The sequence below is a fragment of the Phalacrocorax aristotelis genome, chromosome 1 (genome assembly GCF_949628215.1).
Source record: "Phalacrocorax aristotelis chromosome 1, bGulAri2.1, whole genome shotgun sequence".
In the NCBI taxonomy this organism is placed as follows: domain Eukaryota; kingdom Metazoa; phylum Chordata; class Aves; order Suliformes; family Phalacrocoracidae; genus Phalacrocorax; species Phalacrocorax aristotelis.
Window position 1 is genome coordinate 91,626,938 of NC_134276.1, and position 137,127 is coordinate 91,764,064.

Below are 137,127 nucleotides of genomic sequence, written 5' to 3' on the forward strand. Positions count from 1 at the left end.
CTACTGACACTCCGTAATATTAGTCAAACTCGATTTCCTTTTGTTTATAAAGCCTTTATAAAGTTTACTAAGTAAAATAATTAGTTTTCACTATGCGGCCTTTACAAAATTCTGGTGAAATCAGGTGGGATTTTTGTTTCACTTCCCTAAACGCTGCCCAAAGTCACCAGAGGACATGGCCGCACTGCTGCCGATGCTGCTGCTCGGGAGCTTGGAGCCACAGCCAGCAGCTCAGAAAGAAGGTGAAGTTGGATGTATTTCTGATAGGGGCTTTTTTTTGTGTCTCCAATGTACAATGTGTCTGGAGCAAAACAGAAGAGGTAATTAAAAAGTGGTCTTTCTGCAACATTTCTTTTAAAAAACGGCAGTCGGACAACCAGGAGGACACAGACTGCTTTCTTTCCCCCTTGAACAGATAAAAACCCCCAAATATAGCTGTTCTTAATCTTACTTTCCCCACTTCTCTACCTCACAATAGATCTATTACAGAACTGAACACAGAAAAATATATCGTGCCCAGGAGGATTGTTTCCAGATGAGACAGCTACAAGTAAAGGAGTTTGGTGTCGTTATGCTGTCAGTATTTCTTTATCTGACACATTCAGGGAAAACGATTTATTGTTCTCATGTTCTTAATAGGAAAACAGTTGTACTTATGATCTTGGGTAACACAAAAACCAGCACCCAGAAGTTATACACATGGACCCTCACTACTCCTGCCTCACTCTGTTCTCCATTTCCGCAGTCACTGCAAGTGGACATCAATAAATTGGGGTATTGCACAGCTACGCGCCTTGAAGCAGCAGCCTACAATAACAGGAATGTAAGTTAGTCTTAAGGTAGGACTTATCTGATTAAAAGTATGTGGCTTGTTTTTCCACGTGCAAAGGGAAAGAATCACTTTTAGGGTGAAATGTTTTATCTTACAAGAGACGCTAACACACTTAGCTAGCTCCTCACTATATTAAAAGAGGACCCAAAGCGAGTAGTTCAGATACAGACTTCAGCCAAGTGGCTATTTAAGCTCAGGTGAGATAAACATCAACTTTAATGTCACTAGTTTGCTTTACTTAAAAAAACCAAAACCCAACCCTCTGTTCTTCAGACGCATGTTACTTGTTTCTGTCCATTCCTCAATCTTCCCATTGCTGCGCCTGTGAGAAAGAGCATGAAGTTTCCTGCACAAACCCGCGTGGTTTCTTGTGTCTCACTGGTCTGGCGGGTGGATCACTACCTGGTCACAGACCCTTGTGACTGAAGATACACTCAGGTGACCATTTCAGAAATGCCAGAATCAGTTAAAGATGCTACCACAAGTTTTGTTCCTCCAGAAGCAGTGTACACTACTCTTAGCTGGTTCCCAGTCAGTCGCTGAGTTGTAACCTCAAATGCACATAACAGCTGAAACCGGTGCAGCCATCCCCCAGCACCTGTCCACAAACAGTTTTTGGGCTGCAGTCTTCCCTAGTTCTGGTCATCCTCTTACACCTCTTTTTGTTTAAAGTGTAAATATGCCCTTATACATGAACGAATGTGTTTGTGAACACAGATCCTGTGGAGCCTGGAAGATATTCGTTACACCTTCATTAACATTTGGTATGAGAATATGTCCAAAATCCATTTTACCTCTTGGTAGAGGTAATAAACATTCTTGACAGAATGTTTATGTTGGCTCATGTCTGAGAAGCATAATCCCTGAACTAATGAACTCAATTACGTTGTGCACCCAATCAGGTGGGGGGGGGAAAAATAAGAAGAACATAACATCAAGTTGACAACAGAGAGAGAGAAAAAATAAGGCTGTTTAATTGCAATTTATTACAAAATAATACTGAAATCAGGTGGAAAAACTCCCTTGTTACCTGCAGGAACAGTCAATGTATTATTTCTTTCAGTTGATGGCTCCTGCCTTGCATTTTTGTTTAGTAAGTAAACAGTCAAATTTGGAAAAAAGTGGGATTTGTTAGTGCTGAAGTAATGAACAGCCATGTAGCTAACAGCCCAACGGCAAACTGCCAGCATTCGCTACTCTCTGACCAGGCTCTTTTAGGTATTCCACAGGAAAAGGATTTAATGTTTTAATACCTAATTTACTTACTTGAAGATATTTGACATTACATGGGATTTTGATACAGCAGAACAATACAGCAATGCTCTGAAATCACAACACAAGCATAATAAGCAATTGCAATGTATGGCTGAAACACAATGCAAAGGGGATTCTCATTAATGGTCTCCATACGTTCACCAACATGATGCTGGGCATCCCCAGTTGCTGGGAAGAATATGTGGCTTGAAGCCAGCTCAAGACCATTGCTCTCTTCAAAGTTTGTTCTGTTGGTTGTTCAGTTTTTATACTCCGTATTTGGCTGAGCCATGTAGACACTTACCTTGTGCTGCGTTTGACTGGCTCAGGGAGACCTTCACGCTTTTCTGATTAACACAGGCAAGGCCATTTATACAACCCATTGACCCACTCAACCGATACAGCCGTTTTGTTTACAACAAGGGCCACCCACTGGTCCCCTTGGTGTTGGGATGATTTCATCATCCTTTACAACAGCTGTGATCACCCCCTACATTCCTCCCTGAGCTTCAAGAGCACATTGTCCTTGCCCATCTCCTCTAAGCCTTCTTCCACTGTAGGAGTGTGTTGGCCAGCCACACAAACTTGGGGCAGTGGAGAGAAATGTTTCAGAAGCGGAGAGTCTGAGCTCTTCATTCAACAGATGACAACATGAGGAAATCATGAGATAAAAATACTCTTCATCTGTCAAGCTGAGGTTAGCACTGAACTTGGTCTACGGTACAAACACTTGGAACAGCCACACAACTGTACCAGACAGACAACATGAAAAAATAAGGAGTAAACAAGAAAGAAGCGGGTAAGGAGAATTAAACTTCAACAGAAGTGTAATGCCAAGAGCAAAAGGCAAGCTAAATATTTCTAGAAACTAATAACACTTTCTTGATAGCAAATGCTATAATGCTGATTGAATGTTTTCATTTTTAGAGCGCAATGCATGTCAATGAGGACAGCTTCCAGTCATTTCCCTATTGACTGCAGGTCATCTTTAATACCATAGCAGTCCATTAGTACAAAGTGGTGGCTTTTTTATAGGCATTTGTTTGCTCTTTTCTACAATGGGATACTTATCAAGATGTATTTAATTGACAAACAGAAGTGGGGGGGGGGTGTGGAAATGAAAGAAAGAGACCTGAGAGATTTTGCTGAATAGCACACTAGCACAAATCACGGTTGCTGTTTCTATTTTTGATGTTCATTCACACTCCTCCCCCCAACCCCCCCCCCCCCCTTGCTATGAGAGTTTGTGGGACAACATCAAATGAAAGGAAACACAAATTTGCAGCAGTTTTTGTGTTCTTGCTTTGGGGGAGTCCCCTGGGCAGCTGGGGCCTGGGAAACACACGAGGTAAGAGGCCAAAGCATGCCAGTTTTTGCACACCTCTGACAGCCAGCCAGCCAGCGATGGCGGCCCTGGGACATGCTGAATATCTCACTTCTCTTTCCAACACTCCTTCATCTCCCAGAAGCAATGCACTTATCTCTTCTGAGGCAGGTCTTTCTTGGCTGCTAGAACTAGAGGACCAGCTCATCTTAGGGAAGAGTTAGACACGAATAAAGGCACCGTTTCCACTGTCACAATAAGGAACAACCACTAGTCACAAAACTTCCCATGGCAATCAGGCAAAGCCCAGCTTTAGCAAGATTTCTGCGTCCTTTGTAAAACGCAGGTTTTTTAGTATAATAATACTGAAAGATATGCTAACGTTCAATAGTTTTGAAGTTTGTGAATACAAGAAGCAAACCAGTATAATTGGACAAAACTAGGAAGCTAAAAACTGAATGGGGTTTTTATGTTAAGTCTTGTTTAGACCTTCCAAATAAGCAGGTAAGAAAATCTGTTTGCAACTGTGGTCTCATATAAGTGTTGCGCCCAATCAATATTGCATATCTATAATGTTTTCACCTCTTCAAGAGGTGTGTTTTTAACCATGAAGTATAACCTCTACCAATAAAAAGTTAATCACACTGCCCTGAATACATTATTTAATTTACACATATTTACATAATAATTACACAAAGGAAACAACATATTTCACCCATGATGTACCTCACCATCATCTAACTCTTCTCACACCTAAATACTGAATGTCATGAATAAAAATAGCTGCAGTCTCTCATACATTCTGTTACTAAAAAATCTTAATCTGTCAAAACATGTGTACTGAAACGGATCCTCTCTTCCTTGGCAGGACCTACACACGCAGTTGTAGAACTGAGCTCCAAAATACTCTCTTCTATCCAGGTATGGAAAAAAGGCAAGTCAACTCTAAGGCAGCACACGGGCACTATCAGACGTCCAGATATCTTTAATGATGCTACATCATATTATATATATGACCCTATGTGCTGGTTTTGGCTGAGAAGGGGTTAATTCTCCTCACTGTGGGGGTCGGCTGCCTTTCCAGCTTCCCGCGCTCTGCCGTGTGGGGGGGGGGCTGGGAGGGGCAGGGCCGTGGTGGGGACGGCTGACCCCGACTGGCCAACGGCAGGTTCATTCCATACCACGTGACACCATGGCCAGTATATTGAGGGCGGGCAGTGGCAGCGCGGCGTCGGGCGGCTGCGGCGCGGGTGGTTTGTTTCGGCAGTTCGTTCCCCTTCCCCCCCCCCCCCCAAGGTTTCACGCCTCTCGTTCTCCTTTACATTGCATTTCTGTTGTTGGGGTTTTTAAAAAATTTTAATTATTAAACTGTTCTTATCTCAACCCACGAGCGTCACCCTTCTGATTCCCTCCCCCATCCCACCGGTGGGGGAGTGAGCAAGCGGCTGTGTGGGGCTGAGCTGCCGGCTAAATTATTATAAATTATTATATTGGGTCAGCATTGTTTCAAAATAGGCAGCTCAGACTGGTTGCCCCAAAATCAGGGACAGAGAAGCAGAGGCTCTGAGAGGTGACCAAGATCACCAGAGGAACCAGTGCCCAAGGTGGTGCTGGGATTTCTGAATCTTAATGGAACAGCATGAGTGGTGACCTCTTCCCATAAGAAACTGTCATGACACGTTTAATAAGCTTATCTAGATTACACGTGTGCCTATCTCTGTCACAGCAGGTATTCAGCATCAGAGCAGTGACTTGCAGGAGGCCAGTGAGGTCTTTACTTGTAATGGGCAAAGGCAGGAGAAAAAGTCTGGCAGCTGAAGAATGGCACTACTTGATAAAGGTCTGCGTATCTGCAGAAGTTAGGAAAACCCAGACAAGACCAAATTCTTCTCTGGGAGAGAGTAAGTTATTCCACTGGATAAGGAATAGGCCCCTCATTTGTCAGGGCAGAGGATTTTTTTCAAAGCAGTTTCTCTCGTAGAACCAATTTGATGTCAGTAGAATTTGTGAGCTGGAAAAAGAGCAAAGTGGTTATCTTTCACTTCCAGTTTTAAGGAACAGCTTTGAAAACTACTGGGAAACATTTACACACTCTGCATTTATTGCTGTAATAAACCTGCTTTCATTTTTAAAGCCAGGCAACACCACGTGGGAATTTCACACACTTGGTTATTTTTATAGCTCATGAAAACATCTGTATTTCGCTCCTTGGTGGATAGATGATTCGTGTCACAACCAGAATACACTTAAATAGCTTAGCCGCATTTAACGTAACATCCTGCTATTCCTCTGTTGTCATTGGTATGTCTCCTGGGGTTCATGTGCTATGTTCTCCTGAATGACTGCATCTTCCATAGTGCACTTCTACGGCTACATACACAGTGTAGAGCTTCCAAACCCTGCAGCCTGATGGAGACGAGGCTGCAGCTGCTCCATGCCCCCAGGGTCAGACCAGCAGCAGGGCTGAACATGTGTTCCCCACAGGTACATGTACACCGAGGGGTGCAACGCACAAGTACGGATACGTATGGATGGGCACGCAGATCCACAGGGGCAGGCACACTCAGCATTTACATGAATGCTAACAGCACCAGCGGCCTCACCCTGACCCTTTCTCCAGTGGATCAGGACGGAGGTCTGTTAGGGGCAGTACACGCATACATGTGTCCAACGTGGATCCCCCGGCAGCTGGGCTCATACGTGGGGTCTCTCCAGGGGCTGCCCCAGCCCCTCGCCCACCCCAGCTGCTGGCGCCTGGCACACCAGAGCAGTGGTTTCCCCCAAAGATTTATCAGTCTCCTTGCAGGAGGTAGGGTATCCACCCACCCTGAACTACAAGGACTGAAGCTGTATGGCTTGGATCCTAATAATCTGATTTTCCATAACCCTAGTAGTGAGAATTAGCCTCTGGCAGTCTTGTCAACATATTAATGAATCTCAACCCTTTTCTTTGATTCACACCTCTTCTGCAGTAGTTTTTCTATACTGCAAGTTACACCATACAATGCTGACAGGTTTTTGCTAAGCACGTAAAAAAAAGAAAAAAAAATCCCAGGCCAGCAGGTTCCTGAGGGGAGAGAGCTGATGCACTGGGCTCTAATTAAAAAGATCCAGAATTTCACTGTGTAGGCATCCAAGAACTGACCATTGACCAAGATGCACTTGCCTCTGACCCTCTGGCATGCAAGGTCTTTCAAAATCTGCTACCAACAGGTAAGACAGAGTCAACATCAGTTTGCAATGGGAGTGATTGGGCTACTGTGAAGTTGCATCAGAAAAATAAGCAAGCACAAGATGCCCACGCACACCACCCCCACCCCCCACCCCCCCGAATGTCCTATTCTGGAAGACCCTGTTTTCTCTACCCCTTTTCTCAACTGGATCATATCATGTGTAATGGTGGGCACTCTGTCAATAGAGTAAGCCAATTCCATGAGTCCCAGTGAGGAAGAGTATATCTGAAGAGGGCAGCAGGACAGGGAAGCGCCCTGAGATTAGCAACCTGGGTGACGGCAGGGAGTCTCAGCGTTGCCATTGATCCACGTAGATCAGGAAGAGAAGGAAAAGGAAAAATGACTATTGCTTCTCAGTTCTAGATAACTAAAACACATAGCTGGGATCTGAAATAGTCAACCTCTCACAAGAATAGAATTCTAAGGATTTATTAGAAAAAACAGACACTGTAAAGAATCACAAATGGTAGGGCTTTGTGCCTCAGTCCCACTGGAGCAGGGCAGGGGGAATCCAATTCTAGGTGTTAACTAGCAACCTACAAAAGAGCCAGTCAAAAAAGCACATTGTTACACCCAGCCCATTCTCTGCTTTTCTAGCAGATTAAGTAGGCAGGTGGGGATCGCTTCAAGTGATCACTCTTCGAGTTCTACATGAAGAGGGGCTCTTGCACTGGGATGCAAATTGCATCAGTCACTCTTCCAGATGGAATAACATCTCAGAATAATGTTTCAGTAACAAAGATTGTTTTTCATGACAGATCCTGCCTGCACACAGCTGTTCAACACTCACAGAGCTGTCTGTACAGGTTCATAAACCTATTTGGATTTTTTCACTTCTAAGAGTTTGCTTCATTTACAGAAGAGTGCTGCTGGAGAGAGATGCGAATGCTCACCGTGTGAGCATCGCCTAAGAACTGCTGCAGACCTGAAAGTTAGAAGTTTGGAAAACGTTTGCTATCCATGAGATAGCCTCTGTCAAGGAACCATCAAATACTTGGGGAACCTCCTTGGCAAACGCAGGATATATTTCATCTGAACTAGAACTGTAAGGCAATCAACTGGGAAAACATGACAGAACATTTAAAGGGCACACGGTATCATGTTCAGTAAGTTGAATATTGCTGCAGTTGAAAATAAAAAGGAACTTGTTATCACTCTCTTGAAAAATCTAATTGATGGTTTCCTGGTTTAATACTATAATACATGGACTATTAGATAAGAATGTTTTGTATGCAAATCACTTAGCTTTTTATTTAATCAATCGTATGATAAGTAAGGCCAACGTATATATTTTAAAAATAATCTTATTTCAAATATTTCACCTCAGTTGTACAAAAAAAGGGATGCAAATTTTGTCTGGCAGTTGCTGTTTTACCAGAGATGACAGTTATTTCTACTGGCAGGGGCCTGAGTTTCTTAAAAGGGCTACAGGATCAAGTCAGGCAGTCTACTTCTCAAACAGTTGCATTAAAAAGTAATCGTAAAGCCTGAAGTAAGTTTCAAAATGACACGTATTTTTTAAGATTTTCTTTATAAAGTATTGTTCTAGCCCTTTGTGTGGTACAACACCGACCTGAGGTGTCAGTGTTGGGAAGCGTGGACACACACAAAGCTTGTTACCTGCTCACTGTAGCTTTGAAATTTTCAGAGTTTGAAAAGATAACGATCAGCAACAGATACATAGTCATATATCATTATCAGTCAAAAAAAAAAAAAGAAAAAAGAGAAAAGAATGTCTGTTTGGCTTATGAACAATCATTTAAAACAGATGTGGGGGGAAAAAAGTTAAAATCAGTTACTTGGAACAGCAACCAAGCCAATCCATTAGGGTACAGTTTCTGCAGAGATGAAGGATGACCAAGGCCTTTTGCCACCACAGCTGTTCATCATAAAGCAAGCGAAGTGTATACAGAAATCTAAGTAGGGGAAAGGATTCACAACTCATCATAAAGACACAAGTAGTTCTCCACAGCGTTTCCTCAGACCCTGCTTTCTCCAAACCCCTGTATCTGCCTGGAAAGTCTATCTGACTATTATCCTCCCTCTCCTTGTGGGACGGGCCACAGGGGCACTACACCCCGATCTGGACCCTGGGCACAGTCACACTAGGCACTCTCCAGATGGGGTGCTCTGCAAAGAGCCCTGTTTACATCGCCAAAAGCAACTTCAGCTTTGCCAAGTCACTAGAGTTAATTGAATGGGCGTAAAATTAGAGAAGAAAAATATCAGGTGAAATATAATCCCCAATGCCAGGAATTTGCAAGGCTGGTTCAGGACACTTGAGAACCAACCAGCAGAGCGCCCTTGAGAGAAATATTCATCAAGTTATGACTTACGTCTCTGGTTAGGGCAGGGAAGCCCCAGCTCTGGCATGACTCCCGGGCAGCTCCTGAACCACCTCTTCCACAAGGGTGGGGAGTGTTTGGTCCCGCGGGGCTTTTTTTTTCTTTTTATTCTTTCCCAAAAGGCCGATGATCGTTCCTGCCACGGAAACATCTACATGTCAGGTGACTAAACCGAAGGCAGGCCCTGGGAAGCGACAGTGGGCGAGCGTACCACGAGGCACGCCAGGCGGCCAGCTGTCCCTGGCTCATCCCATGACGTGAGGGGACAACTGACTTCTTGCAACCCACGACGCTTCACCGTCACGGACCGGCTGCACGTCCCGGCACGTGACACAGGGCCCTAATACACGGCCATTAAACGGCTCCAAAAGACGCCACGCGTCCCCTTCCAGCCAGGCGGTTGGCCACCAGCAGCTTCAGGCACGCTGCTACTACTCCCAGTCTTTGTAACTAATCCCGGAATTCGGTACCAATTGTTACACAGCACCCTGGTAAGCTGTATCAGTTTGGAATCAGAATATCACTTTCAAACTTATAACCTCCCTCCCCTAGCTAAATTTTTCCTGAAATATTCCGTGTTTTTCCTAAAAAGAAAAAATAAAAACCACTCCCACATGCCTAAACTTTTTTCCTTAAACACTTCCAAAAAACCAAAGCTTTTACTCAAAAACTAAGTAGCACCTGTGTTGCGTGTCTTTCGTTCAGAGGCTTTTTGGTTTTGTTTCTAAAGCAGTATCAGAACTGTATTTACTCCTTTTTTTTTTTTTGAAGCAAAACTAGCAAGACAGCCTTTGTTAACTTCAATAAGATCACTATGGCTTGGGAATAAAGGACAATTAATTTGTCAAAATCTTCCAACTGGAACTTGTAAAACCAAGTACAAGGTTTTGTCTCGCCTAAGTAGAAAGAAATTATCTGCAGAGTTTTAGTTTTTGTTTTGTTGTTGTTTTTTTCTTAACCAAAACATTACTGTTCTCTAAAATAGTTCATTAAATAAAGCATCACTCCTGCAAGAGGTTTTTACAGGTCTGGCCCGGTTTTTACTGCCAAACTATAACAAGTCACGACCACACGCCCTCTAAAAATTAACATAGCCCCGTCTCCAACAGCTTTACAAGGTTTCCACAAAATGTCAGGTAACCCATGTAATGTAAAATGATTGGAGCCCAGCTGTTAGGCAAAATCAGTTATCTAAGTCACCTCCTTCCAAAAAGCATATTTACGGAGAAGGTGCAATTAAAGAATACACAAGTACTTACCCAGCACTATGGATCATCCTGACTGACTAGAAGCAGCAGCAGCACTTGATTCCTGGAACACTTACCAGATCACAAGACAAATCCTCTCTCCAAGCGCCACAGGTTTAAGGCATGGTGCAGGACTGTCAAAACCAAGCAATTCTTATCAATAAGTCAACTAGTTTTATGCAGTTATTTCAGGCAGATCCTCCTCCCCATGACTTCAGCGATACAACACCGAAACAGCGGCCACTGCCAGCTGTTAGATCTACTGTCTTGGCTTTATGTGCTCGCCGTTAGCATAATACATTTTACAGGTACCTTAACGTTGTTTTTTTTAAAGCTCTGAAACTTCAAAAGATTTAAAAGTTTTAGTTGCCGTGATTTTTAAAGTGAAAGAACAAATGCTTGATTAAAATACAAACCCATCCTGAAATGTTTGTAAATTCAATTTAGCAAACTCCAACCTGAATTCTTACGTATGTTTGCTGACAAAAGCTCGAAAACAAAGCTCCAATAAGTTTGTCAGAGTAGAATGTGTTTAATGACTGAAGCTGTATGTGAACAAAATACAGCTGTAGCACAGCTACAGAGGTTTCAAGTTTTAGGTTACAACCAAGATAACTAGAGACGTCATACTAATAACAAGAGATTGCCTGCACGCCGATTTATGCATTTCAAATTCTCCACCCTCTCCCAGAGGAGTGCCTTTCTGTAAGAGCTTGTAGCAGAAGATGGACTTCTGTAATCCAGATACTCGGTACTACCAAGGCCAAGCAGGAACGCCTGCAATCCTGGCTACACGCGAAAGGTGAGCACCCGCTAGGGTAGGTACAGCTACTCCTTTAGTAACGACGTCTCCTTCAAAAATAAGAGAAAAGTGGCAAGCTCAGCTTCACACTCTGAACATCCCAATTCTAACCAGAAGCTGCACAGAATACCCATCACCTAAATGGGACTCCTGCTCATTCAAGCTGTCCACGCTCACTGGAACAGGATTTGGACCCCAGTTCAATATTCAGCCGCTGCCTCATGAGAATCATACTGAGCACCAAAAACCCCAAAAGCCCTGCGACAAATTCGCTGCAGCTACGGGTCCGAGTGGAAGACCAGAAACAACCAGTCTATGAAAGCAAAAAGACTATATGCTTAAAGTGTTTCCTACTACATACAAGAACAAATGCAGGATGTGATGTTTGCTTAGTTTTATTCATTTATTTTTGCAGGAATCTGCAACTCGGAGTATGCACTTTCTGGAGGTACCATGCATGCATAGCCTCTGAATGCTTTTATACAATTTCATCTCTTAGTAATAAGTTCATTCACAGCATACACAAATCTAGAATGTAGACACCATATATACAGGATTAAACAAGATCGTGTCTTCTTTTTTTAATGAAAAAATTTAACAGGGTTTCACACAGCAGGAAATATGGATTAGATACACCGGTGCCACCATAAATAAATAAGTTTCAAGAACACAGGTTTTTAAAATCTGTTCCAAAGGTATTGAAAATCGGGGATTATAATATTGCATTAACTCCATTGATTTCTGATTATTCAAAACCAAGAAAAATATTTCCATTAATATTTATGGACATAAACAGCAATGAAAGCCCCAAACTGAAGAAATCTGGCAAAGTTCAGTCACGGCTAGCTTAATATTGACATTTGGAAACGAAACAAATGCAGCAGCACATAGAGACAGTACTGACTATGAGATGTGACCTCTGTGCATGTCTTCTTTCTTTACGGGATTTAGAGTCACTGTAGTATGGAGCATGAAAATTCTGTGCTACCAAACAAGCTGATGAGTTGTTTACGTCCAACAGTCCACTTCCCGTCAGGATAGTGATTTTCACATTCTAGGGTATACCACTGAATTTTAAAACAGAAACTTTCAGCCTGATGAAAAGCTTGGGTTTAACTTATTTAATATTCTCACATTCTTTTTTAAAACATTCTTTATTGGTTTATTTTGTTTAGTCCCCATTTCAACTCAAGTACTTTTATTTTGGTTTCAAGGGGGTTTACAATCAATATTAAAGGTAAAAGTATTTAGAAATTGAAATGAGAGGTGTATAACTGGGACAGATAAAATAACTGAAAAGTTTCATTTTTTTAAAAAAATGTGATTTAGTAGCATATCATAACCAGAAAGTACTGAGACCAGCTCTTTTAAAAATTATTACACCTTTTCACCACACCTCCCGTTTTTCAAGGGAAACACACACACCACAGACACACAGATACACAATTCAATCTAAGACTACATTTTACAAAGCGCTTCCTTTTGCTTGACTTCCTACCCCTTTTCCTCTTCACCCAAACAAGACTAATAACTACATGAAATTCAAAGTAGATCCAAAGTTCAGGATTTCTTTTGGTTTACTATGTTCTGAATCATTTTCCCCACTCTAAATAAACTTTTAAAGAACTACAGTAATATTCTATAATTAAGGGGAATTCATCTTAATAGCACAGTAAATATAAAATAAGCTTTATAAAATTTCAATGGACAGTGAAATAATTTTGAATATCTGAACATCCAAGTCAGTTACAAACTCTACCACTCTAGTAGCATGGTTGAGGGAAAGCTCGGTCATTAAGGAAAAAAAAAAACACAAGTAGTGCATTAACTCAGCACAATGGCATCAGCATCCCACCATTCACACACGCGCGCACACACACGTTTTATACAATACAGTGCATTTTGTATGCCGGCTGACATTAGGGTTTTATGTGCATTCAATAAATATTACATACACCAATCTTTTTGGCATAATCTACAATTCAGTTGGGGTGTGAACAGCGTCACCTGCTTTCATAAGGAAAATGGATCTTCCAATAGTCAATATACAATTTACATTCTAACAAACTAAAAATATTCAAGCACCATGTAAAGTCTTTACTATTAATGTTTGAGTATGGGCATTTACAAGTAAAAGAATACATCAGAAGGGTTGGTGGGGCTTTTTTGTTCTCTTTTTTTTTTTGTACAAGCAACAAATGAGAGTAATTGAAAAACTGGAGAAAAATTATTGGTACAAAGGAATTAATTTGCAATTTAACGGCACCCACTCAGTCTTCCAAAAAGTATCTTGCTGTCACGGCAGCCTTCCTTCTCTTCCTCTGGTGAAACTACGACTAGGATTAGCAAGTCTCCATTTACAGTTATTACAGTTCAGGGAATTATTGGACCGCATGCATTTCTCCCCCTCTTCAAAAGCAGCATCTATTCTGTCTGAAAATGGCACAACTGTATCGATGCATGACGCACCCACTCTCATTTGCTGACTGTCATTTCAGTTGCTATCATTTTGTAATTCCAGCAAAAACAAATGCTTCTAGAACTTCAACAAGTGTACAAATGAACAGAAAATTGAAATAATACAAAGGCAAAGGCATCATGGTAGAAAAGCCATGAAGTTACTGGTATTGTTTTGAGTAATTCACTGTACAGCTGATAACAGCAACAGTACTGCTTATCCTAGGTATAGTGCTTCTGCTCATCTGTTTTCTGGTTATCCCAGTTTTGTCAGGCTGTCCATTTACATAAACAGAATTAATATTTGCCTTCTAACTTCATTTGACAGTAATTTTTTTAACGCTTTCCACATGTGATGAGCTCCTCAGTGATATAAAGGAAGGGAGGGGAGGGAGGGGAGGGAGATTAGCTCTGATGCCTTTGACTTTGTTTTGCTCATCAGCGGTGCACACCGACTGCTGGAGATCTCTTCGCTTATTTAAAATTACGCTGAAGATTTAATTAGTGCAAGAACATATTGAAAAATGCCATATAAAATATTGGTTCCTGATCTAAGATCACAGTTTGGTTGTTACTGTTATCTTTACAAACTGCAGGGAGAGAAGACACCAGATTGAGCAATGCAGTCAAGATGAGCGCTCCTCCACCCACCCCTTACAAATGCTGCTTGATTTTAAGTACGGTTTCAGACCCATGATTGTTCTACCACAGCTTAACATGTTATCACACATCAAGTGAATTGTGGTATTCGACCATATGGATGTGGCTGCCGCGAGCTAAGAACAATTAAAATGAAGTCGTTTAAATCTCTTCTGGTAAGGTTTAGCTAGCACATTTTGCCTCACAGTTGCAAAGTCAATTACCAGAACTCAGCTGCCATGCTTCGTTGCGCCTCTGAATCTTGACAAAGTTCCGCCGTAAAAACTCAAATGCACGGTACCAGCTTCTGACCAGTACACAAGAGCACCCTACTCAGTCACACTGTTGTGTAACGTAACTTCAGCTGCCCAAACCCAAGTTCGATTTCACAAGTTTTGAGTGCTTTATTACAGCAACCTGAAGCATTCAAACAAATCGAACATCACCTTTATAATACAGTATATCATATGCATAAAAGTACCAGTATGATTTTCAGTTGCAAATCTTGTGTTCTTCAACCTGCAGCAAATATTTCCTAACCAAAATAAAAAGAATGCGGTGTGTCATTTTTCAAGATCTGGCATCTGCTATTTTATGCAGGCTGGTTTATTAACAATGTGCAAATAAACCTTTACTGAAGAGCTAATTGATTAATTATTTTTCAGCTAACTTTGAACTGGGGCACAAAGTACCTTCTGTGCTGTAAACATCGTGAATTCTTCACAAATTGGAAGCTGAAAAGGCCTAAGGAACTGGGTACAAACGCTTCTCATACACAACCGTGGCTGAGCTCAAGTCTTCCAAACCAAACTGGGAGTAGTCTGTGTTTGGCAAATGTTGCTGTGCTGCTACAGAGCACAGGCTTAGAAGATTATTGTATATAAAAGCATACTTTTAGCTTTGAAACACAACAGCCTAATGAAAGCATGCAGCAGTATTTTCATCCGTTATATGGTAGAATTCATTCTTAGTTTATTACCAGTGTTGACACAGCCAGGTGAGCACTGTACAAGCAAAAGGGATTGTAAAAAATTACCTCTGATTAAACTCTCTAACACTCATACGATATCTCATTTAGTCACCTTAGGTTACTATTTCAAACAGCAATTTTTTTGTAGACATAAGTTACCCTGAAAAAAAGCAGCAATTACAAATACCCTTCTCCTTGTTTTTTATACATTGCAAAATTTATCGTTGTGTTTACCTGTCTTCTTTTTCAGTAGCTTACAATCTAGAAGCACAGGGAGCCTTTGTTTCCCAGCTAGCTGTGGCCAGGTTAAGTCAGCTCTGGCTCTTCAGTTTTTCCGGTTAAGTGTAACATTTCACACCATTACTAAGAGTCCTATAATTTTTTAAAAAAAAAAAGTTTGGTTTTTTTTTTTTTTTAGAGCCACTAAGCAGTAACTATAACCACAGGACTAAACACCAGTAGTTATTTGCTCTCCTGCATACATTCTTCCCAAAATTAATCCTTTTACATTATCAGGTTTCAGTTTCTGCTTTGCTCACTGCAATGGGATAAGAAAGAATTTCACCCTTAGGTATTTTTAGTGTAGCACAAGCAGAAACATGTTAACACATTACTCCCACCCCTTGCAATATGAAGATTGTGGACTGGCAAAGGCTGGGCAGATGGACTGAAAGGTTCCCCATGTTTCCTTCTCCTACAGCTGTCGGCTTGAGAGCCTGTTTTCAACCCAATGCAGCCCCTTCCTGATTCTCAGGTGTATCGTGGCATTTCACACTGCTCACAGCGATTCAGTGCTGGGTGATTTAGAAAGGTGCAGCTATCACAATTCCATGGAGCCCCTTCAAAGTCTTCATCTCTTGGCTGAGTCCGTGGAGTCTGCTTGGAGCTGTTTTGATGCTCTAAAAAAAGCCAAAGGAAAAAATTTTTTGTTATTTCAGAAGAGAGGGATGACAGGCAAGACAGATCATACTATCAATTTGTCGCCTCATTAAACATTCCATCTTAAAATGAGTGTGGAAACCTTTCCACTTAGGTAACATTAAAGGTCTTTTGCTAAAGCACTTCTAATTCCATTTGTGAAATCTGGATATTTAAAGTATTTCACTCCTGTAAAGAGGCACTTAACCATACTACATTAAAAACAAAAAGAGCAGTCACCACTGTTCGGTCACTGATACTGCTAAAGGTTTAATAGCTTAACGTACTGAAAAGTTTGTTACTGACACTGTAATACCACTCTGTTAAGGAATGACTTCATAGGTTTAGGTGCAGCAGTCTATTACCAAATTCTAAATTCCAACAACCCTACTTTACCTGAAGTGAAAGACTACTTCTAATTTAGCTCTTTCGAACAGTCTGACAGACGGTATATTTTCTGCATCTCTTTCTAGCATTTATCCAGACGGAAGAATACACAATACAAAAATAAAATGGTAGGCCTGTTTCAAAACAAGGTGATTGTTTTTCTTCCTCTTGGCTTTGCAGCAGGGATGTGTGTACATGAAGCAGCACTTAAGTCCATTTTAATTCATAAAATCAGTGTGTCTGCAAACCATACATGAGGTGTTAACCCACAGAAAGACTCGGTTTTCCAATGTCTCCTACCACCACCTCAAGACCTCAGGTTATCTTATCTACTAAAAGTGACAAATGCTCCTAAGGAAGTGGAAACACAACATTTTACAAAATGTTAGCATTTGAAACAACATTAGCACACATACCTAGAAGGTAAGGTTAAGATACCCATCTGCTAAACAAACATCTGTAGAACAACTTAATTAAAAGAGAACTTATGTTGTAAAAAGGGACTGCAATTTGTAATTCAAAGTGCATGCATTGCTGTCATCTGCTAAGAAATCTAGCAGATGGCTGATGACAAAGTTAGTGCAAATAGTACTTAGGTTCAGAGACATACTTAAAGAAAATAAAAGTAACCTCCTTGCTTCGATGTAAACACTCTCCAGTCCAGAATTTGCGTAGTCACTTTAACAGTGCTCAGCTTCAACAAATTGCTTCTAAGCAAGCAAGTAGTGTGGTCACTAGACTGCATTCATGGTGACTAGCCAGATGGCAGCACAGAGCAGACCCCTTGCCGGCCCACACCTGTCTCTCTGCCCACGCCTTCAACAGCTGAATATTAAGGAAATGGAATTTTTTAAGAAAAAAAAAATATTTTGATGACTATGTTAAAAGCCAAGCTCAGAATACCAGCCCTAAACCTGATCTCTAGTAAGTTGACAGGCAAAACTGGGAAGCTAGTCATAAAAGTCATACAAATCCTTACAGGACACCCTCTTTCCAACTGCCAAATAAAATAATTTATTTTGTGCAAGTTTTGCATGTTATTTTGCTTTGAAATAATAAATCAAATAGGCCAGAGTAATTAAGATAATCTCTTCAAGCATCACAAAGTAGCAGTACCTTAAATCAACCATGACCACTGCAATTTAACATCAATCCAGGCAGCTGCCTTCACGCCACTGCTCACCTGCTGCTACTGTCTTTCCTGGACACTAGCACCTATGCAGGGAACACATCCCAGTATTTTTTTTTTTTATTTGAACCACAAGCAGTAGTTCTGGGCCTTTTCTTTTAAATTCCTACATATTAAACTTTTATTATATCAAAGGGTAAAATACCTGCTTCAAAAGAGGCGGAAAAATTTCCTTATATGAATTCAAAATTCAGCTGCAAAAACCTTTGTGAAGTGTTTATCAGCGACTAGAAGTTATATACAAAATTTGGATTTTCAAGCAGACTATACGATTACTGATTCAGAAGAGTGACTTTTCCACTAACAATTTTAGTACATCCTAGTTACTGTAAAAAGGAGACACAATATTATCAAACTTATCACACATAACATTTTCAGAGAAAAGACCACTGTTTTCTCCATATCAAAGTACAGGATTCTAGACTGGATATTTCAGCAGAAAGATGCAAAGTGTTTAAAAACTTTGACTAACATCTGAAACCATTTTTTTAACAGATTTCAGGAAGTAAAAGCAATAAAAACCAAAAGGTCCAAAAATACCTGAGACAAAATGTAGGGTTCTGCTCCAAAATCAGCACTAAACGTAGTGGAGTTAGTTCAGCGAGCTACTGAGCTACACAGCCACTAGGTGCCTACTAACGGTGAGCTGGGTCACTCTGAATCTCCACTGGGCAAAAGGTCACACTAAATACATAACTCCTGTGCTTACATACAACATAAGTATCCTCCGCTGGGTATGAATGCTAGATACTATGCAATTAGCACAGAAAATTTTTGAAACCAGTAATGAACTTGTGCAAGTGGGACACTTATCTGTCTAGACTGATATGAGTAAACATGTTCTGCCTTGGTTTTTAAGACATCTGAAGCTCTTCCTGAGCTAAAACTTCAGGGCTACTGTGAAATTTATATTCTGTACAAAAAACAGGTAAAGTGTGACCAGTCAAGTTAAAATATAATTTAAAATATAAATACAAATTTTAAAAAGCTGCTGTGACCGATTAAACTTGCACAAAAGATCCCAACTAAACTATAAAATCCTAACAACGCATATTAGAACACAGCTTAAACAAACCTGACGTAGAGCTTTTAACCTGGAATATTTAAAAAAAAATGTAATTATTTTAGTAAATCGTATAAAAGTAGTTGAGGAAGCTCAGGTTAACATGTAAAAGTCTGTATACTTTCAACTCTTTTTCTAATAGTGAATAACAGCATTTACACAAAACATATTAACAGAAGATTCATTTGCAACAACCTGCCTGAGGAAAACAAATCGTAGCCAGGATTATTGCACTTATATACAAATGTTCTGGTTTGGTTTATATTTAGAGAAAAAGTTATAAATAATCAGAATTGCTTCCTGTCATCACAGTTTCGTTTGTGTTTTTTTTTTTTTTTTTTTAAAAAAAAAAGGACAAAAAAGCTTTCTCAAAGCAGGTTAGGTAACTTGAATCTCGTTTGTTGACCTACCCTTTTTATATGGCTTTGGTGGCACAACAGGACCAGGCTCTATGTTATCATAGAAGTTACATGTGGCTTTCGGATCAAAGTTCCCTGTCAGAAAAAAAAAAGTAAGAAAGACTAACTCCAAGGTTATTTACATGCCTATGCCAGTGATACAAACATCTAGAGGCTTCAGATTTTATACATCTTTTTATTATGACATGTATTAGCTTTTTCCTGAGTAGTCTTTTGTCACATATTTTCCGTTTTGTGTTAATTTTTAGCAGGCTAATCCCACATTGAAGAATCAACTCCAGCTCAATGTTCTATATTGCTTTAAACTATGTGAATAGCTAAATGTTTCTGTAGGACACATTCTTGGTAAAAAAGGAGGACTATGCATATTCTAATCGATTTGATTGTATTTATGCCAATAAATTTTCTGCGCAGAAAGAGGATTTTTAAAGACCCAAGTCAATTTGTTTGCCAACTTCTTGGTTGCAACCCGTAGTTCTGTTTTGTATTACCTGGTCAGAGCCTTTGTCAGCAAAAAGTTAAATTATTAAGTAAAGAACATTCACAATGGACCGTTATTTTAAAAAATTTGCTCTTGACAAAGTCACTTTTTAAGTCACCACTTCCTTGATAATGTAATTTAGCTTGGCCACCTGAAATATTAGCAAGTCAAATTTATCAGGTTGCAACTGAAAAAGACACCTTTTAGAGAGAAGTTGATATTGATAACCAAAATTGAACTTTAAAGAGTCCAAGTATCCACATTTACGCATATACTATATTAGAATCATAGAATCATTTAGGTTGGAAAAAACACTTAAGATTGAGTCCAACCATTAACCTAGCACTGCCGAGTCCACCACTAAACCATGTCCCTAAGCACCACATCCAAATGTCTTTTAAAAACCTCCAGGGATGGTGACTCAACCACTTCCCTAGGCAGCCTGTTCCTGTGCTTGACAACCTTTTCAGTGAAGAAATATTTCCTAATATCCCATCTAAACCTCCCCTGGTGCAACGTGAGGCCATCTCCTTTTGTCCTATCACTTGTTACTTAAGAGACCAACACCCACCTTGCTATAACCTCCTTTCAGGTAGTTGTAGAGAGCGATAAGGTCTCCCCTCAGTCTCCTCTTCTCCAGAGTAAACAATCCCAGTTCCCTCAGCCACTCCTCATAAGACTTGTGCTCTAGACCCTTCACCAGCTTTGTTGCTCTTCTTTGGACACGCTCCAGCACCTCAATGTCCTCCTTGTACTGAGGGGCCCAAAGCTGAACGCAGTATTTGAGGTCCAGCCTCACTGGTGCTGAGGGCAGGGGGACCACCACTTCCCTAGTCCTGCACACTATTCCTGATACAAGCCAGGATGCTGTTGGCCTTCCTGGCCACCTGGACACACTGCTGGCTCATATTCAGACAGCTGTTGATGAACACCCCCAGGTGCTTTTCCTCCAGGCAGCTTTCCAGCCACTCTTCCCCAAGCCTGTAGCGTTGCATGGGGTGGTTGTGACCCAAGTGCAGGACCTGGCACTTGGCCTTGTTGAACCCCATACCGCAGGCCTTGGCCCGTGGATCCAGCCTGTCCAGATCCCTCTGCAGAGCCTTCCTACCCTCAAGCAGATCAACACTCCTGCCCAACTTGGTGTCACCTGCAACACTGCCACCCATATTTGAATTATGGATTTTAGCTATCAATTCTATACCTCTAGATTGAAGGAGATCAACTTCTTTCAGTGTACAGTCAACATTTATCTGGAGCTGTCTGTTGAGGCTTCTCAGTCTGGTCATTTCCTCAGACTAGAAAGAAACAACCCAAAACAGTAATTGTGGGAAAGTCAGTATCTTATCTGACATAGAAATAACATTGCTATATCTTTATTAACAGCTTTATTAGAAACAGAGTATAAGGCACTGAAAAAAAAAAAAAAAAGATTCCACTGTCTGTCCTATCTCCCCCTAATTTATTCCATCAAAAACCATTCTTCTATTGGCATTTGAGGAGGAAAACAAATGAAACCAATAAAAATTAACAAGTTACTTAATATTAAAATTAATTAGTAAGAGGATATAGCTGAGCTCAAGTTTATAAAGCTATACAACTTATAAAATTCTGTACAAATTGATGCCTTGCTACATGAGTTTATATCAAGATGATCAGGAAACAGAACAGAAGCTGCAGTTCACATTAATTTTTACTTGATTATAACCAGATAAGATCAGAAGTTTATTTGCATCACACAAGGAGCTCAAACATGCCAAACCTTCTAGCCCAGTATATTTAAATTGTGCAATGCTGCAAGACAGTAATTATTCTTAACAGAAAAAGCAGTTATTTAAGTCCATATATTTACATATCATTAAGAAACACCAAGTTACTGGAATACAAAGTGTTCTTAATGCTAGCAGCAGTGATTATTAACACGCATGTAGGAATAACTATCCTATCCTAGGATACAATTCCAGCATCAGAGTCACAAAATCAGAATGTTTGAGGTTGGAGGGGACCTCTGAAAGTCATCTGGTCCAACCCCTCTGTCCAGACAGCAAACAGCTTTTGAATATCCCCAAGGATGAAGAATTCACAACCACTCTGGGAAATCTGTGCCAGTGCTCAGTCAACCACACAATAAAAAAAGTGATTCCTGAAGTTCAGAGGACACACACTCTCCTGTGTTTCAGTTTGTGCTCATTGCCTCTGGTGCTGTCACTGGTGCCCAGTGACAAAGAGCCTGCCTCTGTCTTCTTTGCACCCTCCCTTCAGGTATTTATAGACATTGATAAGATTTCACCTGAGCCTTCTCTTCTCCAGGCTGAACAGTCCCAGCTCTCTCAGCCTGTTCTTACAGGAGAGATGCTCCAGTCCCTTCTTCATCCTTGTAGCCCTTCATTGGACTCTCCAGTATGACCATGTCTCTCTTTTGTACTGAGGAGCCCACTCCTGGACACCATACGCCAAGTGTGGACTCACCTGTGCTGAACAAAGGGGAGGTAACCTCCCTCCCCTTGCTGGCAACACTCTTAATGCAGCCCAGGATACCACTAACCTTCTTTGCCACATTGATGCCCCGTATTCAGCTTGGTCTCCACGAGGGCCACCAGGGCCTTTTCTGCAAAATTGCTTTCCAGCTGGCTGGCCCCAGCTTATACTGGTGCATGGGGTTGTTTCTGCCTAAGTGCAGGACTTAGTACTGCCCCTTGCTGAATGGCATGAGGTTCCTACCAGCCCATTTCTCCAGCTTGTTGAGGTTCTTCTGAACAACAGCACAACTCTCCCAGTTTTGTGCCATCAGCAAAGTTGTCGAGGGTACACTCTGCCCTGTCATCCACATCATTAAGGGAGATGTTAAATGGAATCAGATCCAGTACTGACCGCTGCAGTATACCACTAGTCACTGGCCTCCAACCAGACTTTGTGCCACTGATTACCACACTCTTGGCCTGGCTGTTCAGCCAGTTTTTGATCCACATCACTGTCTGTTCATCCAGCCCACACTTCATCGGCTTCTCTATGAAGATCTTACAGGATGTTGAAAGACTTACTGAAGTCTAGGTAGACAATAACCACTGCTCTCCCCTCATCTACCAAGCCAGTCTTTTCATCCTAGAAATTTATTAAATTGGTCAAACTTGGCTTCCCCTTGGTGAATCCATGCTGACTGCTGCTGCTGACTTTTTTGTCTTTCATGTGCCTGGAAATGGTCTCCAGTATTAGCTGCTCCATCACCTTCCCATGGATCAAGGTCCCATGACCAGCCTGTGGTTCCCTGGGTTCTCCTTCTTGAAGACAGGAGTGACATTTGCACTCCTCTAGTCTTCAGACACTTCTCCCAAACACCATAATCTATCAAAGATTATCTAGAGTGGCCTTGCAATGATATCTGCCAGCTCCCTCAGCACTTGTTGGGTGCATCCCATCCAGGACCATGAACTCATGTATGTCTGCTTTGCTGACCTAATCCTCTTCCACCGAGGGTACACCTTCCTTGCTTCAGACTTTTCCCAGGACCTCTGGGACTCGGGATTTCTGAAGGCCTGTAAAGACTGAGGCAAACAAGGCATTCAGTATCTCAGCCTTTTCCACATGCTGTGTAACCAGGTTTTGTTGAGCAATGGGCCCACATTTTCGCTAGCCTTCCTTTTGTCACTTACGTACCAGCAGAAGCCCTTCTTTTCTTTGACATCCCATGCCAGATTCAACTCCAGTTGGGCTTTGGCTCTCCTAACCTCATCCTTGCACACTCACATAACACCTCTGTATTCCTCCCAGAAACACACCTGCCAAATGCTGCCCTGAGAGAGGTAAGACATACAGTAACTATACTAAGTAAGCAGTTAACAGCCCTTACTATGCCTTCCAATCTGTGTGCATTGTTTCACAGAATCATAGAACGTCCCAAGTTGGAAGGGACCCACAGAATCGTTGAGTCCAACTCCTGTCCCTGCACAGGACAACCCCAAAATTCACACTGTATCTCTGCAGGTGCTGTCCAAGTGCTTCTTGAATAGCATCAGGCTTGGAACCGTGACTGCCTCCCTGGGGAGCCTGTTCCAGTGCTCCACTACCCTCTGGGGAAAGAATCTTTTCCTAATGTCCAACCTAAACCTCCCCTGGCCATCCAGGGCATGCAAAAACCCAGCAGTTGCCCTTGTTAAACTTCATACTGTTGGTTATGTCAACACAGTGAGTAAGTCTGAACTGATTTCGTTAACAACTGCACAAAGTGGAAGCTATTTTTCAGTCAGATGAATTATCAGAGCCATAGGATGTTTGGGCTAGAGTCACTTGCAGGTAGAAGTCACACAGGAGAATCAACAAGGAAAACAGCAGAGGAAGGTGCCAACGATTTGAGCCAACACCACCACTGAAAAGTTACTTGGCATATCCTGCACGTACCACATGGGAAACGGATTGCCTAGGAGATGCAACTACTCAAAAAACAAAATACTTCAATATAACAAAATACCTTTAACCAAAAAAAAAAAAAGAAAAAAGAGTGAAACCTTGTTGCGTGACCACCAAGCTGTATATGGCTCAGGCTCTTTAAATAGACGTGGACATGCACTTTTAAAAGTTGTTAGGAAAGTAACTATCTATCGAGTCCTGTGCTCCAGAAAAGCACACGTATACAAGTTTTAGAAATTCTGTTGAGAACATTAAGAAAGCTGGACACCTATCTGTTTCTTATAATTTAAGAGCTGGCTTATTGGCAAGCCAAGAACTTACCAAAAATCCTGTCCAAAGATTGAAGATTTTATCCCCCAAGATATTTTTTGTATACTACTTTAGTTCATGAAAACTTAAAAAATAAATTTGTATCTTGAATTAAAATACTAACAAATTGCTTACTGTTGGAATTGCAGTTGTACAGCTAACTCTTCGAAGCCGCCTCTGCATTAGATCATGCTCCATACCATTGACTTCGGCTTTCAGGCGTTCAAGCTCTTCTTTCTCCAGCTTCAGTTCCTTTGCTAATCTCTCCATCCTTGCTCGCTGGTGTAACAGCAAGGCTAATGTTTTATATGAAAGAAACAGTTACTAACAGACAAAAACCTAGAAAACTGAATTCTTAACTTAAGCGTAAGATTCATGAGTGACCTTTCTGGGAAAAAAAAAGTGATCGTAAACATGCAGCCAAATACCAGTGTGAAGATGCTTTCATGCCAAATGAACTACAATTTAGACAAAGTTCTTCCAGAATAAAGACACGTTTTTAGACGGTAACTTGAAGTTGATATTACCATTTTGGTCAAAGCTTCTTTTTTTGCATTTGGTCTTTCTCGTCTCAAAAATACAAAGGCACCTGTACAAGGAGACAGCTTCTCAGGATGAAACAGCCACCTAGTTATACAGTTATACAGTATTAACTGTACTGACAAAAAAAAACCCCACACACAACAAAAAACCAGAGGTAAGGTCAGAAGGTAACACAGACTTCCTATCTGCTGCTCAATAGCAGCTGGCACGCTAGCCTTGAGACATTAGCCAAATGTCAGTCCTGAATTGTTTTCTTCACTGCTATTACACATTATGCTGTAACAACTTTAAGTAGTCTTAACTTTTCAGAGAGTACTGTAATTCTCAATACAATAAGTTTCCTAGTGTTCGAAGGCAAAACTATAGACTTCAATAAAACAGACTAGAGAATCCAGAAAATAAGAAGTGAGGACAGCTCAGTTGCTTCAAAGTCTTGAATTCTACAATAGACCTGATGTGCTGTCCTCTAACCTCTCTCTGTTGTTAATCATTTCTCATGGTACTAAAATTCATGACCCAGTCACAAGCTGATGCTGGGCTCCCAGAGCGGCCAAAGAAAGGATTTTTGACTAGCCAGAAAATAATATTCCGTTTCTGCAGGAAAAGTGTTTCTCAGTATTTCATCATGATGCAAAACTGGCCAAGTTAATTAGGGTGATGCTTAGCACTTCCTGATCTGGCTGTTTTTCCCTGATGGAAATCTACTAGGACAGACAAAAATAAGAGAAATTTGCTGTGGGTATTCAGACAAGCACACCAATCATATAACAATATTCCAGCAAACTGTTCAAATGTATGAAGACGTTGTAGAATCTGCAAAATGATATTTCATACAAAGCACCAGCCAGTGCCTGCCCTTTTCTTCACCCTTATCCAACACAGGCAAAGAAAAACCACATAGTATCTCAAAAATATTTGCACACTAGCTAAAAAAAAAGTTAGAAAAATAAGCAACAATATGACACAGCTTACTGGGGAGGACAGAAAAAAAAAGCCAGGAGCATGAAAATGAGAGTGTTTATCAGATGTCAGTATTCTGTGCAAAAATGTAGCACTATACTTTGGATTTTGTATGGATCCACTAATCCACGGCTAAAGAATAAACACTGAAAATCACATCCAAAAATAACATGTTTTTATAATACAGGCACCAGTATTACTGAACGAAACTGTTCTCTACTTTTTGAAGTAGCATAACTCATCCAAGTAGAGTTTAAGAGATCACGAAACTAAAGAATAAAAAATAAAAGTACAGATACCGGGCATTACAATTTTTCACTATCAAACCTTGCCTTTGCGTGACTCCTCCAACTTACCATCTGATATGACTGCATTACATAGCTTTGCATTATCCTCTAGTACAACTCAAACATGACTCACACTGAAAAGTAGAAGTGGAAGTACAGACACTAGAACAGATTTTTGCTAACACTTTTCACGTTTTATATTCAAAAGAAAAATAAACTTGTTCCCTGTATTAAGCTGTTAAATATACTTTTCTTTAGGACTCCTTTGTGGTAGTAGAGAATGTAATGTTTATTCTTCTACAGTTTCTTTCTATCAGGAGTTCAGAGTGCAGGAATACCAAAGGCTACAATAAAGCCCCAGCCGTAGTAGGTATTGCCACAAAAGCAGATTTAGTTTTGTTGGTTTTGTTTTCCAAATACACAAATCTAGTCAAAGATACAAAGGCAAAACCAGATTTCTGTATTTCAGAATATGTTTTTCTCAGGTATGTGAAACTACTTACAGTTTTCTCACGTAACTGATGATCTTTAATGAAGCTGTAATAGCAGCACTACCAAACAAAGCAAATGGCCTAGCAATTACAGACCTACTAGTGTTCATTCTCTCTAAATAACACTTCTAATTGGTTCTACCAGGTACAGAACAGCTCTTTGTTTCTGAGTTAGAATAGTTCAAAAGACACAAAGCGAAATAAGAAATCAAGAACTACAGGGCAGCATTATAACTGTTATTTCAGCTCTCTAAAGTGAAAGGAAGGCTAGAAGCAGCAATGGAGGAATAGACTCTCTCTTCCAAACACAAATCCAGAAACAAAGCACATTCTTTAAATAACTGACACTGATTATCATTCTGTCATTACCCCAAATGATTAGTCTGAATGCTTGCAGACTGATTCAGTTGCTCAATTTTAAATGTTTCAAATCAATAAAGCAAATTACTCTGAGAAAAGCAGTTTTCAGCTAAAGGTTAAATTTCACTTTTTTTTTGTTTTACTAAATTACTTAATTCTTCATTTTTACATGGCATTAAGACTACCTATTCTGTCCCTAATGCCACAGAACACATGTCCTAAAATTTGTCTGCCAATCTCTTCCTCCTCTTTGAAAACTCTAAGTGGAAGAAGTGAAGTTTTGATTAAGTTCTTAAAAATAATTATTTTAATACCTTTCAAAACAAAATACCGTTTGTATTGAAACCCAAAGTAACATTAGCTGCAATCCTACCTCTCCCTCCTCTTTCACTTAATACTCTTCAATCTAAACCAAATAAATTGGATTCAAATTCCCTGCAGAAAGTAGTGTACCCAAGTACAGAGCAAATACAAAAAAATCATAAAATCCACATGTAAATTTGCAACAGTAGTTCATCACAGAGTTTACAAACTGGACGCACAGTATATGAAGAAACCACTTTCTCTTGTCAGCCGCAGTGTTTTCTTTTAAGGAATTCCCCTAACATCAAAAGCATAGCAACTTTCAGAACCTCAGAAATTCTTTATATATTAGACTGGAGTCTGGCAAAATTTTTTAAAGATCAGAACAAACTGTCCCATTAGATGATTTCTGGTGCAATTTCTATTCTTCTCTATACAGGTTCAAAAACTCTCGCTTAGTAAGTAGCAAAATCAAGCTGAAAATGCATTTTACAGTAATACAATTTGCAGGGCGAAACATTTACCTTGAGTGTAAGCATAGTCGTCTGATCCAGAACTAGAACTCCTCTGATATTTATGGCTTCCTTTTTCTCCTCCAGATCCTGGGATTACAGAAATAGGCTGAATAGGTTCTGGTGCTGCAGAACGCTCTTCTTGGTCCACTAAATTTAAAAGATTCTCAGTCGGTGCTCGACCTACTGTGATTTTAAAAATGGTTGGGTTTGGCTGAGATACCATTACCCGAGGAGACTGTGTTGGTGCACCTGTAGGTCCAGTTGGTTGAGTGTAGGTAATATATACCGGATTAACGCTAAACGGAGGTTTGGGTTGACCCGACATACCTCTTGACGGAGAGCTTGAAGGAGGAGTAGTGGCTGCATACAGCGGGTGCTGGTTTCGTTGAGACGGTTGATTACTTATTGGTGAAGGACTTCGGTTCATTGCAGTCCCAGGTCTTTGTGGTGGCTCAACTGTAATTTCTATTTTATTCATGGAACCTTTGGATAAACTAGGTCCAGCAAAAGGAGGAAGATACGACACAGAATGACCGCCTTGTTTTTGAAAAGTCTGGGATGCTTGCTGATACGGATGGGGTGGGACAGTTGAAGGACTAGGAGGCATGAAAACATGTGAACTCTGATGACCCAACTGAGGAGGTTGAACTTGGTGTTGAGGAGAGCCAAAGGGAGAGGGACACTGGGATGCCGGTGGTGATCGAAAAGCTGACTGAGGGATCTGGGGTTGTTTAGGAGAATACTGAGAAGGTTGGTAGTTCTGTTGATGCGGATACACAGGTAAAGGACGGGGAGTATAATGTGGAACTGGGCCCTGTGGCGACGAATGCCACTGTGTATTTTGAGGAGTCTGTCGTCCTGAAGAACTTTGAGATGTCTGTCGTATATAAATAGAGCCAGGAGTCCCATAAAGATTGCTTGGAATCTGTGGAAGAATTTGTAGAGCTCTGGGTACACTCTGTCCAGAGGGGAGGTTTTGCGATACTGTAACAGTAATGGGATTTGTACTGTACCGAGGTATGTGCATATACGTGGGAGGAGGGCCTTGCATAGCAGACGTGTTCATTCCTGGTTGTATGGAAGATGGCTGTGGAGGTGGCTGTGGAGGAGGAGTAGCTGCATTTCTATTCTGGTCATTCATGAAAAATGGATTGTAACTAGGAGAAGCTGCCACAACAGCTGGAGCAGAATGTGGTTCTTGAACTAAGCATATCAGCTGTTTACCTGCTGTGCGTTGCGGATCTATATGTCCATCGCTTGAACTGTGTACCAGTGTACGACCACCATTAAGTTGAGCTCCATCCCCTCCATGATAGCTGGTATGAGGATGAATACCCAGATTAATGTGCAAAAGGCTATTTCTATTCATTCTGGTGTCATCAGGGCTATGGTACTCCATATATAAGTATTTGTTGCTCTCCTGTGCGAGGGCTCGACAACAGGCATCTAGGTTGTTGTTGTTCTAGGAGTAAGAATGGACACCTATTATTGCCAAGTAGCAAAAGAAAAAGCCACTGCTCAGCGTTCAACCAGCATTCAACTGAAGCTGCAATCAGGCCTAGCTTGAACATAACTAGGGACAACGCTTCACAGACATGAATTTTGAAATGAAGGTAATACCTACTAGGTCATAGTATGCAAAGAGTACATAGCTCACATTGCATCTAGCAAAATGCTATGGTAACACTAGCTACAGTATGACATATTAAAAAAAAAAGCCCAGCTTTGGGGAAAGCAATCGTTAGAACTCCTGGCATCTTCTGCAAGGAACAGGGATGTACAATTAACTACTTCTAATAACAACACAAATGAAATTAAACTAGATCAAAATTGCAAACTCTGGGAAGTTGAAATAAAAATGCGGATGATATTTTAATGTTTACATGAGCGTTTACTGTTTTCACCTTTATTTTACTCTTTACCTGAAAGTTTAAAAGCCCAACATTTTACACCAGCTTCTCTTGGTAGAACAGAATTTAGTGCCTTAAAAATGGAGTCTGAATAAGTATTGCTTGAAAAAGCACTGGCAATTCCACAAAGCACCTTACAATTCTTACATAATCTCAACTGCCTTTAAGAATTTCAGGCTCAAGGCTAAAAAAAAGGGTTTATTCATACATGAGTGAGGAAACCAAATAACCCCTCTAAATATTTGATTTGTTCTGTGGTGCCAGCAGCTGCAATTATACAGACAATAAATTATGAATCAAATCAAAAGTATAATGGGGAATTCCCCTTCCCTTCTTCCCCTATCCACTCATTTCAGTTTAATCTAGTCTTATTAGAAGAATGACATGAATGATAACTTTTCCAAAAGACTAAAACCACTAGAATGCATTCTACGTTGTGCATTTATTTTTATTCCCCAGTTTCTCATATAACAACCTATATCAGGTGTGGTTCAGTTTTTAAATTAAACAGTAGTTAAAGAAAAAAACGATTCACTTTAAGTTCAAGTACATCTGGCCCTCAGCACCCTAACTTTGTTACAGGTGATCCAAGACTGGTACCTTCTGTGACATACAGGTGTTCCTTCCAGAACAAGTGGATACATATTTACATATACACACATACATCCCTACCTTCCTTAGTGTGCTAAGATTGCCAGACTAAGGAATATATATTAATAATGGTTTCGCTTCTATTTCAAACATTATCACTATAGAAAGTTAGTATACATATTAATACTCATGTGGCCTTGTGATACAATTTTCCACAACCTATCCAGTTGGCTGAAAAATCAGTTACATTTCTTCTCTAAAGGACTGATATCTAGTCAGTCTTAACACTAAAGTGAGGATGACTTTCTGAAAATTTCGTATTATTTCACTATCAGACAGACATATTCAGCATCTTCTCAGATGAAGACTTACTACTGAATGTGACAGATGACAGAAGAGTCCAACACATGTATGGCTCTCACTCTATGGATACTTCTCCCTGACTACTTCCCCTTCATGCCAAATTCCCCTTCTTAAACCCCAATGATCAGTGAAAATATCCAGATGTATCACAGAAAAATATAAAACTAGAACACGTGGGAACCAGACCTTGTAGTAATAACCAGCACCACAGTGCCAAGACAGCAGTCTCAAAAAAGTTAACTGCTACCGGTTTAGATGGTAAGTGGCTTGTGGACTTCATAAAGAGAGTCCTCAGCTTCCTTAGACCACTTCATCAGAGTGGAGGTAGAAAGAACATAGGTAGGACAAGCTCTAATCTGATTTTCTCAGGGTATGGAATCTCTTTGTGATCTCAATGGACCCTCAATTTTTCATAGGTCCAAAACTCACACTGGCTTAAATCTAGTGCATGTATTGCAATAGGTCAATGGAAACCAGCTCTTCGAACAAATATAGAGTGGGTTTGGAAACAAATTCTATGCTTAAAAAATGACAGATATTTGCAATGTAATGTTAACTAGCTATCTAGAACACCGTATTATACATACAGAACACCATATGCTTCTGCAGCATTAGGGATTCTTTAATTTTATCATTTTGAAGATGTCCATGACTTAAACATAGTTCATTAAAAGGGTCATATACTTAACAGTACAGAAGAGATGACTGTCCGGATAAGTAAAGCTTTATATTGCAGGACTTCCCCCGCTTTACATTTGTCTGAAAGCAATTAATTTGTATTTGTATGGTTTAGAAGACACAAAATGCAAAAATTACAGCCACAGTTATAAGTAAACTTCCTCTCTTCTGCCAGGGACAGGTAGGATGCATATACAGCTTTGCTGCTATCCTATGCAACAGTTTATCACACAAGGTTCCACCTTAGCCATAGCCACAGAAGGCCAAAACAGATCTTACATGTTTCTATTCCACTCTTGAATTTTCCTATCAACAGAAGGTGTTCCCAGATGACCACGACTTTGAAAAACGATTATGTGTGGTCACTTACTATCATTTCCAATATGTGATTTTAGATCAAGGTGGAAGGAAGAAGTGGAAAGGAGGAAAGAAAAAAATAAAAAAAAAGAATAACTGCCACCTGACTTGGAAACAGAGAAGTAAAAATAAACCTTTGGACAGCTGTGGCAAAAAGATGCCATGAAGACAGAAAACCTTTAGATTCCTTATCTTGGAAGAATGCGTCATTGTTTGCTGAAATCTCCTCCAGTATATGTACGTTATTTATGTAGCCATCATCAATAATAATCCCATTAGCCACTTTCCTTATTCCCTGTATGCACACAGCCACAGGTCGCATAGACAAGGAAGAACAGTCAGAGAAAAAACCCCCACAAACATTGAGTGAAGAATGATAAAAGTCTTTGTACGTAGAAGACAGGACAAAATGCAAGTAATGGAGTCTTCCACCCTTTCAAAATAAAACCAGAAGAATGAAAATCTATGCTCCATGTATACTACTAAAAAGAATTTTCAAACTGGAAGAATGAAATACACAGAGTCTTAAAAACCCTTTGCCATACCTGAAGCATGCACTGAGATACCACCCCTTCAGGTATCTCAGGGAAACGTTGTCGGAGATCATGGAGTACCTGCATGTCGAGTTGTTGACTGCCCTGCGCCATGCCAGATTGATGATGTTCCAGATTACCAAAAAACGGAAGTCAACAGGCCTTCCAATGATTATGGTCTTCTGAGGGTTCTGGCATTTTCTGTAAGAAAGAAAATCAATTATCTTTCAAGCCGTCACAACAACTCTTCCTCCTTCCCCAGCTGCATGTGTAAAAGAATTACTATATGACATTTTTAGATCTAGATACCAAGAGAGACAATGGCTTAAACAAAAGAGTGGGAATCATCATGTCTCAAATTCTAGTATTAAAACACTTAACATATCACAGCTACGTCTACATGACGTTTCACTGGTATGTGCTAGTTCAGTTCTTTACACAGTCCCATTGTGGTACCACATAGGCATAACTTAAATTAGTCTGACCTGCATAAAATGGAATTGTTACATATTTACTCCCAGTGAAATTCTGAACAGCTTGTAGAGAAGTCTGAAATTATCACAAAGCATGCATGTCTTTGTTATTTACAACATGCTAGAAATAACAGGCTGGAAAACGAAGTAGCACAATTATCCAAAAATACTCCTCTAGTAATAGGGCTTAAACTTTATATCACCACAAATCCAAGAAGTTGGAAGCAATTTTTGTGAAACACAACAAGAGTTAAACAGAATTTAAAGCCTACTTTTTAGGATTATGATAAGCATCTCTAAGAGTTTGGAAAGCACCGATTATATTCACACTAACATGATTAATGACAAAAAAACCCTCTACCCATTTTAGGATTCTTGTATTCCACAACACAAAGATTCTATCTGAACTTCGATAACCAAGGACTACTAGAAGGCAAATACCGCCTGAGTTAAATGGTTTTTTCACTTGTGGCTCATGATCACAGCAGTAATCAACAGGTAGTTAAGCCTTAAGTAAAGATTCATGAAGACTTTGAGTGAAGGTGGTGCATGACATAGCCCCTGTAACACACCTATTATTGCTAAGCTTCAAGCGCCTTTCCAATGTCACCACTCCGTTGAATTCGTAACTGCAGAGAATGTAGTGCTGTGTTCAAAAATGGAAGTGAAGGTCAGATACCAGCAGAGCTGGTGCTCAAGTAACATATTAGCTACTCAAAGTCCCAAGTTTAAATCATGCTTTTCTCAACCTCAGTGCAATGGTGGGTAGCACATAGTATAGGTATTCCAGTCAGCTTTCACTTGTAAGCTGAACTTCTAACGGCAGTATGGAGCAGTGAGCAGTACCACAGATCAGCACAAACATACACATACCTTAATGCACTAAAAACCTGCAAGTTTCCTGTATCTTTCCTAAGAATGTCTCTTAGTTTTCATAGGCAAGAAAATAGAACACATACATTCAAAGAAATATAAAACATCAGCTTCAGGGTAGAAAAAGCTTTGCCTTTTTTAAAAAAATTATTTTTAATATTCAATAACCATGCCTTCCTTTTTTCACCTCTTGCTAAACAGTACTTCCTTTCTCTGAAAAGGGGCAAAACAATAACCACCACCACAAAACCAGAACTCAAGTCCGCTCCACTGTCTGGATACCTTGTATGTGGACAGCTCTTAATTGACATTAGCATTCGTTAAATAACACATATGCTGACAGAAAAGGTGGCTCTCTGTCATATCTGATATATTGTAGTATCCAATATCTGTCACTCTTTCAAGATAAATGAGACAGGTTGAAAGGACAGCGAGATATGTGAATTACCCTGCTGTGATTTAAGAAGCACTACAATAAGCTTGCATTGTATAATCACAATGCAGTTCTGTCCACTGCAGTAATGCTGCAGACTCCTTTTATTTTAAAGGAAAACAAGTTTCCACTGACTACAAAAGCCAGCTGAAACTTTGTATCTACACTCACAGTAGGGGATCTTTTATAAAACTTCTTTTCATAAATGACAAACAAACATCATACTCTGAAAGGCAGACCACCACAAGAATTCTCAAAGAAAGCTTGACAACAATCGAGTTCTGTGTGGTTCTAGACAACTCTCCTTTTCCCAAGAGGCAGCGGATGAAGTGCAGTAATGGAGGAGTACCCTACCAGAATAAATTGCAGTTAAAACCCCTGTGGAGTAATAATGACAGTATCTGAAAATGTGAAATAGAAGATAACAATTTTAAGAATTTCATTTGCACATGCTAAAGCCTTTGCATCACTTCTCCAAATGCAAAGTCAAGTGTAACATGAGCGAGCAGACTGAAGATCCATCATCAACACATAAAATGTTTTTCTACAATACTTTTATAATAATCTAAATTAATAATTTCTTTGATGTTTTTCTAAACACTTCCTGATTACATGTGGTGAGTAGAGGTGTAACAGTCAAAGTAATTGGCAGTTATTGGCCAACTATGAATTTTATCAGAGTTCTCTTCTAAACACAAATAATGGATAACAGAAATTTTCATTCTCATTTTGAAGAGCTGAAGCTTCTAGCCTTTACGGTTACCCAGATAGCCTTGAAAAGTCTGCAAGAAACCCAAAATAATTGTCTTGAGAAGCACGAACACACAATCATTCAGAACTCCTTGGATTCCATGGCTACACTACTGTGGAAATTTGTTCTTTTTCAGCCAATACTACAAAATTCACTACTGCCATATCTAGGAGCCCAGCATTTTGTCCTGCCTGTTCTGCTTGACCTGCCTACAGCTGATGGCATGTTTTCCACTCTAAGCAGGCACAAACTGGCTGGAATACAGTACTTGCTTCCCGTGTTGCTCCACAGCACCAGGCAGGTGGAGAAGCAAGTTGTTCAGAGAGCCAAGGATTTACAGCACAGACTACACAGCTAAGGTGCTTAGACAACATGAGCTCCTACTGAGAAACAGGAGGTTAAGAAAGCAATCCTTCAAAGCTTCTTTCTTTCACGGCAGGCACAGGCTAAGGGACATGGCAAGGTGCACTACACTACCAACCTTATCATTACTGAAAGTTTGCAGAGCAGTACACATCAAAAAACAACCCAAAGTCATAATGAAGGCAAGCCACTTCACCTGTAACTTTCAAAAATGAGTTGAGGATACCCAAACTCTAGTTGAAAATTATTTCATGAGGATGGAATAAATTAACATTGCTACATACACGGCAGTTCTAAGGGCAGAAACAAAGGATGCTGTGCCAGAATTGGTTCTGCTGTGTTAACACACAGAGATGACCTCTAGTCTCTAGTGAATCTTGGGGATTATACAAAGCATGACTCAAGTCCTAAACAAGTACACTAATCAGTTTTTCACACTTTTTATGTGCCTAAATTATATGTACAGGAAAACAGTATCTTAAATTTAATCTTCTTTCCTTAAGCCATTTGTGTACCTTGCAAGTTAATAGTCAACAGTTCCATCAATCAACTGATGCCTCTTTGCTAAAAGAATTAATAAAAAAGTAGAACTACTATAGTCTTGATACTCCCCACAGATGTGTTCATATATATATATGGAAGGAAATCCATTTCACTACTGTTATTTCTGAAGCATTAGATCACCAAAACGAAGATACATGAATCATCAGTAATGAGATCCAACTGAAAAATAAATTAGGACAATACGTCCTACCTGGAAGTTTATAAATTATGTACTGGTGTGCACTTATGCACTTACAATGTATGCAGCAACTAAAATAATTCCTGAGTGAATTTCCCGAAAACAGGTTACCTGCAAGACAGTTTCTCAGGCCTCCTGAATTTAAAGTTAATTGTTAAGAGTTTTATAACAACAACAGCTGGGCCTTGAAGGATAAAAGAAAAACCACAACAAGACAAAACACAGCAATAAACAAATTAGTTTATAAAAGCAACACCTCAAAGACATCCTGCTTCTAATACATGATATGTAAATTCTTTCATCTTCAAAGATTTAAATAATCTTTAGATTACAAGGATGAAAACACACAGATGGATCTAAGTACAGTTGGGCAAAGAACCTCATTTTTTCCTCTAAACACTACAGAAATGTAATTCTTAAATTTATTGCCTTGACTTCTAATCAAATGCATGCTGACACCTACAGACAAAAAGTGGATTTCTTGAATGGCATTCACATGAACTCAACACAATATTTGTAAATTAATCTATTTTTTTCCTACTTGTTCTCCTCTGACCAAAGTGTTGAAGGTAAATTTTGGCCTTCAGATTCATAAATGCAGTAGGAATTTTTTACTTATGCACTCATAGGGCAATTACTTCAAACACTTGCAATGGACTGACAGGCTTTTAGACAAGAGGTAGAAAAGTGTTCAGGGAAAGCTAGCAAAGCTGGATGCTCTATTCTGTCTAAACATTGCAGGAACCGGAGTATGAAGATACCATGAAATTTAGGTGAACAGTAAAACAATATCAACATCTTAATTACTAAGTCTTCAGAACAGAAAGAACAAAATTAATATTAACACAAATCAGTAAGGTAAAAGGAAAAGTTAACATATATAACATCTCTACAGGCAAAGGCAACTTTGACTTTAGAGACATTTAAACTCATTTGCAATAAATATGAAGTAGCAAACCCAATAAACAGTTATACAATCCAAACTCATGACAGTCATTCCTAATTTTTACATGTTTAAATATCATTTGCCAACACCAACAACTCACTCCTGTTTATATTTGCTACTAGCATTTAGGCATAAAACTTCTGAGTAACAATGATATCAGTGCTACTCAGAACTTTATCCCTGTTCTGAGCCATACAGAAGAGCAATAACAATCTGAACACCTTCCGTGAACTGGAACTTTCCTTATTTTTCTGGTAGTGAATAGAGGGAGAACTGTGAAGAGTGAGGACAGGAACTGAGGAAGCAGAAAAAGATAGGAAATTCTAAAATTCAGTTTCATTAACCTACATCAGTACAGAATTTTACTTTTACCCAAACTGGCAGGGTAAATCACGTCCAAAAGAAAAATAATTTAAATGGAAGAACAATAATAAAAGCTTAACAGTGCTTTGTAATTGCTTTACTAAAACATGCCATTTTATTTTCAAAGCCATGCTAGACTAACTAGCTGCACAGCATGAGTTCCAAATCTGAGTGACATTTTAAATCTTTTGTTCTATATTAATTTATTAAAGGAAAAGAATTTGTGAGTGCATCTTACGAATCATATTCCTTTTGAGGTATTTTCAATCCACGAGACATTTCTCTCAGTTTGGCCATGTTAGCTACAGTTTTTAAAATTATTTTTTTCAGTTTTGTCATTGCATTTTTCCTACTCATTTATTTTCCCATTTATTTTGCTGAAGTTGATCTCAAGAATAAGTTATTCCATCTTTTTCGAAAAGATCTGCTCTAGTCTGAAAAGCTTTTAGAAAAGTTTTAGAAGAACACAGACCATCCATGCTCAAAGCACAAAAAACCTCATGTTACTAGACTTGCTCTACAAAGTAATAATACTGAAGTATGTAGCAAAATCAGAGTACACATCTTAGAAAGTAAAAAAAGTTACAGATCACAACTTTTTTATATGTAATTGGGAAAATGAGTTGCTTATTAACAACATTTAATAGGAAGTTCACATTTCATGATTAATTTCTACTAGATTCCTAAATTCAAGACGCCTTCTTATATGGAAATAATCCTACCAAAAAAGTCATCCAGGTATTGAACTACAGTGTCCTCTTTTGCCAGCACATAACAGATCCTCCAAGTAATCTATTATTTTTCCAACCGTGAAAATTATTTCATTGTGCTGTTATAACACAAACAAAAATTTAAGCTGCATTTAAAAGATTAGCCTACTTACTAGAAGTATCTTTATTAAGCCCTATGGGCCAAGAAAGACAGTGAAAACTCTCCACCTCTCTCAAAAGTAGAGCATCACCTATTCCAGCTTCAGCACTCAAATTCAGCAACTAGTCCAAAGCACTTATTATCTGGGAATAAAGAAATACATTTGGGCAAGTTAAGTCTTACTGTCTTACTGGGAAAGGATTTAGAAGTTTTTATTTACATTTACATGCATATAAATTGAAAACTATTCAGCAAATTACATACTTGTTACAGTTTCTTGAATGAAGTTACCCTATAAGTAAGGGCTGCTTAGGGGACAGATGTCAATTTACCTTCTAGAATATGTGTGGACAAACTTCTACTGCCTTCAGAGTCACAGAGATTTGGCTACAGTCCTCCAAGGATGCCAAGATTTACTGCATATGAGGCAGCACGAAAAAGCTGTGAGATAAGTTTTAGTGAGTTACAACTCATACACAACTGAACAGCTTTCTCGACCATTCTTCTTACTTCGGTCAACTCAGCTGAACTAACACCACCTGCTAAAACAACGTTTAAAAAAAAAAAACTTTTTGCTGGTTTCATAAGCTTACCCTGTACAACGCATGACCCACTGAGGATCACATCACTGTGAAAAGGAAGAAAAAAAGGGTAAAAAGGGGAAAGGGATACAGGACCAGGAACAACACCTCCCTCTTTTCAGCACAGGTATGCCAAGTGATCAGTTAAAGCCGTAACAAAAATGCACCTTCACCTGAAGCAGGCTTAGAACAAAAGAACCAAAGCTGTTATTGTATGAACAGCACTATGTCAGGATGGAGATTTTGCCAAGGGCTGCCAATACTGAAGTTAGAGAACATGGCTGCGGCACTGCAAGAAAGCTGATTGTCAGCAGAGCTCAGAAGGTATGCCACCAGCAAGAGGTCAGAACTGAACCTGCACTTCGAACTCCATGTCACTTCCCCACAGTCTATGCAATACTGTTCTCTACAAAAATTCTTTCTGAAAACTGTGACCGACCAACTGATTATAGGCATCCAGCTCTTCACCACTGATACACCTTCTACATCTCCATTGACGCATTGGTTACACCCTTCCAAAGGCAAGAATACCCTCATACACTGCATGCCAATAGTAAAACATGGGAAGACAAGAAGGGAATTAGCTCAGCCAACAGATTTAGAAGGCACTTTATTAGACAAGGTATTAATATCTTTTGGTTTTTACCTAACGCTGTGGTTTTAACAAATAAATACTATTTCAGCCAAAGTTAACATTACTACATGATCACATCCCAATTCCACTTCTGTATTTCAATACACAGGCAGATGTTAAGGTTTATAATTACTGTGGTGCTTCCTACAATGACTGCAAACATACGACAGAAAAGCTGTTAAATAGCAACATTTTTGTAAATAGGCTTGTATAAAACCATGAAATGAGAAGAGGATGACTCAAATGGAGTTGCTTTGCACAAAGGATTAACTAAGCAAAACCATGTTTTTTAACATCCCACCCCATACATACCTACTATTTAATAGGCATCTGTACCCAATTATAGCCTTGTAAACATGCCTGGCATGTGACCTGGCTGCAGATGCAATCACGTAATCTCACCTCTAATCCTTGAGCAGCCTCTGGAATCACTGTTGGCTTAAATTCAAAGGTGCCTGCAGTAGAATATTAAACTGACTGTAAATGGTTTAAAGTCACCACACACTCTACTGATACTGGGAATAATAAAAAGAACAATTTTGTACAATATGTTTCCATTTATTTAACCATTCAAATAAAGAAAAACGATTAACCAGCTCATCCCATGAATGTCAGTACACTCACATCAAGCCACCGAAGACTTTGGATTGCTCTTGTAGCAAAGGAAGGCAAATACTTTTATGGCAATGTGACACCGTTATAAAGATCTGCTAGCTGGAAGACCTTAAAATCTCAGAAATACAAGAAACTAAACTGTTGTAACAGTGCCAAGAGACCAATTTTTCCTCACAACCATCTTTAGTCACACATTTGCTGTTTAAACATGATGCATGACAAAAAACAGGCATTACTTTTCCCTGCAACGGTCCAGCTAAATTTTTAGGATTACATATAGCTAAGACCAACTCTCCCACCTCAATCACAATGACCATTTGTTACAGAAGCTTTTTTATTTACAGGGTGAATTATCCCACAGCTTTGGGACCGTATTGCTTCACAGAGTAGGAAAGACATAAAATAGAATTTGAAGACATTTTGTCAGTTCATACAGAGCAAAAGAGAAGCAGTCAATATTTAAAGTTGAGCTCAGCATGCTGCTGTCACTGCTCTGAAGGACTAGCTACGTCACTAAAAACACAACTTCATGGTTTGGCAAGCTGTCTTACGATGAACATTTGTTCACTTCTCTAAAAGAAGATCAACAGATTAATAAAGCTCCTGGATGGTAGGAAGGCAATGTGAAGCACAATAAAGAGGTATACAGTAAAATAAAACCAAAAATAAAGCTGACAAGCTATCACTGCTGACCAGCTGATCTCTTACACTATGGTAAAGTTATACAAGCTCACCTGACAATCCTTGGTTCACTATTCCTGTCCATTTAGCCATACAGTAGTTCCACAGATGTGTCATTTGATGGCCTAGAACAGCTTGGAGTACTGAAATGGAATGCAATTCATTAAAACCAGCATGACGAGAATACTGTTATCTCACACTGATGAAATGGGAGTGTAGAGCAATGAATATATTCCTTCTCTTGGTTTTGGATTTTTATTTCTTTTTTTTCCCCCCTATTAGCTTAAATTTAATCAATGATCAGTTTTATCCATGTCTGAAACTATTTCCACAGGTTCTATAAACGAGGAATATTGTGATACAGTGTGTCTTCATCATACAAAAGCAATATGCAATTCTGAGGTAAGAGAAACCTGGATGGAAGAAATTAGATTTTGGCTCAACAGTGATACTACCTAGAAAGAGGATGCAAGCATAATAAGGTTTCGTCTGTGGCCTGTAGGCAAGCATGCTAACGATACAGGTTGTTACTAAAATTCAGAATCATAATCAAACACTATTCCCTCTTAGGCATGTATTTTGTGTTGCTTTGTGTGCTTTGGCATTTGCTTTGCTTTTCTCCCTTTCATTGCAATCCATCATCCCTGTGAGCCATCAACATCTAAATGGACTTGTGTTATCTGTTTACTGTTCTTCCTCTTCCATCTATGATAGCAGTTACAAAAAAATGTCATGGGAAGAATATAAACAGTTTAGCGTTTACACAGATTAAAAAAAAGAAAAACAAGATAAGGCACTGATACACCAAGTCGCTGGGCGGAAAAGGAGTTAGAAGTATTGCTCTACAAAGATCTAACATTTTCAAAACCAGTCACACATTATTCTGTGGCCTTTAAGGTAGGATTAGTATTCAGCAATAACAGACCTTATTTATTCTACTGCTGTGGAAGGAAAAGGAGTGAAAATTATCTCTACCCTATATACAAGTCAAATGTCCACAAAGTATAATGTACTTTTAACAGCTACATGGTACAATACACCAGGAGATATTAAAAACTGAATGATAATGAGAAGACTACTTAACTGGAACAATGATACTCATTTTAGCAAGTAGCTAAGATGTTCTTGGCCAGTAACTAACTCTGCCAAGTAGATCATAGAATCATAGAATGGTTTGGGTTGGAAGGCACCTTTAAAGATCACCTGATCCAACCCTGTCGCTGAAGGCAGGGACATCTTCCTCTAGATCAGGTTGCTCTAAGCCCCATCCAACCTGACCTTGAATATTTCCAACGATGGGGCATCCACTTCTCTGAGCAGCCCATTCCAGTGTCTCACCACCCTCACCATAAGAAATTTCTTCCTTAGGTCCAGCCTAAACCTACTGTCTTTCAGTTTAAAACCATCACCCCTCATCCTGTCACTACAGGCCTTGGTAAAAAGTTTCCCCTCCACCTTTCTTATAAGCCTCTTATATATTGAAAGGCCACATTAGATTAACTAGTTAATACTTCATTACAAATTGATGGTCCTCTCACTTCAAGAAGCAACTAGAAGCAGCTCTTGCTACATAACAAAGTTACAGAAGAAGTAAGTTTTCAAGGCAGTGAGACAGTTCAGGAATGATGCTACTATGCAACAAGTACTAATTTCCAGAAGAGTTCTGCAGAACACTAGGTGAAACTAAAAGTTGCGAACACAAGCAAGTATGTATGGCTCACAGATAAACCTGAGATTATCACAACTAGCATGTTAGTAGCAAAAACTATGAGGACGATGAACTGCCTTTTTTACCAGGACACATGACCTACAACTATTGACTGAATGTGAAATACAGGCTGTGGCTGGAAAAAAAACCTGCTGTGAATACACACATTGTCAGATTTCCTAATTCATAAACTCTAAGCATTGGCCCTGCTAAGAGCAGTTTTATAGCGATGCAAATTTTTTTTGGCTGTTATATCCTATTTTGGGAATCAAAATGAGCCAGAAAGGATACAAGAAAACATGAAACTGAGTACACACTATAAATCATAGGAAAAGGTCTACTGCAAATCCATGGATCATAAGCTTCAGCATTTTTTTAAAGTACAGTCTGCTATTAATATTTCCAGGTTTAACAATTACTAGAAGATGAGGTTCATACTAGAGGGAAACTTAGCTAACAAACTACAAAAATACTGGCATACTCTTTAATACACAAATTTCCAGAAAGTGAACTTCCTTCTCAGAGGTGAGAGATTAACGCTTCTCAAATGTCTCCAAGTATTGCTATGGAGGGAGAGTTATTTGCAGTTCAGCAGTCTGAATCTCGACCAGCTCAATGGGAATTAATGTTGCTCCAGCAGAACAGATGTTTGATAGCTCCTATATAAGGTAAGTAAATCTCAGCATTAGCCCCTGCTCCTACATCACAAATTCATTCCTACGCTTTGACTCTGCTTGTAAGACATTTAGAACAGGCCTTGTTGCAAGATATATTTATTTACACTCATCCAAATACAATAAGTCCCTCCACAAGAGACTTCCACGAAATGAAACACTGTATGTACTTTTGCAGGCGTTCAGAGCAGTAAGTATTCAGTCTTTTTGAAAATACTAGTGAAGACAACAGTCATGATTTAAAAAAATATCAAATGGTCATGTGGTTTACCACACAGACCTTGTAAAATTTCAGAGTTAACTACACTCATAAATCAACTATTACACATTCAAATGGCTATTCACATAATTAGCCTAAATGTCTCCCTCACTTTTCTTCACCTTCTCACTTTGATTTGGGCTTTTCCCTATTAAAAATCTTTGCTCTAAAAAATGGATTGCTATCAATAAATCTGAAAGAAACTACTGTCCATTTGCAGAGTAAAAGCAACACAATTGCGTGAGTCATCTGAGCCTGTAGATACTTCCATAGAATCATTAAGGTTGGAAAAGACCTCTAAGATCAAGTCCAACCATCAACCCAACACCCCCATGCCCCCAAAACTGTGCCCTGAAGTGCTACATCTACATGCTTTTTGAACACCTCCAGGGATGGTGACTCCACCACCTCTCTGGGCAGCCTCTTCCAATGCCTGACCACTCTTTCAGTGAAGAGATTTTTCCTAACATCCAACCTAAACCTCCCCTAAAGCGGAGGCACAACATAAAAGGCACACTGCTGTACTTCATGCATTCAGGGCTATACCATTTGAATTTTTAACCAGTTATTTGATTTACTTGGTGGCTCAGCAAACAATTTCACAGTGAAGTTAAAGCTTGGCCATCCTCTCAGAGTCAGCTGAAGCTGTACAAGAACTACAAAATTTAAATACACCCCTTTTAGTCAACAATGCTACGAATTAACCATAGAATGAGTGATTACGACAACAGAAACTTTTAAAAATAAAATCTTATTGCTTATACTACCAAAGAAAACTTGAACTATTTGAATTAAGCCATTCCTAAGGTAGAAAGAGGAGAAAAGAGTTCTAGATCAACTGTTTAAACATCAGGTTTCCTGCTTCTGTAATACCCTTGACAGGCCTTTGTGATGACTAACAGTGAATACACTGACTGAATCAAAGATTGCTGTTTTGTTGATAACTGCATATATGGAAGAGCGTTACAGGACAGGACACAGACAATTTCTGTAACACACCATCTTAATTTTCTTATTGATGCCAAAAAATGTGAAAGTTTATCACAAAGCATATTTATACCTGTAAAGAAGTATTCATTTTCCCGCAGAGATAAAAGGAGATACTAACTAGCATTAGTTTAAATTTAACTGACCTGTGTAGGTTTATTAGCAGCCCATATAACCAACAGTGCAAAAATCAACATCCATTGCAAAGACTGCCTGCATACTACAACCCTCATACCCAAGACGACCACCTAAGAAAGAAAAGAAAATGGTACTGGGAAGCACAAACAGCTATGCAACACTGTTTCTGGCCTGACTACCACTTGACTCTCTTCACTTTGGCCACCTTAAACTAGAAGAAAGCCCCAGATTAGAAAGAAATGGAGTCAGGTGAGGGAATGAGAAAAACCTCATTTCATGATCCCCAGCAATCACGTATTAATGGAGGATATGACTCTACACGGAGGAAACGGAAGAGGGAAGTGGACAGGCGCATATGAATGGGAACAAAAAAATAAGACAGAAATTAGGAGAGAGTACACACATAAAAAACAAGGAACAGACGGGAGTCAATACAGAGCAATGCAAAAGATTATCAACAGTACAGAGAAATACAAAGCTACACACCAGAAACATCAACTTCCGCTTTTGAAGTTTTGAATTAAGCTTTGGTGGCCTGGCTGTGTAAATTTCTTTGACGTGACTAATTGCTATAAAATAAGGTGGACAAGTTGTGCAACATGCCTGTCTTTTCTATCATTCCAGAAGAATTTTTCAGATGAGGAACCATAACAGGAACCTTGCCTATTTTTTGACAAGTCTTTGCATGAATACCCACCCATAAGGGTGTCACAAAAAGAGGTCATATTAAGAGGTTACACATAACATTATATTAATTGTATTTTTTAATCTATATATGCCTATTCCAATATAATTATAACATTAATACATTGAGCTTATCTATAATCATATGGGTACATCTATAGATGCTTGAGCATGTGCCATAGTTGAGGAATTGCTATATCCAATTTCCTTGCAAAACAAAAAAGATACCTTACAATTAAAATATAATGTGCCAACAACGTATATACACATACACACGTAGCTATATATACACATGTATATACATACAGGTGTCATATAAATGGAGATTGAGCTTTTTCCTCCTTCCTCTCCTCCCCCCACCCCACCTACCTTTTTCTTTTGTGGGCAGAGAGGGAAGAGTGCCTTAAAATTAGATTTGTGTTTCTGCAACCTGGTTTGTTTTCTTTTAAGGCCACATTCATCTTCTATTAACATTATTTTAAGATGAAAAAAATTTATCTCAGCTTAGCCCTAGACTGACTTTCTGGGGAGATGTGCCTTAGATACTACACAAATGCAGACATTTCAAAATGCTTTCATTCTGCACTGGCTTCAGCCTTCCCTATAAAGAATACTAATGGGATACAACAAAAGTCTGGTGGAAGGAAAGCTGTGAGTTTCCCTCTTTCCATAAGCAAGGTCTATGTTATAACTGTTGCAGAGAGAAACCTTGGTAGTACAAGGTAATGTTTAAACAACCGTCACTCAGATAACGCTGTAGCTGCCCTGTCAGTGGAACTGCTTCAGTGGCAAATCTCCATGAGGAAGTCTAGATATTTCAGACCCACTTGTTCCATAATCTTAGACCAGAAATAGGACGAGCCAAACAGATAATGGAAAGACCAAAATATGAATACAATTGTTCATTTTAAGATGCACTGATGCATTCCTGCCAAAATTCTTGTACAGCTTCAAAGGACTTGAACAGTATCCAACAGCTTTACTTGATAAAAGCTTCAGAGTGTCCTCTCCCTCACAGAGAGTGTGGCACCAATCAGGTGTTTTAACACCAGAAAGGGCAGGCAGAGAGCAGCAACAGGGCAGCCACCAGCACCAAACTCTTCCACAGTGTTAATTTCCACTTCACATTGCCAAATAACTTCCATGCTGTTCTGTGTGTGCTGGGCAGAGGACAGGACTGGATACTGATTTTTCTAACAATTTAACATTAAATTAGAAGCTTTATGAATTACAGTCACTCATAGGTCACTCACAGCTATATAACAGCACAAACTGGTTTTAAAGACCATGCTTTACCTCCCTCTCTCTGAGGCTTTCAGTCATGACTTTGGTAGGTTAAGGAAAACAGTGTTTGCAGTCCTGACACCTTGGTTACTCAATGACATTTTCTGCAAAGGCAGGTTGTCAGTATTCAGGTCACCAGTCATAACATTTGTTTATTTTTGTTGGTCTGGTACCAGGCCAGAAAATTTCAGATCCAAGTGATGAGATTAACGCAATTCCTGGCTGGAGCATTCATGACTTTTTATACACAGCTGAGTATAAAAAGACCAATTTTGTGATGATAGAGCTAGAGCCCTCTTTCACAGAGCCTGTGATGACAAGCTACGGCAGGAACATGTTAAACAACTCTGTGGCTTTAGAAAATCAGGCTTAGACTATAAAAATTAAAGAGAAAGAGGTCCTTTATTACTCGGCAGTTTTCCCACAGTTGACACTGCATGGCTGTCTGATGTTGAAATGACGAACGAATTTCATCAGGTACAGCTACAAAAAACAAATAGGCCTAAATCTGAATATGAGACAAAATGAATTAACCACACTTTCTGAAACTTTCAGGAACAATTAGTATTTGGCTTTTCAAAGCCTTTCACCTAAAAGTCTGTATTCACAATTTCAGTTTTTAAAATACCTTATTTTTATTCTATATGACAAATATTTTTCCAAATGTAAGTTAAACATGCATGTTAGACACTTAAAGCAATCAGCATCTCTCTAAAGCCAGATCATTTCCACACTGACCTGCCCTATTGTACTCCATTAAGGTCGGTAGGATAAACTGCTCTGATTTCATTTCCCTTTTAGGAAGCTATCCTCATAATCCTGCTTTAGAATTAAAAAAAAAAAAAAGGGCTCAAAGACAGCTTCAACTTAAAATAGTTACAAACTTATTCTACTGTTTACGAGGTTTAGATTATTTCACTTCTCTAAAAGATGATGCTGTCCAGCAGCTCAAGGTAGGTGCATCCTCCAAAAGCACTGTGCCTTTTTTGTTTTAACAGACCTCTCCATTCTTATGGGATATGTGGGGTCTTGTGGATAACTTGGTAAAGCAGTAGCAAAAGAGCTGCTTGAAACATACTTTACACTTCACTAAAATTTCCTTAGTATTTCTGCTGTGGTCAGTGCTATTCCCCTTCAAAAGCATGGAAGGGAGCAACTGATATCCATCCAATAGTTTGAGTGGTTGCAGATGCAAGCTGCAAGAACCTAAAAGTCTTTCTTTCACCTGATATGGTACAGCAGTTTCTTTGCTTAGATGCTGCAGCAAAGGAGGAGGTGTGGTATTTAGTCAGTTCTTCAATAAATCTCCCAATTTCTTTACTGCTAAGTGGCAGTGTCTATGTATGTTTTGTAGAGTCTAACAATATGGAGCATGCCCAGCTCTTCACTTAGACACTAACAATTTCCATCTGAAACACAGGTCTTTTGGTCTAACTCCCTGGAGACTTAGAAGAGCATCCATCCTTTGGTGAGAACACAGAGGAAAAGAATCAAGGTCATGTATCCCCCTGCAAATCAAATGCAGTCTTGTATACAACAGGAGGTTAGACAACAGAAAAATCTCAAGATAAAATAACTTGCAGTCACCCCCACCCCCGCCAGCCAAACACACGGCCACCAGAGTATTCCCCTGAAGCCAATAACTGACAGATAGTGCTGCTTGTGCCTAGGGCAGGCACTAAGTGACAGATTTATATATTTCAGAACAAAAAAAAGCAGTTCAAAGCAAAAATACCTTAAAGTAACATTGTAATCTGATGCCTTGATTCTGAAATCATAGTGTGAGTAGTAACACCCTCTGCTTAACCAAACAGCTCAGTTACTTCTTCAGAATTCTCACAAGCATTAAACACAAACAAATCACAGCTCTAAGATTTGCATGACCTAGGCTCAGTGTATGCTTTGGGTTTTCTCTGCTTTTAGAAGAGAGGAAGGAGACGGAAGGAGCTGAAAATCTTTGACATTTATTGTGCTGCTTAAGCACAAGCTTTATTCAGAAGGGTATCTATTTTGTTCTCTGTCATTCGTTCCCTACAGGATGGAAAGCAGTGCTGCTCTTCTGGACACTTACTCCACTATTACTTTATTCTGAGACAGAGTTCAAACCTATCTGAAAATTTGTTACAAATATACTTCTAAAATTGTACAAATAACCACATTTGAAGAATAATTCTGCTAAATGGCACTGTGTATTTAAAACTTGGTTTTCAGTACCTGAATGTCCAGATGATGATGAGCAATACTCTAACAGACCTGTTAAGTTACGCTATAGCTCATATGCAGATTCTCTTGTTTCTTCCCATTGCTGGGGAAATAGGCAAATTAAGTATTTAGATACCTCTGTAAAATGCCTGTTCCTTCGATTCAGCATCAGATTTTAAAAAACAAAGATCATTTACCTTTTTTAAAACCCTTATAATACAAAAGGCTGATTCTTACCTTAATGACTATTTCACATCACCAGCTTTCCATTACAGTAAGCCAAATTCAGTACTGTTTAAAGTTTGGGGTTTTCTTGGCTAAAAAAGTGGAATCTTTTTCAAAACAATATTTACCTGAGAACCACAATCAAAAGAATCCCCAGTTACCAGATTTGCATAACAGTATAGTGTTTTAGCAAACTTTTCTGCCAAGGTTTACTAGGCTCCATTCAGGGTATACACAAGATCTTGGGTACTCAAGGCCCACTAATTCTCCATTATTGTGTAATCAGTTTAAGCTGTGCAGTTACTCCTAAATTCAACTATCTTATTACACATTCTGTCTAATTGTCAAGTTAATTAAAAATAAATTTCATGCAAATTTGAACACTTGTAAACGAGAGCGTATATTCAACTCTCTGTATATACTTGCTCAAATACAGGATCCCTATTACTTTGATAACCTGCCAGGTTTCCACACCCAACCATTCACTTTGATCAGAAAAGCAACTTCCTACATATTTGAAAAGTAAATTAACTGGACAGACAAAATACTCTTCTAATGAGACACTGCCTTTATTAATAACAAATTTCCAAGTTTGTGTAAGAGTAAAGACATTCTTTATGTAGCTATAAATGCTCAATTCAACTGTACTGATTCCAGAATAAACAGAAACTGCACATAAAGAAAACCAGGCATACATTTAAACAACAAGTTCAAACACTAGTATTGACTATCTACTTACTTACGTCAACATATTCACTATGTACACCAAACTTGTCAATAATTGAAAACCATCATGAAAGAATCATAACAAGCATGCTTAAATTGTATGCAGGGTGAGAATTTTTAATAATTTATTACAAAAAACAACTTTCAAAATTCAAATAATTACTTTCAAAATAGAGCCAAAGCATTAAAGGAAATACCATTACAAGAATTCAAAATTACATGTTCCCAATTTACAGAATTGTTCATACAACCACTTTTACCTAAACAAAATTGAACTCTGAAATGTATTTTACATTTTTAAATCAGTTTTTAAATTACCGACGTTAACAAATATGTCTCTTTAGAGAAAAGTGTATAATAGAATAGATATAACCTAGGCTAGTCTGGCAGTCAGTAGAAAGACTTAGAGTACTAGTAAATTCTGTAATATTAGAACTTCTGATTAAGGTGCTATTGAATGCTATTTCCAGAAAAAAGGGAGAAGAAAATAAATTCTTAAACCTCAGAAGTGAAAAATGATCACACAGAGGGAGAAAACCACCACCAAAAAAATTACAAACATAACTACACCCAAATACCAAGCTTCTTATGGACTTTTTTTAACAGGGGTGGTTGGGCTGTAGTCTACTTCCCTTCTATGCAGAGAGACAGAAATAGGCAGTTATAAGGGAAAAGAGATACTGAACACCCAAATCCATTAATTTTTCTCTCCAGCATGCAGTGTCACAACTGAGAACACCAAAAGACAACAGCAATCCCAGAAAAAGAGAGGGGGTTTTGCTATTGTTGAACTCTGAAAAACATTAAAAATTGAAACAAGTGAGCATTAGGGACAAAAACCCTTTAACTTCAGGAAATAAGTTTTGGAGGAAAAAAAAGAATTTCTTTATCCAGGGAAGTATTTATCAGCTTAAAATGCTTAGCTATAGCACAAACTCTGGGTGTTTGCACAAGAGAAAACTACCACATAGGAAGTCTCGTCTGACTGTTTCATAATCACTTTAAACCAGCAAAAATACAGTAATTCTGAAAAAAGAATTTGCTTCTCCTTTCCTTTGAAAGCTTGCTCCTCCCAATGCATTAGAACAAATGGTTAGTGTCCAAATGGCAAACTGAACATCATTAAAGCTGGACTTTGATTTATAAACCCTAAGTATTAGCTCAGTCTGTATCAGCTCCTTGATTCACCCCAAAACTCCATGAAACCTTGTGCCATAATCAGATCCAAAATATTGAGACAGAAGCAGGCAGCCAGGGGTGAGAGAAAGAAGTGTTAGATCAAAATGGTCATGATGAGAACTACCAAGAAGGTCTCAAAAGCAGATTCTCCCTTTAGATAAGACAGAAATGACTATTACAAATTAGACTATCCCGTTATGAAAGCAGTCCAAGTCACAAATCTTTGATTCGGTTTAGCATTTTATTTCCTTTGGTGACACACAGACGCCTCATAGTTGCAACCAACTACGCAACCAATAGTTCTGGTTGCAACCAATATATCTGGTTAGTCATACTTAGTGTTTCAGACACTGAATAAAAATAGATAACATTTCTAGAAGTCTTATTTTCAAGGTTAAATGACAGAACAATCGGTATCCCTGTGAAATCCAAATGATCTGCATTCAAGCAAGCCAGGAACGTAAACCTTAGAGGAATTGATTGTTCCCAACTTCCCTGAAAACCTGCCTTTCTCAGTTTTCGTTTTCTTTTCTATTTGCAAGAATCAGGAAGGTCTTAGCCTTAACCAAAGCTATCAGTCCAGATTAGTTGTCAATGAATTTCAGGGATTAGCAAACAAGAATAATCACAGAACAGAGAAAGTAACCCAAACAGCAGGGCAAGCTATGCAAATACCTACTTGTGCTTGAAAAATTTTAGTATTTTAATATGAGATGTGTAGAACGATACAAGTTTAATGTAGTGCCATGAAAGAATGAAATTAAACACCTAAAAAGAAGTTCGCAGTCCTCACATATCCCTTATGAAGTTATTCGGCAGAAAGTTTTACAATTACATTAATATATTCAGAAGTTACTAATCTTTGACTATCTGTAACTTATTTCATAAAAAGAACACAAATTATATGAGCTCAAATATATGCATAACAATAACCTCTTATAAACATTACATGAATTTACTAAAGTTTAAACCTCAAGATTGAATTTTTCATAGCTAGCAATGTAATTAACCGTTAAAGGAACCCTAGTTAAATAGTGTTTAATACAATTCCTATTTTACTGCTTTTTAAGAATGCATTCCTGAAATTCTTCATGAACATTGGAAAAAAAACACAACAAATCCAGCATTTTTTTTTGTAGAATATATGTCTCCTGGATAGCCCTCTAGTAGCATTCTGTCATACTATACATACTATCAGGTAAACATGCAACTAAGATGCTCATACCACATGACATGGTGTCATAGCTACTCATGAACACATAATCTGAAACACTTTTTCTGATTGCTTGCTATCTCTTACAGTTTAATTAAAAATCAGATTTATGATTATGTAACATGTTTACATAATTCACAAATTCTATTATACACAGAAATAGCTTGCCCTACACTATTAAGTATACAATACACTTACTGAGAAAACAAAACAACCCCCCCCCCCCCCCCCCAAAAAAAAAAAATAACTGCAGTTAAAAAAAAAAAAAAAAGACTCTGGAAAAGCAGAAAGGTCTAAGCAAGTCTAAATGCATTCCCCTAAGCACACAGAGTTTTCATTTTACAGACTAAATAGCCTGCACCATAATTCGTTCCATTAAAAAATGAATGCAGTTTATGTAAGCATGTGGCAGTCGTCATAACCATTTGTACTGATGGCAATACAATCAACAGCGGCAAAAGTAGTATATAAACATACTCAGTTCAGAAAGTAGCATTTAGAAACTAATTCAAAATATCAGTAGCCTTTACTACAAACTACTACTGCAAAGCTTAAACTCAAATATCCTGTGAACAGACAAGTGGGTACAGTAGATCAATGATTATGTTCAGGAAAATTTATTCAAAGTAGACCCAAAGCAGAAATTTGCCACTGTCATGAGAGCACAACTTTTAACGTAAGACATGTCTGTACAATCTGGAATCTGTGTTCTACCACATCATAAAAATGTAAGAACAAGAGATACTAAAATGTTTATGTCATAGCTACTTTTTTCCCTGCTGAATAAAAGACTATAAATCTAAAAAAATACTTAAACTTTTTTCCCTCTTCTTCTAGTACTCTAAATACCTATGAAACCCTTACCTTTCAGATCTTTCAAAAAAAAGAGATATTAAGAGAATTCTTTAGACTTTACAGAAAAATGAGCTAAACAATGATCTATGATGTAGATTTTAATAGGAATCCATGGGGGGGAACCAGAAAAAGACTGGGGTTTTGTTGTTTGGTTTTATGGGTTTTTTTAAACTGAATTCACAGAAGAATAGAGTCAAACTTCTGATCCTTTCCTGCCAGTTCCCTAACACCACTTCCCCTTCATCCAGTTCTTAAGAGATATCAAGTCCATGAACAGTGAGTTCAAGACTGGCTATTAGGTTTCCTCCACCTCCCTCAACCACCAGAAGAGTAAGGAAAATTTTCTCTTTGAGAAGATATGGATTCCTTAAAAGGTGAGAGAAGTAGTTCTTCCCTCAGCTTTTCTGTTGTTTCTAGGAAGGGAATCCTCCATCAGACTGAAGGCACCTGCTCAATAATGCTGTCTTTTGACCTCTCACTAACAGATGTATGTGAGAACAAACTGCACCAGGACTTCTGCAAATGAAACGCCCAGAACAGAACTGTATAGCTAAGAACCAAACAACACAAGCTGCTGCCTCTATGCCCTGATCACATCTTGAGTAACATATGCTCTGAGAAGACCTGTCATGCGTTTTTGTTACAACTTTTACAGAAATTGGTTTCAGCTAGGGAAAAGCAGCTCTCAAGTGCCTGGGTGTTCCTCCAGAAATAGAAGTTCTGTTTGTCACAGTACCAGCAATGTTTGTGTTGTTGGCACTAGTACCTCACTGAGTAACAACAAGACAGACCAGCGAAGATCCCTCAACGTCCACATTACTACAGGAAGATGTCATCCAGTTAATGGTACTAAAAACATCAAGACCTGCTGTACAGTGTTGCTGAGAGCAAGTTCCTTTCCTGTCTTCGGAAAACTTAAAAGTTGAGCTCTACAGAAGCCACTAATTCATCTCCCTGTCACAGACCACTGACCCCTGGATAAAGGAGCTCTTTCAACCTTTGGTGATGTTTTGGCTCCTTCTCTCTCTCTCTTTTTTTTTTTTTTTCCAGTATAGTAGAAGATCATTTCTAAAGACAGATCAAAAAAGCTGATCTCTCTTAGGTCTCTCTTAGGCCTAAGGCTACCTTCAGCCTCATTTACCTCAACTCCCAAATCTAGAAAAGGATTGGCAGGTAGGACATTTACTTGACTTGGAACTTTCTTTAAAACAAAAGAAACATTTACTGCATCAAGAGTAAGGGCTTCAAAAGCAAAGAGGCAGATTTCATTTAAGAGGGTCTACATACTGCCATTTACAAACTTAATTCCACTGCAACAGATAAAGTAGAAACTGCTTTCCCCTTCTGTCCCCATTTCCTTTAAACTGGATATTCCAGGAAAACAATAGTAAAAGAACACGTGTGTTACAAAAAATGCTAATAAGCTCAAACCAATACAGAAGGAAGCTGGATGTGAACAGGGACTTATCTTACTGTCGCTACCTGCTACTGAAAGTGGTACACAAAGGCTAACATCTTCAGGACACAAGCAAGACAGAGCATGAAATTGCATCATCCTGAACAATACATCATCCTGAACAGTTACTCAAAAAGCTCATAAGCTCACATGTGAAGCATCTGCAGACCAACAGTGAGATCTGTTTTGAAATACCTGCATAAAACACTGATGCTCATGAAGAAGGAACAGCAAGCAAACTAACCACATTTTCACAATGCTGTCCTAACAGCAGGAAACAAAGCAAAGATCCAGACTAAAATAACTGTTACCCCATGCTGCCCATTTGAAACTTACCAATGAGTTGCAAAATCCATGCTGATCTACAAAAGCACTGACAAAAATGTCTCTTAAAATATAATTTCATATACGTGTTCTGAGTTCAGTTATAACACTTACTTGGCAATTGCAGGATTACTAAAGTCACATCTGTACACTACCAGATCACCTAGCAGCAAAAACTTGATTTGTACCAGGAAAGGACATATAGTGGCATTTCACTAGAATTACCCAGAAAATAATAAAAAGTTTGTATCACCTTCAAGTCAGCAGTGGGAAGAAAGATGATATCCGATGTAGAAATGCTTGCTAGTAGCAATTTATCCTATTAGCATTTTTTTAAGAAAATATGAAGCAACAGAGTGAATTGTACCAAATCAACACTTTGTCTGCTCTAGACATGCCATTTTTGATCTGAGATTAGCATCATTACAGTGAGAATTACTAGTCCATCAAGATAATGTTAAGAATTTCAGGAAAGGCAGGCAGATACATTTCAATAGCAATGGTCCACATAAGACCTAGTGCCTAGCTTATTACTTCCGCAAGCTGATCTTCAACATCACCATGAAAGCCAAATTTTACATTCATTTCAGAACTTTCACAAGCTCCAGGTGAAAAAAATCAAACCAAACCAAACTCCCCTCAAATAAACCAAAACCACCAGACCAACAAAACCCAACCACCTCCTCTACTTCCTCTGAACTATTATTGATCCCATGCCCAACGCCAAAAAACAAAGAAAACAAATCCATAACTCTTTCAAGTGCTAGGAACAAATGTCCACTGCTTGAGTTAAGCCAAAGTATACAAACTCCCCACAGAACAAAAAGAATGGCACTTGAGGATTTATACCAATGTGACAAATGCTATGACATATATAGAACAAAACAAGCCTTTTACCAGCTATTTTCAGTACGTTGTGACATTGTAAACCTGTACAAAGTGGTCAAGCATATGAGACTTCATGACAAATTACATTAGAGCATAACCAAGGAAGGAAAAATGAAAGCTTAAATATGCAACAAGATTAAAATACTAGCACTGCTGTGGATCTTGTAACCAAATTTGCTAACAAGAAACAGTCGACACTGAATACAATTTAGAAAAGTATCCATTTTTTTCTGCCAGGACATCCAAGACAAATACAGGTTGTGTTAGAATTTTTTCTAAAAGTATCCCTAGATCAACCATGATTTCACAGAAATTGATCCACTCCTCAAATTAATACACACTTTAGTGGATATACAATTTCATTAGAAAGCAAGTATTTCATTAAAGTGTATTGAGTGTGGAACATGACTGGTAGAACCTAAAAGGTGTTTTTAAGAAAACATTCTTCATTATCCACCAGCAAGCCCACATGCAGGTGGGAAAACTTAAGTTGCATACTCAAGCTGTGACAGCCAGGTTACTGAACACCGCTATAGCAGAATGACTTTTACCTCTACTCTGTAGCTTTACTGTTTTCTTATGAAACCATCCTGCTTCATACAACCCTCTGAAAAGAGCAAAAGGAGAAGGAATTTTCCTTACAACAGAGCTAGGTTAGGATGAAACCTGGTAATACATTGAAGATTGGTTTTAAAATACCACTACTTTAAATTCAGGCCCTGAGTAAAACAGAACCCATCTGGAATTCAAGAACTAATGCGTCTTAAGAAGGCAAATCTGTATATAACCTTAACAGAGATGACAGTTTTCACTTTTGTACTATAGTGCTATGCTGGCTATTATGAAAGACCTTGAAGAGGGAGAAACATAAAACATAGTAAACACTACGCTGGATGAATATTGAAATGTTAGTTCCACTCTGACTTTAAACTGACAAACACACACAGAGTCTGATCTACCTAGTACATTTAATCTTCAAAAAGAGAAAAAGAACAAGAAAACCCCCAAATATTAAGAACGCACTGCCCCTCTAGATCGGTATGGTTTATTAGCAACATTGTAACTTTGTCTCACCTTATTACACACTGATTTATTTTTTTTTTTGCCAGATGTATTTCAGCCTCTCATGTCAATAAAAAGGTTTCAGTGATGTTTTTTTCTGGTAGTTGTGCACACATCTCCCGGATACTAGTACCACAGTGTCATCTTTTAAGCACTGACTGACACAGCACAGCAGTCGCTGACCAGCTATCCATCTCATACAGAATAAGAGATACTGAGAATGGACACTCAGTACCACAGAACTATCTAGACTACCAGGTCGAACTTATATCGTTTGTCTGAAGCTTGAGAGAGAAATTTCTGTAGTATTACTAGCATATTTACAATCTGAAAGCCTTTCAGAGGACAACTTTGACACTTCAAGGTTTGGCAGAGTACAAGAACCTATTCTGGAAATGTTTCCAAACAACACCTTCAACATTTGCATACATGAGTCTAAACAAGTATTTCAAAACCCTCACCTTTCCATTTAGAAAGAATGCTTCACGGATGTGAAATGGCACCATGACATCACCACACATTCAATCTCAACAGAACGATTCCTGGTCTTTCACAAGACCATGACAGCTACTACCAGCCTTCAGACAATATTTTAGTCTACTATGCCCATAGAGAAATAACAGTCTGCAGAAAATTTACATTATATAGGTAACTGAAGGATAGCACCAACTTGCAAAAAAGGACAAGTAATACCAGGAGAAGCTTGGCAAGGATTCAAAAGTAAATACCCTAATATCAGTTTACTGCACTAGGCAGCACCACTTTAGCTTTATGCTTCTGTTTGAGTAAAGACAGTAACAGGGACAGGAAAAAATATTGCAAAACCACAAGTCACAGATATCTCTACCTCGTAACTTGAAACACTTGCATTCAAAAGTAGTCCAAAAGGTGCTTATGAAAAAGTTCGAGGCTTTGTATACACTCTTTTAGTTTCACTCTCCATTTATCACTTGCCTTTTAAATGTACCATACAACAAAAACTCCATCACTGCAAATACCATTACTTACATTTATATGTGCACACACAGGTACATACAGGCCAGGCACTACACCTACTTCAGCTCACAGCAGTGGCAAGAAGAGCATGATACAGGTGCTCCTAGAGCAAAACGCCATAGTCGAGTGGGATGACTAAGCATACACAATAGATCTGACATTATCCAAATTTACTAGATTTGATCCTTTACTCAATATTTGGATCATCACTGAAATACCTTTGGTGTCAAAGAAGTGAGTCAAAGGCTTTTGCTCACATTGTTAGTGATTTTGCTAAAACATTGCAGCTGTAGAAGTAAAGATTTGAACTATCATCCTACTTGAGGATACAGCTCTTAGAACAAAGCTCACTAAACCATCTTAAGTTTCACATTTATTATGCACTGCAGTACACAAGGAAACATGTAACTCTGAACCTAACCAAGAATACTTTTGCAGGTCAAACTTTGAGGTAACTTACGCTATTTAAAAATACAGACAAAACAAATCATCACAGGATTAAAGTCAGGAGAAAGCACCTACAGACCAGCGCAACTGAAAACTTCACTTCAGCACTACATAATTTTTCAGAGGGGACAGAAAGAGTCTAACTATTACCAGATAACCTTAAGGATCATATTAATGTATTCTTGGGCAACTTCAATGGAATCCTTTACTGTTAGGATTACTATTTACCATCACTCCTCTGCAACTCAGTGGAGAGATATCAGCACAGACACATCACCAAAGTTGGGTGGAAAAGACAACACATTTCACACCACCTATTCAATTTATCTTGTATTCCTCAAGATGACAACTAGCGGAAGGAAAAAGGAGCCTCAATGAGATCCAGGAAACAACAAGAAAGGATGGACACAGATCTCTCAATACCCTCTTTACTTTTATCTGCAATCACTTACAGTGAAGGTTATGACCCAAGGCAGATAAAAATGCATCATAAAAGTACAGTTTCATAATATGCAACCATCACACTTATCCAACTCACTGTACCTAAGCCAAAAGATTTAAGATTAAAGGCAGACTTAAATACTGATTTTCTTATCCTGTACTAATGTGTGCAAAATCTGATATATTAGTAATTTTACGGATGAACTGAGACAGTCTATATACACATTAACACAGGCTGTTACGGCATTCTTCAGATCACTGCTATCAACTGACATCATTCACAAGACGGGACAAAGGGCAGGCTTTAACAAATGTTGTGAAATACTTTATTTTTAAGAATCCTGTTCCTCTCTCGCTGCTGAGAGGAAATGAATTTAACATTTCTTCTTTTTACATGAAATATGTTAACTGAAAATATACTTGACAAGGGGCAGAAGAAAGTAGTGCGTTTCTCAGATCTGAAAAACAAAATTAAAGCTATCAGAACAAACACTGACCTTTGACCATGCAGACTTTACCTGTAAGTTTTATGAGTTCTTTTATACTAAGCCCTCTGAAAACAGAACTGGCCAAGTGGACCCGTTACAGAACGTAAGCCTGTAAACAAACAATTACTACTCAATTTTGTAACAGTGAACACCAGCACTAAAAATAACAGACACCTATCAATACATCAGTGGGATAGGTTGGCCTATCCACTCTCAGTATTTATTTAGAACGGAAAAAGACGGGACAAGGAAAGCTACCACACAACACTGAGCTAAAAAAAATCTTGAAATGTGGTTATGTTAAATGCAAGTGTAAAAGCATCACAAACATCTTTTTAGCTCGTTTCTTTATTTAGCTGATATTTACTGTATTAATTAGCTATAAAGATATTAATAGACTACTAATAGCATCTTCAAACTAGTTACCGAAACCTTCAAAGACAGTTTTATCCATATTTACCTGAATATAGTGTCTTGCTTTAAGTTTTCCCATTACCTTCCATTGTGGCACACCCAGGGCCATTCTTCTTTTTTTCTTTTTTTTGGTGACAGGCATTCTTTATCAAACTCCAAAGTATAGTTACTCTCAAGCCATCTAAGCAACTGCCTTTCCTCTCCTCATTTTCTCCTTGCTAAAGCAAGGGAAATAGCCAATATTACAAGTCATGTTTGAACAAGGGGAATACACACCAACTGCACCGTGAATCGCTAACACTGGAAGAGTATCAAGCCATAAATAAGAATAGCATCCTTCTACCATATCCACCTACACTGAAAAACAAACCTGAGGAAAACCCAAGCTATTCTTCCCAACAGCCAATATAAACAACCGGAAAGGTCTCAGATCTGACCTGAGGACAAGACTCTGGACAGAGCATAACTACGGCCTTGCTACCTTTGGGGGCCTTCTGTCTCCAGAGCCAAACCACAACAGCAGCAGCATCATACTGCAGTCAACACGTCGAAGAGGCCAGTAGCAGCTCTTCTACCTGTGAATTTATTCGTTTGTTTTTTCCTTTACACAGCACACGCAGCATCAGCGGCCCAGCAGACACCACGGCCCCCGCTGAGCGGGCACCCACATCCCACCTCTGGCGGCCACCCAGCCACCCTCTCCAAAGGGCTCCAAAAACAAAGACCAAAGTTTCTCTCTGCCGGGTGCGTGGGAGTGCGGCAGCAAAACAAGGGCCAGCACCAACACCGGCAGCCTCCCGTCACCACACCCCTGCCCCCGCACCCCAGAGGGGACACCCCCACCTCCCCCCCCCGCCGGCGCTGGGGTCCTCTCACCCCAGGCAGGCTGTCTCCCCTCAGCTCCAGCCGCTCCCACCCTGCCTCTCCCTTCGCCGGGAGGGCGTGGGGGGTGTCACCCCACCGCCCGGCGGGACGGGGCGCGGGGGAAGCACTGAGGTACCGCCTCACACACGCACACACCCCTCCCGGCGGGGCACCCCCCAGCCCTCAAATTCAACCCCCCTCCCGGCCCCTGCACCCCCTCACCGTGCTGCGCTGGGGGCTCGGCTGCGGCGGCTGCATGCCCGCTCGCCCGCCAGCCCCTCGGCCCTCCCGGCCACTCGGCTCGTCCCCGGGCCTCCGGGACGGCGGCCGTTGCGGGGAGGGGGCGGCGCGCCGGGCGCCCCGCGCAGGCACCCCTCTCCTCCTCGGCGCGAGCCGGGCGGGGGAGACGGGAGAGGCGAGTGCCCCCTCCGGTGCGAGCGCGCGGGGAAGGGGGGAAGGGGGAAAGGGGCGCTCTCCGGGCTGCACCGGGTCTCTGCGGGGGGCGGGGGTGGGGGCGGCGAGGAGGAGGGGAGGGGGCCTGAAGCGCGGCGTGCGGCGGGGAAGCGCTTCCGGGATAGGCGGGCCAGGCCGCACGCTCCGCGCGGGGCGCTGGGGCCGCCGGGCGCGCGGCGGGGCGGGGGGGGGAGAGGCCCGGCCTGCGCCCAGCAGGCTCCGGTACGGCACGGCGCGGCCCGCGCGCACCGCCTGCCCCCGCCCTCGCGAGACTTGGCTGTGGCTGGGGGGGGAGGGGGCGGGGGTTTGAACGCGCGCGGCAACCAACGGCTGCGGGGGGAGGCGGGGACCGGAGTCGGTGCAGGGGAGGTGCCTGGGCGTGGGGTCGCGTATGTGTCCTGTCCCCCTTCAGCGCCAACGCCCGTGCCGGGGGGTTTCCCTCAGCTCGTCTCAATAGAGGCTTCCCGGGGGCGGTGGAGGCCGCCCGGCTCTGCTCCGCCCCGCTCCGGGGCTCTGTGAGGGTGCCGCCAGCAGTGTGTGGCGCACCGACGGCGCGGCGCAGCGCAGGGAGGGAGGCGAGGGGAGCCGTGCCTGGCAGCGGCGGCCACGGGAGTAGCGACCGCGGCCGGGCCGCCGTGGGGAGCCCGGGGCGGCCCGACCCGACCCTTGGCAGCCAGCGGTATTGGCGGCCCGGCTGTGGGGGCGGGGAGCGCCGGGCTGCCGCGGGCCCGCCCAGGGTCCCCCGAGTGCAGCCGGCGGGTGGGAGCTGGCGCCAGTGTCCCAGGGCTTCCCCCTTGGCACAAACCTTCTGAGCGCGGTTTGGCGGCCGTCGAAACTTTGGGGCGTTATTTTCTCAATATGGCCAGCAACAGTAAGGTGTACGGACCCGAAGTGTACAGCGCAGTTCTTACTTGGAATAGCTATCAGCATAAAAATGCACGTCTGCGGTGCTCCTACCCTAAACTCTCATCTTCCCATGCCATTCCCAGTAATGTTTTTTGCGTCCCTCTGCTTGCAGGACAGGCTTCAGGCAGTTCTGATGAAACGCATTGATCCAACGTAGACTTTTCATTAACGTCAATGGAGGATGAAATCTTGCTATTGAAGCAGAGCCTTGCAGATGGTTTAGTGGGTGTACATTGCTTTTTCATCCACAGACTGGGCCTTAGTCTGAGATTACGTTCTTCTGCTTGTTTGCACGTGTAAGCTGGTCTAAAGCATCTCCTCCCAAATGGCGAAGACCATGATTTGTGTTTCTCATTTCTTCTTGTGTTCAAATAGTTTTCTTTGTTTAGCTAGCATCTGTCTCACATTGATCCTTTTTTATTCTTCTTAGCGCTGTTCATCAGAGCCACAGAAATACAAGTGCACCAAAATTAATCAGAGCAGATGCAAAGTTCCTTTAACCACCTTCTGTCTCTGGCAGAGATCTGGGAAGTGCAGGGTGAAGGAGGAGAGGAGGGGGCATGTATCATGTATTGCCATTACTGACCCTCCATGTCGTCTTCTGTACGCAGAGGCCTTCGCTGCTGTGTCAGAAATTGTGTGAAGTTAATTAAGGAATTCCTGTATTCTAATCCGTACATCGGAAGCAAGCCAAGCCTGACTAGCATTTCTGGGGAGGCAGGATGCAAAACCAGAAGTAAACAGGATCTCGGTGCAGCAAAATGGTTACTTAACAGACTGATTCTTAGCCTATGATTGGAATTAAAATCATGATGCTGAGGTGCACATTCCTCAGCAAAAATCCATAATTTCCAAATATAAATGCATGCTTTTGGACCCAATAAATACTTCCAGTAGCTCTAGTAGTCTGTCTTGAAATGTTAGAAACAACCCTTTGTACGGCTGTTGATCCTTATGCATGTTGGAGTCTCGATTGCACGTACTGGCCCTGGCTTGTTCAATGTTTTTTTGTGTTGTCCAGCTGCTGTCTTAATTCATCCTGTCATTTGTTGCTTCCAGATCTTTCAAATCAACATCCAAGTCAAACCTTTCCTCTGCTGTTTCTCACTGTCTGTCCGTAAACTCCCTGTACTACAGCTCCAGGGTGTCTTGGCTAGCCAGTGTAGCATCGTGTAAGTAAGCTCCATGGCTCCATTTCAGTTCAGCAGCAAACAATCCTTTATTTTTGTTTGGAAATGATGCTTTTCCTCTGCAGTCCTTTGCAATGGGCTGTAACGGAAGGCTTATCATCTAGCAGTTGCTTGATATATCTGCACCCATCCCACTTTCAAAGCAGGAGTGTTTCAACAGAAATTGCAGAGGCTTCGTGTTTTTCATCTGTCCTTAGCTAGTCATAGATTTTAAAGCAGGATTGTGCTACTGGCAAATTAATCAGCCTCAAACTTTGCAATTAATTGCGGCAGAGCCAGTGCTCTGCTCAAGAATTTAGAGAAAAAATCCTCATGGGTATTAGGTGCCTGATTACCCCAGAAATCAAAGATTGTATATGTTTTAACTCTGCTGAACACATCTCTGAAAGAAGTTCATTTGATTGCTGATCCAGTTCTTCTGTTCCCTCTTATCCATATGACAACTACAACAATTGGTTGTGCGGAAAATGAATATTAGGAAAGTATTTAATGTATTTTTAGCCGCTTCTAATGGGATTTAGCAGCTGGAAACAAGGAGAGCTTGCACTGAGTAATCAGGGCAGTTCTTAGACAGCTGTGTGAGAACCAGTGTATCAGACAGAGCTCTGAAATACATTACCATTTTTTTCTGTATTTTAAAAAATGTAATGAGTGCAATTAAAAATTTGAAAACTAAACCTCAGTACTTGCAGTTAGGACAGTTAAAGTAGAGTGGAATTCGTTGTTCAGTCCAGTTCTGTAATAAAGTCCAGATAAAAATGCCCTTGGGTTTTGTGTGACTTTTTTTTTTTTTAAAAAATTTAACGCTTATGGCAGGTCTTACTACCCATCATTGAAAGGCCTCAGGTTGGGATTTAAGTTCCATGCTGCATTCATTTCTAAGCAGAACAAAAATATAGTTATTTCTGCTCCCCTTTTCTCTTTATGAACAGCAGTCTAAGAGACCCATTTTCCTATTTTGGAAGAAAGAAATTTTCTGCATGTTTGTGCTGAAGAATTGCAGCCAGAAAAGTATCTTGATAAAATGGCCCTCTAGTATTTTATATGTTTTCTGTCTGAATAGTTTCTATGCTGAGTTAGTTCCATTTACAAATCAAAAGAGTAATTTTTCAATGTACACACTGTAAACGGAGTCTTGAATCTGGAAATCAAACTGAGTTCTTTCTCCGTGTTACATTGTGATCAGTAATGTGTATTTTGTCACTGAAATATGCCTAACAGTTTTATCTGATGATGTGTAAAGTAGAATACTGTATGAATCCATTTGTCATAGTTTTACTTAGAAAAAGAAGTAATATTTTTGGTCTTTGTGTACTTGAAGTAATTAACATCATTATTAAAAAGCCAGGAATGTGTTTCTAGAGTAAGGAGGTGCCATTTTTTCATACCGTTTTCCATATGGAAGGGAATTATGTTGGGATGAAGTCTATGCAGAGTAATCTATAGGCCTGTGGCAGTACCTTGTGTTAGTGTCAGATCTTGCCGACTCCTGTGATCATTTACTTGTGTATGAGAAGCTGCAGGCTTCAGGGTCTAATCAGAGTTATTTAGGTGAACGCTTGTAGAACCAGAGCTCACAGTGAAGCATATCCTTTCTATAACAATTTTAATTCCGCCTGCAGAATTAAATAGAAAATTTTAGTCCTGATATGTCAGTTTAAACTTCTCAAACTGTCTAGCTATTCTTCAATAAATCCTGTGTCATTGGTTTATAAGGCCACCTCACTTATCTGTCTTTCATTACATTTTAAGGAATGTATCCTTGGCCTTTCCTCATCTTAAGGTGAATTCTATCGCCTAAAAACAATTAATAGAGGAAAATTCATCTACTAGATTCCAGATTTAGTCAGAACTTCGTGGACCTATGTATCACCGTTCGTACTTTTCCTTTTGCAGTAAAGCTGTTTCCACTCCATTAGGTACCCTGGTTATTTTTCCATTTCAAGTTGGTGTCAGCCATGTGCCTCAGAGAACAGTAGAAAATGTTTATTGTTTTAACAGGGATCATGGAGTGAGAAGTTGAGTTCAAAATGAAGATATCTTGGAACTTAAGAGTAAACACAGCAATACTACAGGCAGGAAGTCAAAATAAACCTTGTCACACCCTCTGAAGGGCAACTCAACGCAGTTCGGGGAACCTGCTGGTGTATGTGTAAAAGTACCTATATATGTCCGATCGATGAGAAGGCATTATCCCTCGCTATTATGTTTCCTGTGCCTAGTGGTCTCCACCTTAGGCGTACAACACTGCAATCACATCTGTATATACACCAGAAAGTTTTCAAGGCCTGCCTTTCTATTCTCAAGTTCTGTGAGCAAGTCTAGCGAGTGGGGACAGAACCCTGCTGCTGTTTGGAGAATGCTCTTTTGACACAAAGTATAACTCAGACACCAGGAAGAGCAGTAGAGTTAAGTGCCAGCATGCACCTTTTAGTTGACTTTCACTTTTCTCAAAGATAAAGCATGTATTAATAAAACCCTATAGAGCAGTCCCCATTTTTCTTTTTGCAATTTCCATAATTAAATTTGCTGCTTTACAAATTTCTAGCCTGTGACTTGGAAGAACTTGATCCTACAGAAATACAGGTTCTCCATAAGCACACTTAAAAACTTAAGAAAAGTTTCAAGTGTTCCTTTGCAGAGCTTTCTTAACCGCTGCAGTCCTGGTGTAGTCATTGTCACGAGAGCTACTTGGTGCTGAAAAGCTGATGAAGCAAATCAGTAATACAGTAAGTGTTGAGGCAAAAGTGTTTTCTGAATATTTGATGGGATATGTAGTGTGAGGGAAGTGAAAAGACATGCTTTCATGTATGCCTTTACGAGCATGCCTTTTTGTTGTTAGGGTTCAAAGACTTCAACAAGACAATTCAAAGAGGATTTGTAATATTTTTTTTATTCTAAAGGAACATAAAGACCGTATTTACCTTTTGGATGATAGATATAATTGATTCCTTTGGGGGTATTTTTCATTAAAATTAACTTTGGTGCTCTGGTCAAAGCCAGTTTCTAAATAGCTAGGGTTTCCCTGTGGTAGCAGGAATTTAAATGGATTATGTCATTTGCTCCTTCTGTGCCAGCGCTATTGTGTGGGACTACTGTATTCTATAAAGTTAGCTGTCCTTTTTTATCTTAGGAGTGGCTGAACTTCCGCAGTGGACACAATGACTGGGCTATAAGTCTGTTTTACCATTTATGACCTACACGTGTTATATAGATATACCTAGATTAGCGAGTATGCAATTTGTAAAATTGCAGGTAAAGGATTTTGATATTCTTAGGGATAAAAGATATACATTTGTAGATTATCTTGATAGAAGATCTCACATGCTTTTCTTAATATAGGATGATTTAGTGGTTTGCTGTCCGTTCAAGATGAGAGTAACATTTTTGCCACAATTGCTATAATTGGATGTAGTAGTATCAGGGTGATGTTTCCAATTCCCAGATTTTTCACTGGTGTATGACATTTGAAAGGAAGATAGTACTTTTGAATTATACTGACTGCTTGTCTAAACTCATCATCACATACTGTCAGTGGCCCAGTCATTGCTTGGTGCTAGCTTATCCTGTGAACAGGAATATGGGCAGATGGCAGATTACCATATCACATCAGATACGGTTGCTAGTAAGAGCAGTCAGAACAATTGGGTCAGAAAAACCAATCTGTAGAAACTAAATACCCTTATAGGAATGCGTGAGTTCTGCACAACATATAGAAAGCACTGCTGCCTGAGGATCAAATGTTTGTTACATTCTTTTGTGTTTTCCTGCTCGTATCTGTTGGGCAAGAGATATGTAACGGGTGTTAGAGCTGTGTGGTTTGTTCCAGGGGGGAGGAGCAATGTGTTTTGTCTGTGACAAAAATAATTCCTTTTAGTATCTGATGTTATATTCCTGGAAAGATACACAAGTAGAAATGAAAATGCTTTTCAAACCATGCTCTGTAATACTACAGAAAGTTGCAACCGTGCTGTAGGATATGAATAAAAACCAAATACTTATGTGACGTTCGGAGGGTTTCCTACTCATTAACTAAAATACAATATATCTCATTCTGTGATTGTTTTGATTGTATTTTACAGCCTGATGTGGTATGTTTAGTTTCAGCTCTACTAAAATATTTTGGGGCATCAGGACTGCTTTAGTAGGGCAAAAGATTTGCGGAAAACACTTTTAGCATTCATAGAATCATAGGATGGTTTAGGTGGGAAGGGACCTTTAGAGGACATCTCATCCAACCCCCCTGCAGTGAGCAGGGACATCTTCAACTAGATCAGGTTGCTCAGAGCCCTGTCCAGCCTGACCTTGCATGTTTCCAGGGATGGGGCATCTACGGCCTCTCTGGGCAACCTGTGCCAGCGTTTCACCACCCTTGTCATAAAAAAATTTTTTCCTTATATCCAGTGTAAATCTACCCTCCTTTACTTTAAAACCCTTACCCCTTGTCCTGTCACAACAGGCCTTGCTAAAGAGATTGCCCCCATCTTTTCTATAGTCCCCCTTTAAGTACTGAAAGGCCGCAATAAGGTCTCCCCACAGCCTTCTCTTCCCCAGGCTGAACAACCCCAACTGTTCTCAGCCTGCCCTCGTAGGAGGGGTGCTTCAGCCCTCGGATCATTTTTGTGGCCCTCCTCTGGACCAGCTCCAACAGGTCCGTGTCCTTTCTGTGCTGAGGGCTCCAGAGCTGGGCGCAGCACTCCCGGTGGGGTCTCACCAGAGCAGAGTAGAGGGGCAGAATCACCTCCCTTGATCTGCTGGCCACACTGCTTTTGATGCAGCCCAGGATAACGTTGGCCTTCTGGGCTGCAAGCGCACATTGTTGCAGCTTTTCCTCCACCAGTACCCCCAAGTCTTTCTCTGCAGGGTTGCTCTCAATCTCTTCATCCCCCAGCCTGTATTGATATTGGGGGTTGCCCAACCCAGGTGCAGGACCCTGATTCAATCTATTGAGCTAGCACTTAAAGTATCTTTATGCAGTAAATGATGGGGCATATCCAAACCAAGTTTAATCTAGCTAGCATGCAATTTAAGTGTCATAAAAACATAGCCCTGTAGGTTTTAGTGAGGGTTCACAAACTTCATATGTGTGTGTATATATATATGTGCAGGGTTTTCTGCAGGTTTATATAGTCAGTGATGAAGTGTGAGCTGCTGAGTCTGTATTCTGTTGCTGGTTCTAGCTAGACAGAAGTTAATGTGAGCATGCCCAACTACACTACAACCAACTGTTGTTGTGGACGCATGTGCACAGAGGCTGCACTGGTGTCATAGTCCATAGGCTGGGTTAGTAGCCAGAGATTAATGTAATTTATACCCTGCATGTGTTCGTAGGTAATGGCAAACGTTTTTGTCTCAAGTCACTGGACAGAGCATATAACTTCTTAGACCTTGAAAAGGAAGCTTTAAAGTAGACCCCCATAATTAAGTCGTTAAAAAGGTCTTCATCACTGATTTCCAGTTTATGATTATCTTGCTAGTACTGTGTAATACCATACAGCCAGAGTAGTTCTGTAAGTCAGCAGCACCACTTGTAGAGGAAGGATGAGGTTCTCGAGGAACACTGGTTGCTCAGGGAGAGTTGAGGCTAAGACATTTTTTAAGTCCCAGCTTGTGCTGCAACACTTTATTGAAATAGTTCCCTCAGTTCTTGAGAAGCTAACACTTAACTTTGAAGACATCTGTGACTGTGTTCCCTATTCTGATCTCCCACCTCAGGACAGTAATCAGTGAAGTAATAAACTCCCAGCAGCCTGTGACAGCTGTGAATATTGTAAAGGTCTAATGATACTCTAAGGTCAGAGCAGAGCGCGAGACAGTGTTGGTGGTTCTCAAGGACTGCACACAATATGACCTCTGTGTAACACTGTCCTTCTGCAGCCTTGGCACTACGGACTACTGTATGCAACAATGAGATTTTGCAGGGTCACTTACAAATGTGTCTCATGTACAGCTGGGGACACATAGCTTCTATTTGACAAAGTTATACCAGGTCATACATGGTGTTTGAGTTGTTCGCAAACTTGCTGAGTTGCATTGGCTTCCAAGTGGGGCTTTTTTCATCTCCAGCTAGCTGAAAAGCATTGTCCCTTCTTTCTACCTGATGCTGTGGTCAATAGTAGCAGGTGCTTCCAACCCTTCCAATGTGGTTTATCCCAAATGCAAAGACAGCTGATGCAAAAAACCATCTTCACTTCTCCTAACATCTGTCTCTGCTGAGGTGCTTTTGCTAGCTGCTACACATTCCTTGGCAATAACTTGAGAGCAATTAATGAATCAAGCCACACAGCATCAAGTCTGTTTTGATCCACAGACCACTGGTTGTTTGGGGAAAGCTAGTTACATGTATATGTATATGTATATGTATATGTATATGTATATGTATATGTATATGTATATGTATATGTATATGTATATGTATATATACATATATACAGTATATGAAGACTGGAAACAAACACTGCTGTCCCCAGGCAGAATTAGGTGAACGATGAATAAGCCCATTTTCAGGAAATTCCAAATGGTCTATGGGAAAGTCTTTTTACCAAGACACTTGTAATAAAGTTTCAACCCCTTCTGCTCTCATTAAAGACTCCTCAACTTAGTCCACTGTTTTTCTTCTTAATGAAAAGGAGCAGGTTCTGTGAAGATGAGGAAGAACTTATTGCTGCTGGTTTTGTATGAAAGACTTAAATTTTATAGAATTGGGTAACTATTCTAAAATACATAGCTTAGAAATATTTGTTCTCTACTATTCAAGGCTGTCACACTCCTGCCTTGTGTATTTTTCTCTATACCGGTTAGCAGAGCATGGAAACAAGTTCTGATTAACCTTCAGCAGCAATAAGAGCAAGGAAAAGAAAGAGAATTGTAGCAATTCTCCTGAGTTGTATGACCAGGCGAAATTAAGGTGGGTGGTTTCTTTCAGGCCAGTAGTTTGAAAATCTAGGCAAAATTCTCAGGGGGAAAGGGGAAGAAAGAAAAAAAAGAAACGAATGCTGAATATCAGAGATACATAACTCAGGGAACTAATACCTTTTAAATAACCCTTTAATCTGACATGCAGCTTTCCACTGGAGAAATGGAATGTACTTTCCAAGCAATGCATTTTCCTTTGTGTCAAAGTCTATGCCAGTACAATAGTAAACACGGTGAATGCAAGTTTAAAGGAATGAAAATGTTAATTATTACGTTGAAATTAATGGAGAAGAGAAAGTGAATACTCCATATTTCAGAGAAATAAGATCAGGGAACTAGGTGAAGCAGTAAACAAGTTAGGGTAAATATTTCACTTGTCATTAATGATAGTGTCACCATAAAGAATAATATTTTTCAACCTCTCCCTAGAATTGTTGTCTTAACACACACTTTCAATTATATGTAAAGTGAGGTAGCTACTCATTTCCAAACAGAGATAGCTGTGTATTTTAACATTGCCACAAGGGAGCCACACAATCCTTTATTGCAATAAAACACAAAAGCATCTTCTTGACATGGTTACATTTTTCACACTAGCCAGTGGCTCATGGCTACTGTTGAAGACTGTGCTTTAAATGGTCTGCAGGTATGGAAAGTTACATGTTGTTGACCTTGTTCCCAAGAAAACATTCTGTTTCAGAGTCTACGTATGTCTTTGAAAATGTACCTTCAGCAATATAATAGCTGGAATTATGTTACTAATCCTTGGAAACAGGGACCCCACTCCAAAACTGTCACCCAAAGTTGCAGGCTATATTGTGTCTGGTTTCAAATGAAAGCCATTCAGTTTTACAGTGATTAGAAAGTACAGTGAAGTTTAAAGAAATAGCTGTTTTTCAAAATTGTCTTTGAAACCTCACTGATGGAGGGTCTGCTACTTGTTAACATTCAAGTCAAGGCAGAATTATTTACACTTACTTCGGCACAGAAGCTAATCCTTGTGCATCGTTTGTATGGGACGGCAACCAGCCTCAAAGCGTAGACAAAACTCCACTAGTATCCCCGAAGTGGAGGGTTTGCAGGACTCCTGGTCCTGCGCCTTTCTTAGAAATGCCATAAATCTTCTGGGACTCAGCAGCATAGGGGAGGCTGAGGCTGCTTTTTACCTCTTCTATTTCCTATCTCATCGCAGTCTTTCAGCCAGAAGATGTGTCTGCCAAGGCGTACATAGAGGGAGCTGGTATAGTTCCAGGAGTGAGTTTGTGCTATTGAATTCTGTCAGCCCTGCAGCTTCACTCAGACAAAAACATTACTGAAGTCAATAAGCTTGCAAGGACTTGAAAAAGCTGTGCGATTTGTTGTTTGGTTTGGTTTTGTTTAAGGATGAAGCAGATTTTAGGACAATAATCAAATGGGACCAGCATTGATTTTTTTTTTTAATAATTTTTCAACTAAATATAGAAAAAATATATAGTGTACAGAAATCTTAAATCCATCACAGCTGGTTTTATTTTAGATTTTTAATGAACACACTTAAACGTAATGTAGCTGGAAGTTTACCCCCAGAGTTGGTGTACATAGGCTTATACCCTTCATATCTAAGAAGAGAATCAAGAGGAAGACATAGCTGAAAAATAATTAGACATACATATCTTTCTTCCTATAGGTGAATTTTTTTCTGGGCTTTCTCTTCCATTAGTTATGACAATGTGCAAATTTTCATTTCTGTGTTGTTTTTAGTTGTTAATGACAGGAGCCCCAGGCATCAGAGAAACCCATACTGTTATTTATATTTCTATTTCAGTCCTCAGTTGTCAGTGTAAACTGAGAGCCTTACCTAGGTTTTACTATGGTGGGCTAATTCCCCTGAAACCAAGGGACCACCCAGAATCTCTTACAAGAGCTTATTAAAGGTTGTTAATTCACCAAACCAGCAGTTGCTTTCCAGGTCAAGGTTACCAGAGGCTAAATTGTTTGAAATTTGACTCTGAGTAGACTAAGAACAGGAAAAGTCTATCATTAGGTCTGTTTAGATCACTGTCGTTTTACCATCATGCAGCAGTGCCATGAAATAACTGAAATGCAGGCTTTGTCATAGAATCATAGAACGTCCTGAGCTAGAAGGGACCCACAAGAATCATCGAGTCCAACTCCTGTCCCTCCACAGGACAACCCCAAATTCACACCATGTCTCTGAGGGCTTTGTCCAAGTGCTTCTTGAATATTGCCAGGCTTGGTGCTGTGACTGCCTCCCTGGGGAGCCTGTTCCAGTGCTCCATCACCCTCTGGGGGAAGAACCTTTTCCTAATGTCCAACCTAAACCTCCCCGGGCACATCTTCCTGCCATTCCCTCGGGTCCTGTCATTGGTCACCAGAGAGAAGAGCTCAGCGCCTGGCCCTCCTCCTCCCCTTGTGAGGAAGCTGCAGACCGCGATGAGGGCTGCCCTCAGCCTCCTCTGCTCCAGCTCCAGGCTGAACAAACCACGTGACTGTAGCTGCTCCTCGTATGGTTTCTCCTCCAAACCCTTTACCAACATTGTGACCCTCCTCCGGACACTCTTTAGTAGCTTTATGTCCTTAATGTACTGTGGCACCCAAAACTGCACACAGCACTCGAGGTGAGGCCACACCAGCACAGAGCAGAGCAAGACCATCACCTCCCTTGACCGGCTGCAATGCAGTGCCTGATGCACCCCAGGACATGGTCAGCTCAGTTTAGGTAAGTGTTTACAGGATAAGATTTGTAATTAAAATTGCAATGGTAGTTCTAGTCTAATATCTTTTTATGCATGTACCTTTCTCCAAACTTTTGGTTTTTGCCTGAATTATGTCTTCATCTGTGCCATCTTTGACCATTTATATTTTCTATGTTACGCTCCTGCCATGGTATAGAAATCCCCACTCCTGTACCAACTGTTTTTCCTGCACAGTTTTTGCTGGTTTCTGTAAGGCCTTAGTATCTTGCTAAGTTTTGTTAGATCACAATTCTGTTTGTTCTGCAACTGTTTCTAAGACAAGTGTAATGGTTTATTAATGTTGGTGTCTACCAGCTATGGAAGTGTCCCTATGCTGACACGTAAGCGCTTATCACTTTGCACCACATCTCATAATTTGTAACGTTGAAAAGCAGGGTCAAAGCGTGTGTAGGGGACACTCTGGGCTGAAATAGTAGCATTTCATAGCTATTTAACACTAGCAAAAATAACTACACAGGATGCTTTTTCTTTAAATGGTGTGAAAAGTACCTGCCTGAGTTTCGTTTCTGCATCTTCAGTGACACCAGAACATTTGTGATACGTGTCGCCAAGTTCTGAATTTGGTCTAGAAATTCTGAAGCAGTTTAAATTTTTTCTTACATGTGATTTTGCCAGTACAGTTAAAATTCAGTTGTACTGAGGCATTTGCTCTCCAAGATACAAAACACCTTTGTTTTGCTTTCCAAGTGTTCATCTAAAAGACAGTTTAGCTCATATACTCAGATTGTTTCCTGAATAATAAACAGCAGAAACATAGTTCCTAACAGATATCCTATTCGTTCATCCTCCCCAAAGTATTTTAAGTAGATAATTAACACTGGGTAATTAGAAGCATCTTTAATCTGTGTAATTGTGCAGCCTATAATTTTTCATAGTAATGTGATTTGTTTTATCTGAAGTTGTTCAACACATATCTTTGTAACAATTTAATTTGCATGCCTAGTTGGAACCGCCTTCCCTCAGTTGCCTTCATTTTGTGAGATGCTCAATTAGTCACAAGGCTAAACAGACAGATTCAGGCAGATTCGCAGCTTTGAGTACCCTTTGCTCACTGAAGTCCTTTAGAGGACTTAGAAATAGCACTATCCTTAGGGCTAAACCTCCAGCGCAGTAACACAGCCCTCAATTTATAGATAGTACACCAAAAGGGAACAATTCCATGGTCATTACTTCCCAGTAAAAGGAAGCAAGCATCCGTGAAGACAGAGGGATCTGTTAGCCATGTGTATCTTTTTCCACAGCTTTACAGAAAGCACAGAATATTGATGCTTCTGTTCTCCCCATCATGGGTTTCTGTACGTTCTGTGAATAAAATTGGCCTCTCAATACCACTAGTAAGCTGTGGTAGTGTTATTGCCAGGGTGCTGCATGAATCTGAAACAGAGCATAGGTTTGGCTCAGCAGAATTGACTTCGAAGTAATGAGCAGCCACTGTATTTTAAAGTGATACATGAACAAAAAATGCAGTTTGGTAATTTTCATTTTAAAAAAATTACAAGTAAGCTATTTAGAGATTAGCATCTGTTTTCTGATAACTTGTAAGGTGACCACAGGAAAAAAGTAGTTCATATGTTAACATATCAATGCTGTCTTAATGCTTTAACAGAAGTATTTTTAGTAAGAACGTATTTCCTAAGTGAACATCAGCTTGGTTAACAATTCTAATTCAAGTCATGTAGAACGATGGGCCATATTCTGTATTTAGCCTGGCGTGAGACTGCAGGAGAGAATAAGGTGGGCAAAAGTAATTTCATGCCATCTCTGTGCTGTCTGAATTCTGGGCGTGATTGGGTCTTCTTGCTCCAGGCCACAAAACTCAAGGGTTTGAAGTCATAACTGTATAAAATTAAGAGTCCGTGTAAGAAGAAATAAAACTCAGCAGAGCTTGGCACTAATGTAAAAGGCTTTTGTGATGGGGTCAAAAATCACTTTTGGTTATATTTTTGATAACCCCTTGTGGCAGAACTGCGTTGCCCAGAAGAGGAGAAAAGGCCATTCATGCCTGGGAAAACAAAATTGTTTCAGCCATGACTCTCAAAAAATGTCGTATATTCTGTGCCAGCTCCTGGCATGTGAGATGATTCCCATGCCTTTGATACTCACTGGTAATTTCGTTAGACCTTCTTCTTCCTGGCTTTATTCAGTATTTTCTGTCTTAGGATAGATCATAGTAGATAAATGTTGTGCCATTTCTTTGTCCAGTGGTCATTTTGTCTCTGCTTTAGGAAATCTGTGAATTTGGTTTTCTCTTCCATTAGATTGTGTAGTGAAGTAATTGGATCCTTTTTCAGTATCATAATTACATCCTTTCTAAGTTCCTCTGTCATATTAGTTCCTACACACATGTGTTTCTTTTCATGTTCTTTCTGTCCACCATACCTGAATGACCAGAAACTTGAAGTATCAGTCAAGGAGGTGCTGAGGAGGATTGAGAGGAACAGTAGCCAAGAAATAAGCCAGGCTTTCAGGGAAAAGGAAAGGGCTGAAATACCAGCCTCCAACATATTGTGAGAGCGAGCTGTCTCTCTTGGCGATTTTAAATGTTTATAGGAGGGAAGGATTGTTTTTCTGTGTATTTGTCATCTCCAAAAGTCTCTTGGCAACTAGATTCCCTTCTTTTGATTTCTAACAGCTTATGACTATTCTGACAAAGAGAAAGACTGGAGACATAATTAAAAATAAAAGATAAGGTTCTTTTTTATAGTGCATTTCATCCACAAGAAAGGGTCGTGGACTGTAAGCCCTAAGGCTGCCTGTGACGGGTTTTACAAGAAATTTGTGGCATAGACAAGAAGCAGGATCAGAACATCATTTCTTTGGCTTACTCTTCCTTTTGGGAAGGGATGTGTGAAATTCTCAGCTGATAGAGATCCAACAGAAGGGGAGCACCACTAGCAAAGACATAAGTGTAAATAGCTGAAACATGCATTTTCCCAACCCAGGTTGTGTGGCTTTGCTAAATCAGAGGCGTGGGTTTGTATGTTGTCTGTGATGTAGAGAGAATTTAATGGAACTTTTTCACTGTCAAGTGCTGATAATACTTCTGTTAGAGTCCACAAACAAATTCAGAACATGTTTTGGTGCAACATCACCCCACCAAAATAAACCAAACTCCCAACACAATGCACCTGAATGGCATTGTGACTTGCACATGCACGGCTGTTTCCTTCTCACTTACCCAGCTGAACTTAGAGATTCATTGCCTCTTTGGTATACACACTTCTGGACCTTTTCTTGCCAGCAGCCTCTCCTAGTACCAGAAGTATGCAGTATGATCACCTCTTGCTGTGAGGAGACTTTAGGATGTGGATGTGTGGTAGTTTTAGTGACTGACTCTGCGGTGATCAGCTGACTCCTTTCTGATTCTTTCATTGATATTACAGCCCACTGTGCACGGCATCACATCCACATGACAAATCTGGAACAGAGCTGGCTTCTCTGCTATCATTAACTTTGGTTCATCACGATGCTTCAGCGAACTGCCAAGCTCTCCCATAGTAATGAGATAAATATAACCAAGTGAAGTAACAACACGAGTGTAAGCAGCAACTTTATCTTGCCATTTCAACTTTACGCTTGGGAAAAGGAATGACTGTTCTGAACGACTGTCATAGCAGTTGCTGATATTAGCCCGAGCTGTTGATGTTGACAAGGTTGCCAAAGGAGACTTACGACGTCCCAATGGATTTGCATTTTATATACGTCAGCTTGTAAATGGTTGGAACTTCCTTTTGGCATTACAAGGGATCAGCAGCGAAGAAGCTACATGAGCCAAATTCTCTCTTGCTGTAATTGATGCTGTTGCCTTTTCAGATGATCTGGCCCAAAGTACGCATTTAATGCTTTCAGTGCTAGGTTTTTTTAGTTTGTATTAGTGAAACACCTTTCCTTGGTTTCCCCTGGATTTATATTGATATAAATATACAAAGCATGTGGAATCAGGTTCCTGAAAGTCACCGTCAAAGTACTCAGTGCTGTGGAAGAAGTACTAAATACTTCTCTCATCTACACTGTTGCAAATCTGAAGTAATACTGACAAATCAAAATAATTTAGTTTGACAGGAAAGTGCGATGCCTAATATGGAATGCATATAGCCCTCAGCACCCACAGTGGTAAATCTGCCCTAGCAAACAGTCCAACTGTATTTATTTTTTACTAAAATAAAAAATTGATGCAGTATACTGGCGAGGGACCAATCAAAAAAGCCTAGTTCTAACAAAATAATACGGGAAACGTGCCTGCTAAACAAAGGCAAGTGACCTAGGGTAGATTCCAGTCTAATCTGCCATTGTACACCTTTAGCAACTCTACTGATTTCACTAGTGTAACTGAGCAAAATGTGTCCACGGTATCTCTAAGAGACCGGCAGCCTTAGGACAGCAAATTAGCCTAATGTGTGTTTGTAGTACATCTGCAGCCTACACGTCACATGAATCTGACTTTTTAACATACTACTTGTGAGAGTTGAGTTGCAGATAGTATCAGTATCTCTGTGCTTCTCATTATTCATTCAAGGATGACACCTTCTATGTTATGCTTGCTATCATTGTGCATTAATCTACTTTGCAGTTTTATGTCAAATACCTTTCTGAAATCCAAGTAGATTATGTCCTTTAATCACTTTGCCCAGTCTGTGTTCCTTGTGATCTCATCTCTTATTAATATCTTTAGGATCTTGCCTACCACCAAGGTCAAACTGGTCTATAATTTCCTAGCTCCACCCCAGGCCTTTTTAAAGAGGGTTATGTTTGTGTAACTGTGATCCTTCAGTAGCTGCCTCCTCTCCAGAAGGCTATGAAGAATCTTTCACCTGGTTTGTATGGTTTTGAATTCTAAAGTGTTCTGGAAATCCTGAAAATGCTGCTTTGTTTTAGTTGCTCTGGTTTGCCTCAGTGTGTTACACTGTACATCTGGACTCCTCACTGCTAGAATTTTATCATGTCTCATGTCGCCTCATTTTCTTCCTACATAGAAATCAGCTCACTTCATTTTTCATTTAACTCCTGATAGCATAGGGTCTCTAATCCTAAATCAAAGCCTTCATCTTTTTTTCACTTTTGTGAATGTAGTGAATCTTTTGCCATTGAAGTGTGGGCAGCATACAGGATTGCTTGGGCAAATATTCTTGATCAGATTCTACTTTCGCATGTGGAAATCCAAAATAATTCCTAGGAAAGCAGTAAAAGCTTTTGCTAATCCACTGAGATCGGAACCATGCCTATGTCTGGTCCTCATTGTATCCTGTCTTCTCTGTATATACCTGTCAGGTTAGAAAGAAGCTCCTTAGCGGCAGGGCCATTTTATTTTGTAACCTTGAACACCTCCAAGCGTAAGCAAAATTAAAGAGAAATAACAGCACAGTAAGGAATGATATACAGATTACAGGCTAAAGTTGATCGTGATGAAGAAAAGTTGACAGACAAATGATGTTTAGTACATTCTGTAGGTATATACTTAGTCCAGATTGAAGTAATTATATTTGCATGGATGAAAATGAACTGTAGAAAGTTAATTAAATATATAGTGTCCTCACCAGTGGCTTCAAAAGAAATGCAAATAAGCAAAAAGGCATATCAGCAGCAAAGACCATACCTGTCATAATTAGAACTGACGCTTTTAGTTAGGCTTGACTACAATAATGAGTCACAGAAAGAAATTTTGACTTTGTATTGTCACACGCATTTCACTGGAAGTTCTAGTACTGAAAACGCATTAAAAATAAAGCATGGGAATTTTTCCCTCTTGCTGTTTAAAACTTTTCTACCCTGATAATTTACATCAGTGGTATCACTAGATATATTTTTACTTGTTTTTGATTTGGATTCTCTATCTGAGAGAGATTGCTGGTTTATCTTCTATGCAAAACAGTGCAGATAATGGTACAGAACATACCACTTACATGGTGCCAGCACTCTCAGCACATAGCATAGCTTCAAAGGCATGTCACAAATTAAGATCATGTTTAATGTACTGTTGTCTTTGCTGATGCTTAGGAAATTTGCCACTAGTGTTAACAGCTTTTTTTGCTTGTATTCAGAGCCCAGCCTCTTCATGAGGGGGTACACATACATGACTTGGCCAAGGGTACAGCATAATGGGCTTCTGAAAAACTGTGGGGTTTTACCAGCAGTAATTAACTGTATGGCATGCGATTGGACGCGAGTGGTGTTCTCAGTCCATCCAGTGAGAGGGAAGGGTTTGGGCAGGAGTGGCTGCCTCCTCTGGATGAACGCTCAGTGCACGGCTGGTGTCACAGACAGGAGTCTGGCTTCTGTACACATGTGATTATTTTGGAGGAGCAAGGACTTCAAAGCAGGGGCAAGAGCCATCTGATGAAGTGTGGCAAGAGTGTCTTCAGCAGATTTCAAATCTAGAGAGGACCACTTGAAACTGGGTAAGCTGGGGAGAGTCTCTCATTACCTATAGAGGAGTAAAGGCCCAGGGAGAAGTGGGGAAATGGCAGCACGGTGGGGAGGGTCTTGTACTTCTCTGTGAATGCAGCGTGATGGGGGCCATTTCAAGTGCCTGTACACAGACACGTGCTACAGGGGAAACAAAGATGAGGAATTACAAGTCTGTACCCAGTTGCAGGGCTGTGCCTTCGTTGGGACATGTGTGGTAAGATAGCTTGTATGACTGGAGCGCTGCATAGGTTGGTATAGGCTCTTCAGGCAAGACAAGCCAGGAAAGCATTGAGGAAGGCTTGTGCTCTGAGCAAGTGGGTAGCGGAGTGATGAGCCAACTAAGAGCCTGAGGGTTATGATCAGAGGATGTTTTCACAGTGAGGGTGGCCAAACACTGGAACAGGTGACCAGAAGGGTCGTGGGATCTCCATCAAGTAGGTGCTCAAGCCTCCATGGGACGCAACGTTTTCAGAGCTGCTTCAAGAAGGGGCTTGAACCAGGATGACTTCCAGAGAGCCAGTCCAGTGTAAGTTATCCTATTATTAAGTGGAGAGCAAGACTACAGTGTTTAACCTCATGGTACCACATGTTTAATCTTATTTCAGAGCGACCACACACTTACTTAAGCTCAAGTGTGAGCAAGAAGTGTGCAAAAGCTGAAACCTAAAAAACTTTATGCATTTTATTTTTTATTTTAAAGGAAAAAAGTAGCTATAATTTTTTTCCTTTCCTTTGCAGAAATACAAATGAGCACCTGAGAGCGAGAAGGCATAAATAGCAGTATTTACTTGGGGAGCAGAAAGAAAGGGTTAAATTCTTCACCTTGACCAAGCACAAAATAATAGATAACTGACTCCTGAAGCTGTTCTGCCTTCACATCCAGCAGAGGGCAGGAGAGACTGCACAACAGGCTGCAGACACTGGTTTGTTAATTTTATACTAAGGAAGACCTAGAAAAGAAAGGAAGTGGCCTGGACTTCACAAACATTTCTAGCCAGAACAGGTAAAAGCCAGACTAATGACTAATTTTAATAATCTTGAAGTGGTCTGGTACAACTCTGAGCACCGCAGTTTTCAACAAAGCAGTGTAACACAGATTACCTGTTGGTGAGAACAGCTATTCTGAATATGGTAGTCAAAGCATTAGCCAGGAGGATATGCGGCTATGTTAATATAATGCTAATTATGGCAAGAACATGAATATTAATTATAATGACTGAACAAAATATTGTGGTAGGAATAAAAACAGACTGTTTAGGAAATTAATATTTGGTAGCATGGAGTTTTGAATGCACACTTTCAAGTAACAAGGAGAAAAAAATGTTACAATTTGCAATGGGTTTAGGGGTTTCTAGTGACATTTTGTTCAAATAACACCTGATGGAAAATAAAAGGATTATTCCCTAATTTACAGCAATATAAGGATTTCCAACACTATTGCGTTTTCAGAGATCATATCCACAGTAATCAGTGAATGGTATTCAGAAACAATAAAAAGCTAGAATTAACATGGGATACAGAGAAGATTGTCAGCATAACTATCTCTGTAAGTGTCTATGGTGTCGTACTGAAGGACTGAAATTAGTGGCAACAGGTTTTATCTGTTTCAACACCTTGAATTAAGATAGGAGTAGCAAGTGTGTATAAATAAATGATGCATTTTCCCTGCTACTTATCAGAGCCGTTAACAGTATTTTGAAGTGCCTGATATAGTTGTCAGAATGTAAATAAATCCCAGTAAGGTTACTCTGAAATAAACAAAATATCTCTGTGAGTAAAATTTTGTTACTGTGCCAAAGATGGACCCTTGCAGAGAGGTGTTGTAAAGGGATGGAAATGGGAGTAGAGTCCACCTGCTGTACCTCCGTGCATCTGCACAGAGATTTGAACAGCTACTTCATCCAATTGTAGGAAATTCGTGCAAATTCTCACCCAAATCTCCTCTGCTTTGCTATCTGAAGTGTTTACAGTTTATCATACACACAGGCAGAGTCCTGGTAATGACACAGAAGCCTGTTCAAGCAGCTCTAAAGACATGGAAACCAGTCAGTTGAAATAATTCATGCAGCTTACTCTTCACTTGTTCCCTCGAGCAAAATCACAAACCAGAGCACAAGGAGGAAAAGGCAACAGACCCTTCCTCTGAGATGAAAAAAATCTGTTTGCAGAGGGTTTCCCATCCATACTGTTTCAGGAGCATACAGGTCACTTGTGGCTTGGCTGACCTTGCCTCCTTTGAATACCACATCTGTCATCATAAATCCCGAATGCTCTTTGTGCAGGATCGGGCAGGTGAATTTACCCTTACATGTGCCATGGAGATCTCCCAACCTAAGATAAATGCTGAGTATTGTGACAAGAGGCAAAGATTAGGTGAAAAAACTCTAAGGCATCCCAGCCGTAGGGTTTCTGAATTGTGCTTTTTATTTGGATATTTTTTTTCAATATATATTAAGAATGGGTAATGTCTGGAGTGGAGAAAGAAGTGAAGTGCATCTAAACCCAATTTAGCAGAAACTGAGTTTCCACAAGAAGTGCTAATCTTTTCTACAGAAGCTGTCCAGATCCTCTGAATTTAGAAGGGCAGGGGGATTGCTGTGTGCAGGATTTTGCCTCTGGTAAAAGGCAGGAGCTGGCGGTTCAGTGTTTCTTCCAATCACTGAGCTCAGTGAGAACTAGTTGACAAGTGACCTTGTTATTCATAAAAGCAAGATCCAGTTTGAAGATGATGCCAATAAACAGTTAATTCAGTTTGGCTGAAGACTTTTCGCTTCACAGGGGTGGTACATCACACTACTTTGAATATTCATTCCCTTCATTTTCAGCCCTGAGTAAATGAATGCATCAGTTTTCACTCTCTGTAATTTACGTAATTACCTTTGTCATTTGCATAAGATGTAAGCAGATAAAAGGATTGAAGAGAGGAGGGGGATTTTTCTTCTTAAAGTTTTAACAACAAAAATAAAACTGTGATTTTGGTGAAAGAAAGCAACAGACGTTCTTGTCACAGCTGAGGGCAGCTGCTACAGTACTGGTCACTGGATGTTTGCAAGCAGAGCTAGCAAGCAGGCCATCTTCGGTTCTGTGACAATTGGCAGAAATAAGAGAATGTAGAATTATTTTTTCCCCTGAACACAGAGAACACAAATTTGTTTGAAGCTGATTATGCTTTAGTTTTTTCTCAAGAGGGGCCTGAAAGATAAATAGAAAGCAGGCTTTGGGAGGAAGCATTTGCTGCATAATTACAGATTATGAGTCTCAAGTGGTAGATATTGGTAAAGCATCTGTTTTACAAATGTTTTACATTGGACTAGCGCCTTTTGCATCGATGTTGATGTTGCATATTTCTAGGTTCATCTAGAACAAGTTTTGTATCATGTTAGCTACTATTATTATTAAAACTGAAATAGATATAGTAGGTAGCCTCCAGTGTGACTACTGTTATAAATGAATAATGGTGATTAGATTAGCACAAACAATTCTCTCATGGAAGAATATTGCTAATTCAGCACAGCTAAACTAATATGAATTTCCTGTGTTGAAAAAAAACAACCTTCGAGAAAGTTCAAGGAGGTCCCTGAGGCAGCAGAGTCTTCAATCCTTTTACAGTCCCTATCAGGGACCACTGTGTTACTGCCAATCCTCACTTACTGTTTTGCCTGCATTTCCTCAACTTACCATGAAACCTGCAGGCTTCACTGACCCAAGTACTGCTGGCAAAGAATCCAATATGCAATTGCTTTTTCCAGGTCTTAGTCACAATAAAGCTGGTCGTTGTAAATATTTGTGTTGCCCCTCTCGTAGCATCTTTCAGCAAAATCATCTGATGGGTCCGTAGCTAGACATACACAGAAGGCTAAACCTTAGGTCATCGATGATGCTGACACAGGCAGTATAATGCAAAGAAAAATGGGGAAAGGGATGAAACAGAGAACTAAAGGAAACTAGTGAGAATGAAGAAGAGGAACAGCTGCTGAGGTGCGTTCATTTTGGTGAATTAAGTTGAGTATTTTTACCAAAAGCAATACACCCATATAATACATCAGAACCCTGGAATTTGTTAACTTTCCTGTCTAGCCCTTAAAACTTAAAATTGAATATATTCTGAATCCAATATGTAACAAATGTATTCCTATCACTGCCTCGTCATGTTTCCGTATTCTCTCATAGGTCCCAAAGTTTTGTTTCTGAGGAAGCGTGTCCATCACTTTTAAATAAATTCGTAAAACACTAAATACTTCGTAGGACAAAAGTCAGGCAGGGTTAGGAAAATGTGTACCAGGGCCTTTAATTTCTTTGTGGTTAAATGAACAGTAACGTCAGGACACTTCAGAGAATTCAGAGGCTGAAAGTGCAAATACAAGGAGCCATCACTTCAGGTGGAAGGGATTTTGGTCATGCAATAGATACACAGGTACAAAGACTATGATAATCTTTTGTCTCAGGCTCTCAGAAAAAGCATTTTAAAAGTGAATACTGCTCATGGCAGAGAAGTGAGCAGGCTAAATCTATTTTTCCCTGTAATAGCTATTCTTTGCTTCCAACATAGGCAAATATTGCTGTTGATCCTGTAGTTCTGAGTTCACTAAGCAAGATAATACCAGCGTTAACTCACGAGACTCATGGGTACAGATTACGCAGCTTTTCATAAATTCTTCAACTAAAAAGTTTTCTGGAGATGTTCGTCTATGCAATTACATTGTCTCCCTCTAGTGACTGCTTCTGTCTCTTATCTCAGTTTTCACATGAAGTTTTCAGGGATTGGACATCTTTTATGTTTTGTATTGCAGACAGACCCAAAGCCTCAGTTTGCATGGATACGTCAGTACATTGGCACATCAAAGACCATCATTTAGGCTGTGATAATCAGGACATTTTGTTTAAAAATGTGAGTTTAGCGCATCATTATATTTTTATTTATTTTTTAACAAACAGCAAATTTGATGCAATGAAAGATAAGGATACCATATATATTTTGATGTGGACTGAACCAAGTTAAGTAAAAGGCTATGAATTACATTACTGCTAGCTGAGATTCACAGTTGAGAAAGTTTTGTTTAGTAGATTGTAAGATAGAAAGTAGAACGGCTAAGAAAAGACATCTTCCACTCTGTAGCTCAGTCTGGAAATATCAAAACCAATGTAATATAAAGTGTAGATCATATGCAACCCTAAGAATGTCACCACTAATGCATCATGGTTTTGATTTTTGCAGATGCTCCTGATTCAAACAGGTGGAAGCAGGAAAGCAGAGCGTCTCTCTGATGGTGATAGAAATGGTGAAGATTTGTTTCAAAGACAAGAGAGACTCTCTGCATCAGGGCTAAGTTTAGGCCTTGGAAATATCAAAGTAAAGCCTTGGATGTTCTCTAGTGTCCACCGTGGTATTTGCTGTGTGTGCATCCAGTTAATGAGAAGTTAGCGGAAACTATGCTGTTTACAGCTGTTTGGGGCTTGACCTGGCATGGAATTTGTGTGCAGGTTGCTCTCAGAATCACACAGAGTAAAGACAGAATAATGACGTGGTGTTTGACTGGCTTACATGGATATAATTATGTGAAAGCAAGGCATCGTGGATGAAAACGAAGAAATGAAAATGGAGCGGTCCCTCATGTGTGGTCCTGTTTTAAAAAGACAACTCTGAGGGTGCTCCAGCCTTGAAGCAGCAGTTGGGGCAGAGAAGATGACACAGAGCTGTAACTTCAATGGCATGGTGGAGGCTGTGTTGGTAACTCCCTGTCCATTTCCCCATTTTTAACCTGTGCTCGGCACTCAAAACCTATGTAGCTCCGATGAGCAGAAGCGATGAGCAGCGTTCATGAGCTGACCTTTTTGAGTTCCAGTGCATGCAAAAACAAACTAGAAAATTAAGAACAAGGCAGGAAGCACTGGGTTATCTGGTCGTGTATTGTTGTGATCTCCACTGAGAGATTACTTCAGTGTATTGGAAAAAGGAGAAAAGTAAATGTCAGATCTCGAGAAAGAATATCCTCGCTCTATCTTTAGAAAGTTCATTTTAGTGAAAGGAGTCATGAACCAAAAGGCATTAGAATCGACAGATAATCCACTTGTCTGAGGTCTCATTGACCAAATCTTCCTCTCAGTTGCAGGGGCCATAAGCCTGCAGTGACTCTTGGCACTAGCTATGTGCTGCAGACATGAAAACAGAGTTCAGGTGACTGCTTTAGCTCCTGTTATAGCTTTTATACTATGTTTTAAGAAACATGTGGATCTTGAATCACTAAATGGAAAGAAAAAAGAAATACAAAAAAGAATTTGGCCTGTATTCACTAATATCCTCTTCATTTTACCCTTTTTCGTTTTTTCTTTCTGTTTGGCTGTCTTGCAGGTAGTCTCACCTGAAAGCTGTATTGGAAGGCAGTTTTGCCTTCCTTTGTTAGACTGATGTTTGTGCTATTTATTTTGCAATATGTGTTGATACAATGCAGCATCACGTACCTCATCCTTCTTCCTTCTGCCACGTAAGTGCTTCTGGCAGAACATGCTCAAAACTGGTGGCATGCAGTGACATTTTTCAGATACTTTCAGTAAAGATGTGTAAAACTGTTTGTGTACGTTTTCTTTCAGAAAAAGTCTAAGAAAAAACCCTAACACGGGACAGCATTTTTTCTGCAAGCTTCTGATTTGGGTACATTAGCATTTGAAAGTAAGCACAACTTACCTTTCTAACAAGTATCCAAATCTGAGCATTTGGTGGCGTAGTAGTATTTTTGGACCAGTTTCTGACCTCATTTGTGAAAATTCAGTTCTGAAAAATGTCTCACTAAACAAATAAGGCTGAGGCAAGTTGCTACACATACTCTGAGCTGTAGGTAAGTGTGTTTGGCCATGTCTGCTGAACCCGATATCATGGGTGGAGGTCCAGATGGGATGCACTCTAATACAAACTGTGAGTAGCAAGAAATAAGAACAATTTTCTCTCTCACAGCAGTTTCACGTGGTAAGTACTTTGCCAAAAGGTAGCATTGCCACAGTTTCACAGATGAGAAACCAGCTAGGGCAGAGATAGGCCAGTGAGAGTACGGTCTGGGTTTCTTGAGCCAAACAAGAGGATCACTCTCCAGTCCTAATGCATTGTCTACGTTTTTCTATGAAAAGGTGCTGGCAATGCCTCTTGTGCTACACAGGGTCTGATGCACACCTCTGAAAAGCTTCATGTCTGCTCATTTATAATTTAAGCAGTGTCTTGACAGAAGCAAGAGTGCGGGACTCTGAAAAGCTACGTAAGCCAGAGCTGTCCAGCTGCATCATCCTGCTGGACCACATCAGTGTGTTGGGTCGGCTTCCGGAGCAAGAATTTTTCCTTTTATCAGGAATCATACAAGAAATTGCAGAGTTCATTCCATTTTCTCTGAGACCTTGGGGCTCAGTTTGCAGGTATGTGCTGTAGCACAGTTTACTACGGACTAAAACAGCACACAAGGCAAGGCCTAATCCCTCTGCAAGCATTTATACAGTCTATGTATTCCTCAGCCTCTCTTCTGTGTTATTTTTCCTGTCAGGTTTAAATGGTGCTTCGGACTATGTGAAAAATAGTTTCTCTCCAATAAAAGAAAATCTTCTAGTTGCAGCACCAGATTGAGGCTCAGGAGTCATCAGGTAGGTTTCTGGCAGTGCCATCAGGCATGCTGGATGATCTCCCCAGGAAAGTGGTTGACTCGGCCACGTTGGACACCTTTAAGAGTCACCTGGACAGGGTGCTGGGCCATCTTGTTTAGACTGCGCTCTTCCCAGAAAGGCTGGACTAGATGATCCCTGAGGTCCCTTCCAACCTGGGATTCTGTGATTCTGTGATTCTGTGATCTTGGATGTGCTACTTCACCTCCCCGTGCTGCCACTTCTCCTTTTGTGGAAAAAGGGGGCAATGATACTGACCTTAGTTATGGAGTACTTCGATCTGGCAATGTTAAATGTTCTAAAAGAATGAGACATTACTAATTTAAGCAAGAAAGCATTTTACCTTGGCACACCAAGGTCTCAAGCCTCACTGTGTCCTAATTTGCAGCTGGCAACCTGAATGGCTGATAGAGGCTCTTTGGAACTCATAGCTAATTATGAGGCAGATTAGGGGTTCTGCTGAGGAAGGTAGTCACTTCTGCTGCACAGACTTAATTCTGCATAAGCAAGCCTCAGTCTTTACTAGCACAGGAATCTTCCTGTCAGATTGTGTTTAGGGAGAAATGAAAATCCGTCATCTTTTCTCTGTAATAATCACCCTATCAGAATAATGGTGGCTTTTCCCTTCCTAAGAGCACCTCCACTGATGATTAATACTTCATCTCCCAGTGCCTCCCTGTTCAGCTGGAACGGGAACCAGGAAGCTGGTTTCCAGCATCCACAACGAGTGCTGGCAGAATGCCAGCTTCAAGAGCACATGTACCACTTTTCAGGTCCCACTCATCTGCAGAGAATCCAGGTTGCCCCGTTTGCGAGCTGGCCTGGTTTTACAAAGTGCTTGTCCTAGACTGACTCAAGAGGGCACCTTGCCTAAACTGGGACGAACACCCTATCGACAGAGATCAGTACAATTTCAGAGGTAGAGATGATGGCTATAAGTAAAATTGCTCAACAGTTTCAAACACCCATCTTTCAAGTGCCTCCCCTCTGTTGGGTGCTTTGCCCCTGTCTTTTCCCTGGCCTTCTGCAGGTCTGGGTCCTCATCAGTTGTGTTTCCAATGAGTGGCCTTTGCTTTCTCCTTAATCCCCAAGTGGCAGCAGAGGCACCAAGGGCACCACTCAGCAGCTGGAGGGAGGACGAGCATTGGAGTATTTCTTGTGCCTCTCTGATTTGGGGTAGCCAGAGAAAGAAGCCGAGCCATAAACTGGCTAAGTCCCTGTCACTCGGTGGGAAAGTGTGGTCAGTTCGTCACTGAGAATGGTGAGTATGTAAGTGGGGAAGCTGCAAGGTGCTGAAGTTCATTTATAATGTTTGGAAAATTCTCCGTTAACACCTAATGAGTTTTACTGACTATACACAAACTCCACTTTTTTAATACTTGTTGCTTATGACACTTGAGTGGATAGATTTTCCTGGCAGTGAGCAGGACACGCTACTGACACCAGCATGACCCTCTCTGTCATACTTCATTTTTTCACTACCAACACTTTCCCTCAATTCCCTGAAACAGCTGGATCACTGTGACTTGAACTTAAAATCAACAACAAGAGACAGCTCAAAGCAAGCCTCTAGCCTGGAAAATTTTGGTGCAAATGTTAAATCTTACTAAATCATAAGCATCTGAAAACAAGACAGTTAAGCCTGGCAACATTAGCTACAGGAAGGACTACCAGACACAGCAATGATGCTGGGTTTCAGTGCCCACTTCGTACTTAAAAATGGAAATTCCAATCAACTCGCACTAAAAAGGAAATCAATTGACCTATTCATTACAGCACTTGGGGAAAGAGCTGGGGCAGAATGAAATGGGCAATACCAAAGAAGGATGTTAAGCCTGACAGCTCAGTAATATTTCTCAGTTTTTGGATCCCCACTGGGTGATCTGTTCACAGAGAAGAGCTTCCTCTGAAAAAACGTGTTACAATGGAGGAGAAATGGCATTGGCCATTTTGTATCAGGGAGTGTGTTCCTGGATATGTAAGTTAAACCAGATGATAAAAAAGACCTCTGGCCAAAACCATTGTTATTATCTGAGCACAAGGAGACTAAATTAAGCCTCCTCAGGCAGCTGCAGTAAATATGAATTTATGCATAGATTAATGCACTAATGATTTATGCGCCTGCCCTTTACCTGTATGTCCTTTTCTCTGGGATTAACTCTAATTTACAAGGACTCAGCATATTGAAACAGTCTCTCTTCATTACTGATTTTACTTTTTTTCCTTTCATATGTACCTCTTTCCCCAGTTTTAAAAAGGCAATATTCTGTTTGTCACCATTCAAACATTTAAAATTCAGTGCTTTGCAATGCACAGGGATGAAAGTATAATTTAATACCACCAAAACAGGGATATGCTCAGTTTCTCTCTGTAATACCTAGCATTTATTTCTAGCTCTAAAAACATCAGTGTAGTTCTAAAAGTCAGCACATTCTCATGCACGAAATGGCTGTTTCTGTTTCCTTTTACTTCCCAGTAGCCCCTTACGGCTAGATTCAGAAAGTAAAGGGTGGTTAGGATTATGCCCTGGATATCCAGTGTCAGAGGGACGCTGCTGCCTGCGCACACTGGCCTCCCCAAACTCCTTGCTCCTGCTCTGGCATCTACGAACAAGCAGAGCAGAGCTGGCGCCGGGGGTTTGCAAGTGGGTTGAGGTAAGATTGCTCCTCACTATCAGTCTGGCCCAGTGCCACTCACAAAAGTATAGTAAAGCACCAGTGGCTATTTTGCTTCCCATCACTGAGATTTCATTTGTTAGAGACTCTTTGGCATTTTGCGTGGTTGGGACGGCATGGCTCGGGACAAATAAAAGAATTAGCTTTCTAGGCAGAGAGACAATACATTGCTTCAATAACAATTTTAAAACATTCTTCGCTCCATGGATTTTGATTTGGTACCTCCTTTTAGTGGCTTCCAGGGTGGTAGTACGCAAAACATCTGAGACACATACAGAATTGTGGCAGTGTGGTGTAGCCAGTCATTTTGATATTACATGGCATTTGGTTAGCAGTGAGGTGAGACTATCATATAAGTACTCAGAAAGAGTGCATAAAAGTTTTATTGGGACTAATTTGAGATGACCTGCACGCTATATTTCTCTTGGTGTGCCATACTATGTGAGCTCCAATAAAATCTTTATACCCTACTATCCCCTCAAGCCTTGGATACATATTTCAGTTAAAGGTGAAGAACCAAGTGTCAGTAGTATAGAAGTAGCAAGGGTCACGTTGTTAAATATTCCTAAGATGCTGGTTTATTCTTTTCTTCTGTCCATACTCCTTCTCTCCTTTTAGCCTGGACAATGTTTACCCTTCAGAGATTTTCTCTGTAATAAGTATCAGTGAGACCGGGCTTCATATCTCTGACCTGCAATTCCTCTGCTGCACTACAGGTTATATTAGGTTTGTTCGTACTCTTTTGAGCAGCAATAATGTAGTAAAAAAGTGTATGTTTGAATAAGCATAGCTTTGCACAGGATGTGTCTAAAGGCAAGATCAAGTTTACCTTCCGCACAGAAATATTTTTGGGAATGCTGATTCAGAAGGGACCACCATTTGCATTATACTGCAAACACCTAGGCATTGCAGGGCACAAAATATTTGCCAGCATTTCTGATAGAGTTAGAAACAAAACGTAGGCAAAGCAGGTGTAATGTGGCTCAGAAAAAAGAGCAGATATCACACTAGGTCCCTGCCATAGCAAGGGATGGGTTAGATGACACTGGAAACCCATGGAGACGGGCAACTCCCCATGCTATAAAGAAGGAAAAAAGCTTTATCATATAAAAGCTTTTTCAGATTTTGAGTTTTTTTGTATTAAAATCTCTTCTATTTTACCTACACCTAACCTGATCCATTATCTGCATTTTGGGGCACTTGATCTAATCCCTCAGGAAAGCTTTGGCCGGTTGGTGGCTGGTCCTGTTAACGATGCAGCCACCAGGGGACACCTCAGAGCTGGCAGAAGACAGCAGGGCTGCATGGGCAGCTGAAAAGCGACACTCCTTGGGCAAAGCGTTGCCTTCAGGCTTCCTTAATTTCAGTCAGTGCCTTAAACTGTCCTCCTTTCTATTTAGGGTAACTTTGATAAACAGGGATTCATAGGGATAGGAATTGCTTCTAGTGACCTAAATTGATTACCATAAAGTTTATGCTACATTTAGTGCAAAATAATTATTTGGCTCTTAATTAAATACAAGGTTACGTTAAAGAGTGATCAGGTCATTCAGGAGGGGTTATAACACAAAAATTGTAAGGGATGCAAGTTTTTCCGTATGTTCTGTTTACTTAGTCCTTGAGGCCAATGCTCAAAGTCATATTTTTCATGCCTTCAGAGTAGTCAAATATTGGTGAAACAAAGTAGGAAAATTTTTATGCTTTCACAATGTGTACATGTGTAATCAATTTTATGTTCTCGCCTGACCTGAGAATACAGTTGTTTTGTGCATTTATCTGCAGAGAAAGTAATTTGAACAAACAGGAATATACTTACATCATGTAAATGACGAATTATGCCAAGTTTTATTTAAGGCTGGTCCTTTGATTTTCCTTTGGCTCTTCAGTTAAAACAAGAGAAGTAGAAACTGAAAAAAATAAAGGCAAGTAGGTTAATTCAAATTAGAAAGCGGACACATTATAATTCACAGTGCTTGTCTGGGGTTTTTTCTACCTCAGAGTTTTGAACAGGGATTTATCACAAACCAGAGAAGCACTCGAAGAGACTTCTAATTCTTTCAAACTTGTGCAAGAAAGGGGCGTTGCTGGACCTCACTGGGGAAAACTCTCAGTATGAAACCATTTAGTGTAAAAGGAATGTTTGGAGGTTTTGCTCCTCTCTCTTGAACCATGCACCAGATTGCTCTTTCATGGAATATATTCCGCTGCCTTGCAAAAAATTGTCTTGCTGGCCATGCTTCCTCTGCATTCACAATGCTATTGTCATGACCTGGGCATAAACCCAGGGCCTAAGCCATAGCCTGCAGAAGCTAATGGGAACCCCCTGGCCAGCCGCACCGGCTTCTCATCAGGCCCTCACGGCTCCGCAGCACCACCACCATAGTCAGACCTCTTAAGGGCAGGCCTTAGCTTCACTCTTCTTTCAGCAATGAAGAAGATAATCTTTTCTAAATTTTTTTCTCATGTTAAGTGTATCAGCCTCAGACAGCTAAATAAACATCAGTATGGCCTCATGTAATCCTGTTTCTATAACATACACAGAGGCTGTAAGTGAATTTATTATTCAGATGTATTCAAATACTGGAAGCAAGCTAATTGGCACAACATATGCCTTAGGGATTTTTTAATGTTGTAGAGTCACAATGTATTAAATGACAGAAGTATCAGCATTTGGCACTTTTTTCCAATCTGAGATTAGATTTGATTGGTCACAGCAACCAAGGACAAGTCCAGTAAACAGGGCCTAAATCTACAAAATTTGTAATTGCCAACTAATTTTATTCACAGGTTACCCCACCAATGTCAATAGTTCTGCTGCTTGGAAAGCTGTGTCTGTCACAACAGAGTCACCTGTGAGTTCAGTGCTGCACCTCCTTGTAGTGATGAGAGGTGCGATGTCAGTCCTGCAGTGCCTGCAGGCTGTGATGGGGTTCACTTGGTTTTGTGACTGGTGAGATACATACGTACATAGAAAGATAAAATTCAGCATTTTGATTCATGAAGAAGAATCAAGTCAACTTCCTACCTCACAGTGAAGAGTCTGGCTGGAGAAGAATAGGTAAACAAGGAAACTTTCCCAGATTTTAGAAAAAAATCAATGCAAAACCTTGTGTATTAATATTCTACTGTTGCATACCAAGACTCAGATGAAATCTAAGTGACTGTAGTCCCTCGTCAACTCTCCTTCCACAAGTTCCTTCCTAATCTCAAAACATTGCTTCTCTGAGTAGATCAACTGTGGAGCTGCTGGGAAGAGAAAGGTGGATGCCTCTGCCACGCTTTTGCCTCCTCCAATACTGCAGCTCTTCAGCGGGACATCTTTCATGTTTCTGCTTGAAAAAGTAACCATTATTTTGCTACTTTAAGCATCAAGATTTGATCTGCAGTTCACATATTTTTATGTTATACGTCCCCCGATTAGTGTGTCATCACATACGTGCAAAAACGGAGTCAGCCGACGCGTGTAAGCGTTAGGTGGATGGCAACTAGTGGCATACTGAGCCACTAGTTCTGCTTGCTGCGGTCACATACAGGTCCCTTATCAGAAAACCAGTGTCAAGTGAAATCGTACTGAACCGTATCAAAACTGCTGTCATTTTCAAGCCGCAAGACCTTTGGCTGATTCCTGCTGGTGCCATCTCATGAAGGGGATCACTCAGCTGCGTGCAGAACAAATCAAACGGTACTAAAAGTCTTTGAAAACGATAAACCTAGCACAGAAGAGCACTTACAGTCATTTCGAAGTGGGACTTACTTGACACATGACTGCTTTTCAGGTTAAAGTTTCTTTTCAGGTTTCCCTCTAAATAAAGATTTTCTCCCCACATTAAGTTAATATAACAGGATTGTGTTCGTACAAAGACCTATAATGATTTTTTGCCTACCAGACTGCTGCTCTAGCTTCTGTTGTCAGTTTGATTAGCCCGTCTACTTGTTTGAAGTAATGTCAAAGATTTTTATTCTTAAACATCATTATAAATAGCCTAAGAATTGTTGCTGGTGATGTGGACTTAAAATTGTTAACTCCTTTTTTCTCTAGTCATTTTCCACATTCTTTGTGTGCTTTTTTAAAATTTTTTTTTTAAATAAATGCTGAGCATCTGACATTGTACATCCATTCTTCTTTCAGCATACATTTTATAGCACTCCATCATCTACCCCCATGTTGCTCAGCTGTTGGCTCCAATTTTGATCTTCCAGCTGAGAGTGCTCTGTGCTTCCCTTGCATTCAGTCCCTGGGCACAAACACAAGTCTTCTGCAGAGCAAGGTTGTGGCTGGTCTCTGCCATGACAGTAAGGAAAGGTTTGATTCCAGTGGGACAGAAGTATTCCCTGTCCATTTGTTTTACTAGGGTGCAGAATAGGCCAAAATTAAGACCATAGGTAGGAATTTTGTTGAATCTGCGCCACAGAAATCAATGGAGGTTTTGTGGAAAACCGAGTATCAGACACACTTTTTCCAATGCTGGCTCTGTAGAAAAACATTTTTGAAAAAAATTGACACAGTCCCCACAGTCTCCATAGCCATAGCCCGATAATCTAAATGGAGACTCTCTGCATGTGGTCTCCTTTCTCCCTGCAAAGTGGTTCTCTCTCCTCTCCCTCGCCCTCTCCCTTCCCCTCTCCCTCTCCTCCTTCTCTCCTCTTCCCTGCTTGCAGGGCAGGTGCCTAAGGGATGCCTGTTATACTGCAGGTCAAGCACCTAATGCAAAAGTCCTTGTTCTAGGCAGCTCTGTCCTCTGAGAGGCATGTGGCTGTTCGGTTTTAAAAAATAATCTTTTTGCTGTTTATTCCTTAGTCCGTTGCCTGTCAGCCAGGGTTTTGTACTAAACCCCATCACAACAATACCTGAGCCTGAAGGCTGTGATCCGCAAGTTGGGCTTGGGGGATACCCTGCAGTGGGGAGGAAGGATGCAGACATGCTGCTTTGGGAAGGGCTGTGTTTTCTCTGTGATTTCTGTTTTAGCTGGTCGGGACTACGAGTGTCGCTGCTGCAGTGGGAGACATCGATAAGGATGAGACTTAGGAAACACATCCCAGCCCAGCCCTGCTCAGCCCCCACCTCCTGCCCCATCCCACGCTGCAGGCGCTAGAGGAAGGAGGCTTTGTTGTCAATACTCACAAGCTTCATCCTGGGCTTATTGATTTGGGCTTATCTGGGAATTAACTATCTCCATTAGGTATTCACTGTTAGCAAGGTGGGTTACTGGGGTATTTTAGACAAAGCCCTCTTTTGAGATTTACTGCTTGGCTTCTGCTCATCTGAGTTCCCTTTGATGCAGGGGGAAGAAACTGCAGCTTTTCAAACTTCTTAATGACAACAGTGTTAGCTGCTGCAGGTATTCATGTGGCGGGCCGGTAGGCTGCCAGAGTATGCACAGATACGTAGTGCCTGCAGTACTGGCTCAGTAGCAGGCCAGGCAACCCAGTATAGCAGGATTAAAACATTCCTCTGTCATTTTCAGTAAACTCAATGAAACCATTTGAAAGTGGTGTGTTTTTTTTCCTAAGCAGTAGTTTTGAAAGTATTCACCACCTCAGGAATCAGAAAAGCTGTCTTTTAATTCAAGAATCATGGGAGAGAATAAAATAAAATAAAATAAGTCTGGGACAATGAGGTTGTGGTATGTCACTGAGTCAGCTAGTGACAGGCCCTCTAAGGAGAGATAAGTCTCTTAATCAAGATGCATGCGAGGTGCTGCGGAGCACCTGAAGGCTTCGGTTGCTGCAAATAGCAGCAGGGACAGCAGGGGATAAAAGAGCGCCTGTGAGGCTGCGTTTGCTGTAAGCAGCTAGAACGGAATTTAAAAACAAATGGTCGCTTGCTCCTAGAAAATTTGGTGGGGCATGTACCGATGGTTATTCCTTTCATTCAGTATATTACAGTTTTTCTGCCCGTTCCCCAAAGGCCCAGCTTGTTTGACTTCCCTCCACAATGTATGACATACTCAGCCTCCAGGAGCCAAGAGATGGCCAGCGCAGCCTCTGAAACTGCCTCTCACCTGCTCTGCAGTGATGCCTCTGTTCACAGAAGGGTAAAAGGGAAGAGAAGGACAATTTTTAGTAAATGTGATAAAAATTTACGAGGCGTGTGAATGTGCATACGCTAATGAACGTGCCGCAGGTGAGGCAGTGGCGTGCTAATTGGTGTTACTAGCTGCGGGCGCAGACCGGGACACCAGCAGAGCTGCTCTCTTGCTGCTGCATAATTACTTTGCTGTGGATTTGCTGCCTTCCTATCATACCCTGGCTTGTTTTCATGTCTTGCAAAAGTATCAGGAGCCTTGTGCATCGAAGTGTTTAAGAAACACTCAGTCCCTTACCTGGGAATTTGTTCACCGCAGGATTTAGTGAGCATACACCCAAACGTGGCACATAGTGAGTTACTGACTCCAACGTCTGGACGTTGTCTTCACTATGTGCATAAGCAAATAATTGTACAGCACCTTTTTTTAAGCCCAAAGTGCTGTCCCTTGGGAAATTCCAAGTGTGATACTTTAGAGAAATAAAATGCCAGCAGTAGAGTGTGCTTCAGGGTAAGTGCTGTATAACCTGTGACCACTGAATGGCATTACAGATCTATGGACTGCCTCATCCTGCTTTAGCAATAAATGCAGTTCTGACAGCAAAATAATGTAGACTTAGCTTCCCTAGATAAAAGAATCATATATAAAAAATTCACTAAAAAAATTAAGTCAAATTAAGGAAACATAAAAACCTAGGAGATTAATTGGGTCTAGGCTTTTATCCAAATCCTCTTACTCTTTCCCAGGACAAGGTTCAAACAAAGCATAAGCTAAATGAAATAATTGCTATTACAAGTTGATTTTTAGAAGTGATTACTCGAAGGCAGGCTGCTGCATATCTCCAGGAAAAGAGGGTCTTAAAAATCTCAGTGTATTTCTCTGCTTTCCCACAAGATTCATTCATGCTGATGTCCCAAAGCAATGCCTTCAGAGTCCATATTGTCAGAAATTACATGCATCTGTGCAGATATTGGTGATATCCAATCTCACCATCAGCCTCTGGCATCCCTCAAAAGACTGCCTAGGCATACCAATCCAGCTGAATATAGCTTCCGCATTCTGATGCTCTGTTGAAGTGATACGTGTGATCAGATACTGCATCCTTACTGATGCTTCCCACCCCTAGCTGCCAAGAGGCACAGCAGAGCCATAATGGAGGCTGACAGATGCAAACACTGCAAAGAGCGATCGCAGAGTCCGGCGCTGGCAGGAAGCCTTGCAGGGCCTCACCAGCGGCATGGGATATGCCCAGACCAGAGTACATGGAGAGGGCTGGGGGGACGAGGCTGGGCAGCGAGGAGAGGCCAGGCACAAGATGCTGTGTCTCACCCAGCAGACCCAGGAAATATTAATAACCCCCATAGGCCATTTATAGCACTTGCCACTCACAAGTCTGCGTCAGACCAGAACCAACTGGGTAAAAGCACAAACGTGGCATAACTCTACAATAACACCTTCTGTTCCTTTAATTATTAATTGTGCAATATTGGTTTTAGGAAAAAATACTTTTCACTATAGAAAACAATACTACAGACAACAGCAACAATGCAGATAAGTATGGTTTACTGCAATAGTCCTCAGCAGTTGCTGTCAGAGGATATTTTCCAGCTGTCATTAAGTATTTGAACAGAGCAAGAAGCCAGAATGGCATACATATTGCTCAAATTTTTTTTGTTCTTCTGAGGGATTTGCTAGAGGTACCACAGATGCACTGGAATTGACTTTATCCTCTCTTTAGCTGGGTGTATGCAGGACAGCAAAACAAGTCTGGGCAACATGACCTCAGAAATCGGTTCTTCAGGATGAAAGGATTTTAATTAACTGTGAGCTCTAAAGGGAGTTTTTAAAAAAGTCCACATACAGTTACAGTAAAAGGACATTCTGGCCATTTTGCCTTTTACATTAATTTCCCCGTGGAGAGACAGCAGGGGAAGGAGAAAGGAGGAGCCCTTTAGAAACAGGAGGGGGAACAAAGACCCATCCTGAGCAGATGCCAGGGAAGCTTGTCTGTTGGTGCACATTAAAACTGACTGGCACTGAAGTCAATAATAGTAGGGTTCATTCCTGCTGCTGCTGTGGCCACTGCAAGTTGTCAAATTAAAAATACCATTAAACACATTAAAATATGATATTTAAGGCACTTTCCTCTTTTTGCAGTCATCTGATTCTAACACCCAACACTCCAATATATTCTCCTGTTGTATAGAAACATCACAGATTTTCTTTGTAGATGCCCCAATGCATGCGCAGTGCTGAAGAAGAGCGTGATGGTCACCTTAAAACAAGACCCCTGCTGACTGACTGACTGTCAGAAGCAAAATCTAGTAGCTGATTGCAAAGCATAGCAACGTTATTTGTGCCCCTTAGTACCTGGCTGCCATGCTGACTTCTGTCAGGACATGGCACCTGAAAATTGGAGGTGGTAAAACCCAAGTAGCCGGTAAGAGGCACAGAGCTGCCTCAAGCTGAGACCCAAGGAATGACAAAATGCTCGGTGGCCCTGAATCAGCGCTTGGTACCTTTTAGAAGCAGGCTCTGAGCAGTGCCCTGGGTCCGTTAAGGCCTCCTTTTTCAATTAAAAGAGCACTGTACTGCGAGTGTGAAAAGCTGGCAGTGGTGGGGCTGCCACTGGTGCAGCTGCTGCTCCTTGTTCCTCCTCCACTCAGTCACACCCCCAAGGCAGCTTGCTTCTGCTTGGGAGGGCTGTCTTACCCACTGCTACAGAAAGGGGAAAAAGTAATAAATAAGTGGGTGGGGGAGAGAAAACCAAAGCCTTCTTGTTGCACTGGGAGTTGTCTTTGGCAGTGTATTTGTAGCCCTTTTACAACCCACCAAAGTAAATAGGCTCCCAGCAGTTGCAACATCGTTCTGGGCAGCCCACCTCTGCCATGCAGCTGGAAACCAGCAGCGCTGACGCTGGGGATGCGTGGCGAGAACGGTGAGCACAGAGCTGCAGCTCATGGCGTGAAGAAAAGCCTGTGTGCCGTGGCTCTTGGGGTAGGCAGCAGCAAGCTAACCGAGAGCGCTTTGCAGAGCCAGGTTAGAGACAGCTCGCCACCCATCTTCTAAAAACCATTATCCTACTTCTCAGGGTGAAGTCAGTGCCAGACATTGCGCTACTCTGTGTGGTGGGCCTCTTGTTTCTTACAGCATTTCTTTATGCTGGAATTGCCCTTTGCTTTTCACAAGGGGACGGCGAACCCGAAACCAATGAGAACATAAACCAATATTGTTTATGTCCTTAAATGGTGAAAGAGAGAGGATCTTGTATTGCAGCTTCAGGCATGCTGAGAGCATGGAAACCCCCAAAATCCCACTGTTCAGGTAAAGAGGCTCTATATATAAATGCACCAGAGTACCGCAGTCAGGGGTGGTAAATAACAAATAAAAAAATAACATCCATGACCCTTAGGAAATACACAAACTTAAGCAACATTTCGGTTATAACATCTTCCTTGGCCCATCTTCCCTTAAGCCAGCCTCTTTTCAGGCTATGTGTCTGAGGGCCCCTAGCCCCAAAAACTCTGAATGCAAGTGAATATGTGCAAGCTACACCAAGTTTCAGGGTCCTTAGAAGGACCATGAAAGTTCCCTTTTGGGATGCAAAAAGGCCCATTTGCCAAGTCCATTAGCAGGAATGGATTAGTGCATATAGGAGTCAGGATGCCTCTTTGGGGAAAGGCAGCTTTTAAATACATGGCTACCAAGCTATGCTTCCCAGCTGTTAATTTGTATATTAAAGAACATCATAGACATGACAGGGATTCCATCAGCCTTTTTAATTTCTGCCTGGGGACTTGCTATGTACTATTGATACACATAGCACTCCTCAAGCAGATGGAAAAGACTGGAAGGAATGCTGTTCCCCTATTTTAAATTCCTTCCTTTCAGCCTTTTGCAACCAGTTTGTCTGGCACATGCCACAGGAGATGGGGCATTAGGGATCTTCCCTTCCAGCTCCCATGTGCTGTGTTTGATCCATTGAGTGTTCGGGGTTGGGCTGCCACTCAAGAAGCAAAGATCCCTGTGTTTCACATGTCTGTCCCAGCTCAGCAGCCGTCCTACTGGAGCTGGAGGGGGGTATATAATAGTTTATCACCATCTGTGGATAAAGGAAGGAAACAGAGAAGGGATGCATATTACAAAAGTGACTGGGGATTGTGTGTTTTTTGTTTGTTGTTGGTTTTTTTTTCACAAAAAAAAGCCGAGAACCCAATGACTTTGTTGCACCCACCTAGCAGATGCTTCCTAGGTTCATGCAAAAGGGCACTTGGAAGTCAGCACAGTGCTGGAACAGAGAGGAGCCTTTTATGTCTAGAGAACAGAAGTCACGCCAAACATGTTTGGGCTTTTTTTTTTCTCTCAGAAGTGTTGTCTCCTCTGCATAAAATACTTTTTTTAAAATATCAGCTGGAGAGTCCTTCTTTTTTCTTTTTTTAACAAAATTTTAATGAAGCTGCTGCTACTGAGAGCTCTGTCAAAAACTTCCAATTATTCCCACAATACCCCTTGATGTTTGTGGGGAAATGGTTCATTGCAGTATTAACGTACCTCCTGATACTAAAGAAGACCCCTCTAGCAGAACAAGGATTAAAACTGAGAATCTCTTGGAGTCCAGTGCTACAATATGGAAAAAAAAAAAAAAAAGCTCTGAAGATTATGGGAAGGTCATCAAGATGTTTAAAAAAATTCCTCTGCGGGGAAGTGAAAGCAGCTGGATTAGCGAAATACCTTCATTCCCAATGCTGAGTTTATCCAGAAGTCGAAATGAGTTGTCCTCCTCACAAAAAAGAATGAAACCTGGATAAAGAAAGAAGGACTGCTTCTTGCTCTCCATAAATGCCTAGAGGTCCCATCAATGCAGTTGTAGTCTGTAGGCTACTGTACACCATATTGCTGAGATTTTAGAGAGCTGTTTTCAGCCAGTTTTGTGTTAAAAAAACAACCAAACAAGCAAACCAACCCAGACAGAAGCTCAGAGAACCTGGTAATTCATCTGGGAGTTCATGGACTCTGTCACTGCTCCAGCACTGCCATCACTAGTCGCAGTGGCTGCCATCCTGACACCCCTCAGTCTTCCCTGGAAGGAGTAAATTATCTGAGGAGGAGTAAAATTTCTCACATGGGAGAACAGGAGAAACACTCCCCTGGAAAAATAAAAGCCCGAGAGAATAAGACTCACCTTACAGAGTTAGATGAAATACCTATGCCTAGAAAAGTATGTGACAGAGATCCCATAAAAATGTGCAGCCAAGCAGCTGTTAACTTGCTTTATCTATGAATGTCAAGTTTAATTCATATATTTCACATAGCTAAAGGCTTACATACACTGTAATCTACATATAAATTCTAGGACAAATAGCAATTTATACCTAAACTCTGCCCTACATTTCTGAAGGTGTTAGGTGGGAATATGTAGCAGAGTAACATTTCTCCCCTTGAAAGAGAACCCATAGTCAATATATGGTTGTGCTGCTGGCACAAGTTACACTGATTGTCAGTTTGATAGAAATCTGTAAGAAAACCCCTCTGTGCAGTGCCCCTTCAATCTCATTTAACTGTGATGAACAGGCCTGTAGCCTTAACTTCTTTCACCAGCCTAAAAGGTTATTGTATTTTTTGTGGGGACACTGTGAAGTGGGGTAAGAAGATAGAAATTAAAGTCAAGAAGAGCAATGTGGTCAGAGATACCCATCCAGTTAATCCCATCACCTCTTTAATAATTTTGTGCATGAAGAACAGGGTAGGTTTTTGGCATATTTAAGTTCTTCACACCAGTTAATGACAGAGTCCAGGTAAGGTCCACCTGCCTGAGTCATTACACGTCAAAATTGCCACATGACAGAGAGCTAAGAAAATATACCAGAAGAAGTCAAAAAAGGAAAATGCCCAGCATGGTGTGAATTAGACTTCCCTCATGAGGGACCAGTCATGTGTCTGCACTGCCTCACCACTGGTCACAAAACATAGTCCCTGGGTTTTAGGGGCTGCGTTCTACCTGACTGTAAGTCAAGAGCTGGGAATGGGCTGCACTGATCTGGTTTGTAGTGTTTTGGGTGAGGGGTGTAAGTGTCAAATAGTCCAATTCAGATAGACTCTTCCCAAACTTTCAGAAGATTATGTATATGAGCTGTTTGAGTTTCATGATTAACACGCTTGGATTGGCAATCTCATAGAGAAAAAAGATTGGTTTTCCTTGTTGCTTTACTTGTCTGTAGCTTTCTGCCTACAAAACCTGATTCATCACTCACTGAAGCTGATGGGAACGGTCTGTCCACATGCTGGCTGGAAAATAGGCTGTCTCATTCATTTCTGTGGCTTACGCTTCTATAGAAAATGTTAGAAGGTTATATATGTGTGACCTGCTAAAGTGGCCATCATTTCAATGGGACTGGCTGGCTACATCTCTATTAGCAAATTAAATGCTCTGAAGACCACACTTTGGCAAAGAAGCCAGTTAGCACAGAAGAGTCTGCACCCACACCATTGGTCTTAGTCTCCCAAGCAGAGTAGTCATATACAGACTCTTGTGGAGATGGTGCCTGACCTGCGCTAACTCGTAGCCTGAGGATACGGAGTATGAAGAGTACTAGTTACCCTAGGCCAAAATTTTCCCAGAGACTGCTGAGATAATTTAAAAGCATACCTGATTACGTTGCAATGCCCAGGAATGTCTTATGATGTTAAATAGTATAGATATAACCTCTGTCTGCTTAAGTTGATACCCAAGATAAATATTGAATACAAGCTTAAATGATAACCTTTTTTACTTTATACTGATGGAAAAATCTTACTAGATGTTTCATCTTAGCCTTTTTGAAGTAAAGTCCTATCCTGAAAGAAAGCTCAGCCCTCATGTTAACCAGAGGCTCCTCGTTTACTGTATTTCTCTGTAAACCAGCTTGCTTAGTTTTTAAAAAAAGGAAGGTGCCTGTGCTTTTTGGCATTTTAAAATTCTGTTTAACCTGGAACATGATACAGGACAGAAAACTGCAAATTTGTCTGTGCTGAATAGAAACAGAAATAGTGTGGCTGACAAATTCAATCACTTAATTCATGCAGGGTGTTGCAAGAAAGGACTGGTGATGATAAAGGTGTCTACACTTCGGCTGAGGGTGTAGGAGCCACAAAGGCATCTGAAACAAATACTGGAGAAAAACGCCCCAACAGACTGTAAAGAGCACCCACAATTTGATAAGAGTAAATTCTATGAATATCTTGAGAGTTATTCTGTTGATACTCATTTAAATAGCAAAGCTGAAGTCGATCAGACTTTTTGGGTAGGATAAAATTTTGTTTGACACAGCCAATGACTGTAACCAGACGTGATATATTGTTCTGCATCACCTCTGGTTCAGTGATATGTAGGGGCATTGTTGAAACAGCAGATTATTAGAGAAGTTAAAAGCACTATAAAAGACAGTAGGATAATACCAGATTTGTGATCCGCAGCTACATGACAGAATGAGTACAATTCTGAAAGCTTCAACATCAACCAGAATAGAAACGCAGCTTTCAGTATTTTGGTAATGGTGTTACTAACTAACTATCTCTGCCCCATGCCAAAGTACTTAATGTCCTATAATAACATAAATTAAAATACAATAATGTACTTAATAATGTGGCCCATAATGGAAAAAAAAATATTAATGTGGATTATCTCTTCATACCCAAGAGAAAAATTCCAATGAAAGATGTTATAATGAACGTAATGCTAAACATCCTTAATGTACTATGAGTTAGAAATATCACAGGAAAGAAAAGAGTGTGGATAAAGTCAAAGCCATGTCAAGAATGTTCATCAGCTGCTTTGCTTTTTGTTTTGAAATAATAAATCTTCAAAGACACCATTAACAAAAGCCAGTCACTGGCTGAGGTCGGTTTGAGCTGCACTTCTGAGCAAAGATCCCATCAAGTTCAGTCTTGCCAAAGGCAGTTCATCTTGGCAGGTTCTTCCAGGACCTGCCCCTCCCGGTGGCTACTCTCGCATCAATCTGTACTGGCACAGCAGTGACAACAGTAGCCATTCTGAGTAGTCCAGGGACCCTGATGCAGTGTTGGCACTCCAGGATGAAGCTGATTACTGCTGGCTTCATGTGACTGCTCTGGTTTTTCTGTAATCCCAGCTCTTCAGAGACCAAGGTCTTTTTGCCTAGCCTTGGGCACAAAGCTTGACTTTCTCCTGGAGACATGTCTTCATAGGGGGGATATAAGAGGTGCCGGACACATTTGGGATCCAGCAGCCTAATGCCCTGTTTGACAAGCTAAGGCTTTCTGCATATGTTAACCCTGCCCAGAGCTGTGCTGTTGGCTAGGGATACATGGTGAATCTTTGAGTTCTGTATTTGGAAATGCCCTGGTCTGCACATCTGCACTATACAACACCAGAGTACTCTTGTGTGGACATTTGTTAGCCTCCTCATGGTCTATAGATATCTTAATCATTAGTCCCTTATCTGTTAAGACATGTGCAAGCTGCCCATTTATTTGTTAGGCATCATTCAGTTCCTGCGTATTTACTTTTGCTATGGGCCTTTCCTGAGCATTTTTGAAAATCCAGCTGCAAATATATGGTGTTGCACAGGACTACTCAATTCAGTTTTTAGCAGGGTCCACTTACACCCAGCAGGACCAGGCTCCCATCACGGGGAGCCATGACAGTGCCTGTCAGCTACCACCAGCAATCAGCCACGTGAAGGAGGCTCAGGCCAGTGACAGCAAAAAGAGATGCAGGCTTTCCCATGGGAAGGCAGGAGAGAATGTTGCGCATCTGAGATCCTGGCAAGGTCCATTCTTCACTATCTACCTCCAGGACACTTGAATTGGACTCTGTACAACATCCTAGTTTCTACTAAAAGATAACAAGGATGAGGTGTCTAAATCACATCCAGAGCCTTCTTGAAATTCTGTCTGGAAAAGGACAACATGCTTAAAACTACGCTTACGGTGAACTCAATTATAATAAGACTTTATTTTATAGTTTTTGAGAGCTGAATTTAGGTTTATATTCAAGAACCCATCTCTAAATTATAGTGAAATACAGCAAAAGGTTAAATAATTTTCCTCAGCCTGCTTATTTGCCAGCATAAGGTCTTATTTGTATCTTACTGATTCCAAGACAAAGAAGTATCAGAATTCATGAGCAATAACAGACAGATAAGTATTTAATCCAGAAAGCAATATGCAAATACACAAAAAAGAAGTGCGTTCTTCTCAAAATTAAGGTTTTTTGAAAAGGCACTCAACACATTGAAAAATGGCAGTGCAGAATGAACCACACAGTATGCTAAGCAAAAAGACATATAGCAAAGAAAGTAAAGAAAATGGATTATAATTGCAGTTCAATCACTTACTAGCTATATGTTACCTCTCTTAAAACATGCTACTACACTATTGTTACTTTGTTTTCTGTACTTGTCTCTGTTGAGCTTCCCAGGGATGTGATTTGACCATTTATACCCTTTGACATCCTTGGCTGATATTTTGGGGTTTTTTGTTTATTAACCATAACGCAAGATTTGTATATACAAATAAGTGGATAGGCTTTAACATATTTTAAAGTAAAAAGTTCTAGTGAGAGATGCATTTAACAAAGTGATGGGGATTCTCAAATTCAAAGGTGCAAACTAAGAAGGAGAACTCAGAGTAGTAGGAGAATAAAAATTGCACAAAAAATACAGTGACAAGGAAAATCCATAACTGCTTTTGTGCCATTCCAGAAGCAGCAGAATCCCTGATCATTCTGGCTCAGCTCAGAAACCTCTAAATTAGTTGCACATCGGGATTTGCTTGATTTAAATAATTTAGCTTAAGTATGTTTTCTAAATGTACGGTAAAAATAACCTCCCCTCCCAATCGAACAACTAAGAACATTATACATCAATCTGAACCACTGCCTTTGATATTATTAACACTCATCCCCAGGAGCCCCAGCTTTGGTGAAATAATAAAGTAGGTAGGATTTAAGTCATACCAAGCAGACATTGTAATTGGAGAGTTATTGAACTTAAAAATGAAATTTTTTTACACTGGAGAAATGGTAGGAAGGAAAGTGGTGGAAACGAGAACAGAGAACTCTTTGCTGGGAGAAAGGAACACAAAGGGTTAGAAAGGAATGAAGTTTGAAATGGTTGGGCTTTGGGTCACATCTCTGGAGCTGCGGAGTCCTCTCCACATGGGGAAACCTTGGCTCCCTCTCTGCTGAGCACCATGCCGGAGCCAGTCAGCACCTCGCCCGATCAAACCCCTTTAGGGGGCTTTCAGGTATCAAACTGACAATAGGATTTAAGCTTAAGAGAAGTTATGAATGGTCCCAGAACATGAGACAGAAAAGCTTGTCTGGTCTGGTCATGATCTGAAAAACATGGTGCAGGGGAGGAGGGAGTAGATAAAATGAGAGCAAACAGGTTACTGAAGTACCTATGGCCGCGTTTGTACTGTAACTGGAGGCATAACTAACTCAGACAAGATAATTGCCAGCACTCTCTGCTCTCCCCCTCCCCTGGCTGCTTCCATGTCAGATGATTTGGGAATTCAGAAATCTCAGCAGCTAATCCATACCACCAGATTTCTGTCACCCCTGCAGTTTTTTTTTTTAATGAATATTGAATGTATACTAACCCTGAGATGATGATGGTGCAGAATATTTTCAGGTTCTTGAAGGTCACAATAAATTTTGGGAAGCATTGTCAGCTTAAAAAGGCTTTGGTGTTCTTTCACCTAAAGCTAGATATAAATGTGCTATGACCTTTATTGGACTTGTATCAATGTTTGTGAATGATGCACAGCTCAGGTGATGAAGAGACGAGCACCAGGGCCTTTTTCTCAGTTTGCTGCTGCATTACAGTTTTTTGGCTGATACCTGTATAGCTGCTGTTGGGCAGAAAGCCTCTATAAACAGGCAGTCAAGTTTTATTAGACTACCTGGCAAATATGTCGTTAATAAATAAGAATGTGCTTTTGCGTGGCACTGAACTATTCTCTTTGGACTTACTGGGGTCTGCAGCAGCTCAGTACTTCCTGGCACGAGACACAAGATGCCTGCTGTTGCTCCTATCAAATACAATTGCATTTTCATTATTGATGTTATTACCAGCTGGACTAAGCTTTAAAACTTGTGGAAGGCTTTTGAACCTCTTTTGATCTATGCATGATGTAACAGCAAGGCTCTCCAATGCTATTAAGTGCATATTGTAGGAACGAGATTGTAGTAGCTGATACAGACTGCAGCAGTGCAGCCAAATGAGCCCCATTCCAGAGTGTTTGCTTTCTCAGAGCCCTGGAGAGGGGTAGTTACGGGAAAATCTTGAGTTCATTAAAATCAAAGATGCTCCTGGTGTGCATGAGTGCTGAGAAAGGTGACGGCGAGTGTTCCCTGGGCAGAGAACAATGTGTGTGTGTAAGTGCATGTGCCTATGTGATAATATACCCATTGTGATTTTTAAGAAAATTTAATGAATTCTAATGGCCTGACTTAATGCTTTCTGAATGCTGCACAGCAGCAAGATGTGGTTGTTTGTTAGTAGATAAAATATTTTGCTGATGGCTGAAGCGGGAGTTTTTAGGAGACTTATTTATATAATAATAAAAAATGTGTTATCGAGTCAAATGTGCTGATACTACTTCTGTAAGCTAGCCTGTCTGCTCGGTCTGATAGTCTGACCACACATACATGAATGATGCCACCCATAAGAAAAAAAGAGTGTCAGCATCCCCTCCTTGTAATGACAAATGCTATTTACTCTAGACGGAGAGTTTTTTGGAGAAGGAAAGGAATAATGTCAGGTTTACTCAAAGCAGGAGGGGAGAGGGAGTCCCTCTCTCCTGGAATCAGTCTCACAGCCCCACACCAGCTCCAGGGCCCTCTCAGTCAGACCCACCTGGGGCTGTTCATTTCATAGCCCTCTGGTTCAGGTAAATTAAGCAATCAGAAAAACATCTGATTTCTACCCTTAAAATTGTGTTTCATGTTGCTTTTTCTTCAAACATTTGTTTGAAAAGCCTCATCAAAAAAATAGCTGACTTTGTGGTCTGCTTTGCTTTACCATTACACCTCCCTGGAACTGAAGACAGCCTGAAACATGTTAAAATGAAGAGAGCCAGCAGGCTTTGTCTCCCTGTGTCCCGGTACCCAGGGCTTGCGGACCCCCCTCGGGCATTTAGGGGAAGTGTTCGGAGATGCCAGGACTAGAAAATTTCCAAATTTACTGCAAAGGGCCAGAGAAAGAGGTGCATGGAAGATGTTCCCTGCAGCAGACAAGCAGCCAGTGAGCATCCGTCCTCCCGAGGGACAGCGAGTAGCAGAGGCGGCACTGCTTCGGGCAAACCCCAAGTCTCACGCTGGGGCTTTGTGGGCTTCAGGTGCTGCTGTGTCGTACAGCACAGCTTCCAGGTAAGAGAGTGCCGTGCTCGTTATTTCCAGCATCTTGCCCGGAGAGAAACACGTATCAATAGTAATAACACAAGCAAACAAAGCCAACCTGATTTTACCAAACATACCTAGAAATAATGACACTAATCAACTTAGCACTTGAGGAGGAAAAATGTTTTTCTGTTTTAGCTAATGCAAGACACTTCGTAGCATGTTTGATGTGGTCTCCAGGCAGCTAATAAAAGTAAATACAGAAGTGTCTTTTTAAGAAATGCATCTTTGCTAGTAAAATGTAGGTACTTAAGGTCGAACAGCTCAGACTCAGGCATCATCATTTTATAGTGCTGCATGTAATCTTTCAAGCCCTTGCCTCTAGACAGGTGGCTTCTAGCTGATTGCAGCCACAGAGGTAAGGAAGACACTAGACAACTTTATGCCTTCTTCAGTCACTCTCTGAACACTGCAGCCACTTGCCCGTACCTTGCAAAACATCAAACATCTTCCCTCTATTATCTGACAGCAAGATGAATCCTACCTGCTGATGTGATGGCTGCTTTCTGGCCAAGAACACACTCATTTACTGAGCACGTCATGTTCAAAACTGACTGAGCTCCAAAATAAATCTTTTGTCTTTTTGCATCTCCTATGTTGGAGTTTGGGAAAAATAAACAAAATCTCATGCTGAAGTAAAATAACATGATCAAATTAGCATATAACAACCAGGAAGAAACTAAAATAGCAACACGGTCCTGTCTCATTCTGGAGCTGGAGGACAGCCAGTTTGCTGTCTCCTTTTCCCTGGTGCATGCTTACTGCAAATAAAAACCTGTTATCCAAGGGTACCTTGGAAATCCACCTGTTACAGGTTCCCAAGTCATAGATGTGAGTGGAGTTAGTTACATGGAAAGGCTGACCTTACATATAAGCTACAGCCCAAATGTATTCTGGGTATGGCTTTGCCACCAGTCAGAATGCATTTAACTAATCATGCTTGAAAGCCAGCCCTATTTTCATCATGAGTTTCGTTTATTATTCTTATTATTATAAATAAGAATTATTATTATTACTACTTACAGACAAAGGTATGTTCTTTGTTGTATAAAACATAAAAGTGCAAAGTTCAAGAGGACTCAAATCTGCTGAACTCTTGAAAATTTTGGACATGGAGATTCTTAGTGCATGCAGCAGTCACCAAGGTATCTTAGTGGGGCCACTCTTCACAGCAATCTCCTTTTCCTGGAGGGCAGAGGTGGTTCCCCCATCCCTCCTTGGGGGTCTGCTTTGCTGAGCACCCATTGCGGAAGCTGGACCAGAATTCAGGCACTTCCTGACCCTAATGAACTCTATCACCTGCACTGCCAGAAAGAGAAAAAAGCAAAACAATGGAAAAACAACCCTGCCCAAACCCCTAACTCTATTTCAAATGAGTATTAACAGAACTAATTAGCTGTTTCTGATTTGCTGAATTCAATCCAATAAATGTGGCCAGTTGGTTAATATCTTTGTTCCAGCATCAGACAAGCATCCATCATCCAAACTAAGTGCTATTAGACAGCTCATTATACCTGAGCGATGACTATTGATTAGCAAAACCCTAGGCCAGAGTTTACAAAACTATGAAATTTATCACCTGGTTTTCAGAGGCACCAGATATTCAGTGCTGTTTGCCTCAGGGGAGTCTGTCAGCGGCTTAGCACTTCTGAGATTCAGGCCATTTACTTAGCTGGGTAACTGTGGATTTTTAAACTTATACTTCCTTTTCAAATTGCAGGTGTTTATATGCTTCCTAAATTCATGCCATTTCATGAAAATAAGAGATTGAAGTCGTAAGGTAAGCTAATGCACTTTAGAAACCTGTGCTCAACACATTTTTCTTCTGGCTGTGCTAGTCCTGGTCCCCCTGCAGCCCCCTCTACAAGGCCCATCTGCCAAAATGGGGCAGAAGACGACATTGCACTGACAGAGGTGGCTGGACCTGCTGGTGCCTGCTCTCCTTCCCTTGCCCCTTGGTGAATGCGTTTTAGGGAGCGCTGTGGGTCCAGCTGATGCCCTCCCTCCCTAGCAATGCCGGCTGGCTGCAGCACACCCCTGCGGACCGCTGTACAGAGCAGGGGGTGGTCACCTTGCCTCCAGCCCAGACCTGGGGCTCCATACATCACAGCTGGGTGCTGCAGCAGCCAGAAGCATGGCGCACAGGTCAAGTCATGACCTGTTTCCTCCCATAAATTGCATAAAATGCTTCCTCTCGCCAAAAGGAAAGCGTGCAAATGGTGTGTTTTCTTCACTGAAGAATAGAAAAGTGGGTTGTACCTGAATAACTAATTATTTTTACTAATAAAATCTGACAAAGAGTATGACTGTCTCTCTTGAGCAAATATTATTTACCATTGACACAGGAAGAAAAATTGTGCTAACTCGAGTGGTACCAGCACTCATTTAGATCATCCGGTTAGGACGGCAATATTGCAGCAGCGTTGCTGGCCATGGTTTCGTCTTCTGGTTGCAAATTGCTCTGCTTTCAGAAAGCGCTGCCAGAACTGACGCTGTCAAAACCAACTCTGTGTTACAGGGTTTTTCCCCTTTTCTGTGACCTTGGTGGTAATTAAGTGCCTCATTCTCACAGGGAAAAATGTGAAGCATGAATTGGCCCTGCTGGCCTGGCTGCTGATTTATGGGTCAAGTGTCTACCTCTTACAAGACAAAAATTTTAAGTCTCTGATTAAGAAGCCCTGCTGATTTAAGGATCTCACAAGAAATGTGTGCATAATAAATTATCTACAGATGATAATTCAGATTGTTCCTTGATGATTCATATCACCTTCCTTTATTAAATTACCATTTTAGAAGTCTAAGAAGGGCAATGCAAACTGACAGGTGGTGACATTACAACGTATATAACAGGTCAGCTGAGCAGCACGCTGTGAGTCTGGGGAAGTGGTTTTGGCCCCAGTCAGAGATGCCAGCAAGCAAAAGCTAAAGGAGATACAAGAGGCAGACTGATATCATTATGGGGTAAATGTTTCTCAACATCCAGTATTTCTGCCTCTTGTGTGCCTGAACATGTGTTAATTTTTTCCCTCACTTGAGTGAAAGTTTCCAGCAAACTGCCTGTAGTAAAGCCCTGCTCCAGTATTATCTGACATATTAGTATTAGTATTAGTATTAGTATTAGGTATTAATATTAGTATTTGTTGCAATATTATTTGCCGGTAACAAAATGACACTGTCCTCGCTTAGGAAACACTAAGGGCTACCAGGCATCACCAAAATCTATATGTACGTGGGTAACATTACAAAGACGTGAAAAGGTGTGGCAGAGTGAACGTTTTTCCTTCCTGGGTTTAGCTTCTATTAGCAGGGGCTTATTGGATCTTAAACCAGTATGCCTGGGAACCTGGAAATACCTGATGTGCCCTGGGCCCTCTAGAAGGGCTGTGTAGCAAATAGTGCGGCAGACAGCATGTGTCTCTTATGGTCTGATCGTATGAGGAAACATAGTGAGCCTGAGTAGTTCGTGGGAACTGGGAAATGCAAATGCACCATTTCTGACATTGCTTTAGTGTCATGTCACATTTTTATTCCAAGCAAATGCATGATAGCAATCTCTGTCTCCACATTCTGACATATATCAGGAAACTATTAGAAAATGCAGTTAGGCACAGTTAGTCTTTACCACGACATGTCCCAGTAAGAAGGCTCTCTTTATTTCTGTACGTGTTTCATCAGCTGACGTGAGCAAGGTCTCAGGAGGAGCCCTGTACCTTCAGCCTTCTCCAGCAGTGCCATTTTCTCATGGCTGGATGTTAACCAGAGAGCACAGATCAGGTGGCAGGGGGTGCCCTGGACCACAGCGCTTGTGTCATTGCAGACAGTAGAGGTTAAGGATCTGCTCCCAGTAATCGGATGAGCACCATCCCACATGGGGATCACGTAAGCACACAAGAGAAATCAGAAAATGGTGTCTCCATTTTGAAGGTGCTAAATAAGCCGTAAAGGTAAAAGGCACTGTTCCAAATCTGCAGTAGTTTCACAACGAGATTGTGCTGTTCCTGTGAAACATTAGCTCTGCAATTGCTTAAACCCTGGGGTTTTGTATTATCTATCCAATACATATGCTAAAAATGAACAAAACCATATTCTGGACTTCAATAATTTTCACATTCCGTTGCCTATAATGAGCATCTTCCTGGCAATAACTTAGTAAGCCCAGCAAAACAAGGCTTCAGGAGATGCACTTAAAATGTAATTAATATACAGAAAAACAGACCATAACAGCTTGTGCAAGAAAAATTACTTTCTGCAGGAAGATTTCTATATTTTCCACAGGGAAATCCTGGGAGACTTATGTGTGCATGCTTATGCAGTGCATACACAGTAAAATCCAGTGTGTTCTGGACACCCAGAACTTTGCTGAGCTTCCTGAAATGCTACTCAGCACACCGAGTCCAGCCTGATGCTAGGCACACAGGTGTCAATGCACCTTCGCTGCACGGCACACATGCTCTGGCTCGGGGTCTGTCAGGACTTGGGCCGGAGCCGCTGCCCCAGGCGAGCCCTCAGATGGCCTGAAATCCTGGATGACTGCCTCAAGCAACATTTTTAAGGCTGGGATAAAGTTTCTGGTTGGAAAAAAAGGCACCGTTGGGACAGCAGGGGTGGTGTCTGCTAGAGATGCTCGAGGGCATACAGTCCAAAACAGCACAGGCAGCAAAATCAAGCCACAGTTACACCTATCTTCAGAGGATGTTGAAAGGTGTTTGTGAATTGCTTTTTTGTAATTTGTGAATTTTCTGAATTTATGAACCAATTGCTTTACAGCCCATATGAAACTGCTGTTGAACCACAAAATTGTATTAGCACATCTCTGTGCTGGGGCAGGGATAATTTATCTATGAGACTGGCTTGTCCATAGCCAGAAACCTCCTATAACACTAACTTCTTCAGTCACAGCAACGAAATGGCATTTCTCACCATCCAATCTCATTATGTTCCCCTTCACTTGATCCTAATTTTTCTGCTATATTCTCACCTCAGAAAGCTTCTCCAGTAAGCCCTAACCTCTCCTCAAGTATCATTTTCCCTTCAAAAGCCTCTCCAATTTAATTCCAAACTCCACTCCTTCCCTGAGCTGCTTTATCCCTCCTGACCTCTTAACGTCTTTCCAGTCTCCCCCCATTTGCCTTTCCTCTTTTTACTTTATTATCAGGGGCATTTCTGTATACGTGTGTGTACATATGCATGAACATAGTTACCATGATCCTTCTCTAAATCTTTCATTAATTTTCAGGAGCTCTGGATTACTAAGACAAAATACACAGGTGATTTCAACAGCTCCCTGGAAGCACTCGAAGGAGCCAGCTGTGTAAAGTCGTCCAGGTGGCACTTGCCAAAGACAAAAAGACAGTGCTTGTTTCAGACTCTATTGGTGCAGATAAAATGATGGGCAGACATTGTCAACAGGTTTATGACAAAGCCAGGCAAAGGAAAAGAGCTATAACCATTCAAAAATGTCCAAAGGCACCAGAGAAAGCAAGTAAATCCATGGGTTAGAGAAGCAGTGAGTGCAACTCTGGAGAGGGACAGATGCATGGAGGAGTTGTGGTGCAAAGACCCAGGCACAGACGGAGGTCTGTACGTACGGTACAGGCAGAGGCTGTAGGACTGTGGCTCCAGGTAGCCAGCTGGAAAAGAATGAAGTGTGGGAATTGAAACCATTAAGATAGCATTTCCTAAAGGGTTTTTAAAGGATGAATTGCAATGTGGTTCTTTGGTAACTTTTTAAAAAATTGTTATTCTTCCATTAGCCTTCAGTGCAATCTTACTGGTTTCAGACAGTTTTGCCTAGTCACAGGGACTTCTGAGTGAAAAAAGTGGGCAGCCTATAAACCTTAGTATTTAATTTGTGTATTTTTCTGCACTTCTAGGGAGAAATTAACACAAATCAGTCTCATAATTTATTGCACCTCTCTATGAACTGAAACTGTTTTGCAGTTGCTTCTCTAAATTTCTCATGTGGATTCTTAAGCATATAGTTTAGTTCTCTTCTTAATGTCTATCCTAAAAATGTAGTATTCTTATAATGCAACTGTTAGTATTTCTTTAATAGGTCTCTTAGATTGTCTCTCAGCAGGAGTATCTTCTTCTAGTCTATCACACTTTTTCCCTCTCGAAGTCTGTTTGTTGTGAAAATTATTCATTCATAAGTTGAGCTTCTCTCCTTTTTCTAGTGAGATGTAAAGAAGATGAGAGAGAATTACTTTCAAGAGTGAAGCTGGAAGAATGAAAATAAAAGCTAAAAGCTGAAAAATTCATGTTATTTATTAAAAAATTTAAATGCTGGAATCCAGGCTAAGAAGTGAAGAGAATGGTTATTTACCAGCTCTTCATTTTAATAGCTGCCAAAGATTAAAGTGAATAATGAAACAAAGTTTCAGAGCAGAAAGAACAATGCCCATTCATGACATGTTCAAGGTCAGGTTGGATGGGGTTTGAGCAACCTGATCTAGTGAAAGATGTGCCCACCCATGACAGGGGGCTTGGACTAGATAATCTTTTAAGGTCCCTTACAACCCAGAACATCCTGTGATGCCATGATTGCAGGATTCTCATGAAGGTATTTCATGCTAGTATTTGAAATGGCCTTAATGAGAGCTGAAGGTGCCTCACTGATGGTGCTGTGACAAAGCAGGCAGGCAGGCTGCCTTCCTGGTCCTCCCAGATGCCCACCTCCCTTTCTGTACCAGTCATCCCCTGCACTGCTTGGAAACAGGGGCAGAGCCTGGGAAGGGTAATCCTCCCTGCTCGTCAGCGGTAGAGCTCCTGGTTGCACTATCGTGAGTATTTCTACAGGTATTTCTACCAAACCCTCATATTCAGGTGGAGCTTCCTGTGTTCCAACTTGTGCCCATTGCCCCTTGTCCTGTCGTTGGACACCACTGAAAAGAGTCTGGCCCCATCCTCTTGACACCCACCCTTCAGATATTTATAAGCATTGATAAGATCCCCCTTCTGTCTTCTCTTCTTCAGGCTGAACAGACCCTGGTGTCTCAGCCTTTCCTCATAATGGAGATGCCCCAGTCCCCTGATCGTCTTGGTAGCTCTCCGCTGGACTTGCTTGGGCAGTTCCCTGTCCTTCTTAAACTGAGAGGCCCAAAACTGGACACAGTACTCCAGATGTAACCTCACTAAGGTGGAGTAGAGGGGGAGGATAACTTCTCTTGACCTTCTGGCCACACTCCTTTTAATGCACCCTGGGATACCATTGGCCTTCACAAGGGCACATCGCTGGCTTATGGTCAACTTGTTGTCCAGCAGCACTCCCAGGTCCTTTCCAGCAGGTCAATCCCCAACCTTTACTGGTGCATGGGGTTGTTCCTTCCCAGGTGCAGGACCTTGCACTTGCTTTTGTTGGATTTCATGAGGTTCCCCTCGGCCCAGCTCTCCAGCCTGTCCAGGCCTCACTGGATGGCAGCACAGCCTTCTGGTGTATCAACCACTCCTCCCAGCTTGGTATCTTCAGCAAACTTGCTGAGGTTACACTCTATCCCTTTGTCCAGGTCATTGATGAATATGTTGACCAGGACTGGACCCAGCACAGACCCCTGGGGAACACCACTAGTCACAGGCCTCCATCCAGACTCTGCTCCATTGATCGTGACCCTCTGAGCTCTGTTGTTGAGCCAGTTCTCAATCCACCTCACTGTCCACTCATCCAACCCACACTTCCTTAGCTTGTCCATGAGGATGTTATGGGAGACAGTGTCAAAAGCCTTGCAGAAGTCAAGGTAAACAACATCCACTTCATCTACCCAGCCAGTCATGCCATCATAGAAGGCTACCAGGTTGGTCAAGCATGATCTCCCCTTGGTGAATCCATGTTGACTACTTCTAATAACCTTCTTTTCCTCAACATGCCTGGAGATGACCTCCAGGGTTAACTGCTCTATCACCTTTCTGGGGATGGAGGTGAGGCTGACTGGCCTATACTTTCCCAGGTCCTCCTTCTTGCCCTTTTTGAAGACTGGAGTGACATTGGCTTTCTTCCAGTCCTCAGGCACCTCTGCTGTTCTCCATGACTTTTCAAAGATGATGGAGAGTGGCTTGGCAAGGACATCCATCAGCTCCCTCAGCACTCATGGGTGCATCCCATCAGAGCCCATGGATTTGCAAGGATCCAGTTTGCCTGGGTGATCTCTGACCCAGTCCTCCTCAACCAAGGGGAAGTCCTCCTTTCTCCAGATTTTCTTTCTCTCCTCTGGGGGCTGGGATGCCTGAGGTCCAGTCTTAGCAGTAAAGACTGAAGTAAAGAAGGCATTCAGTAACACCGCCTTCTCTGCATCCTGCGTCACCAGGGCCCCTTCCTTGTTCAGCAGCGGGCCCACAGTTTCCCCAGTCTTCCTTTTACTGCTGATGTATTTGAAGAAGCCCTTCTTGTTATCCTTGACATCTCTTGCCAGATTTAGTTGCAAGTGGGCCTTGGCCTTCCTTGTTGCATCTCTGCATACCCTGACAGCATTCCTATATTCGTCCAAAGTGGCCAGTCCCTTTTTCCACATACTATGAACCTCCCTCTTCCACTTGAGTTTCTCTAGAAGCTCTTTGCTCATCAGATGTGGGTCTCCTGGGTCCTTTGCTTGACTTCTTCCTCCTAGGGATGCACCAGTCTTGAGCTTGGAGGAAGTAGTCCTTGAGTACTGACCAGCTCTCTTGGACTCCCCTCCCTTCTAGAGCCCTAGCCCATGGGATTCCTCCAAGATCTTTGAAGAGGCTAAAGTTGGCTCTCTTGAAGTCCAAGGTTGTAATCCTACTTGTTGCCCTGCTTCTACCATGCAGGATCCTGAACTCCACCATTTCATGGTTACTGCAGCCAAGGCTACCCCCAACTCTCACATCCTTAACCAGACCTTCTTTATTTGTTAATATAAGGTCCAGCAGCACATCTCGCCTCGTTGGCTCCTCCACCACCTGTATCAAACAGTTATCCTCCATGCTCTGCAGGAACCTCCTGGATTGTGTGTGCCTCACCAAGTTGCTTTTCCAGCAAATATCAGGGTGGTTGAAGTCCCCCATGAGAACCAGCACCTGCGATTGTGAGGCTACTTCCAGCTGCCTGTTGAAGACTTCATCAACTATGTCTTCCTGATCAGATGGCCTGTAGCAAACACCCACAATTGTGTCACCCATATTTGCCTGCCCCTTAATTTTTACCCATAAGCTCTCAACTTGTTCTTCCTCCACCCCTAGGCAGAGCTCAATATATTTGAGTTGCTCCCTCATATAAAAAGCAATTCCCCCACCTCACATTGCTGGTCTGCCTTTCCTAAAAAGTATGTAGCCAAACTCTGCAGTGTGGATATAATATTGTACCCCTTGCAGAAAATCTTCCAGATACATGACTGACTTACTAAAAAAAAGTTACTTTTCATTTCACAGTCAGGGAACCAGAGTAACACTGAGTTTTTCATAAGTCATGCCTTTTTTAGGTACGGTTCAATTTGTCTCTGAATTCCTGAAAAATTTACTTCAGTGTAATCGGATTATTTGACACAGGTCCTCTCAGTTCTGTGCTGTTGTATTTCCACATTTAAATGAGCTGCCTCATTTAATATGTATTTCTTTTTCCACTTTCTTATTTATTTTTCACATTCTCCTTCACTGCATATTTCCATGTATTTGCAGGTGAAAAATTAGCCCTGCAGACCACGTCATTCTCTTGGTCAGAAGATTTATTCTGCTCCTGTTTGCTTCCCTGGCCTTTTTCTGCCCCTTCCTCATCCTCTGCCTCCCTTCAGCGAGCAGCAGGTTGAGACCAGCCTTCCTCTCAGCTTGTCTCTGCCTTCTGCTTATATTGTCACTCCTCACACCTTTTTCATCCTTCCTTTTTTGCTTTAGAAATCTTTACTTGCCCTCATCGCAGGTGTCTGCCTGCCTGCCTTGTATGACACACTGGTGGCAGGTGATGGCAACTGCTGAAGGTGGTGGTATTTCATCTCAACATAACACCTCCCCTTCCATTAAAGAACCATTTTCTTTATTGCTTGTGACATTTCCAAAATCTCACGTGAGCTTTAGAGCAACAGGGTAGCGTTGGGTTATGTTGAATGAAGGAAAACTTGGTAGTGGTAGATGAAGGACTGGTGTCCCCACACAAAAAAAAGAATGGAGACACATGGGTGGGGGGCAAATGACCCTATTCCTGCCCCTCCCCAGTTTGTCACAGGAGGTGACCAGTCCCACAGCCAAGAGAGACCTCCATCGCAATGGGGTCAGCAAAAAGCACTCGCACACTTTTGACTTCCCCCATCACTGCCTGTGGGGGGACGGGACTCTTTATGGGGTGCAGGGTAGAGCATCTTGGGACTGCACATGATTTATGGGCTGTTTGGGGCATGGTGGGGGACCCAAGGTGGTGAAGGGGAGGGATCAAGGCAGTTTGGGGAGGAACAGGTGTGGGAAAAGAGAGGGGAAAAGGGATAAAAGGAGGTGGTTGTGTATATAAGTTGCTGATCACTGTACTTGTCTGGCCCTGCCCTGCACCTGGTCAGTGCAGTCTGTCCCTGTTTTCTCATTAAACTCAGTTTCTGACCATTTTCATAGGTGAGGGGCTCTTTCCGGGTGCGTATGGGTGTGGGGTGTCTGAGTGGCAGCAGTTGGAGTGGAACCCACAGGTCTTAGTGCCCGTGCAACTGTGTGCCACCGCTGGAGTGTGTGAATGTGCATGTGCCACCAGCAAGTATCTGGCTGGACCTCCTGGTGAGTATGTCGAGTGACCTGGGAGAGACCAGAGGATCTGCCGGTTGGCTTCTGGAGGGACCAGGAGGTCCAACCCTCCTGACTGGGGAGACTGTAGGGTCTGGAGGTCACTCAAGAGATTTTACATGTGTGTGTGTGTGTGTGTGTGTATGTGCCTACCAATGGCACCCACTTGGCTGGATCCAGGGGCATGCAGCAGAGGTGGGGGTAGGGGCTGCACAGACGCTGAGCACTGTCGTGACCCTGTCCACTTTGAACGACTGCCAGTGTGATGGGAGCAGAGCTGGGCTGATGCTGAGAGCTTTCAAAACTCCAGACACGCTGCCTGAACTGGAGGAAGACTTTGATACAGACTGTCAAACCTCAGATAAATCCTGCTTTAGCTCACCTGAAAAACATAGTTCAGCACCATAAAGCTGTAATCCCTGTTGAAACATCTTCACGAGGGAGAAAAAAGAGAAGAAGTCATAGCATAAGTCAGCCTTCTATCACTCAGTGTTGCATATTGGCTTTCTTTGTAGAAAAAAAGTGTTTGCAATCAATAGCTTTGAATTCCATTTCTGCCTAGGTCCCTTTAAGTGACAAACAACTAACATCACACTTTTGGACCGAAACCATGAGAAAAAGTCATTAATAGTGCGTAACACTCGATCTCTGTGCCCTTGGATTACAATTTTAATACAGTATGCCTGGGTGTTAGGTGTACTAATTCATGTGTAATCAGCCATTTTGTGTGCACGGTGGAACAGGGAGGTATTTCCCCTCGAGGGAGTTGAAAGAAAATAGACATCGTGTGGCAGCCTTGGAGATTTGTCATGCAGAAAGGCCACCAGAGTTTGCACCTTTAATAAAGTGAGGAGAAAATAAAACTATATGCACTTAGAATAATCCATTCCTAGTAAAGGGCATATTGAAAATTGTTGGAATAGACACCTATAAGGCTTCCTACCCAGAAGGAGGAGGGAGAAGGGGTACTGGGGAATCCTGAGCCTCCATGAAGAAGGATGGGGAGGCTTTAACAGAAGAGTGCCAGAGCAAAAGCAAAAACCTCATCTATGTTTACTCAGGCCCTGGCAGATTACAGGGAAAAGAAGGAAGTCAAGGTGCTGTAGCTTCATTTTTGGTAGCTTCTGGCCCCACACATATTTGTTGGGGATGGCGAACCTCCCAGGCCACTCATTCCTGCCTGCCAGAGTGGGAGCTGCAGCCAGCAGCAGTCAGAAGTGTGCCACAAGTTGTCAGGACACCTCTTTCCTCTTCCTCTCTCTGTGCTCTTTTTGCTCTTTTCGCTCTTTTCGTCCATTATTTTTTCTTTCTCTTGATGTTTTTGTTCTTTTCCTGTATTTTTTATTTACTTCACTTCCTAGCTTCATCACTTGCACCTCCATCATCTCTCCACCCTCAGCCATGCCCTTGTTGCCCGCTAGCTCTCCTTTCATTCCCTGGCTGACCTTGTCATCTCTTTCTCCTCTCTGCCCACTGTTGTGGTGATATGCTGAGGTATAGCAGAGCTGTTGGTTGGCTGGAAGCAGTGTATCCCCAAGGAAATATCTTTCCCTGTGTCCCTTTCTATCCCTTTGTGCACTAATGCATGAAGTTGAATGTAACATCAGAAACAGCAGCTTTGCTCATATATTCTTTCTCTTTTTCTCTCTCTCTTTTCCCTCCTCCTTCTTTCCCCTTTACCCTTCACGTTTTGTGTACACATGAACAGTGTCATAGCCTCAACCCAATCACAAATTAGCATGGCTCCGTCAAAGCCAGCAGACGGGGTTGAATTAAAGGCTTGTATCAATGCAAAGTGAAAAAGGAAGCATCATCTTTTTTTTTAGTAGGAGACAGACTTGATACAAAATGATGAAAAAGTAGAGTAGATTAATGAGGACAAGGAAATGGTAGCCTGGGTGCACTTCACGAGCCTACCACTCTTCTGTAGCTTTATGTATTTCTGCCGTATTTGTTAGAATAATAGAAAGGAGCAGCTGCAGCCGAAAGCATAGACAAATTACAACCCACTGGTAATATCTGTATTCAGGGCAGGTCTGAAATATACTCAGGTGCTGTTCCATGAGATATTAAATGATACTGTTATTACATTAACCTATGGTTAGTTACTGCTCTGTCAAAAATACAGTGCACCATCTTGGGCAATTGCTTTGCATGAGGCTTTCAGGGACAGCAGGGATCTGAATAACTTCAGACAGGTCTCTATGGCTGGATATAGATGGGCTTGTGCTTGCCCTGGCTGTGCCCAAAGTTGTTTGGACAGAGCAACAGCAAGCCCAGGGCCATATAGCCTCATTAGTATGATGCTATAGCTGAGGGAATATGCCGCTGGACAGTGCAAGTGCAGAATACCTGACCATGTGTGCACAGCCATGCGCTTAAACATTTTAAAGTAGACCTTGGCAGAAATTAACTTCCTGTCCCCTGCATGAGGGCTTCTCTCTCTATATAAGTTTGTGTGTGTGTATATATATGCAAGTATATAAGTGCAATATATGTATACATATATATAAAAATATATAAATTATGTAAAAATATTATATAAATTTAAACATACAAAAAAAATCTAGTTCTGCTTCAGGACAGCCCTTGTAAAGGTTGAGGGTTTGTTTTGTTTTGTTTTTTAAAGAAAAAACAAACAGTGGGTAAGTTGTCTGTTTCATACCTCAGAGCACTGCAGAAGCGCTATTTTGCAAAAGCTTTTTTTTTTCTTTTGGATTTGGAGTGACGATTTCAGCTCACCTTTTCTCTCCTGCCATGACTGTGTCCTGTGCACAGACCTTTTAGCTGATGGAGGGTCTAGTAGTGGTTCAGCTCCCCCCCAGGTCTGAGCATCATGTCTGCTCTGGGCTCGACGAACCATCAAACCTGATCCTCACACTGCTTAGTCCAAGAAAGTCCCATAAGATTGTACTAAGAACTCAATTTTCAACCATCCTAGTGACACTTAAATGTCTAAGTTGTATGTACTTCTAAGTCATCACAGAGACCCTAAGACATTCTGTACTTTTTAACATGATCCCTTCAGTCTGCTTTGTGTCCCTGCCTCCTCCCTAGCAAGTGGAGAAAAAGTATTTCTGTCTTTCACAGGAGATGAGATACGTGCTACCTAGACAGCAACTGCTCACAGGCTCTATTGACCTGAATGGTAAAAGAGCCCTGGACCAGGGAAGGAGGAAAATAAAAGCCACGTTTGGTTTGTTATCAAAGACCAGGAGCGGGAGACAAATGTGTGGCCACTCCACATCATAACTGTGGTAGGAGCAGCTACACTTACTTGGAGAGGGGGTGCAGAGGAGGCAGGAGCCCTGGGAGGTTTGCCCCTCTGCTCTGCCTCCGCCCAAAAGCCTGGGAGAGGAAGGCGACAACCAAAGGAAGTAATCAGCAGCCTGGGATTCCTTGGCTGGCTTAGGTATCAACCCTGTTGGCATCAATCAAAAACCAGACGTTGCATGCAGAGAACACTCCTTTGGGAGTGTTGAGCTAAATCAAAATGGCTTTACATGGCCAAGATTGCTGCAAGCTTGCATATGCTTGAAGCATCCCTTTTTTTAAATCAAAAGGGCTGTGTGTTCTTTTATTTATGTCTTTTTCTTTCCTGCTGCCATGCAGCCCTCATCTTCTTTCACTCTCCTTTCTTCTTTACATCCGTCTTCCTTTCTTCTTCCCCCTGGCTCCCCTCCAAATGTAAAAAGGCAAGGGGGTGGCAACATCAAGCGCGAGTTTGCCTCTCTGTAAGGATGCTGCCTTTCATCACGTCTCACTTTGCTGTTACTAGCCAGTAGGTGGAGCACATCCACTGTTTTAAGTACCGGTGGGCTTCATAATTTTTCCCCCCTTCCCTTCTTCCTGTAAAACAATCTATTATTTCTACTGCAGTGAATCAGTAGATGCAAGGTAGTGCAAGACTATACAAAGCAGCTAATCTTGGCTGGACCTCAGCATATAACATCGTGACTCATGTCAAACCTTGTGGGGCCAAACACCAGCTGATCTCGATGGGAGATAAAAATCTGAAAAAGAGCAGACTTTTAATAATTTCCAGTCTGGGTGCTGCTCTTTTTCTACTTTTTGTTGTGGTTTTATTTTTTTTCCCTAAAACAAGCCCGTTCCAGAAGTAACCGTCAGCCTGGGGACCAGCCCCTTGGCTTTCCTGCCTTTCTGTGACAGGGATGCATCTTTGCACTGGTTTTGCATCTCTGCAGTGGCTGCTGGGGGCCCCCGGTGCTGCTGAAGCAGCATCTGAGGGCTCAGCGTCAGGCTCCCCATAAGCACAGGGGCTCTCCCTTTCCTACTGACACTGGGCATATGAGAAATCTTAGCACATCATCGTCTCTGTCTGAGGTTTCACTTTTTATCTCCAGTATATTTTTCATGAGTCTGGGGTCACAACCAACAAGCGCAGACTAGATTTTAGGCGAGCAAGCCCATCTTTAGTCATGTGTGCCTGAAATCTTGTCTGCAATTCCAACTAGATCAGCTGCTGTAATAAAAGATATTGCCCTGTTCACATGCTTGGATCATCTTGGCTACAGCATGATTCCTGTAACACCACAGGTAGTGTCACCACTGCAGGCTTTTGTGGCTCCCTGCGAGCCCTGCACCCTCTCTTGCTCCTTGAAACCTGCTGTGACATGGCTTTTGCAGAAAGGCAAGCCCAGCCTTTCTCCACAGCCCAGCTGCAGAGCGTCATTGTTCAGAAAGTGTCAGCTAGCCCATCCGGCATTGCCGGTGGCTTCCCAAAGCAGCATCTCCTCGCCAGCAATATCCCACCTCCATCACCGGGCCAGATTCACCTCAGGAAGTGGTGGGCTTTAAAGCAGATGTTCATCTTTCATTTTCAGAGGTTTTTTCTTTTAATGGGCTGCTGAGTGTTGAGAAGGTGACCTTTCCAATCTGGCAGACTGACACTTAGCACCTCCAGCACGTCCTGCCTCATGTGTGCTGTGCAAACATCCACTGGTAGTTCCGAAAGGGAGTGAAGAAAGCTCAGAGTAGGACGAGGAGCCCCAGGATGAACTCGCGCAGCTGGGCTAAACCTGCCTGTTCTCACTGTGTTCAATGGAGACCAGTAGATTTATGCAAGACATAATCTGCCGGGTTGGTCCCCTCCTTTTTAAACAGATCGATTTAGTCACTGCCTGTCTTGGTGTCAGACCCGTTTTCCTGGCTCGGCAGAAGAGCCCCGGCATTCACTCGGGACGCATGGCTGGTGGGGGCAGCCCCAGTGCCCAGCAAGACCGAGGATGGCTTTGCAGCCTGACCCTCTGCCGCGGCTCGGCTGCAGCTGCAGCACGTCCTCTCCTCTTGGGGCTTTGCTGCAAGCCAGCGTGCGCCGCCAGAGATAAGACTGTAAAAGGCCTCCCTTCAGCAGTTGTACAACAGCAGTGTAGACAAGGGGACAATTTTGCTCTCAGTTACACTGGCAAACCCCAAGAGGGTTTTTCCTAAGAGCACTGTTCCTCCCCCTCCTCTCCCTCCTCTCCAGGATCCCCTCAAGGTTTCTTGCTGTTTCCCTCCTTGCAGTCACTGTGCAGGGAGGTGGATGCTTCACCCTCTGTCTTACTCTGCCCATGACTGCCTTACCACTGCTGGTTATGGGCTGGGACATTGAGGTGTTGCTGCTTGTGAGGCCAAAGGTGGGGAGCGCAAAGGCTCTCTGGAGAGAGGTAATGTGCTGCTGCTGGTGCATCAGGCACCACGTGCACCTCTCTTTAATGGCCTCTCCCCTCCAGAGTGGGAGAGGCAAGGCAAGGTTGCATCCTGCCCAGGGTGCTCAGAGCTGTGTGTCTGCGGAGCAGCCCTGCTTGCGGGCCCAGGAGCAGCCTGCGAGTGGGCAGTGGCATCAGACAAGCTGCCCTCTCCATTGCAGAGCAGGGTTGTTTCGGGGCTCAGCCCTCCCTTCACCCGCAAGACCACCAGTCTGGCTCTGCACTGTGGCACAGCAGCCAGCAGGGAAAAATAACAGGCACGCCTGAAGGTAATGCATTACAACCAGAGGTCATTGCTGTGTGTATTTTCCAGGGTTTGTTTTATTCTCTGCTGTAGTCCTTCAAATTAAAAGTGGTCTAGTTATTTACATTTGAAAATTGGATGATATGCTGGACTGCTATTTCTCTATTGACTCTGTGCTGCTAATACATTTAGAAATTGTCTGCCTGCTGCAGATAGACACTGCCTTCTTGGAAACGTTTGGATTTCCTCTATCAGTGTCGCAGAGGGAGACACAGAAAACAGGAAAGGACATTTGATTGTTTGCACTTGCCTTCATCCAGCAGTAATAGGAAAGCGTTTGTATTTGATACATCCACCTGCTGCGCACCAGCAACCTTTGCTCTGTCTTCCTGACGAAGGTGAAATCTGGCTGATTTCTGCCAGTTTTTGCCAGTCCCTTTTTTTGCACTGCAGAGGTTGTAATTAATTCATCCAACCCGATGTGTGTCCGCAGGAGTCACTTGCTGGGAAATCTGGGAGGTGCCAGCACTGCACCAGGGCCTGAGATCCAGTGGGACTTTGTGCTGCGCTCAAAGCCCTAGGCAAATGCCCGCCAGCAGGCCGAGCGGCTCAGGCTTCATACCTTCCCCTCCAGCTGTGTCAGCAGTGCTTCATCACCATCCACCAGAACACACTGGCAGGTTTCATCACACTGAGTTTATGGAGTAAAAGCAGAACAGGAGCTACTTTCCTATCAGGTTGATGGCAGAAGGTGTTGGGGAGAGAGTGGCTGAGAGCTGGCAGGACTTGGCAGGCAGATTTCTGTTTTCCAGGTACGGTGCGTGCCAGGGGGCAGGACGAGGAGGGCAGGGGGAGGGGCAGAGCCCCTGGTGCCTTTACAAAAACGAAGAAGAGGAGAAGGGCTGCTGACAGAACAGATGGATGTGGGGGACCAAGGCAAATGGAGAGAGAGCACGGTAAAAGATTTGGGAGAAAAGCAGGCAGCCAGAAGTCACAAACGGTAGCAAGCAATGGTGACCAAACCACTGGGCAGTAGCCAAAACAAGGTCTGCAGCAAAAAGCTGTCTGCGCCTTTGTGTGCCACCACTTTTGAGGCAAAGGTGTGAGACAGCATGCAGCGTGTGTTGTCACATACTCACCTCCACGTGAGGCTAAAATGAATCTAAACTTTCGTTTTCCCTCTCTGTCCCCCCTCCCCATCTCATTTTTGCTACTTTGCAGATGACTTGTCACCGTTACAGGATGGCTGGGAAGGTCTTGCCTGCAGGTGCTCAGTCCTTCCCTACTCTCCTGCCCTTCTGGAAGAAAACTCCCTGCAGTTCTTCTGGACCTCAGGTCCGCCATCCCCTCCTGCCATGACCACAGTGGCTCAGCTCTGTCTCTGCCCCTGCCCCGCAGAACCAGCAGGCAGCTGCTGCCTCCAGGGAAGGCACCGCACCTCTGGCAGCTGCTATGCTCTGCACCCTAGGAGAGGATGAGGAGACTGCTGCCTTCCTCGTGGCACACCGAAGGCATCCCCCAGTGGCGCTGGGAGAGGGGAAAGGAGGGCTGGAGTGGGGGGACCCCTGGAGATCATGGGGCAGAGCAGGGGGAGCTAGAGGAATGAACAAGGGGCAGGTGGGACTGGTCTGGAATGGGGTAAATGAGGGATAGTATGCAAATGTGAGTCAAAGCAGTTGGGGTAGTTTTTGGGGATCATATGTGAACTATTAAATAATAAGGAACAAACACATTTTGGAAATCTGAGAGTCTTCTGATTTTTCTACAGCTGGCTAACCTTTGGGACACAGAATTACCTGTTACTTGCTTGTTTACGAAAGAAGCTAATGTTTTCTCCACTGTGATGTGTGCTGTAACTATCCAGCCTGGCAGCAGAAGCTATAAGCCCCGATTTCAGACGACTTGTCCATTACAAGCTGGCATGAGAGTGCTGCGAACCGCAAGGTGTTAGGTGATGCCCTCCCCATGACTCGGCACCTCACTGTGCTGAAACGTATCAAAAAGCCATAGAAGCAACCAAAAATGAGGACTTCCCAGCTGGAGTCTCTTCTGCCACCGCTGCCGTGAGAGGTGCCTTCCTCCCTGGCTGGTGTGTGCCATGGGTAGTGAAGGTGCTGCACAGCCCTGGGCACCCAGCCCCACTGCCGCCCCCCGGGATCCCCTCCAGGAAGCAACGCACAAGTGGCTGCGTGCACAGCACAGGTTGCAACACTGGCCAAGGGCCCCCAGCAAATGCTGGCACATCATGAAAATCCTTGCAGAAAACCAGGAGTAGTCTGTAAATGATTTTCTACTCAGTCAGGAGGCTGCAGCCGTTACAAATCATCACTGGTTTGACCACGTCCTTTTGAGCTGGAAGGCCACGGGTTAACAAAACTTTGATTAGATATATATATTTCTATATAAGCCCTGCTGTTTCCAGACATAGGTGACCCCAGCTGCTTTGCAGACTGCAGTGCAATCACCACAGGGTGGTAAAGGCACTGGACTGGCTACAGAAGAGAGAACGATCTGTTGTTTGCTTAGCTGTGACTAAAGAGAATATTCCCTGTGTGCAGGTGGGTTTGATTATCATGTACGGCTGCATTTAGTCTGGTCAGTTGTGGATTCGCACCCTAGATCAGTATGACATCATACCTATACATCATATTAAATATTTCCAGGGCTGGGAGCAGACATGTTCTATAGTTATTTTGTTACCTCCTACAGTTTTACACCCTTCCTTCCTTCCTTCCTTCCTTCCTTCCTTCCTCTTCCTTCCTTCCTTCCTTCCTTCCTTCCTTCCTTCCTTCCTTCCTTCCTTCCTTCCTTCCTTCCTTCCTTCCTTCCTTCCTTCCTTCCTTCCTTCCTTCCTTCCTTCCTGCCTCCCTCCCTCCCTCCCTCCCTGCCTCCCTCCCTTCCAGAAATTTCAAGTGCCAGGTGGTTTGCACCTTATGTTGCTGTTTCCTGCATTTACCAGAGCTCAGTGTACAACCTGGGGTCTCGCAGCCTGGAAGGAAAACTGAAGTGAAACCTATGACACTGTCAAGCACTTAAGATTAAAATGCTGGTTTGTGCTTATGGAAACAATGTGCACCAGAGCTTAGCAGAGGGCTGTGGAGTTCAGGGAAATCGCTGTTAATGGATGACTCCCCTGGAAAACATCAGCTGGCTGGTGGTCCTGCCTCAGCCAGGAGAGCCCCATGTGAGCCTTGCATAAATTAAACTATTTCTGCCTCTGCTGCAAGTGTGCTGCTGAACAAGGTGCTCCACTGCCTGTGCCACCTTGAAATTATCTTCTGAAATGCCTGGACCCATGTGCAAACCAAACCATCCCAACCGATGAGCTGCTCTCTTGCTACTTTGCTGCCCCTGTGTGCCCTCCTCACCCCCAACTTGTGCTGGACACTGTCGGGATGAGCGGATTTAAATTCCCCTGTGCAAATCCCCAGCCTGGCTCCAGAGGTGCCCAAAATCTCGTCCCCCTGAGGAGCAGCCCTGGCCCCACTGTGCCATCTCCCTGTGGGGTGGCTGATTGCCCAGAGGCATCTCTGCGGGGGCTGCCCAAAGTTAAGCGGACACTAGCACAGGCACACACCAGCTCTCCTCTGGTACCCATTGGAACACAAAGTACTCCCCTATTTTCTGCTTTCTTATATTTGTGCTACGTGGGAGGAGGAAGGCTGCAGTGAGCAAATACCCTGGGGCTGAGGGAAAAGCCCAGCCTGAGGGAGAGGTGCGGTGGCTTTGCTTCAAGGCTACTAGCTCCCTTGCAGTTCTGCAAACTGTGATTTGGTATAACCCTTTCCTCAAACCCATTGTGAGGTCTGGTAACTGCATCAATATTGCTGACAGCATCACTGCTGTGGTTATAAGTGTTTGTTATACCCAGACAGTTTATTACAGTGCACAGCACAGCCATCTTGAATCACAAATGGGAGCTGCAGAACATCAGGACAGACACACAGACAACACTCCTCTGCACTCTCTTTGAGACCATGGCTGTCTGCACGCTCCGGTGCCATCATTTTGTGGCCTGGTGGAAGCACGGCTTGCTCACAGTTGCGCTTTGTGCACACACAACAAATTTTATGAATCTGGGCTGGTTCGGTGCCGCACGCTTGTCTGGCAGTGCCCAGAAAGCCAGGCATGGTGGTCAGGGGTGTGGGTGATGCTGCTGCTGCTGCCAGCTCAGGATGACTGTTCTCCCGGCTCCAGAGTGAAGCTGAGGGAGTGATGGGGGGAGGGAAGGAGAAAGAGAAAGGAGCCCTTCCTTTTATAAGAGAGGCTTTTAGATATCCAAACTTGGGAAGTGCCACATTTAGGTAGCATCATGAATTTAGGTTAACACTCCTTCCCCAGAAAGAAGGGGCAAGGTTTCTTGATGCCAGAAGCCACACACTATACAGAGGCTATAGGTCCCACCATCGTCATCTGTACAGTTCCACACAGACTATGCTTTAAAGTGTTACAGGAGAGAGCAGAAGAGACCAGGGCAGGTGCGAATTCTTGGCTCTGCGATATGGCACCAGGCACCGCGAGGGAAGTGAGGGGTTTTCACTGATCCTCCCCTGATTCTCAGGGCCTTTTGGGATGACTCACTTCTGTGCTGTTCTTTTTTTAGAAAACTCAAAGCAGTGCAAAGAAGGTGAGGAAGAAGAAGGTGGCTTTTGAACAGCTCTGACCCGACAGAAGAGAAGGCTATTCTGGTATATAGGTTCCTGAGAAGCAAAGCATGTGTGTGGCCCTCGCTGTGTGAGAGGCACCTGAGCCAGGCCACAGCAGTAACTCCCTGGCAGAAAAGAAGCTGTAAAAAAGTGAAGGAAAGGCAAGATTCCCAACCAGCAGCACTATCGTCAGGTATTTGCAGCCAAGAAGCAGCAGGGCAATGAGTATCTTTGTTAATGTAAACCCTGCCTCAACAGGCAACCTCATGCTCTTTTCCTTCTGTGGGGTGCTGGCAGGCTGTGCCACACTCAGCTGGCTCTTTGTGGCAGTTGAGTGCTTTGTGGCTGAAGGCAAAAGGAAAAGGTCAAATGATTTGTATAAATTGGATGGAAGTGAGGAAAGTTATCCTGCAGATGTTAGGCAAGGATCAAAGTGCTGAGAACACGTGCAGAGCCCAGCTAGAGAAAAACTCCGTGCAGGGGAGCTGAGCAAATGTCCCCTTATCCATGGAAATAGAAACCATCCACTGGGGTTGCAGGGAATGGGTGGGAAGGCTTCCTGAGGACAACAGCCAGCAGTGTGGAAAAAATAATACCAAGTAGTGCACATCATAATGAAACAGCTGCCTCAGCAATAACTGATGTGAGTTACTTCATGGCCATGATTTCTTTTCTCATACAAAAGAAGAAAAATGCCCTTTATGGCAGGTAAAATCGAAGCTGTCCCTTGCAGCCCACTGTTAAAGGGCTTTCCTTCTAAACTACAGAATCATCGTTACTTTTTCACAGGTATTTACTCACTGCAGTGAACCTGAAGCCATATTATAAATGAAATGGAGAGATCCTATTTTACCCTTTTCACCTTAGTCTGCCTTAATATTATGATCATTTGCAGCTCTGGTGCCCATAGCAAGAGCCACTGCTGGCCCTGCTTCCCCTGAGCAAGCGAGCGCTGCTAATGCCTGACATCTGCCCAGCTGGGCTTCTCACCATGGGCTTCGCCTGCCTGGGGATCCCAGCCTCCCTAACTCCCTGAGGGGTGGGTGTAAGCGATCAGCAAAATGAGGTGCGTTTAGTGCTTAATTTCCTAAGTAACAGACTTGAAGTTTGGCTGCTAGATCCACAGTAAGCCATTTAAGTGCTGGTGGCCTGATTCTGAGAGCTACAGATACCCACAAGCACGCTGGATAATGACCTTGAGTGTTTATGTCTTTAAAAAAAATTTTAAAATAGGCCACTTCAGTGAATTGCCTTCACGGGACATGAGCCGTACAGTTTACAGCCCCCTTTGAAAGCAGAGTCCATTGGGCTGACTTTGGTAGTCATGGCCCGTGAGGTTATGCAGCCTTTTTTGTTGTATGGGCCAATCTCAGTCCTCAGCACAAACGCCAGCAGCAAGCAAGATGGCAACCCCCGTTCTTAAAAAAAAACTACACAAACCCCCAAAGAAACAAAACCAGGGAAAAAAACCCTAAACAAACAAAGGAGAACCAGCATGCCTTCCCACAAGGATTTTAATCATCATCTGCATCAGTGCCTTAAAAGAAAGGAGACTCTCACTGAAGGTCTCAGTCACAAAAGAGAAAACTTTGATTAACTCAGGGTTAGAGACATCAAGAGAGTAAGAAAAATCAGAAACTCCAGTCCAAGGAGTAAAGAGGAATATGTATGGGACCCCAGACAAACGACACCTACATGGCCGCGTTCCTGTGTATGGAGAGCAAGCGGAGAGCCCAGCAGGGATGGAAGAGGGGGGCTGGAGGGGGAGAGCCTGCTCTGTAAGTAAAGCTATGTGTTAGAAGTGGCACAAGGGAAAATGTTAATGAAGCATGAAAAAATGAGGCTCAGTAGGGAAATTAGTGGAGGGGAAAAAAAACCCAGCACACTGAAGGAGCGGCAACACGGAGCATTAGGCAAATGCGCTGCGCTGGAAGGGATTGCTCCCTGGATTGGGTTTGTGGCCAGCTGGGGTGAGTAGTTTTTGTTAAAAGTCATTGGCACAAGGGGAAAGGGGGGTAATGAAGCTGTGGCATGCACAGCCCTGAGGTGTCGGTTGCGTGATGGGGAGCCCAGACTGGCTTCAGGTGCAGGCGCTTTTGGCAGTAGCTTATGCAGGAGCAGGGCAGGAACAGGCAATCCTTGCCACTGAGGGGTGGAGGCTGTTGGGAGGTGAAATTGGCACTGGGGACCGAGAGGAGGGCTGGGGCGCCATCCCTCTCCGCTGCACTCAGGTCTGAAGCTTGGGGCCAGTGCGGAATGGGGATGGGGATGAGAACGGGTATGGGATGGGGACAGGCAGCCTGGGCTGGAGAGGGAAGAGACTAATGATGAAGCTGGTACGGCTGGGGCTGAGCAAGAAAGGGCTTCAGTCAGCCAGCACAGCAGGGGAGGAGCTGCTCAGGACCGTGGGGAGAGAGGCCAGGACATCAGAAGCAAAAAATCAGTGACTGCAAAGTAGAAATCAACATATTTTTGTCAGGAGAGGAAGAACATCCTAGATATTGGGGAACTTTTAAGGAATCATATTCTGAAAAAGGGGGAGGGTAGTGACCCCTGCATACAGTGCTCACAGTGTCTGATAAACGCATGCGGGTGTTAAGAGTATAGAGGCTTTGCAGAGAGAAAACAGGGAACTCAGGCTTGATGTGGGTACCTGCAATTCCAAGACATAAAGCTGTAAATGTTCTTTTCCCTTCATGTATTGGTTTGTCTTATAAGTTTGCTTAATGTAGAAGAGCAAGTCAACAAAAACCAGGTAGAATAAAATACATGCACTGCAAGTCATTGAAAGGCTTAGCAGCATTTGTCTGCCTGCAAGATCTTGATGAAGGAAGGCTTTGAGCTTGCCAGTGAGGTTAAAAAAAAAAAAAAGCGGGGGGGGGGAAAAGATGAAAGAAGCTAAGTTATAGGCTTGATGTCCTTAGTACCTTCTGCCAAGGCTGGAAGGCCATGCCAGCTCTGCCAGGTGTTTCAGAGGAACAACAAAAGCAGATGTTACATGGAGCCAATGTGCTTACGGCCACTTTCCTTAGGAATCAAAATGCCTGAAGGAACTGCTGAATAAAATACTGCTTTGGTGCTGTAAAGCGTGGGTTGTTATAATTTATAATATAGCTGAATTAACACATATTGTCACACTTTATCTATTTTGACATAACTGGTTCCGGTTCTCTTTTTTTTAACTGAAGCATTAACAGGCTCAGCACATCAAATGGCTTGTGTGTGTGCAAGCATGTGTAGACACACGAGGAGGAACAGGGTGTTTCATGCCTCTATCTGTGTGGTGCATATTTGTGTATATTAATGTATCTGACATTTAGTCTAACATACTTAATGTTTTCTCAGGACCATGAATTTCTAAGCTTGTATTTGTGGTTGGTAGGAAAACCCCAGTAGCTTTATTCTTATCACCTGCAGCTGGTTGCAGCCTTTATCTAAACATGCGCTGTGGGATGCAGTGGGGAAGTATATTGGCAACTGCCATTAATCTTCTGTGCAAAAGAAGTATCTCCTACATCAGTGTTAGAATAAAACCATTTGTCTAGTGAATAAGGCACAACTAAAAATTACCCTGTTGTGGAAATAAAAATCCTCACATGATGATATTTTTTTATTATGTAGTAGCCCAGCCGTAGACCATCAATAAGGACATCCTTACGTAGTACAAACTTAACAGCAAGCCTGTAGCTATTGAGCAATTTTAACCTTGGGACATACTGCCTGAGATTGCTCTAACCTCACGTTACGTTGTAACACTGCCAGTGTAAAAAGATACACCCATGTAAATCTCCCTGCATACACAGCACTTGACTTCTGTTCCCATAACATGCTTTGAGGTTTCGCTGTGCCTCTCATGTCCCCTCAACAACCACGCAAGGCCTGACCTGGTCTGGTCCCCAGCCTCACGAGGAGCCTTTGCCACCGCTGTGCTGCCCAGCTGGCTCACACCGCCTCGCTAGTCAGCTGCTCCTCGGTTTGTTGTCTGCTTCCGAAGCTGAAGAAAAAAAGCTTTCATCTTGCTAAGGTGAAAGCAGCACTTTGGCGACGAGCAAGAATCTCGGTCCTCCCTTGCATGCAGCAGCGTGGCGAGCAGCGAGCCGTAGTGGCTGGAAGATACTGAGATGCCGACGGCAGCTTTGTGGCAGAAAGGCACGTCGAAGTTGAATGTCCGTGTGTGCCAGAGACGAAAGCATCTTCCTACAGCCTCACAGAGGTCAAATTGACTGATTTACTTTAGCTTGTCTTTGCCTTAATAAAAGAATATGTTCATGAAGACCCGCATCTTATTTAATGTAGTTGTTAAAGGTTTAGAAGACATTATACCTGCAAAAATGCACTTCGTGTTGATGGTTTGGATCATCTTCAGATTCAAGTAGAGTATGATGAAGCAAACTAATATAGGAATGCCAAGTGAATTAAGATCATTTTCTGATTTCCTATTATAGAATTACATGAATATAAATTGTATTTATTTTAATACTTGTTGTAGTTTTGGACATACCAGTTGGTTGGAGCGAGGATGCTGTTATTCCAGGAGATGGTCAGGTAGAGAAAAACCAATCTCTTCCATTCACCAAGAAAGACAATAAAAGATTGGATTTTTTTTTTTCCTCTGTATGTGTGCACTTGTGTAAGAGAGAGAAAGGAAAACCTTACAAGTAGTGGATTTCTTATGCCAGCAAATAGGGAGGACTTGCTTGGACACAGATGCTAAAAAGCATGTGCCAACTATTAAATAAATGGCATAGCCATTGTAATGCTTGGATGATAGTAAGAAAAATAAGTCTTTACACCAGGTAAACAATTGCCAAATTGACTGATCTGAGCCTTGGGTTGACAAGCAGTAAGGGTTTAGGCAATAGGCTGAAACAGCAGCTTGGAATATTTGTGAAGCCCCATCATTCACTTCTATGGGTACAAGATTTCCTTAACTCTCATCCCTCCCTTAACAAGTGCTTTTTAACCAAGTTTTCAGCACCATGAGCTACTAAACATGTGCTGTAATCTTCTTCCCTAGCTGGTAAGCAGCATCATCAGTTTACAGGGGTTCCTCTATGGAAGTGTTAAGTCTTGGTCTCAGCAGTCTCAATTTTCTTCCACAGATTTATAGCATTTTCTAATGAGTTGGTATGCTTGCTCTGAACTGAAACAAATTCCCAGTGAAATCTTTGAGTGGAGCCTGAGTCAAGACAGGGAAGATTTATTGGGTTTCAGCCTGCCTGCACATGTGTACACATGGACAGCCAAAATGGGTGATAGCCAGTGAAATGCCCCTGGGGCCTGGGCGTGCTGCTAACCCACTGGCACGGGACTGGGCGCCAGGCTGCTGCTTCTGCTGCTCTAGCTGCTGCTGCAGCTCCGTGAGGAGGAGTCAATCACGTCCACCCAGTGGTGTCAGTACTGCAGTCCACCCTCGCACAAAGCTGGTAGTCTCTTGTCATTGCAGGGCACCCTGATGTAAAGGTGACAGCGTGTGTAACAGTTAGCTTCAAAGCTAAAGAAGTGCGAGCAACTATTGCTGGTTGCATGCAGGTAGGCTTGGCAACACGTGTGCTTCATACAGCACTCTGTAGTGCTGCGGCTGCTACCTGTGTCCAGCCAACTGAGGCTAGGGACACTCTGCAGCAGCCATGTGACTGACATGTATTAGCAGCTGCAGATGTTTTCTGTCTCTTGCACATCATTGCTTTCCCTCTTTTTTCCCAAAGTTAGCTGAAAAGTGTGGTTTGTTTTTTTTTTTCCCCTCCCATCTTAGCTGTCCCTCCCCCCAGTTTCTCCAGCCCAACCCTGCAGCAGAGCAGGCACTACCGCCCCTGCAGCGCTGGGGCTCGCACAGCCCCACGGGGCAGGCAGGGGATGCTGGGATCCTAAATTCTACTGGGAAGCCCTGGGCTGGGCTGGGTGGTACTCGCAGGGCTGAAAGGCGGTGGGCAGGGGCCATGCGGCAGATGGCCGACACGTGCCACCATCAGCCGTGATGCCTGGGAGATGTGTGGCCTCAGCAGGGAAGTTTGAGGGAGCCTTCTGCACACCCCCCCCCCGATGCTGAACTGCCTAGTAGGGCCTTAGTTTTTCTATCTATCTGTTGAGAAGGTAGAGGAAAGATTATGAAGTTTGTTGGTAAATGGCAGCTTATTAACCATAGCAGCCAAAATTTAAGAGATCTAATCTTCCTCTCTGCCCAGAGAGGGGAAGAAACACACTGAACAGTTAATAGCCTTGTTCTTAAAATAAGGAGAATATTCAGCATAAACATTCATAAGGAAAGTGTTCTTAAGAGCCAGTCAGAAATATCAGATTTTATTGATAGGCTGTTAGGAGTCGTAAATGACCGGGTTGTGGGAGCGGGGAAATCCGTGAAGCTGGCCGGCAGGCTGTATGCATTGCCTTTGGGAGCAGCAGTACTCACGGTAGCAGCTGTTCACACGTTGTGCCAACCCGTTAGCGCTGATGGGTGCGAAGCTTGTGAGAGGTGATGGAGAGCCCACAGTGTGTTATCTGTAGGACTACGGTTTGGATTTGCCTGTCACAGCCCTAGCTTAGCAAAGGTGAGTCGGGGCATGCGTATGTGGTTTTGCCTTCCCTGCTCCTTCCAGCGCATTGAAGGGATGAGGCCGCATACAGCTGCTCCTCTGCCTTGCTCGCGTGGCCTTTTTTGATGTTCTAGTTCATTTAGGTGTTTAATAAGACTATCCACAAGCCCCATCCTTCTGGCTTATGGCCAGGCTTAAAACCCAACAGAGTCTCCTCATGTGCAACCAACTTCAGCGCTAGTGGTAGGGAGAAAGCTATCTTCCCTCTTGCTTAACTGAATTAAAAAGGAGTCGCCTTGTCACCGGTGGCTGCTGTCCTTTGTGGATTGTGTAATCTTCAGAGGAGACTACAGTACAGCAAGGCACACACTGATTCACGTACGTAGGAGTGACTCCAGAGTCACTCAGGTCTGTGAGAGTAGATGTGGGATGTGTATTTATTTCCTGAAGTGAATGAAATGAGGTAATTCCCACTTCCCCCTCACTGTATTATCAAAATCATATACAAACATATGCTGGTTTTGCCTTTTTATTTTACTGTTTTTCATGATATTTCTACCACCAAAAGACAGCATCGCGACACAACCGAGTGGAGTCTGGATATCAAAACCTACACCTGTTTCTTAGATATGAGATGGGATGCGTGCTCAACCTCTCTGATGGGAACATATGCTTCCCAAAGCCCAAAAGGAAAGGGGTTTGCTAGTATTATGCCTGGTGGCAAGGAGACCATCAAGCACGGGACTGATCAGCGAAGATCCATCTGATCTGAGGCTCCCTTCTGCGACGAGGCAGAAAGCGTGGGGCTGGCAATCTCCGAAAAGCTTGGGGAGCATAAAAATGGGAGGTTCACAACTTCAACAGGGGAGAAAAACCCAAACCAGAGAGTGCCACTCTTCCTCTTCCAGCCAAATCCCGAGTGCTGCCGCTGGCACCCTGCCCACCAGGGAGGCGGCCGAGGCACCGAGATGTGCCTAACGCGGGGATTTGGCAACCGGCAAAGGAGCGCCGGAGGGGAGATGCGCTGGGTGACTGCTGAACCCCAGTAAAAAATGCTGCACATTTTATAACATAATTGCGTGCTTTATTGATATACACAGTAAAGCAGTATATAATACAATAGTAAGGCATATATTTGGTGAAATTTGATATGTTGTGAAAAAATGCAGTAAAACAGAAGTTTATAAAAATAATTAGTAAATGTTACAGTGTTGGTGTTAAAACACAATATATTATGATATCCAAGTAATAAACCAGTACTGAGTAACAATGAAATAACATGCCGTATGGTATTTATGTATTCAATTACACTGATTATGTTTTACAGTTTAATACTTTTGTCATTATAAGGAATATGAAATAATTCCCAAATTATGCTTAAAAAAGCAGCGATAAAGCTTTCAACTTTTTAAATATTTTTTGACAGACTCACTCCAAAACTAAGATCTAGAAAGTAAAACAAACAAAACAAAACCCTGATGAAAACAACCGTGCAATCCATTTTTCCTCTTTTTTTTTTTTTCTGAAGAGAAGGCTTAACTTATAAGGGGGAAAAAAAGAAGAAACCCACCTCTTTCTCAGCTCTCAATTTAAACCTTCTGATAAAAAAAGACCATGAGAAATACCACGGGTTCCTATTGTAATAAAGTGTTAAAAAAGCTTTTTATTAGGAAAGCAGAGGTTTGGGTGGGGGGATTTACTTATTTTTTGTAAATGATTATCATTGTTGGTATTATTTAAACGATGAGACCTGGTCACAAAATGGACACGTGGTGACGATGTAACATTATCTGTACGCAATTGTCAGGAACACCACAAAACCAAAGTGAGGTAGAAATAGCATGACTAGCCATGTTCAATGTTAACTAGCATTCAAAATAAAATCTTTCCCAAGTTTAATT

The 137,127-nt window shown here is 41.9% G+C and overlaps 1 protein-coding gene across 6 annotated transcripts; it reads right to left on the bottom strand.

The window, feature by feature from the left end:
• Positions 1-11,416: 11,416 nt before the first annotated feature.
• TAB3 (TGF-beta activated kinase 1 (MAP3K7) binding protein 3) lies at positions 11,417-60,724 on the bottom strand. 6 transcript variants are annotated; one of them, XM_075097710.1, is made up of 9 exons: positions 60,223-60,724; positions 40,540-40,629; positions 32,174-32,362; positions 28,057-29,191; positions 27,739-27,816; positions 24,406-24,566; positions 20,762-20,855; positions 19,071-19,154; positions 11,417-16,002 (listed from the first exon to the last, which is right to left on the bottom strand). In XM_075097710.1, the coding sequence occupies exons 3-9, from the start codon at positions 32,273-32,275 to the stop codon at positions 15,854-15,856; spliced, it is 1,803 nt and encodes a 600-aa protein (XP_074953811.1). In that variant the 5' UTR covers positions 32,276-32,362; positions 40,540-40,629; positions 60,223-60,724; the 3' UTR covers positions 11,417-15,853. The 6 variants fall into 6 exon arrangements, with proteins under 6 accessions (XP_074953811.1, XP_074953802.1, XP_074953776.1 ...); XM_075097701.1 differs by having other exon boundaries at positions 27,739-27,876; XM_075097675.1 differs by adding an exon at positions 39,593-39,645 and having other exon boundaries at positions 27,739-29,191.
• Between the last annotated feature and the right edge of the window lie 76,403 nt (positions 60,725-137,127).

What these genes read in the sequence shown, in the direction of transcription:
- TAB3 (XM_075097683.1), bottom strand. Translation starts at nt 32,275, where the DNA reads ATGGCGCAGGGCAGTCAACAACTCGACATGCAGGTACTCCATGATCTC. An exon ending in TGATCTCCTTCAATCTAGAG is followed by an intron (nt 19,155 to 20,761) that starts GTATAGAATTGA and finishes TTTTTCTGACAG; the next exon opens with GGAACTTTGATCCGAAAGCC. An exon ending in ACCAAAGCCATATAAAAAGG is followed by an intron (nt 16,003 to 19,070) that starts GTAGGTCAACAA and finishes GGCTTTTTTTAG; the next exon opens with AGCATCAAAACAGCTCCAAG.